General features: G+C 36.3%; 3 protein-coding genes and 1 long non-coding RNA gene across 13 annotated transcripts in view; 2 read left to right on the top strand and 2 right to left on the bottom strand.

Annotated features, from left to right (window-relative positions):
- Nucleotides 1-3,188, bottom strand: part of LOC125232720 — a 9,669-nt gene extending 6,481 nt beyond the window's left edge. Inside the window, exon 1 of the mRNA XM_048138482.1 lies at nucleotides 3,059-3,188. Coding sequence (XP_047994439.1) covers nucleotides 3,059-3,142 — 84 coding nt within the window. The 5' untranslated portion in view covers nucleotides 3,143-3,188. The remainder of the gene's footprint in view (nucleotides 1-3,058) is intronic.
- Nucleotides 3,189-3,568: 380 nt separating this feature from the next.
- On the top strand, nucleotides 3,569-4,263 carry LOC125232516. The gene is made up of 2 exons (XR_007177760.1): nucleotides 3,569-3,715; nucleotides 3,892-4,263. It is a non-coding gene; the product is annotated as an uncharacterized LOC125232516 (long non-coding RNA).
- Nucleotides 4,264-23,504: 19,241 nt separating this feature from the next.
- On the bottom strand, nucleotides 23,505-70,797 carry LOC125230440. 2 transcript variants are annotated; one of them, XM_048135587.1, is made up of 8 exons: nucleotides 70,511-70,797; nucleotides 31,488-31,610; nucleotides 29,779-29,918; nucleotides 29,304-29,634; nucleotides 28,607-28,976; nucleotides 28,349-28,523; nucleotides 25,067-25,298; nucleotides 23,505-24,804 (listed from the first exon to the last, which is right to left on the bottom strand). In XM_048135587.1, exons 1-8 carry the CDS (start codon nucleotides 70,566-70,568, stop codon nucleotides 23,918-23,920), a joined length of 2,316 nt encoding a protein of 771 aa, XP_047991544.1. In that variant the 5' UTR covers nucleotides 70,569-70,797; the 3' UTR covers nucleotides 23,505-23,917. The 2 variants fall into 2 exon arrangements, with proteins under 2 accessions (XP_047991544.1, XP_047991537.1); XM_048135580.1 differs by having other exon boundaries at nucleotides 28,607-29,634.
- Nucleotides 70,798-75,543: 4,746 nt separating this feature from the next.
- Nucleotides 75,544-142,726, top strand: LOC125233500 (MAP7 domain-containing protein 2-like). 9 transcript variants are annotated; one of them, XM_048139549.1, is made up of 18 exons: nucleotides 75,544-75,721; nucleotides 89,443-89,627; nucleotides 100,605-100,807; nucleotides 101,317-101,355; nucleotides 115,240-115,331; nucleotides 118,113-118,145; nucleotides 119,957-120,139; nucleotides 121,901-122,038; nucleotides 124,188-124,340; nucleotides 127,363-127,544; nucleotides 128,095-128,205; nucleotides 128,285-128,645; nucleotides 130,147-130,261; nucleotides 134,476-134,614; nucleotides 135,262-135,471; nucleotides 137,783-137,878; nucleotides 138,071-138,181; nucleotides 138,471-142,726. In XM_048139549.1, exons 1-18 carry the CDS (start codon nucleotides 75,679-75,681, stop codon nucleotides 138,729-138,731), a joined length of 2,655 nt encoding a protein of 884 aa, XP_047995506.1. In that variant the 5' UTR covers nucleotides 75,544-75,678; the 3' UTR covers nucleotides 138,732-142,726. The 9 variants fall into 9 exon arrangements, with proteins under 9 accessions (XP_047995506.1, XP_047995530.1, XP_047995501.1 ...); XM_048139573.1 differs by having other exon boundaries at nucleotides 75,545-75,721; nucleotides 119,957-120,052; nucleotides 138,068-138,181; XM_048139544.1 differs by having other exon boundaries at nucleotides 75,545-75,721; nucleotides 138,068-138,181.
- Nucleotides 142,727-144,179: the final 1,453 nt, after the last annotated feature.

Below are 144,179 nucleotides of genomic sequence, written 5' to 3'. Positions count from 1 at the left end.
TAAAAAAATATTTAATTTGTTCTTATAAAACATAAAAATATGCAAAATTATTTGGGGAAAATATTATTTTTTCCACTTCCAGGCTGCGAACAGCGCCATCTAGTTTTAAGCCTAAAAGGTCCATACATTTCAGGGGTACGCTTTTTTGTATGGGCTTCGACAGTTCAGTGGGTCACTATCAAATTTACCTTATCGCTAAAAGACTATATAGCTGACATGTCTGGATTGTGTTATGTTATGTCTTTGTGGCTACGTAGACATGAATGCTAAATGCGTATTTAGCAAAACGTCTGGATCTTAAAACGTAACAATTTAAAATGATCTAACTGCAAAACATCTTCATCTTCGAATGTCTGTATTACAAAACAGACATGAACGCTAAACAGTCAAGGAGCAAAAAATCTGGATTGTTTAATGTTTTCATTGCTAAATAGAATAAACGCCAAACGACCCGTTAGCAAAACGTCTGGTTTTAAAATGCTTAAGTGTCTTGAGAATTCAAACCTCCTCGCACTGTTAATAAGAACTGTTACATATTTATAAACCATGACGTCCATTATATTTCCGGACGTTTTGCTACTGTATCGTTCTGTGTTAACGTCAATTAACTAACTACACTTTTGACTTTTTAGATATGCTAATCATACGGACTATGTATATTTCCAGACGTTTGGCTACTCATTCTTTCTAAGTATTAGCCATCCAGTTAAATTGACTTTTTGCTGATTGAGTATTCTACTTTTATGTCATCCCAGCTGAATTGACTTTATGCTGACTGTATTATTATTAACATTTTCTGTCATGTAGCCGAAATAGTCGTTTAGCGATAAGGTAAACTTGATAGTGACCCAGCCCAGTCCACCCAAGCAAGAACGATTTAATTCTTGCTTTTACAAAATAATTTACTCATGCCAATATGCCCAATATCTAATTTATCGAGCTCTACTGAACTTTTTTGCCGATGATCTGATTTGCTAACGAATTTTACGTGGTTATGTGGAGGAATATGCGAACCTAACGCACAGTAATGAGATGTCTGTATTATAAAATAAAACAGACCAATATTAGGTAAGTAAATATACGACTTGCGGGGAAATATTGGATTTTCAACTCAGGTCCCGAAAGTGACCTCGACAACATTGACCACATAAACCTATGATATTATTGGATAGGATTAAAGGAAGGTGTTTTCTATAGGGAATAATTTACTATCATTACATTTATAATAAGTTAAAGATTAGCTGGTTTTCCTGTAGTAACCATTCGGTCCATGTATGACATTTATGACTCTGGTCGCCATCGTAGCTGTGGTACTGGGAAACCATTATTGTAAGCTACCATTTTACCAACATTGTATGAAGATGTCATCAAATAGAATTCGAATTGTCACCATCACCACCTTGTCTGATGACATTACCTGGCGGTATTTGGTGCAGGAACGTTTGACATTAGCAAAGAGTAAATCATTCATCTATAAATCACAGATTGTACTCTACTTAGTTTCTAAGTAATGAACAATTTATAAAATAAATGAGTTACTATTTGACAAATCAAATAGGCAGGTACGTTATTATCAACTGCTTCAGTTGACTTTAGTCAGCGCCAAACATCATGAACAAGGCAAAAAATAAAAACATTTGCAAACATTTCTTGCAACCACTGATTACTTCAAGAAATTTAAATATGCACCTATTACAACTGTCGACAGGACGATCGTTTGGTGTGTTCAAATAGATAAGTATATAACACGTATACAGCAAGACGCCACAGTTTCCTGGTTCAAAATTTGGGAAAAATATTAAAAGTTAATTGTTTATTTAATTACTTAATTGACCGTAGGTGAATAGTTATCATTATATTTATATTTACAGTTGAAAATCAATTATCCTAGTATATACATGATTAAGGTTGCTTTCAAGAAAAACGTCAAAATAATGTAAAATTGATAGTTTTAGTCGGTGATATACTACACTTTCCGTTATCTAATAGATATATTTAATTAAATTTTCAATTAAAGCATCTTTTTATCTTGATTCTTATCAGACGGGATTTTGGAAAACTAACACACTAAATTAAGTATGATTTTTTTTCTGATGCACGTTTAGGAAAGCGCTGAATTAGTCGATCTTATTTGTAAAATTTGGACAATTTTGAATACTGAAACTGGTAAATTTATAATACGGATAACCTGTACTACAATCTTCTCAGACTACATTTTTATTCTAAGGTTTTGAAAAAGAGTAAACGAGGCGAAGACGAGTTGAATTTTTTACAGAAATAACCTAAAAGTAAGTGACAATTTCTTTGAAAATGTACATCACATTGAAATTATTTTCATACAAAATTAATCTGCAACGTTTACTAAAATTGTTCTTATTCCTTAGCGATTATAAATTTCTATTATATATTTTTGGCAATTTTTTGAAAACAAGCCTTCACCGTCACCAATTATTACCACTTTTGGACATTTTCTCATATTTTGTTAGACCAAGTAGTAAAAGTCCTATAATATTTGTAAACTACTTGCAAAGCCCTTTAATTTGATACCACACATGGTATGATTAAGCGCTCGGTTGCGATTTCACTATTTTTCACATGAAACCCCTGTTAAGTAAAGTTATATACAAGGATGAGTAATTGAGTATAATCCGCAGGGAGGTATAGTAATTCAATTACAAACACATTTTTTTATTCAGCAGACAGGCCAGAGGGGCATTTTTACACGTCAACAACAACATACAATAATTATATTGAAAATATAATTGAAATTACAATTGATAATATTAATTTTAATTGATAATAATAAGTATAAAGTTATTATTGGACATAATACTCGTATGATGTTTATTCTGACTAAACTTTCTGTTTATCTCTACTATTTCTCAAATCATTCCTGCACCAAAAACCCCGAGATACTGTACTTTCTTTATTCAGTAAGAAACGTTTCACGGAGCTAATGGTATCAAAGAAACAAAATACGTTAATACTTATGTGTCCCTTTCAGCACGGACTCTATCACTACACAATGAACTGTAACAACTCCACAACACAATAGTACCTGACTCGGTAAACGCTGTTGTACTTTATCCTGCGGCAACGTCCACACTGAAGTCGCTAAAAGTACTAAAAAACACAACCTCATTCTAAGCACATAAATTAAATGGCACTAAATGCAAATTAAACGTAAAAATTAAAGATTACTCTGAAGATATATTTTGACATCAGTGACGGAAACAAATCACAATCTACTGTCACCTGACATAGTTGTGCCAGCTGCACGAAAACTCTAATTTAGGTCTTTTATAAGGTCCACATAAACCATATCTATTCCACTTTCACTTAAATTTATGTTTATCGGCGACATAAACTGCAATTGCCGTGTATTTTAAATTTTTAAAATTTTCTTTAAAAACCATAATAACATTTGAATCGTATATAAATTATTGCTTCTTTAGAAATCACCAATGATCACCGACCTCTGTCTTTATGTAAAAATAAATAAGGTCTGTAAAACTTCACCATAGTCATGTCAAAATTGCTATTTGTCATGAGCGCAAACGTAGGAAATTAAATTTATTGTGTTTATATGGTGGTGTAATATTATGTATGATCATGAATTAATGGATTATACAATGTTAAATTGCTTCAAAGTACCTTGCGAATATAATCTTCAGCAAGCTACTTTGAAAAAACCGACTATACCCAAAAGTTGTTGGTACGAACATACTCAATACAAAATATCTGTTTAATCACGTTCGGATTCAATAATAAAGCGATATCTAAGGACCATAGCGACATCAATCAATGTGCTTACGAGATTCAGATACGCTAATTCAAACAAACCTCCAGCCTGTGCTGTGCCATGATTAAATCCCACGTTTTGTCTTGCAGATTCGGAAGATGGTTTGTATCTCCGTGTCGTTAACATTATTGGCGTTGGCATCGTTTATAGCTTGCATACCCAATTTACGATATTACCGAAGACAAGACATCAAGAAGTGTCTCAAGTGTCTGAGGAAAATAAGGAGAAGATAATGTCCTGCCTTACGGCTCTGGCAGTCCTTTTAACCGTCAGTGTGCTCTCATGTGGTCCCGTAGTTGTGCGCAATTACACAGTTAAAGAAAAGGAAAAAGAAAAAGATAAAGAAAAGAATGCTGATCCTGATAAAACTGGAAAATCCCCGTAACAAACAGTTGGAGCCAATGTTCTCCTCTCAAGGGAGGATGACTACCTCACAGTAAATAAATATAATTATGAAATAACCATACTCTTCTTTTTAGATTAAAGTACCATAGGTAAGTTAAAATAAATTAATTTTAACTGAAATAGATACCGTTCATTAAAGAAAAAGCGATCAACCCACTGGTAGAGAAGCCCGGAATCGAACCCGCTAGTTGCTAGCCGAAGCTATCGCGGCTGACGTGTTGAACCGCTCGCCTCGACCGCCGAGGTACCCGTCGAAATTTCTCTAGTGTATGTTATCTCTGAAAGGTAGGCGCCGTTGACCAACTCTAAGGCGAGAAATGTTTGCTTGTGCCTCCTATATGAAACCTTTGCAGGATTGCGAGAGAGTTGGTGCTGCCATCTATCGAAGTAGGGAAAAAAATATTTTTTTTATTATGTTTTTTGATTTATTTAAGTAGTAACACTACTATAGGTATTAACATATATAAATTATAAACTGAAATAGATATCATACACTAAAGAAAAAGATTTTCCCTACAAGATACGGGTCTAGGGTACCTATTGTTAATTTATTTGGGTGTCAAAATTTTTCATGACGTAACATCAGTGGAAATACTGGGCTAGGGTTGATTATTATTTTCGTATCAAATGTGGTCGGGTGTGCCAAATTATCACATTGACACTAATGGGAAGGTAAATACATATATAAAATTCAAAGAAATAACTTCTTCACATCACTATTTCGGAAAGGGTTATTTTCTTCCCTGTTAATAGGGATTATTAAATATACATTTCCTCAAAGGTGATGTGAAAAATAGTATGTATAACATGGTAGCAAAATTATTTCCACATTGGGCGTTAATATTTGAATCCCTCACTATGCTCAGGGTTCTATTTTTGGATCCCTCGCTACGCTTGGGATTGGGATTCAAGATTCAATTAAAGAGTCCTTTGCTTCGTTCAGGATTAAATAAACGCCCTCGCCGTAAATATCTCATTTTGCTCCCTTGTTACACAATCTACTATTTTACCTAACACGTCTTACATATATCGCTAAACCGATTTCGTTGAAATTTTATAAGTATATAGAGAGTTATAGTCCCAAGACAGGCTATAGGATATTTTTTACGTAAAAAATCAACCTTTAAGGGTGTGGAATGAGGAGTCGCAGTAATTCAGCTTCGGCGAAATTTGAAGTTAATACCGTTCTATTGGTATCAATTACAACTAAGTACGTATATCACAATCGTTGACCATTCCAAATTTCATTCAAATCGGTTCAGCGATTATTTATTATTTTTTTATTTTCCCCACAAACTTCCACCCAACTTTTTAAACTCTTAAAGGATGTGTTAAGAAATAAAAACTATCTTTATGTCCTACTCTGGGACTTAAACTACTTATTCCTGTGTCAAATTTCTAGTAAATTGGCTCAATGGTTTAAGCGTGAAGAGGAGTTCTGTTCTAAAAACTTTTGTTATTAATTTTGTTTTTATTTCAATATGATGTAAATGATACAGCAACCTTGATCTACAAGATTTCGAAAACATCATTGAATGAAACTTGTAGCAAATTAAATCAGTTCGTTTATAAGCATCATGTCGCTAGGTGCGAAAAACGCAATTATGACACCTTCAAATCCCCTCACTTCGCCGGCTTAAGGGGTAATCATAATAATAGACACTATAACAATAAAGCATATTCCAGCAATTCCCGTCAACTTTGTACAATGCCACGTCAGAAAATTTTAATTGATCCTATTTTGTTACCAACACTTAGTAATATAATTCGACTTTCGTAAGATATATACAGGATAATTGTTATAATTAAGAAAATATAGATACTAGAGAACCTTAATGACGAAATAAAACTTAATAAAATCTCAATTCATCAACAAAATCTTGGTAACAAAATAGGAATTAATAAAAACAAATTTAACTTTTCCCTTAATTTTTGTACAAAGTTGACGGGAATTGCTGATTCAGACTACTTTTATAAAATCGTTGTTCCTATCACTCATTGCTGTGCTACGGTATTTGGTAAGTCCATTTCCCTCAACTTACCTAGTTTTATTTTCCATCGCGTCATTTAGCACTGTGATAAATGGGTAGTTTACTTATTACCTACCAACATTTGTACAAAATATTGGTCACGCTGACGTTAAATCTACTGACCATTAATTAACAATTGGTCTGCAATACTTCACCATCGTAAACGACGATTAACAATTATTCCGTGTCAAAGATATTGGTGTACATTGCTAGGTTTTTTAACTTTTTCAATTTAAGGCACCCAACACTAGTCTTACTAGGAATAGCCCACTTTTAGACCTTTTTATAACTCACCTTATAAATAGAAATTTAGGTACTGAAGAACCATGAAGGAATGTGGAGGAGAGTAGGATAGGATGTTCCTATCATCGGAAACGAGCGCGAATTTATTTGCACCCTTTTTGAATGCCACTCTTTATTTATCTCAGCAATTCCTGTCAACTTTGTACAATGCCACGTCAGCAAATTTTAATTGATCCTATTTTGTTACCAACATTTAGTAATATAATTCGACTTTCGTAAGATATATACAGGATAATTGTTATAATTAAGAAAATATAGATACTAGAGAACCTTAATGACGAAATAAAACTTAATAAAATCTCAATTCATCAACAAAATCTTGGTAACAAAATAGGAATTAATAAAAACAAATTTAACTTTTCCCTTAATTTTTGTACAAAGTTGACGGGAATTGCTGATCTATAGTTAATATACTTAAATTAAAGTATTTGTAAATTTTATTTGTAGGTTTATCGTGGAACAGCTACAGTGCCCAAATCAGCTGACAAGAGCAAAAGCAGAATGTCGATATTCACGACTACAAACTGACAGAGGAAGAAGTTACAGCAGTGAACAGATTTAATAGCAATACATTTTAATAAAGACTAGATTAACTGTATGGGGACTTTTGATAAGCCAAAAATTATGTTCCAAGCATTTTCTTCACCTCTTAACAACCATTCATTTCCCATCTACTATACTCGTAGATATATGTACTCGTACAGTAGCGGAAAATAATCTATCATATTTTTGTTACTCAATCTATGTAGCTGAAGATTCCAATATTGAACCACGAGTGAGTGGTTTGAAAAGTAGAATTTTGAGTATTGCGAGGACATCATGGCACAACGATTAAGCAAGTTTTGCCACCGAGTGAATCACAACATTTCTCAACATACCAACACGACCAAACTACTTGCTGTAAAACATCAAACTAATTTCGTCAATTTATTAAACGTTCATTATAAAAAATACTTTCAAGGTTTATATTTGAATGCAGTTACATGCATCATGATCAAAAAATTAATAATTTTTAAGAAAAAAAAAACCGTCGCCTTTCGGGTTCTGGTGAAAGCTACTTGCGAATGTTGGATTATGTAGAAATGTGTAAGTATTTTTTAAAACTGCTTTTAATGCTTTAATTATTAGATGGAAACACAAATGAATATACGTATAACGTTAAGGTTTGAGGAGTTTCCTCAATTCCTCATGAATCCGATTATATTATAAGAAATCGAAGCTTGACAAACTTTGACTTCAAAACATATGCTTAACAAACATAACTAAATAAATGTCACTGTTCTGAACTTAAATGCATGCTTTTCTTACAAAAATACCAAAGTCACTATGAGTGTGCCGTTCAGGTTTGAGGAGTTTGGTTCTGGCCATCATCAGCAGTTCCACTGCACCAAATGTCACTGTTCTGGACGAAAGTGCATGCTGTTCTTATAAAAATACCAAAGTCACTATAAGTATGCCGTTCAGATTTGAGGAGTTCGGTTCTGACCATCATCAGAAATTCCACTGCACCAAATGTCACTGTTCTGGATGAAAGTGCATGCTGTTCTTATAAAAATGGCAAAGTCACTATAAGCGTGCCGTTCAGATTTGAGGAGTTTGGTTCTGGCCATCATCAGCAGTTCCACTGCACCAAATGTCACTGTTCTGGACGAAAGTGCATGCTGTTCTTATAAAAATACCAAAGTCACTATAAGCGTGCCGTTCAGATTTGAGGAGTTCGGTTCTGACCATCATCAGAAATTCCACTGCACCAAATGTCACTGTTCTGTACGAAAGTGCATGCTGTTCGTATAAAAATACCCAAGTCACTATAAGCGTGCCGTTCAGATTTGAAGAGTTCCGTTCTGGCCATCATCAGCAGTTCCACTGCACCAAATGTCACTGTTCCGTACCTAAATGCATGCTGTTCCTTTATTAACACAAAAATCACCATATGTATGCCTTTCAGATTTGAGGAGTTCCCTCGATTTCTCCAGGATCCCATCATCAGAACTGGGTTCTGAGAAAAATGGGACCAATCTGTATGTATATACATTCAATCAAAAAAAAAATTTTCAAAATCGGTCCAGGAACGACGGAGATATCGAAGAACAAACATAAAAAATAAAAAATAAAAACATACAGACGACTTGATAACCGTCCTTCTTGAGATATGAGGCGACGGTTAAAAATGGTAATCACGGTCTAATATCCCGGTCAATATAAATCTAATGAAAATAATAGTGAATCATTCAAAACTTGTTGTTGATGTCTATAACCTAGTAAAATTCACCTATTGATGATGATTTTGAATCACAAATATTTAATAAAATGATAGGTTTGATTCAGTTTGATAATTTACAGTTAGTATTTTATTCGTGTTAGTGTGGTGAAAAATGTTTCACTCGGCGGAAAAGTTTGTTAGATCTTTGTGCCTCGAAATCCTCGCAACGCTCAAGATTCCACATTCATAATGGAATTTTTCGTTTGCTCGGGTATCGGGTGTGGACAAACAACAACTACGGCCGGCGGAAATGGTCAGGAAATGATGGTCAATGGTGGATCAATTGCTAACAGTATTGACTAACACGCACCTACATTATAAAAATCAGCATTGAGAATTTAAGGAAAGTTAGTATTTAACAAAAAAACTCTTAGAGCAAAAAAATGGCCGACAGTCCTAACTAACTGATATGCAGACATAAAACGTCGATACTAACTCTATATACCTTATTCAGTACAATACTCCTCATTATAATATATAGGTATCCCAAAGTTTCATCCTTGAGAAAATTAGGAAGGTCTGGCGGCTCTGGGCTCTTGGTCCATAAAATAAATACACAATATTATTACATTATATTAAACAAGTGTGTTGTTAACGAACAAGATTTTCATTCAGTTATAACTTACCAAACACTATAAATATCATAACATTTTGGTTGAAACGCTTACCGGTGAAACGACAAACAATTGTTCTTTTCTTTGGAAAATTGATTTCAGTTTTTACAATCCAGTACCACCGTCTTTTAAAATTGATGTACGTTCATAAATCAAAATAATTAATTATATGAAAACGACGTGAATTATTTGTTGTAAGCATGTTGTGAGTGCTTACTTCAATATAAATTGACGTCATGGTAACACGGTGCCTATATACGGTGCCTATATACATATATATGAATATAAGATTCTTGATGCCAAAGACTTGCCAAACCCCATACACCGTTTTTTTTTGTTTTCCTTGAAATTCGACACGTTCGTTGTTAGATTCATGATCAGGAACCGCTATAAAAATATTTCCTGTGTATATCACTTTAGCTTTTAGTTAAATTCGATAAAAAATCATTTTCATTTAATGTCAAGATGTCAAGTATCTGACGGCGCATAAATAATACATATAAACACATACTAATAGGAAGCAAGAGGAAGTAATAAAGGTCGTACTACACGAGCACTATACTTGCCTAACTTTTGAAACAACTATAATAACAGGAAGAGTTCAGTTTCTTAGGGAAATTAATTACTATTGATCTAAATAACCTTCCCTGAAACTTAACGGAGATCAATAAAAACAGGTTGTAGAAATTAATAGAAAAATGGTTATTGATCTCTTTATTCATTTTGATTCTTCAACCAATATGATTATGTAAAATACAAAACCACATACAAAACAATGCAAAATATATAAACAAATTTAAAAAACCTAACCGCGGTGCCGCCAGCAGCGGGGCAGGGCCCAAGCTGCCGGTGGTTAGGGCTGAAAAACCGTCGGAAATCCGCGCCGTGTCAGATCACCGCCTTCTGCATCTGACCCTTGATCCACCCTACCTAGCGAGAGTCTCTCGAGATGTTGGTCGAACTCTTCGCTATGAGACCGTTCGCTGAAACGACTATCGGGATAATGATCGTCGAATCAACATCCCACATGGCGGTTATCTCGTAAGCCAAGAAGGTACTTACTGGACTTGTCCTTCTCGGCTTTCACGAGATTCTCATCATGGGGGATGGTGATGTCGACGAGTGGCTGTTTGCGATCGATCTATTGACAATGTCAGGCTTATTGGCTACAATAGTCCTGTCAGTGATAATAGATCGATCCCAATAGAGCGTGGCACGACCATTTTCGAGAACTGGCGCAGGTATGTACTTGTAGTACGGTACTTCGCGGTCCACAAGACCAAAAGCTTTGAATGATCCTGGCTGATTATGCCTGTGCAAGTTCACCGTTATAATGAGAACAAATGATATGTGTTCCGGGACATGCCCGACAAATGTCGACCGTACCGTCCTTCAGGATATATAGGTTATTGATTATTATTATGTGCATAAGTAATACATCCAGAAATACAGTTTGCTTATGGGGATTTGGCGAATATGCGTGATGGCATCTCTCGCTATTCAAGGGAAATGAAAGAGACGTCACTAACTCAGCTGCTTTCCATAATGTTAATGGCTAAAAACTCTTCCATTGTCTGCTATCTTTCATGTCTTGGTGACAAAAACAAAAACAAAAATTCAAAATTAGAAATATCACGTCAATGTTATTCACGGTCCGTCAACTTTTGTATTAAAAATTTGTTGTCTAATATAATAATGTCTTGAAATTATAGTGAAACGTGCTTTGATCGCAAACAATCCACAAGCGATCAACAGTGAGCGCGTCTTTTGGAAGTATCCTTGTAAGTATAGAATAATTCATGTTTTTACTTATACCAAACGGGTTCACATACATACGTTACACAGATATCCCTGTAGTTTAACAGGACCAAGTCTATCTGTGTACTTTTACCTATCCCAGTAAGTACTTCGTTTCGAAATTGAATGACAATCAAGGTTTCTATTAAATACGCCAGATGTCAACATCTTGTGTACAGGCAGCAGGTAAGTAATACAAGTGCTGAAAATATTAAACCCCATTGACGTTGCTATTCGTGATATATTACTTGTTTACTCAGTGTTCTTCTAAGGTTCTTAACAACTAATGAATCATAATCGAAAAATATAATGAAATAACGCTTTTTCGTTAAAAAAAAACGTTAGGTAACAAACGTACCTGCATTCGGTTATAGTCTGTGGTGTTCAGTGATAATAACAAAGGGATTGAAGAGTTGTTCCGGTTAATCCGGGCATTTGTCAGATAAGCTCCTTTTCTATATTCGTTTCGGTTATTAACCATAATTCAGGCAGTTAATTTCTCATGGGATTCATTAACGCTATTTCTTACGCATGAAAAGCTACTGAATTAGTTGATAAACATGAGCAGAATACTTATGTACATTTGTTTTGTTCCAGATGCGGTTGCTCGTGTTATATGAATACCCCGGAGCTGCATGATTTGCCTGTCACTACTTACGGTCATTGGGGCTACTGCATTCATCCTATGCGTGCCGCTGTACACTAGGAGCCTATTCGCGCCCAAGTGCTCGTGCTCAGAAGTTCCGATTTGCCCCGACTGCGGCATGCCTTACTAAAACGCAGGCGCGCTCACTAGAAACGTTCAAATGCTCTGTATTACGTACGCGACCGCAGTCGCGGCCGCAGTCATTGTAGCTTGTGGTCCGGTCGTTTGTGATAGGATTATGAAGTGTCTTTTCCCAAGTGGTAAAAATAAATAGGTTTTGTGCCCTAAGTAATTTAATAAAAAAAAACCGTGAATATATGTATTTTTAACCCTTACCAATCAACTTTGTTGTATCAACCACCAGTATAGATTTGCGGACAATGTAAACAAATTTTATATTCAAAATTTCTTATTTAAATTCTATCTCATCAAATATCTACTGCTAAGTGTTATTTAATCAATTGTGTTTAATTAAGTAATTATAAATAGTGCTTTAGTATGGATATTTCTTTAAATTAATGGTTTAAATTGTTCGCAATTTCGTTTGCTTTTTTATTCAAAAGCCCTGGGTACGTAGTCACTCACGCTTTTCGTTTCGCGTCACAGAAATGCCATGCGGCTACGGCACCAGAGCTGCCAGCCTGCCACACTGTAACTTTTACCACACGCTTGATAGTCTTTTTAACCCTTTACCAGGCCCCTGAGCCACAACCGTATTGAACGCCTTGTAAATGTATTTACGAAAGTCAGAAAAATTCCTTTAAGCAAGAAATAAAAATGTGGGTTACGGTTATCCCATCGCCTGTCCAAATAATCAACTGTCATACGTATTATATTTTGTCTTATTGTATTTTTGATCAGGCGAAGGGATATATTCCTCCCACATCTTATATCGGTTATCATAGTCAAGGGTTAAACTCCAGAAAGTCTTGAGTATGAGATTTTATAACTAGGTACACGAAATCGCTCTAGGTTGAACACAAAAACAGTTTATTACTTACCTGAGTTTTTATCAAATGACAAGACAATTTACCGAGCCATATGAAGAATAGTACCCGCACAGTTAAACTCTAATAAGGCTATGGGATAATGTCAACCCACATCCTAATTCTGCTCATACACAATAATGCATGAATATTTAGCAATTTTTACGATTACATTACCTTTCAACACTCAAAATCTAAGTACAAAATATCAAAAAACTGTTCGACCAATGTACTTCTGTTGTTTCATAGAAATTAAGGAAAGTGTTTGAAATTCCCCGTAAGTTACGGATATTAGAGTTTAGTGAATTTAAACGGCTGCCAAAGATATATTACGGGATTTAGAATCGTGTTGTGACTGAAGATCATAAAATACTATTTTTAGGGATTGACAAAATATTTTCTAACAGGTTTGAAGTTAAAACCTGACCACGGTAACCGATATAAGATGTGGGAGGAATATATCCCTTATTGCACAAAACAAATTACATAAAGTGCAGAAAATACAATACGTATGTATGTACATAGGCGAACTCACCTTATTTTCTCAAGTTACGGCCGGCGGAAATGGTCAGGCAATGTTGATTATCAGCGAAGTCGACAGTCTGGTCTTCAGCCATTTGAAGATGCCTAACGAACCTAACCGTCCTTTATAAATGAAGTAATATAAAAACTGGTCATTTTGACCCGTCCGCGATTGACCCCCAAATACTATATCTATATCTATACGCATAAAAATATCAGGTTATATATGGGTTCAACTTAAATATCTTCAACTATATATACTTAGGTACATTGCACGAATGTCAGGTGACGAGTCAAGGAAAATTACCACTTAGAGATGAATTTGTTGGCGAATTAGGGAAAATGACGAATTAACGAAAATGGCGAATTAGAGAAAACGACCAGTAGTGCACTAATTCGGTCTCCAGATCCAGAGTAACTGAGAAATCAGTGCCATGCGCGGATCTAGGGGGGACCGGGGTCATGGGGGTCATGACCCCCCCTGGATCCTGGGCACGAAGCTAGATCCGACCTAGTTTGGTTTTAAGAACTTGAAAAAAAATAATGAGGCTATCCAAGACAATACCTACACATCCTACCGTATTGTTTGGTGGTCATAAAGTTAGGCTACATCATACTAAAATTTCATGCGATTTGACTGAAACCACTTTTTCCCTATGTTTGCTGCGGGGTAAATTTGTCCCATTCTGTAATCGATACCTTCCCCATTACTACCTAGTCTTTATGGTCTTTCATAATTATATGAATTGTGCAAGCAAGGAATGCAAAACTAGCTTACATTCGGACTCCTAATCTAATATTACTTATAAAAGGTAAAAAACACAGTGTATTTCTAATATATTTGAAAATAATTATGACCTCGATTGATGATTACTTATATATTGTTGCAGATGTTCATGCACCGAATAGTGGAAACGAAGAATAACATGAGTTTGTAACCTGAAAGCCATGCTTACCACTGCAGATTTTCTTACAGTGGCACTGCTAACTTTTGCTGTAATGTTTTTATGTTGTATGACTCTCGTTTAATGTTTTTTTCTATCTATATCACCGTATATATTACAGGTACATTTCACTTAAGAGTCCGCAGCAAGCTAGACTTACCTTCCCATTTAACAAAAGATTTGTTCTCATTTTAATACCCTACGCACACTCAAAGGTTATGACAGATGGCGTCACCCTATTAGTCCATTGCACAGATAAAGAATTTCATACGTGAGAGCGAGAAGATGATATTTGTTTTCTCTCTCACACATGTGACATGCCTAGACACTTGCACAGGCGCCGCCTGGCGGGATAAAATGTCAGTGTGCCTCCTCATTTCTACACTATGCTCAATTGCTCATTCAAGGACATGAAAAACTAACATTATTCGCTAGGCAGAAGACTAGTGTGGCCCTTATTTTGTGGTCTTCTATAGATGTTACATCTTATTGAGTTAAATAAATTTCAATGGCCGCCGTTAGCATTAATAGGAATTTGTCATGGGCATAAGATGACGCGTAAACAAAATCAGTTACAATGGTCTCCTAGTCTAAATTGTCCCGCTGTGCCTTATCTGAAGTAGGTACTACATACACTAATAAACTACACAAACTTACCTGTTGTACATAAGTGCAAAGTTTCAGAACAATCTAGCTAATCTATCTAATCTTGTTTTAAAACGATAACATAACTTTTGTATGGTGAACCAAGCATGCTGCTGACTTGGCCTTCCTAAAACAAAAACCATTCAGAATCTCCCGGCACATTCCGGCGCCAACTTACCGCCTCTATAAGACGTTAACACGATGGTTTTGGCGTTTCCCTTGAGTTTCATGACTATAAGTGGCACTAAGAGTTTTGAAACTTTTGAATGATTCACGGTTATTATCATTAGACTTATATTGACCGGGATACAGACCGTGATTACCTTTTTAATTTTTGACATTTTTGGCGAGCTCTCGATATTTCGACGCAAGTTCCACTATTTAATGTAGTTAGTAGAAATAGCAACAAAATTTTAATGCCGACTTGTGCCTTATTTTGACTGTTTCTTTTCAGGCGGCATAAGAGAGGTCCTAGGTACTCGCTGCCTCCGAAACTCTCCAGCCTGGTGGTCGCTGTTCACGATCGGAGTGGTCATATGTATTGTCGCCTCTCCACGGTCGAAAAAGAGTTGCAATTGCCCACCCATACCGATCTGTGCCGATTGCGGGTTACCTTATTAATCATGAATATTACGAATATGCATTCAATTTCAATATAGATTCATAACTTCATGCACGCGAAAATATACCTCAGTATAAAATGATCAGTAATTTGTTTTATTACTAAATTGTTTAAGTCTTTGGCTTTTTTATAAATTGCTCTGAAATGTTTATACCTATATTCGTACATACATGTGGATGTATATTGTGGCATAATAATAAATGTAATGGAAGCCTTGATAAGTCTAATGAGTCATGTTCTCAAGATATTTTTAAAGATCATTATAGAATATACAACAAAATTGACCAGCACATCAGTGAAACAAAATTTGGATTCAGAAACTCTACTTTCCGTTCAGGTACTGGTACAAAATTGTTTAGAATTTAAAAAAGACGTATTTATATGCTTCATAGACTTCGAAAAAGCATTTGATAATGTAAGACATGATAAATTAACTGAGCTGAGATAGACAGCAAAGACCTCTATGTACTTAAAAACCTGTATTGGAAGCAAACTGCACATATAAAAGTTGGCCAATGTTGCACAGAAGAGCTCAATATACTAAAAGGAGTCAGGCAAGGATGCATTTTGTCTCCAGCTCTGTTCAATCTATACTCAGAATTTATTTTTCGAGAAGCTTTAGATAACATCAACATTGGCGTGAAATCAAATGGAACCATAATAAATAACAAAAGATATGCCGACGATACAGCTATCTTGGCGGAATCAAAGGAAGACCTTGAACACACACTAAATCTCTTAAACATCAAAGTAAAAGAATACGGCTTGAAGATGAATATTTCAAAAACAAAATTTATGTTGGTTAGCAAGAAAAAGAAACAGTGTGAACCAGTCAGAATTGACGGTGAGGACATAGAAAGAGTAGAAAAATATAAATACCTAGGCTGCTGGGTTAACCAAGAATGGGACCCAAGCAAAGAAATTAAAATTAGAATAGAAATTGCCCGAAGCACATTTATGAAAATGAAGTCTTTTTTCTTAAACAAAGATATAAATTTAAAATTAAGATGGCGAATGGTTAAATGCTATATATTGTCAGTACTTCTGTATGGATCGGAGTGTTGGACTCTGTCCAAACAAATGTTAAAAAAACTTGATGCCTTCGAAATGTGGATATATAGACGCATGCTTAAGATAACCTGGCAAGATAAAGTTACTAATCAAGAAGTACTAAAAAGAATGAAAAAGAAAAAAGAATTAGTACTTACAATAATGAAAAGGAAAACAGCTTATTTTGGACATGTATATAGACATGACAAATACAAAATTGTTAAAGGCATAATAGAAGGAAAAATCGAAGGCAAAAGGGGCAGAGGAAAAAGAAAAATAACCTGGATGGATAACCTTAGGAGCTGGACGGGAATAGACGCTGCCATGCTAGGCAGAAAAACTGCAAATAGAGAGGAGTTCCGGACTGTGGTAGCCGACATCCGAAGAGGATATGGCACCTGAAGAAGAAGAATGGAAGCCTTAAACGCTTTACTAGAGCCATTTATACGGACTAGTAAAGATCTAGATGATACACACTCGATCATGTACTGCGGAGCCATCGCGGCGTGCCGTGTTGCTCGAGTCAAGTTTCCGGACTCTGACCGTGCAATTAGGACCGTCGGAGGTGTCCCTGCATGGCAAGTACGGATCGAGCGTCGTATCAACTCGTTTAGGACTCTCATTGCAAAGCTAATCTGCTTCAGAGGGGGTAATAATCGCCCCCGAGGCGTTCGCGGGGACGGACATCAGGCCCCGCGACTATTTGGCCAATGTCACAGAGCGCATCGACTTCCTGAAGCAGAAAGTCTATGCATGGGCAAGCCGTATTCTTCGTAGAACTGGAAAAGTCCTGGACCGGACGGATTGCACAACTTCTGGCTAAAATGGTTTCGATGCTCGCACTCGCGTTTGGCAACGCAATTTCAACAAACCCTCGATCTTGGTTCTCTTCCACCTTCCCTAACAACTGGTGTTACTTTCCTGCTCTATAAGTCCGGTAGTATCACGGAAGTAAAAAACTACAGACCCATTACGTGCTTGCCTATACTCTACAAGCTCCTTACATCCATTTTAAGAGCAAAAATTAACGCGCATATTGTCGCTAACAACATTCTGGCTCCCGCTCAAAATGGATGTAAGGTTGGGTCCCGTGGTACTAAATAAGAGCTCCTCCTCATAGACATGACCATCTGCCAACAAGTTCTGCGGAACAGGGGGGGCCATCTCGGCCGCTTGGATTGACTATAAGAAGGCCTATGATTCGGTGCCTCATTCATGGCTGAGAAGGGTATTGGAGCTGTATAAACTTGATGCAGCTTTAATATCCTTCCTGGCTGCATGTATGAGGCAGTGGACCACAGTCCTTCGTCAACCAGGAGGCAGAGATGACCCCCCTGGCCCGCAGGACTTCATAAGGATTGAGCGAGGAATATTCCAGGGTGACAGTTTGAGTCCATTATGGTTCTGCCTAGCTCTGAATCCCCTCAGGACGCTGCTGAAGGATTCTGGGCTAGGTTGCCGGCTTCGGAGAGAGGGTGAAGTCATCTCTCACCTTCTTTTCATGGACGATCTCAAACTATTTGCACCGAAAACCCAAGACCTGATGGTGCTATTGAAAACCACAGAAGTTTTCAGTACCGCCATCAGAATGGAGTTTGGTGTCGATAAGTGTGCGGTTATGCATGTACAGCGGGGGGAGGTTGTAAATTCAGAAAATTTACAACTTTCTGAGACGATGTTCAGATCTATCTCTGAATCAGAAACCTATAAGTACCTTGGTATGTCACAGTCGTTGGGTATTGAGGATGTTGGCATTAGACGGTCGGTGAAGGAGCGCTTTTTCAGTCGGCTCACAAAAGTCCTTAACAGTCTTTTGTCAGGAGGCAATAAAGTGCGCGCCTTTAACGCCTGGGTAATGCCTCTACTCACATGCTCCTTTGGCATACTACGGTGGACCCAGACTGAGCTGGACGCCCTGGATCGGAGGGTCCGTTCACTGCTTACCACACACCGTATGTTACACCCGCGCTCGTCTGTTATGAGATTGTACATCCCACGGAAGTGCGAAGGTCGAGGCTTCCTAAACGCCAAAGATCTCCACAACCGTGAGGTGTACAATCTCAGAAATTACTTCCTTAACAACGAGTGCGGGATGCATCGTGATGTGGTGGCAGTGGACGGAAACCTTACGCCGCTCTCCTTGGCGAAACAGAACTGGCGCAAACCTGTGGTACTAAGTACTGCGGACCGCAAGGCGGTATGGGAGAGCAAGCAGCTACACGGGCGGTTCTACAAGGCCCTCACGGGACCCGATGTAGATCTGCTCGCATCGGTGAACTGGTTACGATTCGGGGACCTCTTCGGAGAAACCGAGGGTTTTGCCTGTGCAATTGCGGGCGAAGTTATGATGACGAACAACTACCGGAAATATATCCTGAAGGACGGTACGGTCGACATTTGTCGGGCATGCCGCCGTCCCGGAGAGTCACTCAGGCATATCATTTCCGGCGAGTACTTGCACAGACATAATCTCGTAGCCAGGATTATTCACCAGCAGCTTGCTCTTCAATACAGCCTTGTGGACCGCGAATAGGGTATGCAAAAACCGGTTAACTTAAAAAACCGGTTAATAACCGAGACTTTTCCTTCAAAACCGGTTAACCGGTTATTAACCGGTTTTGAGGATTTTTAGTAAATGGCCGTACTACGCAATAATTACCATTACCTTTAAGAATTCTGATGTTGATGATATCGTAGTAGGTATTACTTTTATCGCGGATCATTTTTATCCAGTTTTTGGAAATTTTGTAAAATGCGGAAATTGCTAAAAAAAGGCTTGTGTGGTTTGAATGTGATTCGTCAGTTTTGCGTTTTCTAGGCATGTCGCGAAGGTCTACAGCTCCCAGAGCCCCTAGTAATACAAGCAATTAATGTAAGAAAACCAAGATCTCCATTTTACCTTTCTTTTAAAAAATATACTTAGTTTGAAATATACGGTAGACTAGACTCCGGTTACAACGACGCTCAAGGGACCGCTGATATTACGTCGTACTAACCGGATGTCTTACCTAACGAATTTCATTTCTTTTAATTAAAAGTAATATCTACATCTCTATTACTAAAACATTTCAATCAATAGGTTTATTTACAGGGTATTATTATCATAGTATTAATACCTTATTTCATTGTGACTTGTTTAGTTAGAAAAAGTCATTTTTAGTATGCGTGTTTGCTCATCATTTGTAAGTAAAGCTAGTTTTAGTTTATACGCAATCGAAACATACAAATTGGGTTCTATTTAACTTATAAGATTAGACCCGAGGCGAACAAATTGTTAACTTAAAAGCAATAAATACTCCAAAAAGTTACATGGCCACAATGTAATATTGCTACTTGTAGGCAAGACAGGGGGCCGTGCTCGGGTGGAAGTAGCTTTGTTTCCTCAATTTACTAGTAAAACTAAAAACGTTGTCGCTCGTCGTTGCAACCGGACTTGACGAACGGATTCTGTGTAAAATGTGTCGTAAAAAGCGGCTGGTCGTTAAAATCGGAGTCGTAATAAACGGATGTACTTTCATACTATCACATACGAAAACCAAATAAATACCTGTGCTTATGTCGTTGTAAGACGTTGGACGTTCGGTCTATGCGGAGTCGTAAATTACGACTCGTAATATATTAACCGGACTGTATTGTATAAAATGTATAATTGAGTAGACTCGGGACTAATTTTTAAAATAAAATCATTACAGATAATAATGTTGTCAATGAAAAGTAATGTATAAATCTTTATTATTACAAAACATTAAATAATTACGTAGTTTTTAACCTTTTTATGCCTAATTTTCCAAATTTTGAGAAATAAATACATTTTCGGTTATTAACCGGTTAGAGACTATAAAAACCGGTTTTTAACAGAGGCCAAAAAGTCTCGGTTAACCGGTTAACCGGTTTGCACACCCTAACCGCGAAGTACCGTACTACAAGTACTTACCTGCGCCAGTTCTCGAAAATGGTCGAGCCACGCTCTATTGGGATCGATCTATTATCACTGACAGGACTATTGTAGCCAATAAGCCTGACATTGTGATAATAGATCGACCGCAACGCCAGGCAGTGCTCGTTGACATCACCATCCCCCATGATGAGAATCTCGTGAAAGCCGAGAAGGACAAGTCCAGTAAGTACCTAGACTTGGCTCACGAGATAACCGCCATGTGGGATGTTGAATCAACGATCATTATCCGATAGTCGTTTCAGCGAACGGTCTCATAGCGAAGAGTCTCGACCAACATCTTAAGAGACTTTCGCTAGGTGGCTGGATCAAGGGCCAGATGCAGAAGGCGGTGATCTTGGACACAGCGCGGATAGTTCCTCTCTCTGCGGCCCTAACCACCGGCAGCTTGGGCCCTGCCCCGCTGCTGGCGGCACCCTAGGTTAGGTTTTTAGGGTTCCGTAGTCAACTAGGAAGTAGGAACCCTTATAGTTTCGCCATGTCTGTCTGTCCGTCTGTCCGTCCGTCCGTCCGTCCGTCCGTCCGCGGATAATCTCAGTAACCGTTAGCACTAGAAAGCTGAAATTTGGTACCAATATGTACATCAATCACGCCAACAAAGTGCAAAAATAAAAAATGGAAAAAAATGTTTTATTAGGGTACCCCCCCTACATGTAAAGTGGGGGCTGATATTTTTTTAAATTCCAACCCCAACGTGTGATATATTGTTGGATAGGTATTGAAAAATGAATAAGGGTTTACTAAGATACGTGAGTTACAAGGTCGTGCATAGAACTTTAAAACCCTACATAAAAGATGTCAGGACAAGTCTATCTAGTCTATACCCTGAAAACATTTAGTAGCAGTAGCACGATATAGCTGTTACAGTTCAGTAAATACATTGCTACCAACTTAACAAACCAATTCGCAGAGTCGAGACTCTTTCGTTTTCTGCTGCGTTCATTGGCGACGCGTCGAATCGCATTCAAATGTACATGAGAACTCGATTCAACTCGGCTCGATTCGTCTTAGTGGCCAGGCTTCAAAGAACCATACCATAGACAGTTTTATTTTCATGTTTGCACTCAAACTGCATATTCAAAATGGTAGGCGGTCCACTAGATAACTAAGATGACTGAAAGTAGGTAGGGTAGTTTAGCCGGTTTACCGGCCACCTCTGGTTGTCGGCCACTACGTATTAAAATTGAAATAACTTGTCAAATTTACTGTATTTATTGAAAAAAGTTAGGTAATCAGATAAATTGAGTTATCTTTGACATATCCTAAAGTTGTTTGCTTGATGACGTTTTTATTGGCTCGTCAAAGGCTAAAAGCAATTTGGACAGTGTGGATATTGCTCAAATTGTAAAAATTTTGATTGAACATTTTTTTCGAGGTGGGTAAAATATTATTTCCGTGAGTATTAGGATATTATTAAGGGATAATGTGCTTCGTGGATAAGTTGAATTAATAATATTTTAATTTTAATGTACACATTATTTGATATAAGTCAATAAAATTAGGTGGTCGGGTAACTAAATGCAATTTCACATTGATATTTAGTTGTCGGCCACCCGGCCGAGAACGGGCTGGAGACACGTCATTTTTAATCGATTAATTTGGTCGTTAAATGAAAGCTAAAAGAAAAAAGAATCCAAAATACGACTTAAGTCTATCATCATCTTTCTTATATTTAGCAGTCGGCCGCATGTTTATTAACAAAAACTTGGTTAAAATGTGCTTTAATTTTTCTTGCATTTGGCGGCCGAGAACGGGATTATAAAAAGTTAGTTTTCGGCCTAGGCAACTTCGTATGTAAAATTTATTAAGTTCCCGAATCTTGAAATAAAATAAATTCTGTCTGGCTCCAAATCAAAGTATTGATTGTATGGCCTGTATGTTATTAATTACATTGATTTTACTATAGGTCCATCCTGTTTAATATGAAATTGGCATTTTTTTGTGTACCTCCCCCGTCTCCTAACTTATACGATGTTACAAAAATTTTTTTTAGTATATCGTAACATACAGAGTTTCCTTTAACGTTCCTTATTATATTACTTGTAATGCATTATAACATTGAATTTGTATTGTTTTATTCAAAATAAATCTTATTACTTGTGATTTAAGACTCATTTTAAAACGTTAATAACAGTGGCCGACAACTAGATTAACAAGCGGCCGAGAACTGAACAAAGTGGCCGACAACGGGCTAAATAGGTACTTTTTCATATTTTTAATTATATAAACAAAACGTTGTTACTTATTAACTCATTTTAATACAAAAATGGCAAGTGTAGTATATTTTAAATCTAAAAATCTGCAAATGACAAAGATTTGTTGAATAAATTGTTTAGAAAATCTATTTGAATTCGAAGTTTTGCTAAACTGGCCGTCAACCGGCTAAACCACCCTATTTGTTGATTTATAATTTTCTTTCAAAATAAGTGCTTGGTCGTACAAAAAGTATTGTATGCAACGGTGTTGACTGTCAACTGAGTCAAAAAATGCTCGTGGCGTCTTTATTAACAATTTTCGGCTTCGCCTCAAATTGTTACCCACGCCACTCACCTTTTTTAACCTCTTTTAACCACCAGTTGCATAAAATACTATTTTATATTGTTTTGTAAATGTTTTTATATTTTATTTTTATATACATATTGTAAAACATCTAACCTAAGAAAGAAAATAAATACTGAGTATAATGTATAAATATATTATAACCCTTAACACCGGGAATATATTTCCCACCATCATTTGTACTCTATCGTACAAATTAATGGGGTAAATATCCATAATTTTGAACACCTTTCTAACTGTCTATCCGATTAAGGGATAATGTATTACTATATTCTTCATCTTATTTTATTACGTACTATTGATAGTATTGATGTAGGAAATGTGCTAGAAAGTTTTAGTCGTAACATAAAAATGACACACGTAAATCAGGAAACATGTTTAATTCTACACTAAAACATACACCATAATATCACTTGACTGAATCCTTGTCTAATCTAACGTATAAATTGAGCAATACGCTATGTCACCCAAAGAAAGAATGCACAAAGTTGCATTTAATTGCAGCTAATATAAATATTTAATAACACTAGAAGCTACATTAACGACAGTTAAATCAATAAAGAATACGAGTAAAGTTTTCTCACATCAGTCGAAATAAAAAGAAAAGTTGGTACCTAGTAGAGGTACTAAATTGTGCATCTTTCTGACGGTGACCGCACAACATGAGTTGCGACATTGGCTTCACCACTAACACTAATGCATTCGAAGTGAAATAAATAAATAGCAACATTTATATGACACTTAAATTAGTTATTGACTAAAATTCCATAATAACTACGTCCGTTCTTTACTTCTGACATGTCTCTCCGGGGTCACAACTGTGATCGTTTCTTTCTTCATTCTTCTGCTTGATTTTCCTAAAATTGCCTCATCTAATTTCTGGATAGTGTCTGACTGAGTAGGATACTCGCCTACTAGTCTTGCAACGGACGTTGGTCTGACAATTTGAACCTTTTCGTTATTAACCATTGCCATTTCTGGACTTATTTTTTCTGCGCTAGTTCTTTCTATGCTAGATCTGTAAAACCTTTTGACTGGAGGTGAATTTTCAGCCTCTTTTAAAATAGTAGAATCTATTTTGTCTAACGCTTCAATTTCATCAGTAAGTTTTTCTTGTTTGACATCAGTATTATTTGAGTAATTTACAGTTTTATTTTCTTGTTTGATTATTTCTATGGATGATGTTAATTTGACAGGGTTATTTGTGGATATTGTAGTAGGCGAAGTAAAAGGTTTAGCTGTGGTTGAGCTACTTCTTCTTAGAGACATTTTCCTCTTATACTTTCTTTCAGTAGATTCGGAAGAAGTGGTTTTATCATTTTCTATTGATGTGTCATTTTTATTAACATTTATATCAGCATTGACTGTAACTAATCGGAATTCTGAGCTGGTTTGTTCATTTGATTGTCTTGTGATTGGTTGTCGAGGTTTATTTGTCTTATTTGACGGTTTATAGTTTCTTGTTCCTCTATAAACTGGCGCTGTTTCATTGTTCGTTCTATGGTTACTTCTTTCATCAACAAAAGGCTGTGGTGTTATAATTTGTATGGCGTTAGGAGTATTTCCAACCTCTATTTGCACATTTTGATTTTGATTCTGGTTCTCTAAAATAGTGATAGCTTCTTTAACGCCTTCTACGTCTTCTGGATTAGCTGAGTGACCTGTAATATAAACAGAAAAAAGTGGAGAACAATATAATAGTTAATAATTTTGAAAAATACTAGCAACTATTAATTTATATTCCTTGCGAAAATAATAATATCAAAAAGAGTATGATAGGATAACGTAAGTCAAAATATAACGTAAGTCAAAATATCAAAAGTATGTCATAACCTCAGCATTTAGTGGTATGCTGTACTACTACTACTTATTGTGTTACAGTAGACTACAATGTTTAAATGTGGCTATGTATTTTATACTTACTGTTTTCATCTTGCATCTCTTTCTTATAACTAGAGAAGAAAGTAAGTGCTTTCATGAGCTGATAGCTTTTCGAAACAGGGATGTTAGTATCGTAGAGGCGACGAGTACTCGGGCAGTCCACGTAGAACCACCAGTTGCACTTCAAGATTGTCTGGTCAAAGAGGGTCGACTCAGGGCAGAGGAAGGACTTCATTACAAGACCGTCATCTGTGAGGGCGCATACGTGAAATACCTGAAATTGAGATGAAATGTGATCAAGTAAAATTTAATAATGCTCATGTTGTCTGTGGTATTTCCGAACTGACCTTCAAGAAAAGAACGCACTCCTTTTCCCTTTACTACATTTGGCGAGGTACGGTCAACCAATTTGAATTCTGGGCCACGTCTCTAGAACCCTGTCTTATTGACACCGTGCTTATATTTATCATAGAAGTCAACTTGGACATTTACTGTGAATAGGTTCTACAGTGACCTAGGATTCAAAATTGGTTGACTGTACGCAGGAGCGTTGATGCAAGTGAGGATCAACTTTGCCGTGAGTGCGCAACTAGCCAGATATGATAACGCCTTACCATAATACAACCAATTTGGAGTTTCGGATGTTCATGGAACGGCGGTGATAGCTTTATTATCAGGAGATTGTTTTGCTTCTCATAAAAAGTGAAAATTTCCTTTATCTTTTAATAATTGACAGTGTTCATGCCCTCTACACATAGTACCATAAGTACCATAACCATATACAGTTAGTTGTACACTATCAGTGGCCTTCAATAAAAACCTCTTAGTTATTTACTGTTTCTTTTTGTGTTGTTTCATCTATATAAATCCATACTAATATTATAAATGGGAAAGTGTGTGTGTCTGTTTGTTTGTCCGTCTTTCACGGCAAAACGGAGCGACGGATTGACGTATTTTATTCAGTGGAGATAGTTTAAGGGATGGAGAGTGACATAGGCTACTTTTTGTATGTTTCTAATTTGAGCGAAGCCGCGGAAAAAAACTAGTGATGTAATAATTGACTGAAATGTGATAATTGACTGAAAACTTCTTAACATCCTATTATTTTGATTTAAACAGACTCATTTTAAATACTAAGGCTATAATTCAACCTCCTCAAATCCACATACGAGGAAGCTATTTAAAAAACATCCCTAATATAAATAAGGTTATTACTTATTACCAAAGCAACTAAAATAAACAAGGCACTAGCAAATTTTATTTTTCTACTTGTCGACTATAATCTGTCAATTAGGACACCACAGACTAAACTATAAGGCTAACTTTTCAGTGTTGGATACTCTATGGCAGTTCCGACTCAATTATAATAAGCTCATTATAGTTGACTTTAGTTAACTGTAAAATTTCAAAAATAGAACTTCATACAATTTCTATACTAATTTGCGATACCAGGCAAATTTTCCTGCATCTGAAACACATTTTTTTGATATCTGTCGCGTTATCGGCCAATCAGAGACGGTTATTACAAACAATTGGTTGCTAGGTAATTCGATGTTGATACAACGGTGAACGACTCTATTAACATTAATTTTAACTTGCATGAATGATGATATTTCCGTCCATTGATGATGAAGATGATGACTCGTAGAAAAAGTTTTGTATACAATAGTGATATAATTCGGGTTAAAGAATCATTTATTTCTCAAAAAGAAATTTACATTTCACTTATATGAGAAACATTTTGCTACTAATACAATTTGATTAATAAATTCACATCGTAGATAAGTTTTTAAATTTTACAAATGTTTGCTTCTACAAACTATGCATTATTATAATTATTAGAATAGAAGACATTAGAGATTAAGAGGTTTATACTTAAATACTAGCATGCACTAAAATTACATGTTTTGTAATTGAAGGATGTTTCATAAAATTTTATAAGTTTCAAATATTATTAAAAACATTCATAACATTAATTATATTTTTTAAAATGAGGTAGACATTCAATCGCAACGGGAGCGTTACACAAACAAGATGTACATAGTGAAACAATAATACAACAGGTCAGTTATGAACTCAGTAGACTTTCATCATTTAAGGTGTAAAGTTTTAATTTATTTTTAAATATTTTAAACGTACGTGCGTTTTTTATAGTATCCGGTAATTTATTATATAACTGTGCTCCTGCAAAAGTAATCGTATGTTTACCCTGGGCACTTTTTATTTGAGGCAAAACAATGTGATCTTTTCTTCGGCTGTTGCGGTTGGATATTTCGTGTTTCTTGATAAAGGTTATTTCACTATGGATCGTATTACTTAGTATTTTTTTTATTAGTATACAGGTACTGTAGGTATATAATTGTTTAATATTCATAATTTTAGTTTCTTTGTAAATTTGTTTACTAGGTGTTAGATAATCGTAATGAAAAAGCATTTTTATGATTTTATTTTGCGCAATTTGAAGTGGTTTTAGGTTCGTTTTACACGCACTGCCCCAGATTTCAATTAAATACATTAGATGGGGTTTGACAAGAGAATTGTATATAGTCTGGCGTACTCGAAGTGGAAGGCAGTGTACAATATTACGAAGAGACCCTAAAAGAGATGTAAGCTTTGACTTTACTTTTTCTATGTGTGTCGTCCAGTTTAGGTATGTGTCTAACGTGAGGCCTAGGTATTTTTAATTAAGCTTTTCACTCTCGTACCGTACTATTACTCGACTGAAAAGCTTTGTATTATATCACGATTGTATAAAATACTATTTTAACTGGAGCATTAGGATAAGAAGTCGTCAATGTGATGCATTTCTCCGATTTAAGTTATCTGACGATCTGTATGTATGATCATTAAACATTCCGGTTTTGCCATTCGTATTACTTTCTTTTGCTGGATCATAGTTGTCTTTACTCAATAAATTATTTAAAAAACACAGATGATACACATCTGTAAAATTCTGTGGCGTTCATAGCTAAATGGAGATTTAAGTGCAATAAGGACAATTTCATCCGAATTCCTACTGAAATTTCGGATGGAAAGCACTTTATTGCGTGTTAGCACACCTCGGATACTGGCCATCAAATTTATATGAAATAAGCGCGTTCCTAGCACACAGTCTAAGCTCGTGTTGGTGAACGCGTACTATGCTTGTAGGAATGAAATATGACAGGTCGACTGTTGACGTTTTTGACAGGCGGTAACTGTGAGGTAACCGTGAGCGGGAGTGGCCATACTGTACGATAGTGCTCTTTATTATACTGTAGTGTTAGGCTGAAGGACCTTTAAAGGCATGAAACGCCACTAAGTAAAAATATAAAATAATCTTACCATGCACCCAAGGCTTTCATCACCGTACAAACCAGGGAAATATTTTTGGTCACCGCAGTGGAAAGTGGTGTCAGGCAGATCCACCTTAGACTGGAAGTGGTCGTCAAAGTTCTTCTCGTAACCGATAGGGTAATATTCTTTAGGAGCATTCATCACTTTACCCGATGTGGGGAATCTGTTTAAATGGAAGTTAAAGTTTAGTAAAACAAATTATACATATTTAAATACATAGAGAATTAAGTTAGCTATTGCAAATACCTGGCAGGTTTTTGTTTGACTTGTGGTACAACAATTTCTGGCTCCGGCTCGGGTTCCGATTGGAATACTATTGGTGGTTCAGTTGTCGTTGTCGTAGTCGTTGTGGTTGTCGTCGTCGTCGTCGTCGGCAACGGAATATTTGCGTATTTGTTTAACAACTGCTGCTGCCGTAACGCTATTGCCGCCTCCACTGCCTCCATTGATATGTTACCGGCTTTGGCTATCTCCACTATCTTAGCATTTATATCTTCCTTATTAAACTTTAGGGTTACATCATCACCATAACCGGTTATAGTGTTATAATCGTCGACTTTCTTAGTATTGTACACAGGATAACTCGCCAGATCTTGGATTTGTTGAGGAGCAGGGTCTACAAAGTTAGAAATAGGATTGGTTTGGTGGAAAGATTGAGTATTTTGTTTGAATGAGAAAGTAGGTGCTTTTGAAAATGGAACAACTTTAATAGAGTTTTTTAAAACTGGTGCAGGTATGATCGTCATAGCGGCCTGGGTAGGCGGGGCTGCTATAGGCATGGGAATGAATGGGTTCAGTGTAGTTGGTATGGAGTATAGTTTTGGAGTGTTGACTATAATGGGAGTCGGTGTGATTCTGTAGAGTGGCTGAGCCATATGTGTTGCGGTCATCTGTGATACCATTTTAGATACTTGTTCGTGTGATACATGTGGGTAGTTCTCACTTGGATAAACCACTCCGGCTTTGGCTTGCGGGACTTGCAGTGGAGTGTAGACTTTGGTTACTGCGATCGGAAGAACGCTCATATTTTCATCTTTCGGTGGTAGAGGCTTGAATGGTGGTACGCCCATGGGAAGCGGTTTAGCCATAGTAACGGTGGGGTTGACTCTGGTCAGTTTAGTTGGTGCCTCGATGGTGGGCCCAGGCACGATGATAGGTCGCATGGTGCTCGATGCCCGACGGTGCAGACTAGTTAGTTTGTCCATTGCTGACTGACTTGGACGGCCGGGTGGTGCAGGTGGCCGCATCATGATTCTGTTCTGTTTTCCACGTTTCTGAAATATTTTACCAACGAAATCAAATATACAAAGATATGTGCTATAAGCTATAAAGTGATCAAGTCAGTTGACTTATAAAATTTAGATGATGCACAAAAAAGAAGTACTCAAATGACATTTCCTGGAGTTTTCTTGTATTACCTCTTGCTTCCCAGCTTGTCTGCCTGTATCAGTGACGAGGTTAGGCGGCGCTCCATTTTTCACGCTCACTGACCGCCGCCGACTCGGGTCCAAGTTAGTGAGGGACTGCTCAAAACCAAGCTCGTCTCCCAGGCTGAATCCTGGAATTTGACAAGGACATTTCTGACATAAAACTGTATTCAATAACATACCTACACGATTACAATTACTAAGATTCTAGTTGCAGTCCCTAACACAAACAAAGTCTAATCGTACAAATTTATAGAAATGCGTAAAGTGTACGTAAAATAGAAATGCGTAGGTAAAGTAAAGATAGGTCAAAACTTAGCTCAATATTAAAGTGTTTCTGAACATGTCTCTTAACACATATACTTTTGAAGCAAAATTTTGAAGTATCTTAAAGTTCGAATCAGGCGGTTGATCTACTGGGTCGGTATACTTCAAGTACCTATCACGTTCCTAGTTTTGCCTTTTTTGTACGAAGTTGTAAATAAAGTAATCAACTCATGCAATGCTTTAGAAAGCTATCGAATTATTACAGTCTGAGATAAAAGTAAAGGGTTTCTTTTAACCAGATAGGTACCTACTTCAAAAGCACGAACAATATCTTTAAATCAATTTTCTTCTTGAACGACCTTGCGTGTTGGAAACTACGTTAAATAAGGGGAAGGTATATACTTAATACAAGATGCTGCAAGATACCTTGTAACGATGTAACCTTGATACATATAATTCAAATTACTATCTTCTTACATAATATCATAATAGTACCCTTTTTGCATCTGTGCCAATCATAAAAAATACATGCAAGATAACAAGTAGGTAAGTAATAAAATTTTGATTGAGTTGCAAGGTTAAAAATTCCATAGTATTAAGAAATGTTACATAAATAATGAGCTTCTTCTAACACTCTGCAACACAGAATGCCTATTGCATTTACATAGGCTGAAAGCTAAATGAAGTTGTCCAAAAAATCTATATATGAAATTGCATCTCTTTGTCATCAGGTCACTGCTTACTAGAATACAGATGTTTATACTTACAGAAACACCAGAAATGAGTTTCAATTGCAAGAAAGCCAAAGTCGTCTATAAATCTACACGTGTAAAGTTCTGTTTCGTACCTGAGTGTTAAAGAAAGGTGCAAAGACATCACATATGCATTGGTAACGGGGTCTACTTAGAGGTGATGATGTACTATATCGACTGCATGTTGTGTGTGTTTTCTAAAGGCAAGTTTAAGGACCTGTGAAATTTACCTTTGCTCTTCTATGTGCGGGATTATAAACGATAAAATATTCAGTAACAAGGCGATCTCATATTTTTATTCCTTCATAAAACATGTACTGTAAGATAATGATCTATATAGGATTGACAATCTTCATACTAAGAATCGTACTTCAATTTTTAGCGCCTCCTATTAAATACTAAGTAGGTATCATTACTACACTGATGATGCCTACAAATTTCTTTTTTCTAAATATGTATTGACGTGATATCATGAAATTAAAATAAAGAAATATGTCATTAGTTATTATAAAAAAATAAAAACTCGCAAAAATATTTGGGGAAAATATGATTTTTGCTACTTCCACGCTGCGAAACAGCGCCGTCTAGTTTTATCCCTAAAAGGCCCACACATTTCAGGGGTGCATTTTTTTGTGTAGGCTTTGTCAGTCTCGGTATATATCGTCCTTGGTTAATATTTACCTATGCTAGCATGCGCCTTTACACCGCCAAGATTCCTCACTCTGAAGAGACCCGATTTCTTGAACGCACAGTTGATTTTGAAACCGAAGTCTGATTCTAGAACGCATGTCGGCTGCACAATTTCTGAAAAAAAAAACATATACTAATTAATAATGGGGTTTATTTTCTACACTTCAGAAAAAAAATTTTGATGACGATGATTAGATAGTCACCAGATAGGTACGCAAATGTAGACTGTGTAATAGGATAGGAATATTGGAATGCGATAGGTATAACAAAAATAAGTCTTCTGAGTTGACTGGTGTCGTACAGTTAACCTATTTGCGGGCTTAACAAAAGGTTAAATAATCAGAGCCCATTTGTAAATACACAAGTAGGTATACATCTTATCTTATACCTACATTCTACAAAGACACAAACACAATCCTTTCTGTTATATAACTGCATTCGGTAAATAACATAGTTGGGAATGCTACTAATAAGGCATAGAACAAAATCCATTTACGGTTCACTTTGCAGTTTTGACTTAGGTAATAAATAGCCGGTAAATAAACTCTATTGCCTAGGTGATAACGGTGAAACCAGCTGACACCTACATCGTACCACAAGTGATTGGGATGATTATTAAAGTTGCTTTAAATGGTCTTAGCCACAGAAATAGATTTAGATAGAAGAAACAAGTTCATGGAGTAATGAGTGGATGTAGATGTGGTGACAAAGATTGAGATGGGTATGTTAAGGTGGTTTGGGCATGTAGAGAGGATGGATGAGAGGAGATTAACGAAGAAAGTATATGAAAAAGGAGTGGAAGGGTCAGTTGGTAGTGGAAGACCTAGGCGAACTTTTCTTGATCAAATCGGGGAAATATTGCAAAGAGGCCAGGTCAGAAGTACTCGAAACCGACGAGCGTGTATGAGAAATGTTATGAAATGTTTGAAGCGAAAGTGGTTTGTCAGGATCGTAGTAAATGGAAATCCGTGATCTCTATTGCCTAGGTGATCTGGTGAAACAGCTGACACCTACATCGTGATTGTATGTATTAAAGTTGCTTTATGTATGTATGTAAACAAGTTCATCTATTTGTATAGGGGCCGAGCGTGTCAGATTTTGTACTGAATTTGTTAACTATGTCTGTGTTTCAAATACTCGTATGTCTCAGGCCCTTGAGTGTTCAATGTTCATATTTTTAACGAGTTTTTTTTAATGTTTTTGATGACTTCAACTTACAAAAATTGACGCCTGAAAGCTGCAAGCTGCGATTAAAGACAGATAATTCAGAGGATTTTACTGAGTTCATTTGACTCGCTAAGTAGATGTTACGTTTGCTCGATCTATGGTATATTTATGGTATGGTTGATGGTTTATTTTGCTAGGACCACAGATGTCATATATATCTGTGGTCCTAGCAAAATAAACCATCAAAAATATTTTCATCACGCTTTACAATATCAGGCTACTTCGTCTACATATTTAAGAAATTAAAATTTACTATGAATACAACATAATTAGATGTTTTGAGGGTATCACTGAGGCTAGCAGGTATGTACCTAATATTTTACCTATAGATAAACAACAGTGACTATTCCAGGACATAAAATGTAAGGCTCAGTAGATTGACCTAGATTTCACCAGCCCACGAGACAAGGCCTTAAAGAACTAATGTTTTGTTTGCCTTTTGAGACAAAGACATAATAACATGATATCATATTCTAAAGATCAAGTACCTATTCAACTGAAATAAGGTTACTGCATCTATTAATAAAAATATGAGTAGTAGGTAATAGGAGGATAGATTTTAAAAATAAGAGGCATTTCCGGCGTCACAGACCTATTTCCTGTACATCATTGAGATAAGTGGAAGCGCGTCTAACTTTTACCTGACATACATGTACTGTATGTTTGTGGAGATATATTATAAAGTCTATATGTATTTTTCGTTATAATATTAATTAAGTCTAAAAAGAAATAGTTCCTGGTTACAAATGTAAAATGAGGTTTTAAGTAATTTTCTGTAACAGTCTATACACAACAGTTAACAGAGAGTTCTCTTTAAACTACTTACGCTCAAAAACATAAATCTAATAAGGACTTTAAAGATTCTTATTATCTAATTTAGTTGACAATTCATATGTAACACATGCCATTGTAAGCTAAACACAACGACACCATTTGATTTTATCTAATTTAGTTGACAATTCATACCATTTTAAGCACATGCCATTATAAGCTAAACACAACGACACCATTTGATTTATAATAGGTCGAATGATCGAATGATCCGATCATGAGTAATTTTATTGGGTATGCATGTAAGGGGCACATTTAGCATATCCTCTCTCCGCCCTTTATTCGTCCCATTAATTCAACTGCATGCCGGACTCGCCTTCGAGACGGACGTCTTACATCACTTTCTTACCCAACGTTAAAATCCGGATTGAGTTACTAACACCGTTTATTATTTTATAAATTACAGTCGGAACACAAAAAGTATTATGAAATTATATTTTATGGATAGTTTGCAAACGCTGTGTCTCTATTTATATGTATTATGTTGGTTATAGATGATATTTGTACGGGGCTTTACTTTTACTGTCAACTGTAATTTGGAAATTATTTACAAATAATTTTTACACTCGATGTAATAAATTGGCAAGGTACAATCAATTGAAATAGATATCATACACGAAAGAAAAAACGGCAAGGCCCACTGGTGGCCGAGCCGGGAACCGAACCCGGGTCTTCAGCTTACGCGGCTAACGTCTTTACCACTAGACCACACGCCCACCCAACAACAAGTCAAGTCAAGTTACAATCAAGTGTAAATTATTGATGTGCAAAAATTGCTCAAACATAAATGTCTCATATCTCTTAATTTGTCAACATAAGAGATATGGAACATATTTTTACACTTGACTGTATCTGGATGGTGGTCGAATTCAGCGTTCATTTTCATAGTGGCTTCGCTGTCTTTTTATCTTACAGCACATCTGCACGTTCGCAGCGAAAACCATACTTAGTAGCAAATTACCATGATTGTAAAGATGTTATAACTCTACGTGATATTTCTGCACATAAGTAATCTTAATATTACGTCGGTTACTCAACGTGGTTTCTAGTACACAGTTTTCGTTTGAAATTATTAGTTAATTACAACAAATGGCTTTGGATTTATAATGAGTTACGATAGTATTCTACTGCATGGTAACTTCATATAAAAAGTATTAATAATTATTATTATTTACGGCTAACAAAATCTACGTATTAATTTAGACAATCTCTACCAAACCAAATCAAAACCTCACATTCTAAGTTTCCTAAGTGTATTAACCTGAATGGGCTTCAGTCATAATTTTATTCATAATTTTCAAGGAATTTATTGAAACGGTGCGTAAAGTTAAGCATGCATTATTCGTTGACCTCAAGAGACATGTGAGTTATACATTTTACACAACTGCGATTTAGCGAACAATGCTAGAAGCCATGCAATCGGCATTTCATTTAATAATTTACGAATACTTCGTGCAAACAATAAGACATTTCAGCACTAAGTAATATTTTAAAATATTGTTTGAGTCTTGGTAATCAATGAGCGCTTTCTGCAAGGTTTTTTCGCCCCGTGGCAATACTGAGGCGCCAAGCCCCGTAGCCGAATGGCATTTCTGCGATTCGAAATAGTCATAGGGCTTACGGCGAAATTCTGGTCAAAAGCTGCACTTTATGCAGAAAGCAAGCCACTTTGCACAGTGATACTAGGGACCAATATAAACGTTTTCATCCGAGGAAACACGATTTTCATCCACTAGAATTCAAGATGGCGGACATTTTCCAAAATGGCGGCCGCATATTTTTAAAAATTTATAGAATCGTAACGGCTGCACCGATTTTGATGGTTGGGGTGTCTATCGCATTGTATTGAAGTGTTCATTCATATAAAAAAATAAAGTTGTAAAAAAATTAAGATGGCGGCCGAATAATAAGAAAAATATGAAAATTTCAAACTATTTTTTTTCATTCTCGTGCAATTTACCAATAAATTTTCTATGATATGGTCACATTTTTATGTATTTAAATTGAACCTGATAATATTATCTACATAATAAAATAAAAATCATGAAAATCCGTTGAGTAGTTTTTGAACTATACTCATTTGAAATGGAGCGCGCGGATTTGAAAGACGTTTTCGCACGTGATGTAAACAATTTTGGAATCATAACGGCTGCACCGATTTTAATGGTTGGGGTAGCTATCAGTTTGTATTAAAACATTTATTTATATAAAAATTAAAATCATTTAAAAAATAAAGATGGCGGCCGAATAATAAAAAAAATATGAAATTTTCAATTTTTTTATTCTCACGAAATTTACAAATAGTTTTTCTACCATATGGTCACATTTTTATTTATTTAAAGGACAATTGCTATTAACGTCTACAAAATAAAACAAAAAAACATTAAAATCCGTTCAGTAGTTTTTGAACTATACGCATTGAAAATGAAGCGCGCGGGTTTGAAAGACATCTTTGCACTTGATATGTGATGCATCGTATCGTTTGGTACCGCTATACACGCAAGAATGATTATTTATTTTGGTCACAACTTACTATATTACTATTCAGAATCAATGTTTTTAGTATTTATATACATTATTTGTTTTTTATTCCGAGTTTAGGTATATTTAGACAACCCCCGTAAACTTGACCATCACATAATTTTTATTTTAATACGTAAAAGAACTTAAATGCACATAACATAACATTTGTATTAATAGCAATTGTCCTTTCCGATGACTCCAGAGATAATTTTCGACAACTCCTGTAGGGGCTACGGAAACATATATTAATACGAAACATATTTTTTGCTTCTCGTCTAGGTTATACTGAAAGATAAAAGAGATACAAAATAATATCAAACAAGGAAATAATGATAACATTATTAATACATTGCATTATTTGCATTGCGCCGCGCAGGGTAGACCCACAACACGTACAGCGTATTGTTTCGCAGCCTTTTTCACAACCGCAATTGTCCAAGTATACATATTCATACCATATCTCCCTGTTTTCAGACCACTGCAGTACCCAACTATCATTGTACGTCTTCCAACCCCAGGATGATGGCATAGGCACAGAAGTAATATCCAGAATATAGGGCGTTGTTATACGAAACGGAGTGCTGCCGATGTTGGTTAGGTACTAATTTATTTTCGGTAGTAAACAGTTTCTTGCTCACCAAGTTGAACTGGAGTGAACTTTTCAAGCATAGCGATTATTCCTCCAGGAAGACTTTGTAGTTACTGCGATGTTTCTATCAAAGCTGGTATAACTTAACTTAACGTATCAGACGTAAAAGCGTAAAAACCACGAATAGCAGTAGTACCTTATACTCCGGTAGGTTATTCTCATTTGAAGTCTTAAGAAAATATACTAGATAAGAATTGGAAATTTCCCAATATAATTAGCTCCATAGATCACATGCTTATAAATGCCAAATTGGGACCGTTCTTAACACATATTTTAGTGAGCAAGCATGGACTCAGGCCTGTTTACCGGTATGGTTTGGCGGCTGAGGCACTCGTAAAGTGTCGTTTTGCCGTCATTCCTGCCTCCATTTACATCACGTCCGATCTCGCACGTAACGCCTTGAAAGCCACCACGGCTACAAACTGCGAGATAAACTCAACGAAGGGCATGGGACACTCTAGCATCCGTTACCACCCTGAACTCACTCGAGGTCTCACATGAGGCCTTGCGAGGCTCTAAGCTAGGTCCAAACCCGAATCTGGCCACTGACTTTACGTCTATCCTTCACCCGAAGACTCCAGTGGTTTTTATTTAAATACCAAGACATCTGTATCGGATGATGTGATGATACGCGTGAGTCCCTGTTCCGCCACATCTTTTGGGCGAGGTACAATGAGGCTATCAGCTTCTTCCGGTTACGTTCCTATGGTTTACCCTGAAATAGCAGAGCAAATGTTCTCTGAGGAAGTAAATTGTTTAGAAAAAAAAATCACCACACTTATAACATCAACAGGCTATAGTTTCTGGAAAAAGTATTGTTGGTTGTCATGCTGAACAGTGTATTCCTGGAGGAATAATGGCCATGCTTGAAAACTTGATCCGCAGACTCAACATTTATCGGTTAACTTGGTGCGTTTGGAACTGTTTCCAACCAAAATTAATAACCAGCATCCCACCAACATCGCCAGCACTACAAAAACATACGCTCCTTGTCGCAGAAAACAAGTTATTTTATACATAGATATTTCTGAAGCCCCTAAGTTGTCGAAAATTATCTCTGGAGTCCTCGGAAAGGACAATTGCTATTAATACAAATGTTATGTTATGTGCATTTAAGTTCTTTTACGTATTAAAATACAAATTATGTGATGGTCAAGTTTACGGGGGTTATCTAAATATACCTAAACTCGGAATAAAAAACTAATAATGTATATAAATACTAAAAACATTGATTCTGAATAGTAATATAGTAAGTTGTGACCAAAATAAATAATCAGTCTTGCGTGTGTAGCGGTACCAAACGATACGATGCATCACATATCAAGTGCAAAGACGTCTTTCAAACCCGCGCGCTTCATTTTCAATGCGTATAGTTCAAAAACTACTGAACGGATTTTAATGTTTTTTGTTTTATTTTGCAGATGTTAATATTAGATTTTATTTAAAAAAATAAAAATGTGACCATATATGGTAGAAAAACTGTTTGTAAATTTCGTGAGAATAAAAAAAAAATGAAAATTTCATATTTTTTTTATTATTCGGCCGCCATCTTTATTTTTTAAATGATTTTAATTTTTATATAAATAAATGTTTTAATACAAACTGATAGCTACCCCAACCATTAAAATCGGTGCAGCCGTTATGATTCCAAAATTGTTTACATCACGTGCGAAAACGTCTTTCAAATCCGCGCGCTCCATTTCAAATGAGTATAGTTCAAAAACTACTCAACGGATTTTCATGATTTTTATTTTATTATGTAGATAATATTATCAGGTTTAATTTAAATACATAAAAATGTGACCATATCATAGAAAATTTATTGGTAAATTGCACGAGAATGAAAAAAATAGTTTGAAATTTTCATATTTTTCTTATTATTCGGCCGCCATCTTAATTTTTTATGACTTTAATTTTTTATATTAATTAACGCTTCAATACGATGCGATAGACACCTCAACCATCAAAATCGGTGCAGCCGTTACGATTCTATAAATTTTTAAAAATATGCGGCCGCCATTTTGGAAAATGTCCGCCATCTTGAATTCTAGTGGATGAAAATCGTGTTTCCTCGGATGAAATCATTTATATTGGTCCCTAGTATCACTGTGCAAAGTGGCTTGCTTTCTGCATAAAATGCAGTTTTTTTCCGTAAGCCCTATGACTAAAACGCCGCAGAAATGTAGTCTTGTTCTGACGCGCCAATACGCAAGAGCGATAGAGATAGATAGCTACGAAAGAGATATTTTCGTGAACGTTTCGTGAGCGTTTGTGCATATAGGCTACGCACACAGGTCTTTCATACTATGTACATACATACATATATGCACCTACGAGCATGTAATCCTGGAATTTTCTGCCGGTTTAATAAAATAAATATTTAGAGAGCTGAACACAAATTAAATATAAATCGGCCAAGCGTCATGAATCATGAACTGCTTGTGTTACAACATGCGGATACGTTTAATACAATTTGCCGCCTGTTCCGGTTTTTTAGCCTGTGCCATGCTACATTAACGGATTATCTATAACATTGCAACCGTATGAATCGATTGATGCGTCAATTTATTTCGTCTATTTTCCTCGACTTCAAACTTAGGTAAGTTAGCAGGTCCATTTATATATTTAATCGGTTTAAGAGTAGGAAGGATCCGGACATTGGGGAAGACGACCCCGAAAAGGTTTTTCAGTTTTTCATTCCTAGTGGTTACGTAGGGGTACATGATTAAAATAAGTCAAATTGTGTAAAAATATTTCCATTATTTTTATTTTAGTATCAACGGAGGATAATATGGAATATATTTATATGAAAAATTAATCTCTACCTCATCTTAAATGCCTATGCTCTCCCGTTCGTTGAACCGGTGTAGAATAAGGTAAACAATCGTATGTCACGAATGTGGTCAGCCGGATGTTTGGGAGAAAGCCCGGGCTACTTGCGGGCAGTAGCGTCGCCAGCGTGAGGCAATCGCTCAGCAAAACTGCTGCTAACCATTTTTGGCGCGAGTGAATGACCATGATTATACATGAAGATATAGCTATTGGTCAAAATCTAGAGGCGATATACCTGTTTGCCTGTTCCTAGTGCAATTATTTGAAGATTTTGAAAAGATAACCTAGCGATAATGGAATAAAATATAAGTAATTACAAACTTTATCGATATTAAAGATATTTCACATGTTAATAATATGAACGGGTTCATTGTCGCAAAGTTGACCACAGCACTTTTTTAAATTGCATAGTTTTTCTGACGTTACGTTTAGTTGTTCCTTAGCAGTGACAACGGAATTCTTGCGGGTATGTGATGTTGAATTGCCGGTACACTTACCACGAGTCACTGGTAGTATCAAATCAACACTACACATCTCACTTGCAATAATACGTTAGTACAATTCAGATAAAGTGAAAACTTGTATGAGTTATTACGCCTTTCAATTTTTACTTCTATTTTTTATTACACTGATTTTGTATTTATGAATGCTATTGTGCTGTTCTAGAATAATAAGGTTTAGAATTTCACCACCCGATATCCTCCAGTGGGTGTCGCAAAAATCGACTGTGAGATTTGAGTTGTTCAATTTTGGTGTGGGTGATTAGCACCCTGACACTGTAATCAAAAATTGGTTTTGTGTAATATCGTATTATCAAAATAATTGATACTTACATTTCAAAACAAAAACGATAAAACTATATAGAACGAAGTGACAACCTAACACTTAAATCACTTTATCTGCCAATTTGGCATGAAATCGTGTGTTCAAGAGTTATTTGTAGAAAGAAAAGTGAAAATACTGCGACCTAACGAAGCGTAGAGCAAGCGTGTGCAAATTGTATAGCTAGCACGTAGCTTGGACAATAATAACTGATATATTTTTAGAAAGAGAAACATAGTAGTTGGAAGTAAATTGCGGCTATTGCGGCAACTAAGGGTTTTGTCGATGAAAGCAGTTATACTTACCTACGGCGTACTTTCGATAATCAGATGAGTGATGAGATGACTCAAATGAGTCGAAAAATGTCATTAGTAGAACAAAGGTTCCGTATACCATTTTGTCAGTGTTTATGTCTTAAGTACGTCTCACCCTTGACTATACATTGAAATGAATTACATTACTAAGTTACCTACTTAAACCAATTTAGTTGTATTATAGATTATAGTCACGGAGCAATTTTCCTGACAAACTTATGCAAAATGATCATGGATATTTAATTTCAGGAAAAAATAACCATGGCATTTACTAAGCAATTGTTTTTCACTTAACTCGTTCGAGTAACAGCAGAAGCGAACCATTTCACTTGACAAGCCTCTCACGACGCGATTCTAACTTTGAAATATTTTGAACATACGTCAAATTAATGTTACTTTCAGACGGTTCTAGAGCATCAATTATGATGAGTTTTAACGTTTTTAAATACACTGTTAGATAGCATAAACGTTAAATGAATGATACATTTACTGTATCGAAAATGGAGAAAACGAATAGAGTAAACGGTTACCCCTTAGAACTATTTTTTTATTGACTGTGATGTTTATGTAAAAAAGTCATGGTAGAAGCTGAGATACAATGTTTCTTCAAACAAAGGCGTCACTTTTGACACTTGATTCATGTCGCGTCTATAACTAACATTAAATTTGACGTATCTAATCAGTATCTGAAATTTACAATCGCGCCATAAATCGCCGTGAAATCGTCGAGCACCCGCGCCCGCGCATCTCGCCCGGCACTCGTAAGCACATTACTTGAATTACACATTGTTACGATGTGACGAGTTATCGACATCGCTTTCGTTTTTGTTCATTTCATCGGATTACAAACCGGTAGCTGTGAAACTGTATAAGAGTGAGTTTTCTGGGTAATGTCAACAACTGCAACTATTGTATTCCAATGGCCACTTTAGGTTAGTCTTAGTTTTGAAACGTCATATTTTTACATTTATATAAGCACCGGTTTATGCGATACATAATTTTGGGAACAAAAACCTTTTGGGAAAAAAAATTACGAACAAAAATTGTAGACAAAAATTTACTATTTAATATCAGAATTCTGTTACGAGTAGGGTGTGCAAACCGGTTAACCGGTTAACCGAAAAACCGGTTAACCGAGACTTTTTGGCCTCTGTTAAAAACCGGTTTTTATAGTCTCTAACCGGTTAATAACCGAAACTGTATTTATTTCTCAAATTTTGGAAAATTAGCCATAAAAAGGTTCAAAAATACGTAATTATTTAATGTTTTGTATTAATAAAGATTTATTAATTACTTTTCATTGACAACATTATTATCTGTAATGATTTTATTTTAAAAATTAGTCCCGAGTCTACTCAATTATACATTTTATACAATACAGTAGATTCCGGTTAGTTTATTACGACGACTCCGCATAGACCTAACGTCCAACCTCTTACAATGACATAAGCACAGGTATTTATTTGGTTTTCGTATGTGATAGTATGAAAGTACATCCGTTTATTACGACTCCGATTTTAACGACCAGCCGCTTTTTACGACACATTTTACACAGAATCCGTCCGTCAAGTCCGGTTGCAACGACGAGCGACAACGTTTTTAGTTTTACTAGTAAATTGAGGAAACAAAGCTACTTCCACCCGAGCATGGCCCCCTCTCTTGCCTACAACAAGTAGCAAGATTACATTGTGGCCATGTAACTTTTTGGAGTTTTGCTTTTAAAATTTTAACAATTTGTTCGCCTCGGGTCTAATCTTATAAGTTAAATAGAACCCAGTTTGTATTTTTCAATTGCGTATAAACTAGCTTTACTTACAAATGATGAGCAAGCACACATACTAAAAATTACTTTTTCTAACTAAACTAGTCACAATAAAATAAGGTATTAATACTATGATAATAATACCCTGTAAATAAACCTATTGATTGAAATGTTTTAGTAATAGAGATGTAGATATTATTTTTAATTAAAAGAAATGAAATTCGTTTTGTACGACATCCGGTTAGTACAACGTAATATCAGCTGTCCCTTGAGCGTCGTTGTAATCGGAGTCTACCGTATATTTCGGTTTTTGCAAACCCTAGTTACGAGCATAAAAAGACGATTTATAAATGTTTTGTCCATGAATAATTATAGAAAGTTAGAATTTGCACATCTTACATCAAAAGAAAAGAAAGAAGACGAACCGGTATTCCCACAGATATCTACTGCTTACTAAAAGAGGTGTACGCTTCTGAGAATAACAATAGGTTTTTATTTTATCTCCACCTTAACTCTATTATACATTATACCGTCAGGTGCAGTCTACAAGTACATACACAATTAGCATAGGTACTATGTGGCGTTCCATACCTTGAGGCCTCTAAAGTTAAAAGGCTTTAAGGCATGGTAAATGCCCTCTCTGACGAAAAGCCATATTATAACAACTATCCTTGTACGTATTCGGGAACCGTTGATCCAATCCACTATCAAGGGGGGCACCCTGATATCGGATTGTGCGGTAGGTACGTAATTTTCTACGACAATACTTTTAAATTAAAACCGAAATAAATTACACATATGAAAGAAAAAGTGACCAAGTCCTCTGGTGCCTGAGGCTGGAATCGAACCAGCGTACTTTCCAATCGCGGGAAATGCCTCTTTATCCGCTCGGCCACCCAGGTCACAGCTGTCGAGGTCGAAATTATCTCTCATATAAGTAATCTATACAAGGACTCGTAGCGCCCTCTGTCCACCCCTAGGGTAGGACAATACTTTTCTCTTACAAATATTGATTTCTACTTCTCTTAGCCAGGCCGTAGCAGGTTCCTTTGTCTCTACATGGAATCATGGGTAGATTTCTTATTACATGAGCTACAGCTACTTTACTATAAAACCAACAATGAAAAAACAATTCGCTGTTCCATATATTTTAGCAGTCTGTCGTCGCGGTTTTCTATGAGATTAAAGTTATACTTTTCTTCGATAATGATCTCATAGTAAACCTTCTTCAGTATGACCTATACTCACCCCACATTATTGCAAGTTACTACATAAACAGCTTGTATTCATAGCAGGTGCATTAGTTGTTACATCAGCCGAAACTCGCCTGACTAAGCATTTCACATGCCGCTGAGGTTCCGCGGGTTTCCCTGCACTTATCATTTAGAACACGTTTGCAGCTAGCCGTTACTCGCGTTATGGTTAGACAACTTCGCCTGGGAACTTCAGTGTACTGATTAATTTCATTTTCTGGTTTCGTAAATGTGGGTCATATGTATATATAATATTGCTAGTAGAAGGCGGATTTGATAGTTTCGCTTCACGTATATAGTTATAAGTTACTATATTATTGATCGATTTATACCTCTAGTAAGTTCATACTTACACCAATGTTAATCACCAACTGCTATTATAAGGTGTTAATTTCGCGATTCATTAAGGGTCACTTGCACCACCGAAAATAGAAGGTTAACCCACTACGCTCGTGGTTCAATTTTGGATTATTTTGTTCTGGTATTTGGTCCCCTCTATACACCCTGTTTTTATTGAATTCCGTTAACTTTAAGGGAAGGTTCTTTAGATCAAATACAATAATTTCTCTAAGAAACAAGCGTCTTAACTTTTACGGTTATCGAGTTAAAAAAATAGGATAATTACTGCACACGTGTGTGACAGCCTTTACCAATTCCTAATGTTATTTGTTTTGAGATGTGCCGTCAATCACTTGACACTAACTTGAATGTAATTCTTAAAGGTCTCTCACACTAATAATTCATTTATTATGTATGAAAACGATGAAATTTTTTTTTTGCGAATTTAACTAAAAGTGATATACAGGATGGTTCCTGATAAGATAATGAACCTAACGACTTGTCGAATTTAACGGAAAACAAAAAAAACATGGTGTATTGTAAAGAAAACAAGAAATTTCGAAAAACTATAGGTATTATCTCTTTTATCTTCTTGATTGTGTGAAGAGTCGATAACTTTATTGTACCTTTTCTCATACAAACTTATAGGACATAATAACTCGTAAAAAAATAACTGAATACTGTTAACACAATAATGGCGGTTACTATAGCCTATAAAACACAAACCCTTGTCTCGCAGGCTTGTCCGTAACGTACCAAAGGTCACTTTCGTTTTCATAGGGAAAGTCACCGGTTGGCCGGGGTTGGCTTAAGCGACATTTAACTTGACCGTGAAACATTACTCAACGTTGTATAACCTGAAGTGAGAATAATTGGTTTTATAAGAGTCACAGTAAGATCTGTAAAGTTAAATTAATCTTTCAGATTTAAGAAAATAATAGCTCATATATAGTTTTACGCAAGTTTTAGGATGAAGATATGTGACAATACTTTACCTACATACATAGTTCATAAACTGAATTTTGGCAGTAGCAATGTACATCAAACTAAAGTATGGTATCCCTATGAAACGAACAAAAACCAGCAATGTACGTCGAACAGCCACAGATATTTTTTTTCAAGGTGCTCGCTCCTTCCTTACGAATTAGATAGTGTATTAAAAAGGGACGGATATGTGCTAGTTATTTCTCTTTTTGGTAGGGTGGAGATTTCCACAGATAAGATACAAATGACACGCGAATTTCCACCAATTTTCAAAACTAGTGTTGCTAGCCCGAGATTTTTCAAATTTGCCGCCTTTTTCTAGTGACAAGATTTAGTTGACGGTCTATAGTTAATTATTTAACTCACTTTAATTATATCGTATTTGGCGACATGTTTCGAATCTAATTGGTTGATTCATAGTCAGGCCATGACATGAGTGCTCGCTGCGGTTACACTCGGTGCCGTTAGTTTTATTTTGAACACAGTTGTCATGTCACTGTGGTCCTGAATCAGGTCGTCAAAAAAGGTAACTATTCAGAATAGGAGACAAAGTAGGACCTACTCGTAATGGACTCGCTTGATTATTCATTTACCACTGTAAGATTAAACCCATGTATGCCTCTTTTCCAGCCAATTCCTCATACTACTCTTGTCTGTGATGAGTAGTAGTAAAAACCAAATTCTAACAATGCTTTAAGAATGTCACATAGATATGATACCCATCTCATAATCAAATGTGACGTTATTGGTTAAAGAAATATGTCATTGTTGGTATCGTATCGCAGCGATTTCCTTAAAGCATTGTTAGAATAGGATTAAGTCAACGGCCTGATCTTGACCTATCTCAACCGGCGTCGTACAGAGCTCTAGCTAGCTGGTGTATTGCGTAATAAAGTCATTATAAACGCATTATTGCACACATTGACTCGACCTAGTGATCTAATGCATGGGTGTTTTGATACGACTTAATCGTATGCGAATACCATCAGCCTTATTGAAATTTAAAATGTACATAACAGTACATTACTACAGAGGCCGGGACAAATGGGGTTGCCGGCCGAAGACATATAGACGACCGAGCGAAGCGAGCGAAAACGCACCCAAAATCAAATATTGTCTAGGGCCCGTACCAGTTGCAGTCGGCACGTCTATAAAGCCCCTTATACTTTTTTTTTTAATTGGCTAAATACCTGGATGTTATGTCACAATTATCTGTGTTTGGAAATTAAAAAAGAAGACTTTGCCGGCCTTGGCCTGCAAGGTTTGTATGAAATTCCATTATCTATCAATCGTCCTAGCCGCACCTGCAACGTCATACTTCGCTGCCAATTATAAGGCACATAACATCAATATTTCATACCATGTTTGAGAAAAAGTATTTAAAGTACAACGGCACAGACCTCGTCACCCCTGGAGCACCTCGAGAGTGGCAGGCTTTCATGGGATGCTGAGACTAACTACCACCAGGCGGGCCATATGCTTTTTTGCTACTGACGTAGTTTTGAAAAATCCCAATAGGGTTTCCAAACATTTTATGAGTAATCTTGAGGCCTTTTTCGAATCCTGAAGTTTAGGCACTCAAGCACTATTAAGTGCTCACGCTTAGTGAAAATGAGAGAACCCATACAACCATTTCAGTCGCAAAATCTTCAAATCAGTAACTAACTGTCAAATGTGACATAACGCGTGGTAACGGCGTGCAAACAATGCGACCGTATTGATACAATAACAAAATGTAGTCGTCGTGTGCACTCGTTACGGTAACAAAATGTGTACGAATTTGTGGCTGTCAATGTCACTGTCAGAATGACTTTTAACGACACTTTATTAGTCGACGTTTGCACACATAACGGTAACAACATGTGGACGAATTTGTGGTTGTCATTGTCACTGTCAGAACGGTTTCTGACAGTGACATTGACAGAATTTGTACACACATGTGTAGGTCTGATTACCGAACTGCTCCTAAACCACTGTATCCGCAAATGACAATCTGAAATACGAAGGTTTCTCAAACTGTCTTGTGAAGTTGTGGACTGGTTGCTTTGAATCATTTAAATATGAGCGAATTAAATAATAATAAACGACGACGACCATTTAAGCACTCTTCGACATTTTATAGAAATGTGGGAAAGTTAAGAAAAGTGCAGAATGATAATACAAATAGATAAGCACTTTATAGTTACTTAATGTATTAAATATATAATTTTTAATTCTTATTGATAAAAATGAAGTGTAGTGTTGCTTTACACAATAAAAGTAGGAATCAAATGAAATAGAGTATTTACTGTGATATTAATAGAATTTCTGTTGCGCAATGATAGTTTTTTTCAGTACAGATGCTGCTTTTTTTAACGCAGTAGTGCGAGCAAATCAAGCAATGATTCATTTCTTGTCTGGTCGAAACTCTTAGCTTAGATTTAGGTACTGAAAATCGTCGTACGATACACGTGCGAGAATTCACAACTCGTGTCGATTTAAAACACTCCCTTCGTTCGTGTATTAATTTATTGCTACTCGTATCGATTTTCCTCTTTTCCGCACTCGTATCTACAAGTATTTTGTTTGGGTTACAAAAAAAAACACATTATTTACTCTACTACGTTTTATTTATGTCTCTTTAACATTACAAATTTGTAGACACTTATCTATACAAAAATCTTGACAAAAGAAGTACAGATCGCTGAAATGAATGTTGATAGTAATATTAATGAAGACTACTTCAACAAGTGTCAATTGTGAAATGCCGCACAATACTAGTTGCTCTATAGAAGACCATAATAATATGATCCCCGATCCTTTACAACCCAGCAGCTCGGTACGCACGTTACAATTTTTTTAAATCTTCTTTAGTGAGGGCAACTGAGTACGACGGCATATTTAATTGTTTATAAAGTTTGAGGATACCTGAAAAAAATGAATACAAGAAGCCATTCTGCTTTCGGTCACGCGTGTACGCTGCGACCATTTTGCGACCGTTTGTTGACCGTTTGGTAACCGTTTGGCGACTGTTTTTTACATGGAATATTACCGTCTTAATCCATATTTTAACAACTTTATTGGTTTTCTAGGCATTATTTTTATTATTTCAGTATAGTATATGCACCAGAGCACTAAAACTTCACCAATCAATATACATAACATGCAAACACCGAGTAGTCAATAATATTATTACTGGTTAAACTGAGGTAAATTGATGGCGCGTTGATAAATTTAGACTTATTTTATGAAATCACTCGAGCAATTTAATTGGCCATGGTAATTAGCCCACATTATATTACAAATGCAAACAATATTTATCTTTAACAAATTCTTACGCCATTACATTTTAATGTCAAATGATTTTATTTCTTTTTTACTTTGACGTCTCTGACAGTCGCCATTTGAAAAGAATGAAATGAACGAATGATTTTGGGAAAGTAGTCGCCAAACGGTAACAATGTGTGCACGCGTAGTGCACACTTCTGTCACTTCTGTGACCATTTGTGCCTGTTACCAATCGTCCCCATTTGGGTCGCCGCGACTAAACGTCGACCGTACTGCGACTAAGCATTGAGACCCGAAGACCTGTGTGTACACAAAATAGGAGGATTTGCGTAGGAACGGCGACCGATTATGGTTATATGGGAACACGAACCTACTGGGCCTTAACTTATTTAGTTGTCTACGACAATCAGCTGTGAGCAAATTGCTCGTTCTTTATGTTAAGAAACATAATATGTAAATAGGTAATGTAATATTGTGGGACACGTTCGTCCCTCAACCTAGAATAGAAGGGATTAGTGTATACCTAATATATTAATAAATTCATACATACAGTAACATGAATTCATTGAAACTAAAAGATGTCAAAAGAATATTTGAATTACAAATATCAGGTGGTTAGCATGTCAACCCAATGTTGCCAGACCGTATTACAAAAGGAACCATTCTCTCATAAAATGACACCAAAGTGTTGGTCAACAGTACAGTCGCAGCATCTAATGCAATCAATATTACCCATAATAAGCTGTTAACGAGTTTACGACACCACACAAGGGTCATGCCATTGTTTAGCTTCAAAATGAATGTTTAAGGGAAACTTGTATTTAGGCAAGAGTTGAAGGTTTTGATCTAACATACACTGACAAAGTCGGCGAGTAATTCTTAAGTAATGTGTTACGTTCTTAGCTTACTTTGTTGTTTTTGTAGTTCGACTTGTTTGTTAGATGGCTGCACAGGTTAATGGTTGTGATGTGACTTTAACTGGTCTTAATATATAACCGTAATATTACAGGTACTTAATAATTTAATGTTCACAATCTAACCTTTACATATAACTATGTATGAATTAAAAGCGTCTATTACGAGAATTATATTTCTGATAATACTTTATTCGTGTCTAATAGATTGCAACTTCATTAGAATAGGACTTAAAAATGTACACACTACTAATAAATCGCAAACATCAGCTTAGGAAAATCAAAATTATAACTATAACAAGTACATTTATAAGTACCCAAGTACATTAATATTCGATGTTAGGTATGTCCATTCAAACTCAACACTTTGACTGTAGTTCATCAATTCATTACAAAAGAATAATAGAAAACGTACGAATCACAATAAAACGTATTGTTTACGACTATCTGTCATGAGTTCCAAAACTTTCTCTAGCGGCCATACCCGTACAAAAGAAATATTAATTGCATCTTTACTCACTAAATTAATAGGTACTGTGACTGCATATGACAATACGTACATTAAACTGGGTGTGAAGTATGAATGGATACATATTTTATGCATCTAGTTTCCAATTCAATACAATTTGGTACCGGAAAATATGTACCTTTTTAAATATTATTTTCCGGTACTTTCTTCTTCTATGAACTTCACTAGTCCATCGTTCTAAATTGAATCAATATTGAGGACATCTTACTTAAGTTAAGAACCAAGTAGGTGTTTGAAAACCTCAAGTACGAATTCGTAATTAATATTTACCCGTTGCAAGAACCAGATATATGGTAAGTAAATTAATATATTATGTAGTACCAGTATCACTGAATGCGGTCGAGTGAGCTAAACCAAGGTCCCATTTTTACACACTGTTGAACCATATACAGATATCTCATGAGATATATATTATACGTATATTTGAGCTTAGTGAACTATTTTTTATTTTGCTCACCCCAAAAAGAGCGAACGGTGTATTTTTTATTCTCGTCTGTCTATGTCTGTGTTGTCTAGTGTCACTTCAACTCCAAAATGGATCAAGCGATTAGTGTGTTTTGTTTTATTTTTAATTCTGTTAGTCGAAATGGTTCTTATAGTAACCGAAACCACTTCTCACTCTTCTCAGTAAACTAGACAACGGCATGCCTATGTTTATTGCAGTATTTTAGTCAAATCCAAATTACAGTCTGTCCAAGCATATTTTCAGTTGGAATATTACTATTCATTCATGTTAAAAGGGCTGACTGTGTGTGTGTGTGTGTGTTCTAGCAAAGCGAGGTAAACGCCAAATCGAGAACGCGAGTGCAAGCAAGGTCATGGGTGTGGACTTTCGAAACCGATTACCGACTAATACGGAATACACCTGTTTCGCAGCCAGTGTGTAGTTTATTTTTAACCGACTTCAAAAAAGGAGGAGGTTCTCAATTCGACTGTTTTTTTTTTTTTTTTTTTTTTTTTTTATATGTATGTTACTCGATATCTCCGAGAATCGTGGACCGATTTTCAAAATTTTTTTTTTGATCGAACGGGTATAACCCCGAGATGGTCCCATTGGCACCAAGTCAGGGTCTGATGATGGGATCTTGGAGAAATCGAGGGAACTCTTCAAATGTTATAGGCACATGTAATGTTTTTGGTGTATTTTTCAAAGGTACACCAGTATTTACGCCTGACGGTAGTAATTTTATGTGGCTGAGCTGATGATGGAAGGTCAACTCCTCAATGGTTAGGAGTTAAAGGATAATTCTTTCACTACTGTACATATATTCGGACTGATACATATAATATCACTAGGAACCACTAAAAATCAACAAATAAATTAACTTTTTAACAAAAAATAAAACCGCCTTCAAAAATAAGCGCGTTACAAAACACGGAGAAACTAAAAAGCAAAAAATAATAAACCTTTGAATTCAGATTTCTTATCGTATTGCAATAATCTAAACATCCAAATTATAAACAAATCAATTATTTTTGGAGTCGGTACCAGCCTGTGTATGGTTGGGTGGGGCAAACAGGCAATAGCAAGGCGACGAACGTGTCCTCCTGAATGAACCTCCTGAACCTGAATTCAAAGGTTTATTATTTTTTGCTTTTTAGTTTCTCCGTGTTTTGTAACGCGCTTATTTTTGAAGGCGGTTTTATTTTTTGTTATGTTTGTGAAAGCTCAGTGGATATAGACTTGGATCATTTATCTATTCTGAAAATTAAGAATACTTATACTTATTAGGTACTTAAGAATACAATACGTAGGTACAATATTACTACTGTATATAGGTATAAGATCAACTCTACTTATATTACTTAGTTATAGTAAGGTATTATGTTCTTAATACGAGTAAAAGTACAAGCAAGTTTAAGTACCTATATTAAAAATGAGAAAAATAAAGATACGGGCCATCTTTGGCACCGGTACCTTACGAAATTAATCTGCGGAAAATTTCTTAACTACAAGAGCGTTCAATCATCAAGATACATACAATCGTCAACTAAATAAATATGTAGTCACAAAAAGCTCGATGCTTGACGGGTTTGACCTCATTGACCTTCCACAGCTTTCAAACTAAAGGTTTATCGGCATAAGGTCTATGTACAATACCTATGTGACTAATTGAGCAGCGTTCAGCCGAAAAACATTAAATTATGAAAGAGATTTCGAAAACGACACGATTTATTTAACCCTAAAATCTGTTGGTGGTAACATGACATTAAGATAAATATAATCAAAGCTCATTTATTAAAAATGAACAAATTTACATACTCATACAAACTAATCATTGGAAACTAAGACTAATTGTACAAGGTACTTATGGTTAGTTAACATCAAATTTCCTCAATTTACTCAAAAACGTTTTCATCAATTTATACCAATTAATATTTATATCAATTCGTCAATTTCTTAAAGAGGAATTAGAATAGGTACCCCGTGATATTATTTAAACAGGTGCTTCCAGATTTCCAATACAAAACTGACACTATTGATATAAGAGAAAGTTTCCTCGTGCGAATGCGATCGGTATTGACCTTGTTCGAAAAGAGTTCAATGCAAGTAATGGCTGGATGCAATGATAATATCCAGCCAGGTGAGGCGTGTTCGTGGAATCGGCTGTTGAGTACAACTCGTGATGGTTTTTTTTTTCACGATTCGTTTATGCTAGTGACAAATGTAAGCATTGTAAGCGTTAGATTTATACTGAGTTTTCTTTTCTTCTCTTATCATTCATGACTTGCAGCCTGGATCGTTCGCTCGCTTTCGTTCAATGGGGCTTGGCCACAGTATAATAAAGAGTACTGTCGTATACTGTATGGCTTGGCATTCAAGTGTGGTATGCTTATTTATTTATTTATTTAAACTTTATTGCTCAGTAACAATATACAGTTACAATAGGCGGACTTAATGCTACATGAATGGCATTCTCTACCAGTCAACCTTGCTTCTTTTTTTCTGCACATGTAGTTAACAAATTTTAAATTCTAAATATTTTGGTAGGTCTTAAGGAGTCAATAAGTCATTGTTCCTTGATTTTTATTAAATTTCAAGCAACACTTACACTAAATAACTTCTTCTCTACGATGTATAGGTTAGTGGTTTCTGCTTGATGTACTCGTAATTAATTGGGTACCTACATCATTTTTATTTGAGGTGAAGAGCCATTGTTGGAGCCGTATTAAATTGATTTTCCCACGACAGTCGTGTCGTGTGACATTGACCGCTGCAGTCAAGGTTGTTCTGACATATTCAGTACAAACGCAGCAATGTATCTATCTGGCTTGCCCTATCAATCACCAGCAGGTAACTTTTACCTTACTATTGGAATCTTTTAATACTTCGACAAAATAGTATCTACTGCGTTAACGATCACAATAGAATACCTTTGTATATTTCAGACAAAATGAAATTAAAATATTAAATATTGCGTAAATAATTATAACTATAAAGCATTGTTCCTATTGAGTGGCCAATACTCATCCTGCATAATGCTCAAGCATGTTACACAATCATTCTGATGAAGGTTGAAGTTACAGAGAATATGTGAATGTATTGAGGACTGAAGGTTTAACTATTAACAAAGACCGATAATTTGGTATTTAAAATCTATTCAAAATTGGAGAATAAAAGGTGGACAGCAGTCAGTTTCATCATGGTCAGACTTTATCATAAGTGTCATAAATCCATGATGTTTTATTCTGAAACCGACGATACTTTTTTCGAATTGAGTATACCCGATTAGTAAATTTGTCCATATTCGTTCAATAATCAAGTCATAGGGGTTTCCTCGACTTTTTTTTCGTTTCTGGCAGAACTACCGCTCTTTGCACTGACTGAAATCAAACCTTTCCAAATTTCAAAATTTCCAACTTTGTTCCCACATTGGTCGAAATCCTGGAACACCATTCTCCAGGTTTTGGTAAATAAATATTACTTACGATATTTAAGCAGGAACATAATATTTATACAGTAGAAGATAAGTCTTACGAAATGTCGCAAGGACATTCAACCCCTCGAGTAGTTTTCGTAATATGCTATTGTTCTGTTCATTATTTCCGTATGTCATACGACAGGGTCAGTTTACTAGAAAATATCTTCAATTGCTTTCACTGTTCATTGTTCCCAGGCACTCTCTAGCTGTAAATATTGACTATTGTTGCAGGGAAACGGTGGAAATCTTTCGTAGTCTAGTCTAGTGAAACCTTTCACGGTAAGACGAGTAGTGTTTAATTTTTAATGTTATGAATTAATAGCATCGATAACAATATGAAAGATGAAAGGAATAAACAAGCACAGCGCTCTCTTTGGTTTTCCTTTCATGTAAGAACTTATTATTCCACCACATCATATATTTAGTATAGGTAACAGAGGTATCCGTCCAATTGCCCGGACATTTTGTGAGGTGTGCTTATGCGGAAGCAAAGCCAATTACGAGTATTTTCTTTGAAATTTAAGGATTACACCGAACGGACGTGACCTTTACTCTTGTCATTGGGTGCAGGCCAAAGCAGCACCCGCCAGGATTATTGAGTGTTAATAAATTTTTAAATTATATAGAGTTACTTGGATTAACGCGATGAAGCAAACACAGGCCGGGCTAAGGAATGTTAAACAGGATGAATCTCAATTAAAATGCTATACAATTTTATTTTACGACAGAAAAAATAGTTTTAGTGGCTCTCAAGGAGACACTATTTAGGTGAAGTAAACATTCAGTTAAGTACGTACATAATAGTCATTGTAGTTATATTAAGTATTACATAATAATAATTTATATGACTCCTAAGCCCGTTGTCATATAATTAGTTGCCATTAGATCAGGGGCCTTCAAGTAGATTTATTAGATAATAGGTAGGCACTCTGTTATTTGTAATTGTGATGTACACTTCATATCTTGTGTATTTCCAATTATTTATATAACTAAACATAAATATATAAATATAAGTAAACGGAGATAAACAAAAAAAACCGGCCAAGAGCGTGTCGGGCCACGCTCAGTGTAGGGTTCCGTAGTTTTCCGTATTTTTCTCAAAAACCACTGAACCTATCAAGTTCAAAATAATTTTCCTAGAAAGTATTTATAAAGTTCTACTTTTGTGATTTTTTTCATATTTTTTAAACATATGGTTCAAAAGTTAGAGGGGGGGGACGCACTTTTTTTTCCTTTAGGAGCGATTATTTCCAAAAATATTAATATTATCAAAAAACGATCTTAGTAAACCCTTATTCATTTTTAAATACCTATCCAACAATATATCACACGTTGGGGTTGGAATGAAAAAAATATCAGCCCCCACTTTACATGTAGGGGGGGTACCCTAATAAAACATTTTTTGCCATTTTTTATTTTTGCACTTTGTTGGCGTGATTGATATACATATTTGTACCAAATTTCAGCTTTCTACTGCTTACGGTTACTGAGATTATCCGCGGACGGACGGACGGACGGACAGACAGACATGGCGAAACTATAAGGGTTCCTAGTTGACTACGGAACCCTAAAAACGATAAAAGTGTGCTTTATGCGTTTCCAATTGTTTATAGGTACAATACATATATTTTAACATGAAGCCAGTTTAAAACTATGAAAAATGTAGGTAGGTGTACGACAAATTTACAAAAGCCTACCTGGTTTCGCTGTATCCATAACATATGATGGATTTAACGAAGCATATATGTACTACCACAGAACTTAATTTAGATAGAAGAAACAAATTCATATATTTGTATAGGGGCCGAGCGTGTCAAATTTTGTACTGAAGTTGATTCTTGCCTGTAATTTTAAATATGTCTCAGGCTCTTGATTGTTCATAATTTTTGTGTTGTTGCAATTGAATATCACGTAACGAGGCATTTTTTATGTTTTGGTTGACTTCAACTTACAAAAATTGACGCCTGAAAGCTGCAAGCTGCGATTAAAGACGGACAACTCAGTGGATTTCACTGAGTTCATTTGACACGCTAAGTAGATACGTTTGCTTGATCTATGGTATATATGACATCTGTGTGTACTACCTAATATATGTATATGACGAGCTAAATATTTCCAGTTCCCTTAAAATTGCAAATTAAAGCAAATATGAAGTTGCAAAATTAAAAGCCTAAAGCGTGTAACGTAATAAAACAATATCGATACCTTTGGGTTCAATTGGCGTAAAGGACAAAATGCAGGTTTTCAGGAGAAGCAAAAAACAACTTTTTTTTTAGAAAAATGTTTATATCTTTTTTGTTTTTTGACCTATATTTGTGACGTATATAGAAAAATATGTAGATTTTTAGTATCCTTAACCTAGTGTAGCACCTGTAGTGAAAAACTAAACGGTTTAGAAGTTAGATGGTTGTAAAGGACATGTCAAAATGCTATGAACGTCCTTTACACCCACGATTTTTTTGAACAATTAGAGTTGATAGGGTCGTAAATGACGGTCTTAGATGATTTTTATATAAATTCGGGGCGTAAATGTAACCGGAATGGTACAAATGGCAACTGTTTTTAGCTTAGTTTACAATTGAAAAACTTGAAAAATGTATCAAAACGTAGTTAATATGCCATAGAATAGCCACAATAGTGTTACAGTGTATATTTATCTAAATATTTAGCATGAAGACAAAGAACAAGACTATTTTATACCCAAATTTTTAACTTCTGATTAGCAGAAACGTCTGCAATCGATGCCACTAGGCTTAGAATAAATTTAAAAGTGGAAAATGTGACTTGGAACTCCGGTTGCCGTTTAAGAAGTTTAACACTCTTACGGTAGATGTCGCTACGGGTCCCATTGACCTTAGTAGTGGAAAATTTCGCTGGCTTGGTTGAAGTCTTGGTGGCTCAGTTGGCAGAGCGCTGGAGTATCGATCCAGAGGCCGTGAGTTCAAGTCTCACCCAAGGCAGACATTTTCCACTTTTAAATTTATTTTATACCCAGTTTTGCAATAAAGAAACAACATTTGCTTAAAAACTATCTAGTATTTTGGAAAGTATTATTTTAGTACTCGCCGCTGTCTCAACTCTCAATAAGTTACGCATTCAGTATTTAATTCTAGCAGGGAAACGCTTTCGTATTTTAAGTAAATATAAAAACACTAATGGTAATCACGTAAACTTTAATCAGCAACTATGAACAGTAGACTATATTAATACGACAGTAATTTTAAGTCTAAAGTAGAAAGAAGTTCTAAGAATAACTAAGAGTTAAGTACCAATTTATAAACGCAAGTTAGGACGCGTATACAAACTGTGACCAACTAATAAATTATAGTAACTGTAGTCAAGACTACCTACTATGTTGATTCATATTTTTGATAATTTTAAAACAGAAGATTGTTATTTAGTCTTTAACCTGTTAAATAAGAATAATCTTAATTATGAGTTCAATCCTAGAAATACTATAGTCAATGCTTTAAGTACCTGTGGGTACATAGCCAAGTCACCAAACGCTAACGCTCATTCACTAGAGAAACGCACCTGTTATTGTCGCACTAAATGTTAGTATAATCTACTGTTAAAGTTTACTGGCGGCGTAGCTGAATGGCAATCGTCGTCGCCAGACGCCGACAAAAATGCAGTCTGGTGCAATACGCAAGAGCGATAAAGATATATAGCTACGAAATAGATATTATCGTGAGCGTTTGTGCATACGTTGTGGGTACGTACCCTGATTACCATAGTTTTTTTTTAATTACCTACATCTCGTCGCAGTATAATAATACTACGAAAGCGTTTCCCTGCTAGAATTAAAGGCTGAATGCGTAACCTACTGACTATTCAACAGCGGCGAATACTAAAAAAATAACTTTGAGCTTGTTGCCAAAGTATTAGTAGATCGTTTTTAAGCAAATATTGTTTCTTTATTACAAAACTGGATATAAAATAGTCTTGTTCTTTTTTGTTTCTAAGATATCTTAGATAAATAATACACTGCATTAAACTAATGTCTATTCTATGCCATATTAAGTACGGTTTGACACATTTTTCCAGTTTTTAATTGTAAACTTAGCACAACATTTGTACCATTTCAGTTACAATTACGCCCCGGTTTTGTATAAAAATCATCTAAGACCGTCATTTACGACCCTATCAAATCATGGGTGTAAAGGACGTTAATAGCTTTTGACGTGTCCTTTACAACCATCTATCTTCTAAATCGTTTAGTTTATCACTACGGTTGTTACACTAGGTTAAAGATACTCGTAATCTGCATATTTTTCTTATACACAACATATAGGTCAAAAAAACAAAAAAGTGGGTTTATCTTTCTCTTGGAAACCTGCATTATATGTCCATTACGACAATTGAACCCAATGATATCGATTACAGTTGCGGATAAAATATTTTTATTGCTGGTCGTAAAGGACGAAGAACAAAAAAACTTGTCCTTTACGCCCAACTTTACCACACTACTATAGAAAGTGATCCTTAAAAAGTAAGGGCTTAAAGGGCAACAATATAATATCAAGGTGACTTACGACTATATTTTTATTCGTAGATTTCCTTTACGACACAAATAATAATTTATAATTAATGACTTGATATTTACGCCCCTTCAGAAAAACTATTTTTGCAAATCCATAGTAGAAAATCTTGGTCGTAAAGGCAACTTTTTAAGAGATATCGAAATTTTAACTACACAGATCGATAGCGCTTGAAATTCTGAACAAAACTGTATATATAACTCATTTTCGCCAAAATGTCCTTTACGCCAATTGAACCCAGAGGTATCGATATGCTAGGCATTATATGTGGATCGATAACCATCTAACACCGATTCGTGTAATGACTGTACCGCGGCTAATGATGAATAATGACGACAATTGACGTTAATTTGACGACATCTGTCGCGGTTGGCGACATTATGCGCTTTGGTTAACTTATTTTATTATCTAGACGTTCTGAAATCTAAGGCGAATTCGTAATTCGTAGAAAACAATATCAGGGATAAGTATAGCTGGCGTTGCATTCACAAAACTTAATTTAGATAGAAGAAACAAATTCATATATTTGTATAGGGGCCGAGCGTGTCAAATTTTGTACTGAAGTTGATTCTTGCCTGTAATTTTAAATATGTCTCAGGCTCTTGATTGTTCATAATTTTTGTGTTGTTGCAATTGAATATCACGTAACGAGGCATTTTTTATGTTTTGGTTGACTTCAACTTACAAAAATTGACGCCCGAAAGCTGCAAGCTGCGAGTAAAGACGGACAACTCAGTGGATTTCACTGAGTTCATTTGACACGCTAAGTAGATACGTTTGCTTGATCTATGGTATATATGACATCTGTGGTTGCATTGTTATATTTTGTCCTCCTTATTTCATAAACGTACTCTAAAGTTATCAAGGCGATAAAGTTCGTTTGTCCCTTTCCGACGTATTGGTGTGATAGAAAGGGACAAACGAACTTTATCGGCGTGATAACTTTAGAGTATGTTTATGAATAAGGGGGTGTGAGTTTTGTTACTCGCATTTAGTTTACACGAACTTCCTCTGTCTTGTTGGCATGATTATTCCCATCGGGTTCCTCAAGTAATCGGATACGTCTATTGTATAAGCTCAAAGGCCTTATATATTTTGCTGTAGTATCTAACTATCTACCCATCTAGTCTTTGCCCATCTTTTCTTCACTATGTGTTTATTGTGAATTTATTATTACTTGCTTACTAAAATACCTGTGTCCTATGGCATGTATACAATAGGTAATCAAAAACTCCCGGTATACATTGAGACCCATAAATTCATTTGAACTATGAAAGAATTCTAGATAGATAATTATCACCATATTTTAAAATAGATACCGTAGGTACCTATACATACAGTTAAACAATATGCTTTAAGCTCCTTATTATGTAAATAAAGAAAAACACTAATTAACTGTAAACGTGCGCTGTAAGTTAACGATCACCGATGGCGGCTCGATTCGAACTTTAAATAAGTCTGATTTTAGCGTTTGGGACGATATGGATCCAATACGCCCGTGCTGAAAGTGGCGCTTTTTTTTCCTGATTGATCGTAGTTTTTAACACTGACATATCCGATCCACATCGTATCTAGAACTAATATTTGACATATCTTAAAGTTCGAATCGGGTCTTTTCAGTTCAAACTCTCCTGAGTACCTATCCATTCATGTATCTTAAGTGGTTGGTTTTCCATAGCATAAACAAATACAAACTCCATACATATTTATGATTCAACACACTGGCTAAAGAGTAATGAAAGCTTTTTGCAGTTCGATGTAAAATATCCCGCTTTCGTAACATGAGTATTGTCCGGTTAAACCAGTCTTGTATATCCTGACAATATAATCACAGTCACTGTGACTCAACCAGCTCTGTTAAACGAGAATGTTACAGAATTATGGCCAGTTTGCGGCAAATTATGGTTATTGTTTTATGACATAAACATTTTTTATCATAGTGTAAGACTTTCTTCGAGTTTCATTCAGTGTAACATAATATATGATTTTGAATTCATATCAAATAAGTCACATAACTTTAGATGTAGTTTTGTTTGAGATTTGAATAATGAATTTTAGTTCTAAACATTATGTCATTTACTAAATGTTAACTAATAAATAAATATTTTGGTTGTTTTTCTTTATAAATATAAAGAAGCACGTTTTTACAATTATTTATTTTATTATAACTTAAAACCTTGTCTAATAAGACGGCAGTTAAAAAACCACAGTTAGTTTGGAGTCGCGTGCCCGCAATCTTAATAACCCATCGGCGCGGGCGCAGCCGGGGATATCTGCCATCTGCCTAACATCGCGCACGAGCCATACTAAAAAAAGCTTAGAGCTATAGTTAATATTAAATGATATTTTAGGTATTTTAATAGGTGAATAAGTAGTAAAAAAGCCTATTATGATTAATACTTGCTCATTAAAAAGTCGCGGTGCTTCGTACTTATACCTGTAGACTAAATTTAAATGGAACCAATATTTTTAACGTCATTTGTAGTTTTAGTTTTAATCTTCAACTCCACTTAGTTTCACGTACAGAGTAATTTTCAGTTAGGTACTAATGTTTCATTTATTAATTAAAAAAACTTAATTATTACTTTAAAGGCTTTATTTATTTTTTCTAACAGCTCGACTATTAAGCACTTAACAAGCGCGAAGCATAGCCGTCCGTTTCAAACTTCTCAAATTATTTTTTATATGCTCAATTAGTTTTAATTGAATACTAGTTTTAGACTTGAATGCAGACAACCTACCTATACTAACCTTTCACTGCTAACGTGAAAAGAAAGCATACTTACCTACACTAAAGCATTACCAAGTGGCAACATTCAAAAAGGAAGAAGTCAACGCTGGCCTTAATTTTTAAGCGCCAGATGAGGAGTGGCTTGCTCTGAATAAAGAGTGACTGTCTATTTGTAAAAAGCTTGTAACTGTGGTCAAAAAACTAATTATAAGTATTATAACTAGTTGAAATGTAAGTGTTATTTTTAGGTATATTTATATTAGTTTTAGTTTTGTACTTCGTTATAGTTTTAGGTTAATTTTTATTACTAAGTTTCCATCGTATTATGTACTTAAAGTTAAACAATAAAAAGCGTTATTAATCATTAAAACGCCTACTGATTACAGTCAATGATACACTTACATATTACGGTTCGACCAGTTAACTTCGTTGGTACTTAACGTTATTTCAAAAGTAATAAAAGACTATGAATTCTGGTACATTGATCCGAAAATACATTCGTAAATGGCAGGAACTTTTTGAGGTCAATAACTGGACCAACGTCACTATACTTATTGGACACGGAAGCGTTGAGGCCGTGAAGGGCCGGCGCGCCACTGCAAGTGGTTCGCAGCCAACTTGCCCCGACTAGGTCACTCATGGCATCTAGAATTCTAGACTTAACTACTTGGACTGACACAATCTTATGCATTTTATGGACACTTTCTTAGTCTAGACATCCGGAGATAACTAATAATCGTTTTTAGAAAATTACTTTCCATTCTACATAAAATGGAATGACCATAACCGTAATAGGACTAATCTAGTCTAGCGAACATATAGCTTACATTCGAGCATTCGACACTCGACGGTGAAAGCGTTTTGAGAGTACACAAACAAATATTTAAAGTTGGCATAATAGATACCTCTATTTTGGAAGGCAGCTTGGTAATCGCATATCATCATTAGGACACAGGACGACTAGGTCACACTTAATAGCGAGACCTACAAAATGAATACATTTTATTTAATATCAGCAAAAAAATATTAGACACCTTATTTAAAATATCAATTCCCTATTTCATACGTACTTCATTCAAGTGATTTTTACGTTTTTTACTATTCAACAACTTAGGTTCTAATTCGTCTTTCTGCCCACACAATATCAAAAGCTTCAATTCACTGGCAGAGGTTAAGTGTCAGCAACATTCAGCTAGACTAACTGCAGAGTCATATACCAATGTTGACATCAGTAACCGTGACACCATTATCTCATAGGACTCTTTAGTATTCACAGAAAGTGGTAAGTTCGCACGGGCGCTATGAAGGTTGTCATATTTGAGGAGAGTATAATATTTTGCATTTGAAGAAAATGCAGTAAATTTTGACAATTGCTGACCTGATTTCACGCAGAACAGTATTTTTTTTAGAAGGAGGAGGTTCTCAATTCGACTGAATTTTATTTTTTTAATTGAAAATTGAAAGACAATGACAGTTAAAAAACAAATGATTTATCAAGATTTTAATTCCGGGTCATTCAACTATCAAAAAGTAAATATTTATTAAAGTGAAATCTTGGGTCATCTGAATAATTCATAACGAATCGATTTGAATTATAATCAGCATCACGCAAAAATCTAAAATTGTTAGGTAATCAATGTATGTGTATATGTGTAAAATCTACATCTAGCATGATCTTCTCTGGTAGTAGGTACCTGAACGTACCTACGATAGGGTACATAGGCACCCTTTAACAGGTTCGCTCCGGCATCAGATCTATTTGATTGTTAACTAAGTACCTAATTGCCGTAGCGAAGGTAAAGGGCTGAGTTTTAAGTGTTCTAACCTCATGGCCAACTTATTTCCTGAACTTGAAGCGACGTTCTATCAGTTAATGCACTGGTCTTCATCGGAAACGTTTATAGAGAAACTAAACGTTATTGGAGCGGACGGTGCAGTCTGTGAAATGACAGGTTGAAAAGTGACCGTGGGTGACAGTCCGATTGTCTAGGTCAGTATGCTTAGCTGTTATTGGAAAAGAAATGTGTTACAGTTCCCATGTACATGTAAAGTCAGCACAAAAATTCCTCAATCTACATTTTCTTAATACCTCATCGAAATGCCTTATGGAAAATAAAATTAAGACTGTCGCAATACTATTCTGGCGCCAACTGTAGCGATACATATTATTAGCATGTGCCTTAATTTAGTTTGCGATACGATATTGTGGGCAATCGCGGATCCAGCTTCGTGCCCAGGGGGGGGGGGTCACGTGGTAAAGGACCGGGGCCCCAGGAGAGGGTCACGTGGTCTATTTGTATGGTCAATCAGGTTTGATTTCGCATGCCCCCATGACCCCCCGCGCGATCATCGCGCGATTGTGGGGCATGCAATTTCTTTAAACTTGGGTTGTGTTGCTGTGTTGTAAGAAGTTAGTTGTGCCAGTATTAAAAGTACCAAATATTACTAATACAATATAATATCGCTTCATTGATTGGTGGTTATGATCTTTATATTATTATTTTAGCACTCTTGTTGTCTTTCAGAACAAGTGAAAACCTGAAATATAATGAATGTTTTAATTTAACTACGAAGAAAAATACTGTTTAAATAACGCTGAAAGACTTACTTAAAGAATACATTAATTGATTGACACTAAAAGAATATTTGATAAATAAAAAGGCAAATATGTAGAGAGAGGTAAAACTTAACATACACCTAGGTTGCTAATGATGATAACCTCGCATGTTTGACACTTGTGTGAAATCATTCAGCATCAGTTTCTGGCGACTAATATCATTTACACCTTTCACAGTTGTACTGTAAGGACGTTGTAACTTATAAGTATAACACGCTTGAGAGGCAACAAGCATAGACTCAAGAATACAGATACGTTTAAAGTATACGTTTACATTATATACGTTTTACATATACGTTTAAGGTAAATTGAAAAAGAATCTCTGAAATTGTGATTATTGTGTAGGCAATGTCAATGTAATTTGCACAGGATACGTTAGCCAAATGCACAAACGCTCACGATAATATATGTATGTTTCGTAGCTATCTATTTCTATCGCTCTTGCGTATCGGCGCAACAGAGCCAGACTGCATTTCGTCGACTATTGCCATTCGGCTACGCTGGCAGATTCACTTTATATATATATATATATACGTCTTAAACTTACTAAGTTAGAAAAGCAGCTTATGTGTTCTAAGCTTAGGGGTACTTACTTGCTATACCTACACAGATAACATTTACAACTTTTCGCTATGCTTGCTGATATATAATTTATTCAATTTAAAGTATAAAATGGGTACAAATTAGCTTACAAATAAAATTAAATTAAATCTAAAACCCTAAATAACTCTAAAACTAAAAAAATTACATCATGTATTAAAAAAAAACATACTTTTAGGTAGGTACATTTACAACTTTACGCTTTAGATAGATGTACGAAGTTTATAGCCATGTAAATATTAAATGACACTTTCACAATACATTATGCGTCACGCATGTATGATAGAAATTCCACAATAGCTAAGCAAATAGTTTTGACATTGACTTTATTGGATAAATACACACGTTGACCAATTGGTCACGACTACAACTAAATTTTGTATGTAAAGAATGTACCTACTGTGATATCTAAGAGAATAAATATTGACTTTCATATACATATTTGTATGTAAAATTAAGCCTAAAGCGATAAATTGTATAAGCACAAAGGTTGATTATTGATTTAATAAACAATCTCTAGGTAATGTTTGCATTCAACGTGACAATAATACCTATCACCAGAGGAGGCACTAGTTGGATTTTTATCGCATCGATGCGTCCCTATCAGGTTCAAACCCCGGCTCGTACCAATGAGTTTTTCGGAACTTAAGTGCGAAATGTCATTCGATATTTGGCAGTCGCTTTTCGGTGAAGGAAAACGTCGCGTGAGGAAACCGGATTAATTCACATAAGGCCTAGTTACCCTTTGGGTTGGAAGGCCAGATGGCAATCGCTTTCGTAAAACTAGTGCCTACGCCAAATCTTGGGATTAGTTGTCAAAGCGGACCCCAGGCTCCCATGAGCCGTGACAAGTGCCGGAATAAGGCAAGGAGGATGATGCATCCCTATCGCACTTAAAATTAGTGCGGAAAGGACGGCCCGACGTTATATCGTTTTTCAAGCGACCTTGCTTTGCTGTACATACTTTTTTGTTTCAACTTGAACAGGAAACTAAATTTGGAGATACTTTCTCAGCACATTTTTTCAATTAGCATGTACTGTCTTTCTATTTTCTAGGACCTGCAATGATCGATTCATACATTACGAAGCGAAGCATTAGTCGATGTAGTTTACAATCTGAAAACATAATTAATAAATAAAATTTTATCCACCAAAAGACCTCCTCGACACAAAGGTTTTCACCAGGATCAGGGGCAGCTCACTCCGCGCTACAACTACAAGTACATGCCGGCAACCGCGAGTACGCGGCCCATTCAGTGGTGACGGCCGCGCGGCTCATTAGATTTCAATGTCGGGTGCTCGCATGCGGTCCGTTTGTTAATGTAGGTAAGAATTTAAAATGGCGGCATTTTGTGAACATCAAAGGAGTGAGCCTTCTGTACTTGTACTATAAGTAATATTTTCTGTGCCAGGATCGAGATTCATAACGATAGTAACGACCAGGGTGGATTGCTCTCCAGCAGTTTCCTAGCCAGATTGACGGTTAGCATTGTAGTGCAGGGCTTTTACACAACGACATTATATACCTTTCAAAATGAGATTTGATGAACGCTTTCAAACTTTTAGCAGCTTGCCAAACTTTTATTCGGATTAACAAGACTAGCGATGTGACGGGCAGAATCTTTGTAGCAACTACTGTTTACCAATATACTTATGTCGAAATTTCTGTCTTAATCTTTCCAGTCTATTGGCTAATTTGGCAGTGTGCAATGCACTTACGCAGCTCTTTAATTATTTATTAATATACTTTTGTTAAAATCAATATTTTTAACATCAATCATTTACTTGCATATTTTCTGTAAAATATTTACGACAAAATACAGTGATTGACTCGGGAGAGACATTGATTGATGATTTATAAAATGGGCAATCTATGTCGCAAGACTAAAAATTGCCCATAGGTTGCCAACCTATGTTAGCCACCAGTATGTATTCAACTATATAAGTAATCAAACTAAGGTTAATAACACATTAAAGTGTTGCAATGGTGAATAAAATGATATAATGGTGACCTATGTACTTGTACACGGTGATGTCTAAAAATCAACATGCTCTATCTTAATCTATCGATGTAATATCCCATTTACTATTTCCGTAGAACGTAATTATTGCATGACCCGTATTTTAAAGAATGTTTCTTCAATTAAGATAGCTAAACAGCCGTGAATAACCTATAACTTCTGCCGTATGCCGTGGAAGTGTGGGATTTATATAATTACAATACAATCGGACGTTTTCATCTGTTCACGCTTCACTGGTGCAGCGAGTAACTTGATGTGTTTGAGGTAACCTTACCCATATGAGCTATGCCTTATGCCTTACGATTTAAGAAACAAACTATAATTAACGTACGACAGAGGTGTGGGTTTCAAGTAAAGTAACAAATTCATAAATTAATGTAGGATTTAGTTTTAAATGCCAGTGCAACTGTCTCATTTCTTCACGTTAATGGAACGATCGATTCTCCTAGGGAGAATACTGACACTAATGTAAATTAAATATATAGGAACCATTGCCACGTTTGTCTTTTTCCGTTTTAATAATTACACAAATAAGGTACCTACCTACAGTGAAATTGCAAGGAGAAATTATGAATGAACTCATTGATAAAACTGCCATGCGCTTTTGCAGCTCACTGTACCTAGTGGCATAGCAGGGGTCAATAAACATACAGCTGTATCAAAATTCTATGTTTAATACTTAACTGCACAATTGTCTAAAAATATAATATCCGTGTTTGGAATAAAGACTAAGTTTGTATGAAAATGCGAATCCACATGTTGTCTCGACACTATTCTTATACTTATTGTTTTTTTTAGTCTCACACAAAGCCCACGCACAAACTGTCGGAATTGGTCTCAAATTCGCTACCTACTCTCGAAGGACGATTTCCTTACAACATTACCGCTCAAGGCAATAAATTCCGTTATTAGTTGTTTAACTGGTGTATGTGAAGTGAGGTCAACGGAGAATATTTTAGGCTAAATGTTAAGTAAGTACAATAATATTATTAAACAAGACTGACATAGTAGTTAGAAAACAGTTTGTTTATAATCAAGTTGTTATTATTGTACAAAACATTAAATATCAACTTTCTAAGGGCCACTTGCACCAACGAAAATGGAGGGTTAGCCCGGGGGTTAACCCACCATTTTATATGGAATTTGACAGATGACAGCTCACTAACCCCGAGTTAAATGTTTGGTGCAAGTGGGCCTTAAAAATATTTATAGTTTTAGCATTAATTTTAGTTTTGTTGTGTAACATATTTATTAATATTATATTAGATCGGTTTCCGTTTCCGCATGCATCTATGATTGTGCGCTTCTTATGTCCCAAATAATTATGCAAATCCGAACGCCACTAGAATTTTAAAAACTTTCTTCATGAGGGAAAGTGGTCAGATTGGCCACCTACCTACGTCGTACGTCTTGTTAAACTTTCAATCATTTATAAATGTTACGTTTTCTCATAATTTTGTAAAGAATTATGTGGTTCACACGGGGAAATTTACTCGTTATTCATAGGTAGGTAACAATTATAAATATCATGATTTTCTTTTATACTGGAAAGCAATCATCTAAAAATCTTATGAACCTTCCATAGCTCAACATTATTTTTAATATATTCGGAACCTACAGGCTGCTTGTGAGCTACTTACTAGACAACCCAAGCACGCCATAGCAAGGGGCCTTAGCCAAGACGACAAGTACTGATACAATTGTATATGTTCATCTTTAGCATACATAATTGGCTAGAAGCTCAGGTGTACCGTCTTCATCTTACCCGATTCACGTTATTATCATGTTGGGTATGGTTCAGACAAAATCCGTGTTAATGCACCAATCGTGACGTACAATCGTAAGCGTAACTATACCACTGGGCTATGCGTGCGCATCCGTCACATTTGCACCCAAATACCGTACTGAAATGTTTATTAATCTTAATTACTCGGTATTCTCGGTAATTAATTTTTTACCTCACCGACTGGTAAGAGGCTCTCGATAGGTACCTACTTCAAAAACGGATGAGGAAGTTGCATTTTATCCACAAGAGAGATCAGCGTTGGCCCTCCCAGGCTAACACCATGCTGAGCCAGGACCATTGCAAGGCAAATATGTAGTACTTTTCTGTACTTTTCTGTTGTTCTTTTTTTGTGCGTGTAGTTTCTTTGTTTCACTGGTGTGTGTCCTAATAATTATGCCATGAATAAATTATTTCTATTTCAAAGTATTTTCATACAAATTTTTATTTGATGCCCAAAGCTCGCAGAACTAACGTTGAAATTATAAAAAGTAATGAAACAGAGAACCACTCAATTCGCATTCCTAGTATTACTACCTCCAAGTCCAACCGAATGTGTTTTTCAGCATTTTTGCTAGTGAATACTCATAATATTCATATCTCTGAGGCACAGGTTACTAAAGCAATATTCCTTATCAGATCAGTGTGTGCTCAGCTTATAAAATATCGGTTAACACCTGACATAGATGCGAAACTGGCCAGCCAGGTCCGACTACTCCGACTAGCGCTGACTGCCCTTCTCAATGAAACACTTACAATACACTGCACCGTTAGTTGTAAAGCACGCTGCACACTAGCGAGTCCTATGAATATCTTTTAAGACGGTAGGTACATAGGGGGTCAATACTACATACAAACGCTCTCGACTATTTCCTCCCTGGTTTTTGAAGATAGAGTAATGATTTTTCAACACAGATTATTATTATTTTTATCTGTGTCGGACCGTTTCGATTTTTTGATATTATTATTTTTAAAGACGCTAGAGCCTATCAAAAATTTCCAAAAACGGCGTTATTGATTATGGCGTAAAAAAGGTGCGGTATTCAAAATTGGTACCAATTAGCCAAAAAAACTAAACGGTCCGACACAGATTATTTAATTGTTATTCAGATTCTCAAATTTCGTTACGATTGATTAAGTTTTGAAGGAGGAAATAGTCGAGAGCGGAACCTCGATTCTAAAGATTTTTTCGCAATATCTTTTAACTGTTGTTCTTAATGAACAATTTTTGTTCGATTACTTTATTTAATAATACTAGTATATGTATTATTTAAGCTAGAATTCCCATTTGAAAGGAGGGCTCATATCAATTTTAGCATTTTTGCTCCTGTAGCGTCTTAAACATAATTTTATGATATTAAGTACAATATCTGTACGTGTACATCAGCTCCATCGTCGTCTGTTCATGATTTTTTTTCTTAAAGGTATATTGACCCGAGGGACTATGTTGGAGCTTATCTCTGATTTCCAATATAACCTTTAGCCAATATCCCTCTGTCGCTAATAATGTGACGTCCCACAGACACCTTTTCACCCATATAATGTTGATATTAAAGTAGGTACATGTCATGTCATGAATGACACGTCAGTGGCAGAGGGATATAAACCTTCAAGATTTATCAGGACGAATAGACAAATACACGTATGAATTATATAAATAAATAAATAATAAGAAAAAAAAATATATCTTCGGATGTATGTTATATATTTAAGTATCTAACCGATAGAGACAACGGGTACAAATTATAAAATCAATAGGATTCTTGCATTTTCCTAAATTATTTCCAGATAGTAAAGATAATACTACCACCATAAAGATACCTATATGATAATATGTGAAAATCGAGAGTGATGTTATAATTTGTTTACGAACTCCAGCGCACAACCTGTTGCTGTAAACGCCGGATCTTTAGTGTTAATTGGTAACCACTTTCTCTCGCGAAAGTATGACATTCAATATAGCATACTATCGATAGGCGATCGTTAACGAGCTGATATAGCACTTATTAATGACTCGTAAAGTTTAAAATCCATTCGACGAATTGATGATAAGAAATAATTATTTGTAATGGGTAATACAAATTATTAAATTAGCCCAATTACCTTTGATGAAATGATTAGGTACTTTAAGGTAGGTAGGTATCGTAGGTAAGTACTTAATTAATTTAGTGTATAGTTCATTTATTTCAATCGGTGTGATAAATTGTTTTCGAATGAAATACCATGTATAATAATTACTGTGTTAATTATTTATTGTCTATATCAATTTTTAATACCCAAGTGGGCGAGATTGATAAACTTATAACAAGTCAAACTGTTCTATTAAAGTTTGTTCATAATTTAATCGAGTAACTAGCTCAGTCAGTGACTAAGGTTGCGAACGTCTGATACCTACCAGCACGATTAATAAAACTTTTTAAATTACTCATTAAAAGCGAGACGCAATAAATCGCGTATACAGTTTAATTTTGATAACGATGTGGTTAACCTTAACTTTTGATCTAGCCAGGTGCCTAGGTAATTAGTTTTACCAACTGTTTTAAAAACCTCACCTATTGTCACAGCCAGTAGAAGTAAGCATGCAACACATGCGTTGTGTAGAAGCTGCATTATTAATTCCAATTTACACGTTCTTTAATAAACACACACTTTTCACTGCATACTTCAAAAATATTATACAAACACTCAATAACACTAAATTAAATTTACAATGAAGCCGTCGATTTATAAAAAAAAGTTTGTTTTGTTTTATAATTCGCAAACGTCAAAATACGCCGAGTGATGGCGGCAAAAGTTTGACAGCTACGTTTTTCGCGCGCATCGGGCGCTCGTTCGAAAGTCAAACGGCAACTGCGTTCACCAGCCAGTGTTATTCAGGTGTGCAGACAACCTGATCGCAAACACCGCTAACCAGTAAAATTGGAAAGTAATTAACTTACTTAAATACCTTTGGACTGGACAACCTTCTTAATGTCTTTGGGTGAGACGTGTATTTTGTATTCTCGCGCTTTAATTTTCGCCAAAACCGGTTTCTTTGGAAATTGTACCGAAGTCAACATTGAACTTACAGATCTGGTATTTCTGAGTTAACGTCAAAATTAGTTAAAATTTTATTGAGTCACAGCTTTTTAATTATATCCGGCCAAATCCTATGTAGGTATTTAAATTACATTAAGTACTAAAAATATGCTACTGTAAACTTGCACTTCCCATTTTCCCCATTCTGATGGGAACTACTACTGCTTTCGTCCCATGAATGATACCGGCAAGGGCAGCATCCGCTGGGTGTACCAACGTACCTAAATACCTCGTACAAACGTTTCCCGTTCCGAGTCAATTTTATTGGTCTACGCTACGCCAATCAATATTTTAAAGTAGAATCAGAACCCAACTTTATTTTAGCTAATAATTACATTCAACATGGTATATGAACAAAAATACATAAATAATATGACACACATAGAGAGGAAATAATATCCGTTTTAGGCTTTCAACTAGCTCTACCTACTCGTACCTGGATGCACTATTAACTTCGATATTTGGTGTCAGTAAGTAAAGCTATTTACTATAGCTGAAGCAATTGTGACCTTGCCTGGATGAATCAGGGAATTCAGGGAGGGGTTCCTTTTGCAACAGTAGAAAAATCTATAGAGATATGATTTGGTTTTTTACCACCAGGATCTATTTATAGACATTCTCCTAATTTGTCACGGATGCACCATTAAAACACTCGTCTCAAATGTGGTTTTCCCTGCACTTACGCAAGGTCGCTTTCGAAATGTTGCATTAGTCAGTTACTAATCACCTTACAGCTCAACTCGTAATATAAATTATTGTTTTAAAAGCTTAGAATACATTTGTTTCAAACGTTACCAAAGTCTAATTATAGTTCACATAATGGTTTCTGATGCAGGGGGCCGATTTTTGAGTCTCACGGCGTTCGAATTCTGAAAATTGTCACTGAAAATAATAGGCAATTCACCGTTTTCAACCGGTACTTTAGTGAGAGTGAGACTCAAAAATCGGCCCCCGGTATTAGGTATCTTTCCTTTTTAACCCCCGACGCAAAAACGACGGAGTGTTATAAGTTTGACGTGTCTGTCTGTCTGTCTGTCTGTTTGTCTGTCTGTGTGTGTGTCTGTCTGTGGCATCGTAGCTCCCGAACGGATGAACCGATTTCGATTTAGTTTTTTTTATTTGAGAGCTGTGTTAGTCGGGAGTGTTTTTAGCCATGTTTCATGAAAATCGGTCCACTAGGTCGCGGTCGGGGGTTTTTCAAAATTTTAATTTTGTGGTTAGGTTAGTGCAGTTTTTTTACGGTTCACCTAATGGTAAGTAACAAACAGTATGAGTAGAGGTCTAAAATGAAATGAAAATGAAATGAAATTTATTTGTTAATAACAATTAACCAATACCACCCAATACTTATTATCACATTTATCACCAAAAACATAATTTCTTTTCGTTATTAATACAAGAAAAAAGTATTGAACATTAAATAAATATTAATACAACATCGAAATGACAAGCCACATAGTTTAAATAATGTGTATAGTTTGCGAAGTAAGGATTTATAGAGTTAGAAGCTTGACTCTACATAGCATCTCATAATTTTTTGACTGACATAACTTTAAATTGAAATATTTTTTTGGTTGAATTTATTCAATTTGAAAAGTTCTTATGAGTCATAAGTTGTGACAACCTTCGATGCCCGAATTTGGAGGGTGTATTCCTAAAATCCTGAAATAAGTACGTTTTTTATTGTGTATGACCAGGATCCCTGAATAAATTTTCAGATTTCTTGCATCCAATTTAAAGGAAGAATCGTAAAAACCTCCATCCACCTTTAAAGGTCAGTTGGTGAAATTTCAAGCTGTTAAAATTTTCTTGGTGTACGAGTAATGTACTAACAGTAGGTAGCTTAACTATACCAAATATCTGCTTTCTAGTACTTCGAAGCACCAACAGCAGAGTTTTGATGAATGGTGATCATCAGTGAGTCAGCCAATCAATAACGAATAACCTAACCACAAAATTAAAATTTTGAAAAACCTCCGACCGCGAGATAGTGGACCGATTTTCATAAAACATGGCTAAGAACACTCCCGACTAACTCAGCTTTCAAACAAATAAAACTAGATCGAAATCGGTTCATCCGTTCGGGAGCTACGATGCCACAAACAGACAGACAAACAGACAGACAGACAGACACACACACAGACAGACACGTCAAACTTCTAACACCCTAAATTTGACGAGTCTGTCTGTTTGTTTTTGTCTGTCTGTTTGTGCGTATGTCTGTCTGTGGCATCGTAGCTCCCGAACGGATGAACCGATTTAGATTTAGATTTTTATTTTGTTTGAAAGCTGAATTAGTCGGGAGTGTTCTTAGCCATGTTTCATGAAAATCAGTCGGGGTTTTTTTTTCAAAATTTTAATGTTTTGGTAAGGTTATTTTTTTAGATAACTCCTACCGAAAAAAATCTAAAACTGAAATTTATTATTTCATTTCTGGTCTTCCTTAATTCAGACCCATATTGTGAGCTTGTGAGAAAGCGTCTTGGCAGATTTGTCTGTGTTTGTGTTATTCTGTAAGGCGAGGATGGAGATGCTGTACCAGTTGAGCCTTCATTTCTAGATCTAGAATGACGTCCTCTGTTGCTACCACACAATGCTAGATGACATTTCTTCTTATGATATGATAAAATTCAACTATTAGGTATCTATTGACTTTCTGAATGAGGTCAAAACTTAAATGAGAAAGATAGGTATTTTACAACTAAACTGACTGAACATTAAGTAAAAACTTACCAGAATGAGTCAGTGGTTTCGCAAACTACGAATGAGTTGAGACAATCATGTCGTTTGTGCGTTGCACAAAAAGTGGAAGCGAATTTATCTAAACGTTTTGTTTTATGTTGGTACCTGCCGTCAGCTTACTTTAGTCCCGCTTTCCTTGCAAAGTGAGAGGGTTGGTCACAATTTCGGCCTAACTCGACAGATGCACTTTCGTCGATTTTTTAACTTTTAAATAAAAGTTTTTTTTGCAAGTAAAACTAGCTTTATGTTATGTTTGATTGCATAAACTAGTCAAAAAAAATCTTTATTATTTATGGTTCATTTAGTGGTTTCTTGAATGTTGGCAGTGGTTGGCAATTTTTACACCAGACCAGGCCCCGTAGCCGAATGGCATTTCTACGACGCGAAACGAAAACGAAACGCCGCGAAAGGTAGTCTGGCTCTGTCGCGCAAACAATACGCAAGAGCGATAGAGATAGATATCTACGAGCGTTTCGTTTCGTGAGCGTTTGTGCCATTAGGCTACGCACCCAGGAACGCTATTAAAGAGTTCGGAACATCGTCAGGATATATTTTAAATTCAATACGTTTAAGCGATTTTTTAAAAGTGCCTATAAGGTACAGCGGGGCAAATCTCGACTGGGGGGCAAATGTAACTGGTCCATTTTTTCTATGTTGTACAATAGAGTGTCCACCGGCACCGGTTATAGGTATCTGGTATATGGTAGGTGTGTCCAGTGGATACATGTAGAACTCAATATCATAGTGTAATAATGTAAAAAATAGATCAGTTACAATTGCTCCCCAGTCAAGATTTGCCCCACTGTACTTTACTCAAGAGGAGAGTTCAGATAAGTACGTTACGAGGTAGGTAGAGCTGTCTATCTACCTTACCTTAGGTACCTATTTAAAAACATTTATGCCTTCATTCATCAAAAATGAGAGAAATCTAGCAAGTTTGGTTTGTTTTGCCTTGATGAAACGATTTTACTGAGGATGGTAGTTTCCGCTGGCGATTGTAGGTAAGAACGTGTCGGAATTTAAACTATTAATTATTCTTAATAATAACTGGAGCGTAAAGATAATGTTGGTTATCCTACTTAAATATAAGTACATACCTACTACCTACCGTTTTAAAAAATAAACGTAAGAATTTTGTCTTAACTTTCGATGGCAAATCGCAAGAATAATGGCCTATTTAGACGGTACTCTTAACTCGCGTACGAGTTTTATTACATTACGGTATTTGATGGCTGCAAAATTGTATGCAACCTCAACTAAAATGGCATGAGAGTTCGCACGCCGTTTATATTAGGCCTAAAATAGAAAAAAAACTTAGTCACATGTGCAATGTTTTGGTGTATAGCGCCATCTAGCACATGCATTTTAAAACGCTTTAGTTTGTCATTTAACCAACAGATAGCGGTAAAGTAATTGTTTACAGCGCCATCTATACATCTAATACAGATTTAATACGAAGTGTTCTTTGACATGCACATAAACGTTCTGATAGAGCAGTAAACAAAACAGAGATGGCGCTAAATAGAGTGAGCAACTGTAGTGTCTATGTAATTCACTAGATGTCGCCATAATTAAATAATTTTGAAATTAACTCTTAGAAAACCATTTTTATACAAAGCGCTGTATTTTCTATAAATATTAATATTATTCATTAGGCATTCCATCGATTTATAATTTAAACAATGTACAAGTAATTATAACGCAAACGCAGCAATTCTTTGAAGTTGTCAGCATACGTAATGCGTTTCGTTCATATTTCGTTGGCGTCGAACGGAACGCAGTGTCCGTCGTATAGATCGCTGGCTGGCTGTCTGGCTGAAAATAGTGAACGAAGTATGAGTTTTCGAATATGTTCGATTAAAAAGTGAAGTGAATTAGTGAGTGACTGTCATCCAGCAAGATGGTTGATGACGTGAATATTGCGGAAACCGCTGAAAGTAAAGGTATCAGTTCAATAAAAGTTAAAACGTGTTGTTATGTGTAATAAGTGTTTAAATACCGTCTAACCCTAAACCGTGTCGTGGCCCCACGTCGTGGGTCTGTGCACCGCTTTCGAGAATGTCCGCAGTGGTTCGCCCGTCGCAAGTGTTATGTTTTGTTTTTATCTTTATTAGGCGTCTTTTTTAGCGTCGTGGTATGTTCTATTATTAGCCAAATGCGTGCCAGACGGTTACAAGTGCGCAGGAATGTGCTAAAAATGAGTACTAATGTCATTCCATGCAATATTCATGGTCTGAACCTAAACTTTGATTCATTCCATGGCTAAATTACCGTTATTTGATATTTTTTTGGTGTCCAGTGAGTTATTTCGTGACTAAGTTGCCTTATGTAATGTATATTTAATCATTTGTTGACCTTATGATGCTATACTTGAGTCATATGCACCATATGATTGTTCTGACATTTCTGTGCTTCAAGCAACAGTAGTAGACGTCAAGTTGATGGGTTCTGTTTTTCACTTCTTTGTATTTTGTGCATACCTTCTCTGCAATTCCTGTTAAAGTATATCTAATTTTAGACAAAACAAGTTTTGTTATACCTACCTAAGTGGATAGGTACCTGGATTAGAAATTAGATTTATCGCTGAAGTAATAACAAAGATAAGCATTAGCCCCGTATTACGCCAATATATTACTTTCTTGATAACCAGATAAACAAGGGGTAATTATGTAGTAAAACTAAATTAATTTTAGGTAGAGCTGTCAAAGAAAGAACTAGATTATTTGTTGCAAATAACACTTGTTTTAAGCACAAACTGAGTCTGTCTGATATCTTATTTTGTCTGTTAATATCATAATAGTAATATCTTATCCTTATGTTTATAAATACTCAACACCGTGTTTTTTTTGTTTTCCATTAAATTCGACACGTAGCTAGGTTAATTATCAGGAACCACCCTGTATATCAGTTTTAGTTAAATTCGCAAAAAAATTTTTTCATCATTTTCATACATAATAAATGAATTTATTAGTATGAGAGACCCTTACGAATAACATTCAAGTTAGTGTCAAGTGATTGACGGCACATGTCAAAACAAATAACATTAGAAATTGGTAAATTGGTAAAGGCTGTCTGTCACACACATGTTCAGTAATTATCTTTATTTTTTTAATAACTGAATAACCGTAAAGTTAAGACGCTAGTTTCTTAGAGAAATTAATAGTATTTGATCTAAAGAACCTTCCCTTAAAGTTAACTGAATTTAATAAAAACGGTGTATATTGTGACAGTAAGATTTTTGTCACATCACAGTTGAGAATGCTCAAGATTATGGATTCATTCTTCCAGTCCAATGATGCTATATTGAGCATTTTCTGTCAAATATACAATGAGCTAAAATATTGCATATCAAAAAAAAAGTATACCCAGGTACACTTTTTTCATATAAAATTTCTTGTTCATAACATGGTGATTCCACCTTCCTTATCTTGAAGTGTTTGTATTGGATTAATAACTTGCTATCAGGCTGATAATGGCCACTTCTGCCTCAAACAATATCTGAAACTATGCATATTGCATATGATAATTTGCAGTCCAGTAAATTTGGCTTCAAATAAATTGTACATTTCCTATGCAGGGCCCTTTCTTTTACTGTTTTTAATAACGAATTTATTATAAACATTAGTCAAATGATGAAGTGTTTGTCCCCATCCATCATTTGGACATTTTTGTTTATGTTAGAATGAGACTTGTAGTTATGCATTGTGTAAGAGATCTCACTTATGATATTGGAGAAATAGTAATTTATCTTAGCTCTCACTAGCTTGTACACAGTCTATGAATCAGGTGGCATTTTATTTTATTAGATTACTAGCTTTTGCCCATGGCTTCGCTCGCGTTAGAAAGAGACAATAACCTAACCACAAAATTAAAATTTTGAAAAAACCCCCGACAGCGACATAGTGTACCGATTTTCATGAAACATGGCTCTTAGCCACACTCCCGACTGACTCAGCTTTCAAACAAAAAAAACTGAATCGAAATCGGTTCATCCGTTCGGGAGCTACGATGCCACAGACAGACACACACACAGTCGGACAGACAGACAGACAGACTTCCACTTCCACTATCTCCACTTAAAAAATGACGACAATTCGTCGCTCCGTTTTGCCGTGAAAGACGGACAAACAAACAGACACCCACTTTCCCATTTATAATATTAGCATGGATAATCTGGTGTAACAGACTATTCATAATTTATTTAGAAGTTATTTTGCTGATAATTATTAAGTACAGCTTCACACCGGAAGTATAGCTAAAAATGGGTATAGTAAATTATCCTTAAAAGGCAGACATATACCATTGCTAATTTCTTTTCTTGAAAAAAATGAGAGAGAGAGAGAGAGCGAGGGGGAAAGACATTTTTACCAAACATTGTGTTATTATATAATTATCTTAAATTTGACTTTATTAGCAAATATTGTCATATTTCTAGTCATTTACTCACAAAAAGCCCTTTAGATTTTGTAGGTGAATACCAATACTAAATGGAAATCTTTTAATTTAAGTAGTTTTTGAGTTGATTGTAAAGAAACATACATGCACGGTGGAGCACTTGGTTTTTTAAACTAATAGATGGAAACAATAAGAAATAAGGTAGTGTAAACAATAAGGCTCATTCTACAGACCTTAGATCTATCTTGAAAATAGCAAATACTTGAAGATACCAATATCTTAGGTAATTTATTTCTATTTAACGGGTGCTCTTTGTAGAGAAACTAAATAAATATGAAACTATTTCTTTGAGTTGCAAGTTCAAATGGCAAACACTTAAGTAAAAAATACTAAACCATCAATAGAATTTGCCAACAATGTATACAAACCTTGTATTCAAAATGCCCTTAGTTTTCGTTCGACATTTATGTGATATTTATTCAATTCTTAGCACCACCACAGAATATAATATAATAGGCACAACATGATTCTAAATCATAAAAATAATGAGTTCATGCTAAAATATACATATGTCATTGAATGGTTTTGTGTGTAATTTCTATTGACGACAGTAACATTCACCATTTAACATTTTTTGGAAAGTTTCCGCAACTTGCACATCACTAGTCAAAGTAGTGAAATCATTACTGCAGTTAAAACTGCTCATTGATGTTAAATTGACTTTATAATTATTGATAACAGTACAATAAACAAAATGTGTTTAAAATATTACATTATCAAAATCATATTAATCATATATTTTCATATCACATATTTTTAATGGGTGATAAATTTGACGTGTCTCTGTGTCTGTCTGTTTGTCTCTGTCTGTCTGTCTTTTTGTGTGTGTCTGTCTGTTTCGGGAGCTATGTCCCAAACGGATTAACCGATATATAGTTTTTGTTTGAAAGCCGAATTAGTCAGGAGTGTTCTTAGCCATGTTTTATGAAAGTGCGTCCACTATGTCGCGATCGGGGTTTTATCAAAAATTTTATTTTGTGGTTAGGTTAATTGCTATAGCAAATCCAATATATTGTTATTGCATTATTAATTTAATCTTGCATATATTTCAAATTAACAATGTAGGTATTATGACTTCAACCAATTGGAAATCTTAGCCCATCACCTATTCTTGGGTGTTGACTATTGACATTCTATGCATAATTCATCAGTGATGTCATGACTCACAGACTGAATGGACATGTCATCTAAATATACACTGTTAGTATAAACAGAATAGCATTTCACTGTGCTAGAAAGTACCTACTTTAGCTAATTAGTAATATCATGCTTTCATGACAAAATGCAGTATTTCACCCAGCCTTGTCATGTGTTTGGAAAACATCTGATCTGATTGCATTAATTGGGTACATGGAGAGATTATGATTTTTGTCAATAACTGAAATTATGATGGTTGGTGTTGGTTGACTGGTAGAGAATGCCTTATGGCATTAAGTTCGTCTATTGTACATTGTGTTTCTTTTTCTCCAGAAAGCATCAATTTATTTTATTTTAAATACAAAAATACTATATTCTACCATATGTGCACTTGGATGTAATATGTGATAAATAGCTAGAAGTGAGGCGAGCTAGCATTGAGAAAAAACAGTCCATCCACTCTCATTAACCTGTAACATATTTTAAAGGAAATTTAACATCATCAAAAGATGATCATCATTATGGAAGTCTGACTCAACTCGTAATCGAATTCTAAATCAATAAACCCATTTTGCGGCCAAACAGCATACTAAAATTAATTCATAAACAGGGGAGCTTTGGTAATATAATCAAATCAACATATTATCAATGGCGAGATGACGACCTTGACTTGACTAAAGTTGATTTTGAACTTTATTTACCACGAAAAAAAGTGGACATTTCCATATCATTTTACTGTCGTCATTTCTGAACTAAAATGCATTCTAAGCTCAGACGTCAAAGTTGTGAAATCTTGTAGGTGTTTTGGTATTTCGGATGTAACCTTATGTGAAACCTACATGATCAGATTTGGGTATTTGCTTAGTAAGATTAACTCGACACGACATTTGGTAGGTAGGTAAGTTGCATATCCACCTACTCATAGCATAATTGATGACGTCTGTGGCGTATGGTGTATGGCTAATTTGGTATTAGGTAGGTAGGTATATTGCTTTCGAACCGGTAGCGGTTGACAAAGCAGGTGAATAACCTGATTAGTCAGTGCTTCCTTGACAGTATCGCTCAAGATGTAAAAGCTAGTTAGGAAACTACATAGTTTCTCGTTTTGTTTTATACCAATATAATATTAACAATAACAATTATTTGCAAATTATTGATAGTGCGCGGATTGTAGCGTAAAAGTGATGAAAACTCGCCTTAAATCTAAAAATAAAAATAATGTACCTAACATTGAAAACTGATTTTGAACTTTATTCTCATATCATTATTATCATTACTATCATTAGGTATTAAATTGAATTTAATTTCCAATGAATTTAATTTACTGACGATAATCCAAATCCTTAATAGGATGCTTCGGATTGTTTTTAACCTCCTTCCAAATCTCAGGGAGGAGTTTATTCATAAGTATCTGTATTTGAATAGGAATGCAAGTCTCTTGTTACTTCGGCTATCCTAATCATCTGCAGAAACGTACTCTATCAAACATAAAACGTAGATCTCTTTACGGCACCTACCTAAGTATCTTGGTATCGCTATCTACTGATAAGCGAGATGTCGGAATGTGGAGAGCTATCGATCAGGTCAATAATGTTTACATTGGTACCTCAATGCGATAGTGATAGATAAATAGCCAGTCTATGTTAGTTCACAGTGTTAGAAAATGATAGATTAGGATAGGGAGAAATAAATGTTAGTAGTAGGATAATAACGCTAATAAAGAATCTCGGCGACACAATCAAATACTATGTAAATATAAAATAAAATATATATGCGTACGAGTCCAGGCCACCTATGGTTTAACGCGAGTTTCGAGAGTACTATTCCAAAACTGATAGTTCTTAAAAAAAAAAAACTTGAAGCCATAATAAACTTATTTCATATTGTATTTTTTCGAGCGATATAGCAAATAGCGTCCGGCGAACAAAAATATAGTCCATTTATAGTTATCACTATAACATATTACCTACGGTAAATATAATAATGATACAAAACCTCAAAGGCCAAAGTGTCTCTGTTAAGAAACGGACATTTTCTTTGTCGTATCAGTAACTGCATTATTATCATATTTTAATAGTCATATTTAATATAACAAACTCAATTGTCCCTATAGACATCTGTTAACTTTGCTATGTTCAGATAATGATCTCAGAAGGCCGAGTTGACTCACTGACCGATGAAACACCTACGCACAAACACCTTAACAGACTGCATTACCAAGATTATTTTATTATATTCCTATCTATCATAATATATGCCACGATCAATCTCGCTACGTGCTATTGGAATTATACATAGTTTTAGGCATAGGTACGTGAGATGTTCTGAATCTGTAGATGAAGAAATAGTCAAATGTAAAAATAAAGGTCTACAAAATATGTGCTATTCGCCGCTTTAAGTGTTATCTTATCGTACATATTTTTGAGCAACTCGCGTGTACCGATATGTTTACGGTTTTCTGTATGTTACCTAGCAGCGGGCCGATTTTTGAGTCTCACGCGTTCGAATTCAGATTTTTTTTTTATATAAATGGCCTCAGTCCCATTTGGTGGGACTATTTTGTCAGTGTCAAGGTGATATAAGCTAATTGTTTTAGATTTTGGTACGGTAAGCGCGACGTTGTTCGGTAGTTGGCACTTGTAAATTGATAGCTAGATTTTATAAGGGCACGTGGACTATCGGCCGTCGATGACAAAAAAGGGGCTAAACGCGTTTCGAGATTAATTCTTCATCAGCTTCTCACTATAACATTAGTTTACTGCATAATAAGCTATCGATATTACACTTTAAACAACATTAATGAGCAAAAGAAGGAGAAATTATTCACGACACGATGCCGCTAAGATGGCACCCGAACCGGAAGTCCATTCAGAAAATTGTCACTGAAAATAATAGGCAACTCACCGTTTTCAACCGGTATTTTAGGGACAAAATCCCGTATGCGGGATTCAAAAAATCGCCCTCCTGTTCTGACTTTCTTAAGGGTCCACCAAACCGTCTGTCACTGTTACCTAAATTCCTCAAAATTATACAAAAATTTCCATAGACCTTTGCTCCGTGCGTGTCGTTTATGTCTGTTAACTCTAGTTGATCCAAATGGCCAGTGGCCCTTAGTCTAATTTTCAGAACCCTCCTCGTGTTTGTCGAATTCGATTCCAATGGTAAAAGCAAATAGTAAACAAATGAACTGAAACCAAATTATTGAATCATTATTAATTACTCTACATTTTATCAAATAACAATACAAATGAAATATTAAAGTATGTAAATTGAAGATTAGATCATGATTGTTTTCAAACAGCGTGTGGTTACGAAGTATTGAAAGTAAATTGGTTGGTTTACATTATTTGAACTTGTACTGGACTTGACTATACTCACTCATGTCATGCTGCTCATACATCAGTCAGTTGTAAAAAGAAAAGCATTGTGTTTGCATCCAAGGTGTTCACTTGCTAAGATTTTAGTATTGCTGACTGTACATATGGCAGGGTTCGAAAATATCCGATATTTATAATAAATATCAAAATATCGGATATTTCTGATATATATCGGATGTATATCAACTTTAATATATATCAATTTTGTATGGAAGATATATTTTTATTTTGAAGCATTATTTATGAATACAACTTTAGGATAAGGAAAAATCTACTAAAACATAACATTTAGTAGAAAAACAGTAACAAACACAAAAAAAAAACTATATTTTTAACAATTTTTTTTTAATTATTTTCAATTTGCCATATTCATAAAAAAATGATATATATCGGATATTTATATGCATTGATATATATCGGCGAACCCAGCTGGATATATATCTTGATATATATCCATTGATATATATCCTCGAACCCTGACATATTATGGTATTGACATGCAACTTCACGTGGATATTTGATTAAAGCATATATACCTATAAGTCCTATAACGTATTTGATATAAGCTGACATGATAATGTGCTCAAAAATGACGCCTGAAGTTTCTTGATAAGACAAGGAAATATTATTTTCCCCTCACTAGCTCGGAAACACGTGTTTTGTCCTTTAATACCAGCGGGTAAAAACGCATTTTATCCACTAGTGGGTAAAGTAATTTGACCTTGAATAAAGTCAAATTAACTGCTCTAAAATTGATAAAACTAAGTGAATCTAGTAATAAAGATGATTTACCACCTGTGGAACTACTGGAAGCAGTGATAAACGCATTTTTTGCGTTGTAGTTTCCTCGCTATAGTGAGGGGAAAAGTTTTGTGTTACACTCGGGTGCAAATGTATTTTACTTCTCGTGTGTTAAAAAACTCGCAAGTTCAGGATTCTATTCTCGAACCACTCGCTTCGCTCGTGGTTCAACTATAGAATCCTTTCACTTGCTCGTTTTTCAATTCCACACTCGGCGTTAAAATACAACTTTGCCCCCTTGTATAACAAATAACTATTATCGTCATTCTATGCACCTTGGAAACTCCAAAATTAATTAGATTGTAGTGAGTAGATTTTGGTACCCAGTTTTAGAATATGTTCTTTAGGAAACTGATACAAGCAAAACTGATGAAAGACTAATCCAATGAACCAACTTCCTATCACAAAAATACAATTTTAAATGTTGCCGTCCCTATGTATTATTTGGCTACTAAACTAACCAATCTAACCATAATTGTATTTTATGTTATGTATGTCTAAGCTGTAACAGGCTATTTTTTTAATATTTTATTTATGAAATCGATTGAAATATTTTCTTCTAATTATATTTTTAACCCCCGATGCAAAAACGACGGGGTGTTAAGTTTGACGTTTCCGTCTGTATGTGTGTGTGTGTCTGTCTGTGGCATCGTAGCTCCCAAACGGCTGAACCGATTTAGATTTAGTTTTTTTTGTTTGAAAGCTGAGTTAGTCGGGAGTGTTCTTAGGCATGTTTCATGAAAATCGGTCCATAGTGTCGGGGTTTTTTTTTTCAAAATTTTAACTCTCAATTTATACATTAGTTACTATGTGATTTCGAAAACATAACTAGAAATCATTACTAAAGAAAGTTACGCCATATTATTATTTCCTTTATTTATCTTTTCTCTTAGATTAGGCTATTTTATAATATGATTATAAAAGTAAAATACAAAACCACATACAAAACAATACAAAATATATAAACACATTATAAAAAACCTAACCTAGGGTGCCGCCAGCAGCGGGGCAGGGCCCAAGCTGGCCAAGCTGCCGGTGGTTAGGGCTGCAGAGAGAGGAAACGGCGTACGATCCGCGATTTGTCCTAGATCACCGCCTTCTGCATGTCATTTCATTATTTTAATATTATTAGTTATCACGCAATAGCAGGGGCGGCTCACTCCGCGATTCTATCGCCGCGCTACAAGTACATGCTGGCGGCCGCGAGTTCGCGGCCTAATTAGGGGTGACGCGCATTCTCACGGAACGCATGTTCGCACTTTCTATTGTTACTTTACGTCGCGAGTTTTTTTTAAGGTTCATATGCGAAGTCCACGTGTGGAATGGATAATAATGCTTAGTTAAATAGACATCATGAATAAAATAGGACAATCTTACACAGATCTTATTGATTAAGTCCCACGAAAAAGTTCAATAAGGCTTGTGATGCTGAAGGCTTAAACAAAAATATATAAATACTGTATATATACCTAGAAAGTAGTCAAGACTTGAATATATAGTATAACATTTTATCTGAGAATTAATTTGTTTTAATCCATAGGCAACCCTATCATCCGACGCTGCGCACGTGCGGCTCGTTTCTTTGTTAGAATTTTGTAGGCATTTAAAAAGGCGGCATTTCGTGAACATCAAAGCAGTGGGCCTTCTGTACTTGTACTATTATATATTCTGTGGCAATAGTAAACTTTGTAAATGCTTAAATGTCTTGGATATTTATTCAGAGACTAATGCTTAATGATACATTTTAATTAAGTGCTGTATAGGATGGATTATAGAGATGTGATCAATTGATCATAAAAATGATCAAAACTTTACATACCTACATTTAAAAAAATATGAAAAATATATGTGACGTTATCTGGGTAAAGGGACTTTATTGTCGATGGCGCTTACGGCGTTATGAGCGATGTTCGTATACAAATACGACACCGCGGGACGTAAGCGCCATCGACAATAAGGTCCCGTTTCCCAGATAACGTCACATTATGTGAAGGAAAATCCTACACATGGGAAAACTGTAAATTATAAGGTACGTTTGTCTTTGACTAAATTTATGTTCAGGTGTTGACCGTGTTGATTGATATTAGATAAAGTTTTCTTCATATTTTTATAACGTTATTATATTTAACACGTTCGCGGACGCTCAGTCACCCCTCTGGGACACTAATATTTTGTATGGGAATTTTTCGACTGCTATAGCATACCTGTCCTTAGACAGCTTATATTAGGGTAATTATGTGACGAGGAACGCTATAGCATTCGGATGCTATAGCATACCTGACAAAATACAGAGGTAAAATGTGATCTTATGTGACACCGTATGCTATAGCATACGATGCTATAGCATACCGTGACACAATACTGAGTCAAAATGTGATCTTATATGACACCGTATGCTATAGCATACGATCCATAGATGGTGATACAGCAGATTCATTCTGTAGAATCATATCAAATAAAACATTTAGTGTTTCTGGCTGCGGGGATGATGCCCACAAATAAAAGTATAAAGCTTGTTCACGAATACAGAGTTTTTTGGTACAAGAAGAATTGTCTAAATGTGTATCTCCTACAGACTCTTTTGGAGTACCTAACTTTCGTCAGAACTGTAGTCACCCGTTTCGTCATTGAAACTAGAATAATGTTTGTTCAAACCTGCTGTTGTATAGGTGCTAAAGGCCTTCGTTTGGTGCGATAATTTCTGGGTAGAACTCATCCACTACCTCTCACTACGCGATGATTCGCCCAGCTTTATATACTGTTTTAAAAGCATCTAAACCAAGTTCAAGTAGTTAAACACCAACAAAATTCACTCAAAAAGACATAATTTAACGTAAACAGTCAGTATCAACCAGAAATAGGGTTTATTCACAATTATATGAGCAAAGCAATGACTAAGTACGAAGGAAATTACTCAAATAATAGGTATAAACATGCCTCGGTTTTCTTAATTTATCGCAACCAAAATCACGGTGTATTATTATAAAACGACAGTGGACATGTTTGTTAACAAAACCGCAACACAAAAATATATAGAAACTGTAAAAATAATTACTTATGATTTTTTAAACAATCCGTAAAATTGCGTTTGCGCTCGAAATTTGGCCACATTTCACGGGCCAACTCCCGGTGACACTCGAGGGGCTACTGAGCAAATTTCCATACAAAGAGGTATTCTATAGCATACGCGTCACAAAACGGTGAACTCGATTTGTGACGCCACAGCATATTTTTTAACTGCGATAAAACTATGTAATGTTGCAGTATGCATAGTATGATTCTAGTGAATGGTAGAGGAAATGTTGGTGAATAATATTATACTGTGAACAAGCACATTACTAAGCAAACAGACGCAGAAATTCAAACCAAATAACGTATTCTATAGCATACGCGTCACCAGAAGGAGTATAAAAACGTATGCTATAGTATACGCGTCCGCGAACGTGTTAATCCATACTAATATTATAAATGGGAAAGTGTGTGTCTGTTTGTTTGTCCGTCTTTCACGACAAAACGGAGCGACGAATTAACGTGATTTTTTTAAGTGGAGATAGTAGAAGGGATGGAAAGTGACATAGGCTACATTTTGTCTTTCCAACGCGAGCGAAGCCGCGGGCAAAAGCTAGTAATTTTGACTATGAGTGGATAAGTATGTAGGTAACAGTAGTTGTGAGTCGAATTGGTAATTATATATGATATGTTATTAGTCGTTACGTAAAAGATTCTGCACATTTTACGTACTGAGCCGAAAATACATTGATGCTAGGTATATGAGGATCAGGACAGTAAATACTCAACACTTTTCAACAAACTACGTATGATAATATTACAATACTCATATTGTTTTATTTTACACACAATAATATTAATTGGGCACAGTGTATTTTTAACCCAAAAACGCTGGGTTGTTATGTTTGACGTGTCTGTCTGTCTGCGTGTGAGTCTGTGGCATCGTAGCTCTCGAACGAATGAACCGATTTAGATTTAGTTTTTTTTTTGTTTGAAAGCTGAGTTAGTCGGGAGTGTTCTTAGCCATGTTTCATGTCATGAAAATCGGTCCACTATGTCGGAGATTTTTCTAAAATTTAATTTTGTGGTTAGGTTATTGTACAGTGAGCTACGAAATCGCATGCAGAAATTATAAATATAATTATTGATAATTTCTGCATTTGAAGCTCACTGTTTTCACAGGTTCGTTTATCGGAACATTTTTTTAAATCGAGCTTACGGTCTAATACCCTGTCTTTTCCACGAACATGTAACTAGAGAGCCAGGGGTAATCACTGAGACAGCAGTAACGGTTCCGTAGTGACACTCCACTTATTTACTTAATAACGTAATAGCCTATCATTATATAAAGTAGAATTGCACCTTATCATTAAGAATTTGTCAGAAATATTCAATTATAATACCTCTGATACTTAAAAATGTGATTCACCAGAAAATACTCGAAATCAGGGAACAACTATTGTAAAGCTGGATGTGACTGAGCGCTCATTATTTTGATTAGAAGATGACCAAACAAAATTCCCAGCCCCCTACAACTGTGTAACAATGACAATTTACAAATAAAATCAATAAACCTATTGATCTCATGTTGAATGAGTTGGGACATTCCATTCGCTCATTGATAGCAGTATGTGTGCCAACAGGCGTGTGTGCGTGCTTTGCATTAATTGGGTCAAAGCTTGGGGGGTTTAAGGCGTGAATTCCATCGTCGAAATGTGGTACCTAACATAAAGCCAGTATGGAAAAGCTGTCCAGATCTATATTTAGTAAGGTCCATTTTTTATAAGCTATAGCAGTTAATTTAAGCTTACTTTCTTCATGCGGGCTGTAGCAGAATAGTAGATATTGTAAGTCATCAATAAATTACAGTCCTAATATGATCGCGTAGGTCTGTAATGATCTTTGGTTCTTTTCTGTTATTTTCACGTTCAGATTTAGTTGAAAGTTATTGTTTGGCAAGAAAATAAGGCCGCTTGTTAACGTTTGTTGTCAACGGACAATGAATCGTTTTATGCGACTACGTCCAGTTTTGTATCTATCTTTGGAAAGAATACAAGACATCATGGGGTACATCACGGTCCGTTGTCCGATGAAAACAGCAAAACTTAACCTGCGGCCAATAATGCCTTCTTCATTCGCAGAACCCCGCGATAAAGATAGGAAGACTAATAGATTTGCATGCACATGCAATGTAATCTATTCACATGTGAATACCTTCGTGTGCAATGAACTCAGCCACATAAATTTAGAGGAGCACAATTCGAACCATAACCCATTAACACTTTCGCCTGCCGCTTGCGCATGCCCGGCGCCTATAAAGCGAGCTTAATGGCCGATAATCATTGGAACTGGACCGCGCCGAATCTTTACTCTTCTGCGGAGAAAGGGTCGTTATAACTCACGTTAGTAGTCATGTAAATGATGTACAGAAGTGCTAGTAAAGTAGACTTTATTGTAACCGCTTCTTTCGGGGTTTTAAAGTTAACAACTTTTAATTTGGCTATTGCCGTGACTTTAGTGATTTCAGTACTTTATTTTAGGTACCTACTTACTCGTGTTTTTGTCGTTAGACGGTAACACTGCAAAGCATCTAATTTACAAAATACAGTTCAAGCTCTACTTAGTTATTAAATCTTAGAGTAGAGTTACTAAAATAGTAAAACATTGCTCCTGTTTGTGGACTGGAGTTACATTATAATTCCATAGACCCAAGCATACTTTTCTTTAGATAGGTAACAATACATGTTACTGTCATCTGAGTCATCTCCTAGTTCACTGGACAGAGCAACATCAAAGAGTTGATTGGCTTATAACATAATCATATTTTTGTCATAACGAAAGAAGTGAACCTTTATAAAAGTCTAACCCCACTTTTTTCATTTCAGCGTCTGCAGAAGCTCTAGACAGAGCCAGATTAGCAAGAGAAAGACGCGAAGCGGAACAAAGGAAGCGGCTAGATGAGCTGCGAGCACACGCAGCGGCCGCGCAAGCGCAGCGGGAGAAGAGAGACGAGGAGCGACGGAAGAGGCACGCGGAGCAGAGAGCGAGGGATGACGACAGAAGGGTACAGGTGAGAGGCTGTAGATAAGATATACTCTAACATATCGACAACAGTATAAAATTTAGTATGAAAAAGACGCGAAGCGGAACAGTGGAAGTGGCTAGATGAGACGAGGAGCGACGGAAGAGGCAGTCGGAGGAGTGAGCGAGGGATGACGACAGGAGGGTACAGGTAAGACAAGACATACTCTGGCACAGTATACTTCTCAGTAGAAAATGTAGGCGAAGAATTGAATTAATTTGTTCGTACACCACACCAGAAAGGTGGGACGATGAGGTTGCTTAGTCTTGATGTTGTTGATAAGGAGCAGCTATGCTTCTACATTGCGCGGTCCTCGCAATTCACTGATTCCTTCTATGTATAGTAGAGTAGTGATAACTCTGATAACCTTAATTTCGCCTCTTGTCTGTGTAAGATAAAGGAAAAGGATCCTTACCAAATTGTTATATTTTGCATGATTTTCGAGAACTTTTACTTTTGTTTTAGTACAACAGCTCAACCGATTTAGAACTTAGAACCCACAGTGTTAAACAACCACATACATGAAAGGTTAAACAATTTACAAAAGTGTATAACGATTAGACTAGGACTTATGCATCGGAGCTCGTAAAGATAGATGGATAAGGTGCTACGGAAATTCCATCGAAGTAGCTGCAGCAACTACTTGTAAAGTCAATTAACATGTCTCGATTACGTATATCGTTTAGTGTGCTCTTGATTGTGCAATTCCTATTTTTGATGGAAATGCATTTGTACGTACTTACATATTTTATTTTTAAGAACTATAATGGATTTATTTGGTTTTTCATTTTTTACAAACGAATCAGTTGGATGGAACATTCATGTTATTTATGTAAATTTACTTACACAATGCAGTTCATCTAAAGATGTATAAAACATCTTGGGCCACTTTTAAAGTCGCTTTATATGCAAAACAATCAAAGAAAAATTGGCGCATATATTTTCTCTCGAAACATTCCGACGTGTAAAATGCCAGCACAAGGTAATTGCACACTGTTTTGCCTCGTGACGTCACGGCCTTGCTCTGGTGATGTCATCTCAGTTCTCACTTGTTTAGTCATTTAGATTTATCTTAGGCTTATGGCAGCGCATGGTATGCATTCCTGTAGTAGATTGTATTGCATTCTTGCAAGAATTGTACCGTGCCAATCGGACCTAATTATGCGGTATTATTATAAGCTGTGTTGAAATATAACACTTTAAGTTCTCGCGCTTTGTACACATATTTAAAATTAATAATTATTTTTTTATAATGTTAATTAATCGCGTTCGACCTGTATGTAACTTTAAATATGTGTGTTGAAATACATTATGATTTTCGCATGAACTAATTTAATTTCCTTGGATCGCACTAGAACAGCTAGAGAAATCATAAAACGTTACAAACTTCCACCCCACCCCCCAGTTTAGGGAAGTGGAGAGGTTAGAAAGAGAAAAAAGTAGCCTATGTCACTCTCTATCCCTTGCAACTATCTCCACTTAAAAAATCACGTCAATTCGCCATTCCGTTTTGCCGTGAAAGACGGACAAACAAACACACACACACTTTCCCATTTATAATATTAGTATGGATGGATTAAACAGGCGAAATAACATTAGTAACAGGTATTTATCACTTGTCAAGTGACCGGGTCAACGTTGTCAAGTGACCGGGTCAACGTTACGTAACTAGTTTATTGTCAATTATGGCGAATAGTGTCGAGGCTAGCATTCCGGGCCGAGTACGTATCTGAACTCGGTCGGCGCAGTCACACATTCGTTCTCGATCCCAACCGCTCGCGCTCGCCGATCCTATACTGAACTAAATGAGCAAAGACCGATTCTCAGACCACGGTAAGATTCAGTTCATTTCGGTCATTGATGGGATTTTATTTATTTATTTATTTATTTATTTATTTATTTATGTTATGGAGAACCAACAGCTATAAAACTAGCAGTATACAACAAGATATGATTCAGAAAGCCAATTACAGGATCTCACAGATAGATACAAAGTAATATTAATTAATCTAATGCTAGCACTTATACCAACGCACACACATGCTCACAAAAGTGGAATATAAAGAAAGAGAAAACAAAACAGAAAGTTAAGTAAGATGAATGCAATAACAGTCAACATAAGTATTCAATTAAAAAGGAAAAGAAATAAGGAAAAGAATTATTCCTAACAGTTCATAGTTCGTGAACGACACAAGCCTACTAATATGTTGTTGTGCGTTCACTCGTACAAGGTATTTAATATCGACGCAAACAACGTGCCAAAAATATGTCTACACCCTTTTATTGCTTACATGTTTAGGTTGTGGATACTTATTTTTAGCACTTTGTCCGCATTTATATTTGATACATTGACAGTATATACTGACTGTATTGTCCCAGATTTGTAAGAACCTCTTTTTGACACATGACAGCGTCCACAATACGTATTATATACTCGCGCAACCTAATGAAATTTTAAATAAAATCCTGTAATAATATTTAAAAAAATCAAGTACCTAAAAACAATATTTCGCTTACTTTAAACATAATCTAGCACATGTTAGGTACATTTTTGCGGATCTTCGTTAGTGAGTATTTTGCGATATTAATTTATCACGCAGGATTTACTTATTATGTCATTTATCATTCATTTTTATTTTTAAACTAGTGAAGTGGCAGTCTGTCATTTCGATCGTATATTTGTTTAAGCGCCTCCTTGTACATAGGGCCTAATCGATTCAACCAATTCGAAATTAATCGTTAGATTTGGCAAACGATACGGCTTAGCCACATCGCAACATACTTCAAAACAAATGTGTCAAAAATGTGAACTTACAAATCCGGGACAATAGTATAGTATGTGCACGACTATCGTGGATATACCTAACCTATCACGCTCGTCCCTTGATAATAGTTTTCGTTGATTCGTAAACAATATTGGCACCATTGGCACAAATACGAATAGATCGGTTGTTGGACTAAATTAAACGTACATTAACCCCTATATTTAGTGATTAACGATATGAATATGTAAAACATTCTGTACTTAGTACCCAAACACGTAAACATAAAACAGGTACGTAGGCAAAAATACTTAAGTTACATTGTGATTTGTGATTTACATGTTTGTTCTCATTGACACTAATGACAGCGTACGAATGCGGTCAAGATCGCCAATAACCAAACGTAGAAAAGCTGCATATTTACATTATTTACTCAAGTTTTACAATATAGGAGTGTCTTTTCAAAAGGACTTATTTCTATAAGTCAACAGAGGTTATTTTTTTCTATGTCTTCCTAGAGAAATAAACCTTGTTGACTTATAAAATAAGTCCTTTTGAAAAGACAGTCCTCAATATCTATAAAGCATTTTTTTTTATCTAACAGCCATCCAATTTCACAGCATCACATATCAAATCTTCTAAGCAATTTCTCCAAACTTCCTGTAAACGAAATTAAATACCCAACACACTCATACGTTAATGGCCCATACAGAAATAATCCCAAGCCGTTCTGTTGTAGTGCATCAAAAACTTAATTTTAACCCGCACTGCGTCAAGGAGTCGTGACAAAAATACACTTCCTTCAGGATCCACGTACCAATCAAACTTTGCCGTTGACAAACTCACAAACACCACTGACTCCCCGAGAAACCCCTGTTTGGCGATTCCTGGATTAAGTTGGCGTCATTAGTTAACCCACGTTAGCTTTTCCATTGATGAAATTAAGTTCTCGTTTGATTTGTTAGAGACTCGTGAAGAGTTGACTGAATTGTATATGTTGGTGTAAGAGGATGCATTCTAGAATATGGGCGTTTTTTTCAATCAGCGTTCGCAATCGAGCGAGTGATAGTTACTGAATCATTTTGAAAGTGTTCGGTTCTGTTTCTGTATCTGTGACGATTCTGATGGGTTTGGAATGTGATTGCGTGTGTGTAATAAATATTATATTCGGTATACAGTGAAATTGGAGAAATGTCGAGGTTTTCCTTTGACTACGATGAGGCGTTAAGAGGGTATGTGATAGATAACCGTTAATATTTGAAATTATGGAGTACACATACGTATATTTCTCTTAAGTAATTAACTATCTTATACTATCAAAGTAACTATAAATTTATTTTTTAAGGATTTGTCTAGTTTTGTCAATTTGTCACAAAATTTCTCCATAATTCTGGATTCATTTTCAAACGTGAATGTAGCATTAGACAGAAAATTAATGTGCTAATTTAGTCTGAGCCCATTAATTTCGTTTCTGCGTTTTATTTCCGATTTCCACAGCCAATACCTACTTATTTGCAAATAAATTCTCAATAGGTTACATTAGTATAAAATAAAAATAGACTAAATGGAATATCTAGACCAGCGTAAAAACGTCCGTTAGTGAAAGCGCGCTCTTGACATTGACACCATTACAGATTTGGGTTGGACCGGTCTAGAAAATCAATGAGTCTAGAAAACCAATGTGAACAGAAAAATATTATTCATTTAACCCATATTTTTATTAAGGTCTAAGTGTTAGTTCATTTTGAGCATCTAGATTTAGACAATAACTCTGACAACTCATTAAAAATCTTACAGAATTTATCCCTGCAGCAATACAACACGATATTAGGTAGGTATTATGTTTACGGAGTACATAATAAATTCTTGCTTCACAATTATTTGTGTTCCCAATATAAATTGCAATAAGTATTAAGAAAATTTTACATTTCGAATAAAATAAAGTACACTACACAACAAGTAAAATACACAACAATTAGAGCACGTTGAGCTGACCAATTTTTCCTTTTGGCGCTAAGACAAAAACTGCTTTGTTCTTTCTTCCATTGTTTGAAACTGTTTTGAAAGAGACATTTTCGCTCGCAACTGATGACCTCGACTGACCTTAAAGAGCTTCATAAATAGCATTATTGTTTAAAACTACAAATAGATTGATTGTTAAGATGTAAAGCTAATGGAAGTATTTTCATCAAGATTAACACAAATTAACCTACTAGTAGGAGGGAGTCCAAAAGATTACAGTCATAAATAAGGTATTCTAAGTACTTAACATAAACTTGATTTTAATGTATCGTTTAAATTAACCATTAGGCATAAAGACCACCATTGTACTTTTTTTATAATTGTGCAAGGAAGTTTAAATAAATAAATAACCGTTCTAATTCAATGAGCTAACGAATGTCAGAAGTCCATGAAGAATATTTCTCAGATCGTCATCACTGTCATCGTGTCATCAGATGTTTTGTTCAAACATATCATGTGATGCATTGATTTCAATAAGTTTTGTCAATGATTTCAGGTATAATCACTATTTTTAACACACGAAAGCCGTAATCATTGTAGTTTATGGCTATTTTAGTGATTAATGTACTTAAAATAAAAAAAATACAACATTTTTAAAAAATATTAAAAATGTGATATTTTTTTTTAACATTATCCTATTTTGTTCTTTCTACACAATATATATCTAAAAGCAATAAATATCAATAAAAAGCCACATTTATACAGTTTATAAAAATATATAGTTTGTTATATAAATATATTACGAAACGCGAGATAAAAAATAATGAAAATGAAAATTTTAATGTACATCTTACGTTGCATTATTCGATGAGGTGAGGTAAAGGTACTACCCGCTATGCAGTGGAGTTCGTCTAGTAATACAGAAATATACTTATTCTAATAACGTTTACACATGTAGGTATATCACGACCCAGTACAGAAAATTGTAAAAGTCCTATAATATAGTTTATTTTGATTGTAAAATAAAATTGCATGTGACTTATATTGCAAAAAAATGTCTTAATCACGTTCTCCTCTCCTAAAGCAGTTCTGCATGCATAGGCTTGAAGATTTTTTAGTTTACTAGCAGAATTTAGTTACTTCCTTTGGGCCCCCTTAAATCGGTTTTACCCATCCATAAAAGATAAAATAAAAATCGTCATATTCTTCCTTTCAGTATCAATGATAGTTAGTTATTGCGCAATAGTGCCATAAAAAATAAACTAGATTCGTATTAGCATTAAACATTAATGATTTTTGAATTAAGACATTGCTTTTGTACAAAGGAGAACCTCAAAAAATGGTCTGACTAGACGAAAACATGTGTATCGGGGCTAGTACTCAAGGCTCTCAAAAAGTGTAGCTATTTTGAGTTATTCAAATAAAACAACATGAATAGTCTGAATTTAATTATGTATATATCACAACATCCACTGCATAAGCACATCAGCTCCGAACATTTAATTTAAAAAGTATTTTTTTACGGTTGCACCTTACGCGGCACTGTTTTTTATTACACCTGCATCCGACAATTTCGAGGCATGTTTCTGCAGCAACAGGCAACGTTGCGGGCAAGTAGGCTCCCAAATCCCAATTGTTACAGACTTTCGTCCAGCCACAAGTAGAAAATAATGGCAAATTTTGAATTGGGTTTAGTTGACCCCATACATGGACACCTTGATATACACCTATAACCCTTACAAAAATGGTGCAAGGCAGCTTTTGTCGGTGAAATGCTGTTAATTTGGCGGTCTTTTTTGGTTAATAACTATTTTCGGCACTCGTTAACCAAAGTACAGGACGCAGATCTGGAATAATAAATATGTCAAGTAAGAATTATCCATAAATTATGCAAATCATATAGATAACTACTATTTCACAAGATGTATGTAATATTAGGATCATATGTATATATCTGACCTATCATATCAATCGATCATTTCATGTAATATAAATAGTTAAATTCAGACTATATAGGAGTATGTTGTTTAATTTGAAGTACTCTAAATAACTACACTTTGTGAGAGCTTTGAGTACCTTTACCTCACCTCATCGAATCATACAAGCTGACCCGTACCGTACATCAAGATCGCCCTGCCACGTCACTTTCATTATTTTTTATCTCGCGTTTCGTAATATATTTATATACATACATACATACATACATACAATCACGCCTGTATCCCGTAAAGGGGTAGGCAGAGCACATGAAACCACTAAAGCTTCAGGGCCACTATATTTATATAACAAACTATATATTTTTATAAACTGTATAAATGTGGCTTTTTATTGATATTTATTGCTTTTAGATATATATTGTGTAGAAAGAACAAAATAGGATAATGTTAAAAAAAATTATCACATTTTTAATATTTTTTAAAATTTTTGTATTTTTTTTTATTTTAAGTACATTAATCACTAAAATAGCCATAAACTACAATGATTACGGCTTTCGTGTGTTGAAAATAGTGATTATACCTGAAATCATTGACAAAACTTATTGAAATGAGCATTCAAATCACCCTATCGGGCGATGTAAATTATTTTTTATCACTCATCCTATAATATATTTCTATAACAAATTATACATTTTCTAAAACTAGATAAATGTAGCTATTAAATAATATTTTTTATTTAGAAAAAACCATTACAGTTTTCATAAAATGTGCAATAATATGTATAAAAAAAATCTCGTTTTCAGATTTTCCCATTTTATTTTGTATTTTTGTTCTAAAATACATTTTTTTTGTTCCAAAAATGAATTCTTCGTCCTTCATTTATCCGAAAATGATATATTGCATGCCCTATTTTGTATAGTTTTAGAGAAATATGGTTTCAAAGGAAGCGCGGAGGCGCCAGCCTTCCCCCCCTCCTCCCTCCTAAATTAAGGGGGGCTCTCGATGCCTCCCGATCTTTATCTACTCAGGGCCACCCAATGAACAACTGTGCCAAGTCTCAGTGCTTAATCATAAAATGCAGGGTTCCCATACAAGACATAGCAATAGCGTCCCCAGTACATTGAGCAGCTATGCTCAAATTCTCTAATGTTATGAAATAAAACTATGGAAACGGATTATATCGCGTATAATGAATTTACAATTCTCTAATGTTCTTCTGTTCTGTTTCATATCATGACTCATGATCATTCACCAGTACACATCGTGTCATCCCTGACATCATGCAGAATTGTCAAACCTAACCTTTGATAACATAACAAGTCAAGGCACACATCTTCGTGAATGACGCGAGCTGTAACATTTCCGCTTTAAACAAAAATGTCACTTTTCTTGAAACCTAGAGTCGCTTAACTTCAAACCTGGGTAAATCCATTCTGCTTTAAGGTTGAATATTATAAAAAATATAATATGATTTAAAAGATTATCAACCTTATAGCAAAATGGATTTACCCAGTTTTGAAGTTAAGCGACACTAATGTGCGTACTACCTCGAGAGCTGTCAATTCAGCTCCTGATAATCCCACTAGTTTATTCCCCTCTTCATCTCAATTGTTTATCGAATGTGGTCGTAACGATTGGTACACGCTGCGGGCGCTGCCAACGATCGATTTGGTACCGCTGACGTAACAACCATCTTATATCTTCACTCTTGCACTCGCATACATTTTCTGATTTTATAGTATTGTGGCAGTTACTAGGTTACCAAAAGTTAGTACTAATTGGTGCCATATGAAACTGCCTGTTTTGCTGATGTTCCCACATAAGTTATTTATCTGTATCAAATTGACATAAAATAACAAATGTATTGTTATTATGACTTAGAATTTACTCCAATAAGTAATAAATCAAATGATTATGTACTTATTGGATTCAATTGTACGTAGGTTTGGAAGTGATTTATTTCGGTCAGCTATCATTTCAATGTATTATCTCGTAGGATATATCTAAACGTAGCAATTACATACTTGTAGCAAACATTATGTAAAATATAACAAATACAAGGGGGATACTGAGCATACGATAGACCACTTTACGGTACATGGGTACTTAGTGCTTACCGTGACGGATTATCGTTCCGGACGCTCTCTACAAGCTTTGGCATATGGGTTAAACTCTTAAGTGGATTTGAATACGGAAGTACAGTTTTCACGGATGTACAGTCAGCCAAAAAAGTGGTTTACCACTTTTCGACCTTATGTGTTTAAAATAGAGTGGTAAATCACTTTCTCGACTGACCGTACAAAAGTGCAAGGCCGATAAAATTTCGTTTTATCATCTTTAAATATTTGCGATAACTTTAAATACAAATAATATAGAATCGATGGTTTTATAAACAGGGTATGAATTCATGGTAAAACAGAATAAAAATAGTTTTGAGATTTTTTGATAGGTATATTATGTGTAACTTTTCAGACGCGTAATAAATATTCGTTGTTTATTATTACGTATAAGTTGCGTTACGTTACGTGACCTAATAATTTCCTTGCATAATGTAATCAACCAACCAAGTGTTTTCATTTTCAATCATCACCGGATTTCCTCGCCACCTCAACCCATTCCTCATGGCAATGAGTCTTAGCATCAATTTCAGTGAATTATCAACTTATTATCATTTCCTTAACAGATAGTGAATTATAATCGCAGTAATCATTTATTTTTGAAAGATGTCGCGAAATACTCGCTTTGTTAGTTAATGCCAGTTTAAATGGAACGATGCCAAAACAAGTGCACTTTTGTCCCTCGGTAATTATTGTTTTATCTTAATTGCGTAGTCATCACAGTGTAATGGTACTAGTGGTAGTTGAGATAATTATTGTGTTCTTAAATTTTTCGTACATTCTGTGATAGTGACCAAATTGTTCTACTTTATTTGTGTTGTTTCAAGTGCCAAATTAGGTAAATGTAAAGAGATAAGGAAAGTCATCCTATATCGTGAAAAAATTAGGTAGGTAAGTATTATGTGTTTTCGATGCAGAGTAAGTCGGACAATGGCAATGCCATAATGCTATGTCACGAACCAGATTTTTCATTCATTTATTAGCTATCTATTTTTCTACTTACATATCAAGTGTTTGCATATGAAACAAACAAAAAATAATAGACATATAATGTAGTTGTTGGTATGTAATTTTTTTATTAATTTAATAACAGCGATGCTCTACCTATACAGTATACATATACATACATAGCCATATATGTATGTACGAAAGTATTTCACACTGTTACTGTATTCCCCAACAATCGATCTAGGTCTCTACAACTTTCTCTGTTAGTTTTTATACGAATCACACTACTTTAAAACAGATTATAGTCCGTACATTGAACGTCTAGCCATCGCCTTATGTCATGTATCCGTATTGATTTGTATTGTTGTGACTAATTTCCCATTTTTAATGGATAGTCACCACAATAACATTACAAATCAATAAGTAATTATAATCGTGAATCATCTACACACTAATAGACTATATAGTTAGACATTAGTTTCTTTTTAAAAGTGCAACTGCCTGCAGACGTGGCATCTATTGATTCCACTGCGCTCCACTTGTGCTGCCGCAGTTGAACCCTCAGCATTCTCGGAATTTACATTCGATACCTTCCGAGCGGATTGGCAGCGTGCTGACTTGCGGTCTCCCCGGCAAAGGAGTTATTCAGTCAATGTGCCAAATTGCCAATGTATTTATATGTAGGTATAGTTCGGGAAATATAATTTGAACGTTTACTTTACTATACAGTAAATAGGTATAGTTCCCGAACTATAATTTAAGTACTAACAGCCCAATATTCTTGAAAACAACGTTTAAAGCTTGGCCACACATGCGCGTTTTGCGAGCGTAGGCGGAGCGTTAAAGCTCGGCCACACATGCGCGTTTTGAGAGCGTAGGCGGAGCGTTAGCGGAGCGTTAGCGGAGCGTCAGCGCAGCGCAATGATAGCGGAGCGCTGGACGAACGCCGGCGTTGCGCCCAGCGGACGCCGGTAGGAACTAACGAGCGCGGATTGCAAGCGGAACGCCAACGTTCGTCCGGCTGTCCGGCGCACCGCTAACGCTACGCTATAAAAACGCTTTATGTGTGGCGGAGGCTTTATTACTTCATATTTAAAAAAGGGAACTTGATATTGCATAAGAAATAATAACACGTAACTTACAGCGTAAGCGTAATAACAAATTAAATAATAAACTAAACACATCTGTTATTCTATCTCGCGCACACAGTTAATGTGACCAACATTATGTTCTCAACAGGTAGAAGAACGCAAACGAGCGATATGGGAAGCTTCAGTATCGCGACGAGAAGCGTTGCTGCAACGGGAGCGCGAGCGCACGGAGCGCTTGGAGCGCGCGCGCGCCGCTCGCTCCTCACCCCGCTCCGCGTTCGCCTTCGGATCGTCCACCCCCCGCCTCCTCGAGCCGCTCGACTCGGCGGGATTCTTCTGGGCCGCGCGCAGGTATGTTCGTCGAACGGTTGCTGTAACATTCTAGGTAGTGGAATAGCTAATAGGACATTATTCTACGAAACTGATCCGAATGTCAGTAGTATTCACTAATTGGGATTATGATTTATGATTATGACAGCTAATTATAAAGCAAATGTTACCTACACGGTTATTGTGCATTGGACCCGCTTTTATGTAACAAAGTTAATTAAACAAATATATAGCTCTGCTCTCATAGGTAGTTAAATAATCAATCGGTCTTTTGTAAAATTGATCAATATACTTACCTACCTATGCATAATATTCATACATCTTTTAAGGGTCTTACCTACAATTTATTTTTATTTCAGCTTTGCTTATTTCTTGGGTTATATTTCTTCATCATTTCTTTTTGGTGACGGATTTTTCAGACTGTCATTCTGTGCACCCTCGTGATAACAGGACAAACCCTTAAACCCCAATTTTATGTTACACCGTTTATTTTCTCACTAATGTTTTTTTTTGTGTTTTCCCCACTCCAGTACCAACCCCATTGATCAGATGAACTTTTTTGAGTCACTGTAAGCAGTTTTTTTTTTGTTTTTCGACACGTTTTAGCGAATAATTACTACTAATTTAATTTGATTTTGGCTCCTTAACTATACTAATTATTTGTTTTGTGTACGTTTGAGATTGTGTGTAAATTATCCGAGTTATGTATCCTTCATTATAAAAGTAAACTGTAGACGTAGGAGTGCACGGTTCAATCTTGCATGTCATTGCATATAGAAAATATAGAGAAATTTGAACCTCTAGCAACGCATATTTCAGAAATCGAGACTAACCAAAAAGCGTGTGTTCTATTTACCGTTAATCAATATAACAAAGCGCAGGTTAATGATACGCATGCAAGTCCCGTTTTCTTAAATATAATGTGCCAGTAGACGATACTTTCACTGTTATAACCGCATACGACTAACCATCATTGCATTAATTTGCATCACAAGTATTTTACTCGTATAACTATGTAGGTACTTGTTGAATTTATTTACTAACTAGTAATATGTTAATGCAGTTTTTCCAAATAGTAAAACAGTCTAACTTAGTCTTACTGAATTATTATTTTTGGACGTAGCACTAACGAGAATAACCATTTATTATCGAGTCATAAGTCGACTTCATGCAAAAGTAATTGACTGATATTATTTCTAATTCAGTTATAGTCTACACGTTATTAACTTCGGTTATAAACGTAATGTAACTACATACCTTATTTTATATTAGTGCGTTGCAGGCACACACACATTGAAGGCAAACCACTCTAATCCATGGATGAGAATGAGAAAATGAGAATCTTATTTTACATTTCTAAATACGCACCGCACCTTATTCGATCAACTTCTTATGAAAATTATTGTAACATTAATATCGGATCTCTTCTATATTTAATAGATCCTGTAATAAATTCTGTAAAAAAAATAGCGAGTGGTGAGACTGGTGAGCAATCTAATATCTATTGAACAAGTGTCGAAGGAAATCGACATACATTTTTAACATTAGAGTTGATTAACTACTTATGCGCGTATGACGAATATTACATTACGCTTCGCTTAGGGTTCTCTTAGGGACCGGCCACATCTAAGAGACGCATGTCCTGAGGTGCGGAACGGACGTCCGCGCCACGCCGCCTGAATGTAATTCGAAAAACGTCTCAGTACATTTTGTATCTCAGGAAGGACGTAAGACGGGCCTCAGGTGGCGTGGCGCGCCACGCCGCCGCCACGCCACCTGGGGCCCGTCTTACGTCCTTCCTATACAAAATGTACTGAGGAGACGTTTTTTGAATTACATTCAGGCGGCGTGGCAGAGACGTCCGTTGCGCGCCGCAAGACACGCGACGCCTAAGTGGGGTCGGTCCCTTAGGTTACCACGCGGTGTGTTGAGGGCCTTATATAGTTTGGTTACCAATCGGATAAGTTACTTTGACCGACGGCATTTCGTGACGTATATTGTATTGTATAGAGATTCTTTGAACATTAGTTATGAAGGTTTCGTCCGTGCCTATTATTTGTAACCGAAATTATATTATAACGATGGATTCAATCAAATGAATGCCTTACGGATGTAGGTAAGTATGGCTAGGCTAATGTATTCGCATCCTGCAAGGACCCGGCAGATGACATAATTGCCATGGTCCGGCGACCCCGTGACGTCACTTCCCATTGTCTAATCCCCATTGTTTCAAAACGGCGACCTCACATTTGACAATGGTGAAATTTTTATGTAACTTGACTGGTACATTGCTGTTTTTGCAACTCGTTTTATAATTAATAAAAAATAATATTTATTGAGACTTGCATATTTAGTAGCGTGACATAAACATAATAATATAACTAGATTATTTATTTATTTATTTATTTATTTATTTATTTTGAACACCAACAGCTATAAATAACATTATGTTAATTTAAATAATAACACAAAGCCAATTACAGGTATTCACAGATAGATTATTAAGTACATCAAATTCAAGAAAAGTGTAAGTTGTTTGTAAGAACTGCTTGACTATATAATATGTCAAGTGACCTGTCGAGAATCCTACGTAACAGCCTCGGTAGGAGAACCGTTACCTAAGGTCCATTCATTTTTGATAGTAGATGTACCTTAGAAACCGAGTAGCTACCTAATAGGGTTAGATCATTTTTAAATTAATTTCAAAAGTGCTTTTAAATGGTGGTCGGTGAAATTGGTGAAATGGTCTGTTTTTTTACGGAAAGGTATCTGGTTGTCAGATTAACAGTGTGTTGATATTTCTTTGTTTTGCAATACTAATGATCTAATGACCCGCTTAATGTGTACTAGTGTTTTTCTCATTAGGTACATTCATAACCTCGTAAGGCAAATACGAGAATGTGCTGACTTTTTAATTAAACCTTTATATGAAAGCAATGAAACGATTAACTTTATGACTGTAGTTTATGAAATATTATAATTACCTAGATTGGGCCTAGGGATGTTTATAAATTAGGTTAGAAATGACTAACGACGTATGGAATTTTTTATACCTAACAGGTCCTAACCTTAGATACAATGAGCATAAATACCCTTTTGCTATGGAAAAGTACATAATTAATTATGGTAACTGTTAAGGTACTTGAGGTTAAGAAGATTATTAGCGTTTGATGTCGTTGATCAAAAGTCATTAACGTCAAGATATTCAATTAAGCGCCGTGTTAAGGAAACGTTATAGGTATACGGGTATAGGTAATACTAACCACTGTTGAAATAGTTTATAAAGTAAGATGTTCAATACAAATGTCTAGACAAATACAACCATTATAATAGCACGGCGGATACGATATTAGTATTGTTTACTAACATGTGTAGCTTAGAACTAACTACTTTTTTGAGTGTGTGTGTGGATTGAGTGAGCACCTTCCGAAAATAAAAAAAAATATGCTGGTCATTTAGTAAAAGTTCTACAACAATTGTAAAACGATTCTCTGAATTTGTAAAAAGATAAATCAAAAGATACAGCCATTAACATGTGCTCACTCAGTTCTCACAAAATACCAACGAAAACAGTGAATATATTCATTTAACATATAATATTTATATACTAACATTTAGTAAAAAATAGGCCAACCTACCTCTATAAATATTAGATCACCTAGTGACGTATTAAATTTTTTACAAATAGTTTCTTATGCTCACTCAATCCACACACTTTTGAAAAGCCGAATTTTGATGAAAAACATAAGATTTAGACCGCTATTATATGTGTATAGTTTAGTAAAAGTGAAATGGGAATTTGTAAAATACAAAACGAACCACTAACGTGTCAGGTTTTTTTATAATAAATTTTTGTAAGTGCTCACTCAGTCCACACGTTTTGAGAAAGTTAAAAATGTAAATATCTTACGATTTGTAGCACCTAAGACACTCGAAAGTACTTCAACATTTAGTAAAAATTTTTACTAAATATCCACCATCTAATATTTTATATTCGTTGTCTGGTTTTAAAGATATTCAGACATAACTTTTCTCATACAAATGTATCAAGTAGGGTGACCACACTATGTCGGCTCCTGATTTTCCCCACCTTCCCATTGTCATATTGAGATTGGGGAGTTTCGTTCAATTTTGATAATAGTTTACCGGATTTGTAAGTGGGAGCGAGAAAAGAATAACTATTTTTCGCTCCCACTTACAAATCCGGTACGCTCATCTGTTAGCGCGATTAGATTAGGTTCTGGTTTCTTACTAGTGAAGTATTATATTCTTTGTTTCTTACCAATTATCATTCATGTCCTTTTTAATGCATGCATGTCGATATGGTTATTATCCTGACGTCGATAAAAATTACACAATACACATCATCACTAGGCCAAGATAATAACCTAAAAACAGTTTGCAGATGGATAATTAATATGGTATTAGTTTAATATTATCAAAATTGAACGAACGAAACTCCCCAATCTCAATATGACAATTAGATCAAGAGCCCAGGCCCGCCAGACCTTCCTCAAATTCTCAAGGATGAAACTTTGGGACAATGTAGAGTTCACATCGGCGTTTAATGTGTGCATATTTTCTAGTTCGGCCCATCGGCCAATTTTTTGCTATCAAGTGATGAAGGTGAAAAAAAAAAGTGCTTACTTTCCTTAAATTCTCAAGGCTGATTTTTATATATGTGTTAGAGCACGTTGTTAGAAATTGGTTATCATCAATGCCAGACCGTTTCCGCCGGCCATAACGTTTACCAGACGCGACAAAGTTGGCAAAAAACGACTCTAACTTACCTCATTTTCTCAAGCCTGATTTTGATATATGATACGCAGGGACCTATAATTAGACCGTTTGTAAGCAGCCAGACCAATCGGATGGACCCAACCATCCGCCAGACCGACTTAAAGTTTCGATATGAGCATTAGTAGAATTGAAATATTCCGGGTCTATAAAAGCTAAAAACTTGAATTTTCTACATTAAGCTACGTGTGTATTGTATACTTGACGTAATAAGCGACTTTCAAAAATTTTACTTCTAAGGAAATAAAAAAATGAAAGTTTATATGTGGTGCAAGATTAATTTTAAGCTATGAATTTTATTTACACTGCGTAAGTACATGTGTATTTTATTATAAATATAACTTTTACCAGACGCGACAAAGTTGGCAAAAAACGACTCTAACTTACCTCATTTTCTCAAGCCTGATTTTGGTATATGATACGCAGGGACCTGTAACCAGACCGTTTGTAAGCAGCCAGACCAATCGGATGGACCCAACCATCCGCCAGACCGACTTAAAGTTTCGATATGAGCATTAGTAGAATTGAAATATTCTGGGTCTATAAAAGCTAAAAACTTGAATTTTTACATTAAGCTACGTGTATATTGTATACTTGACGTAATAAGCGACTTTCAAAAATTTTACTTCTAAGGAAATAAAAAAATGAAAGTTTATATGTGGTGCAAGATTAATTTTAAGCTATGAATTTTATTTACACTGCGTAAGTACATGTGTATTTTATTATAAATATAACTTTTACCAGACGCGACAAAGTTGGCAAAAAACGACTCTAACTTACCTCATTTTCTCAAGCCTGATTTTGATATATGATACGCAGGGACCTGTAACTAGACCGTTTGTAAGCAGCCAGACCAATCGGATGGACCCAACCATCCGCCAGACCGACTTAAAGTTTCGATATGAGCATTAGTAGAATTGAAATATTCCGGGTCTATAAAAGCTAAAAACTTGAATTTTCTGAAAGTTTCTGAAAGAAGTAAAATTTTGAAAGTCGCTTATTACGTCAAGTATACAATATACAAGTTTTTAGCTTTTATAGACCCGGAATATTTCAATTCTACTAATGCTCATATCGAAACTTTAAGTCGGTCTGGCAGATGGTTGGGTCCATCCGATTGGTCTGGCTGCTTACAAACTGTCTAGTTACAGGTCCCTGCGTATCATATATCAAAATCAGGCTTGAGAAAATGAGGTAAGTTAGAGTCGTTTTTTGCCAACTTTGTCGCGTCTGGTAAAAGTTATATTTATAATAAAATACACATGTACTTACGCAGTGTAAATAAAATTCATAGCTTAAAATTAATCTTGCACCACATATAAACTTTCATTTTTTTATTTCCTTAAAAGTAAAATTTTTGAAAGTCGCTTATTACGTCAAGTATACAATATACACGTAGCTTAATGTAGAAAATTCAAGTTTTTAGCTTTTATAGACCCGGAATATTTCAATTCTACTAAAGCTCATATCGAAACTTTAAGTCGGTCTGGCGGATGGTTGGGTCCATCCGATTGGTCTGGCTGCTTACAAACGGTCTAGTTACAGGTCCCTGCGTATCATATATCAAAATCAGGCTTGAGAAAATGAGGTAAGTTAGAGTCGTTTTTTGCCAACTTTGTCGCGTCTGGTAAAAGTTATGGCCGGCGGAAACGGTCTGGCATTGATGATAACCAATTTCTAACAACGTGCTCTAACACATATATAAAAATCAGCCTTGAGAATTTAAGGAAAGTAAGCACTTTTTTTTTTCACCTTCATCACTTGATAGCAAAAAATTGGCCGATGGGCCGAACTAGAAAATATGCACACATTAACCGCCGATATGAACTCTACATTGTCCCAAAGTTTCATCCTTGAGAATTTGAGGAAGGTCTGGCGGGCCTGGGCTCTGGGTCTAAATGGGAAGGTGGGGAAAATCAGGAGCCGACATAGTGTAGTCACCCTATGTTAAAGTGTTAAACCCTAATATTAATTTAATAATAAGATTGCTCGCTAGATGTCGCTGTCACTTCGGCAAACTGACTAACACCTTGTTGCCGTAGAATGTATAAGCGTTCTTATCAGTTTTTTTGATGTCAGAATAATTCGCTAGATGTCGCTGTTCTACGTGTAAACTAGCGAACGATATTCCATCGCAAATTATATGTAATTAAATTGTAAATGTTTTATTATTGTCTACCTTTTTGGCAAATAAATGTGTTGAAAAAAAATCACATATGAAGTTTTGAATGTGAACAACACCCGGAGATTGAACATGGTCCTACGAATCGGACAGTTTAGCGCTAGTTGCGATTAAAGTTGAATTCGGTGCGTGGAGCCATTCTTCGTTTCGTTCCCATAGTAGCAGTGGATCGCTGTTCAGAGGGATACGACGAAGTCGTGAACAAATATCAGTGAAGCAGCGCGCAGTGGCGCCATCTGGTGGTGCCAGGCTGAGTCACAGGCGGTGCGGCAGAGGCGCATACGTCAGGAGAGGGCAACGAGGAAGGAGCTCCTACGTCACAAGTGTTGTTTATGTTCAGTTGAGTGATGCAAAGTGAAAACCGTGAGTACTTTTAGATTGTTATGCAAAATCGAACTTTAACTGATTGAAGAATAAAACTTAGAAAAGAAGAAGATTTCAACTCTAGTGGAATTTGGGACTTTAACTATTTCTTGGTAACATAGTTTGAACTTAGAAAATTTACTAACTTTAGTATAAGGACTTAGAATAGTTACAGTAAAAACGGAGGTACGGGGAATCCATGCCCGATTTTCTACAGAGTTCTAAACACTTGTAAAAATTTTAAGAAATTTTATTGGACTTAGAATATTTTGTGGTTTTGTTAACACTTGTATTTTTTTGTCTAAAGTGTACCTAATTGAATTTAAAATTATTGAGTAATTAGGAAAACAAAATACTTGTAAATTTATGTAATGAAATTGTTCTTATAAAATTTATTATTATTATTGGACTCTGTTGTTAGGTATACTATATCAAAGGTGTTTCATTAAGCGAATTGCTATTTGAAAGTGAAAGTGTTTTCGTATACTATGGAATCATTAATTTCCTATCAGGAGGAAATCTCAGACCGTATTACTAAGGCAAAGGTTAACTTTAAAAAGTCACCAAAAGAACGGGTTACTCAAATCTATGTCGAGGGAAGATTAGAATTGTTAGAGCAGTTGTGGTCAGAATTTAGAGTTGGGCATAAAGAGCTATCGCAAACAGTAGACAAAACTTTGTTAAAATCTCAAGGCTACATTCAAAATGATGTCTATTACACAACAGAGGAAATGTACATGGAATATAAATGTGAGTTAAAAGCAATTTTGGCTAAATTACAGCCAGCAAACATAAATAAGTCTAATGAACTTGGTGTTGTGAATAGTGAACAAAGCCATGTTCGGCTACCAAAGATAAGTATACCAAGCTTCTCAGGCAAGTACACTGAGTGGATAACGTTTAGAGATCTGTTTGTATCATTAATTCACAACAATAAAGCACTAGATAATGTCCAAAAGTTGCATTATCTCAAAGGGTACTTGACTGGGGAGGCTGAACAAATAATTAGGTATACACCTGTTACGGAGGCAAATTACACTGCGTGCTGGAAGCTGTTGGAAGAGCGGTATAGTAACAAAAAGTACTTGTCCTATAGCATTTTGAAACGTTTATTAAATCAACGGTCCGTTAATTCGGAGTCAGCTAGCCATTTAAAAGAACTTTTGGATACGTCTTCCGATTGCTTGAGCGCGTTGACTAATTTGGGAATTGATGTATCTACCTGGGATATTATTGTTATATTTTTACTATCGTCAAAATTAGACCCAGAATCTCGTAAACAGTGGGAATTAAGTGTCACGTCGAATGTAAATCCAAATGATTTACCCACGTTCAAACAGTTCAAAGATTTTTTGGCTAGTAGGTACCGAGCCTTAGAGTTTCTGGAGCCTGGCAACAAAGGGAAACCCATGTATACTAGGCCTTCAACTTCGAACGCTACTAGTTCAAAAACGTTTTATGCCAATGATTCGGCTAATGTAGTTTGTGAATATTGTAGTGAGAATCATAAATTATGTTTCTGTAAAAAATTTGCTGCGGAAGATTACGAAAAGAGACATGACTTTGTAGCTAGCAATCGTATTTGCTATAATTGTTTGGGGGCCAATCATTCTGTACGGTTCTGCCAAAAAACCATGAATTGTCGCATTTGTAATAAACGGCATCATTCACTTCTTCATCCGAGGGGGGTTTCAACTTCAACTGCTCATGTAAGGAATTTAGATCAAGCAGTTGCTGCATCCTCCGAGGAAATAGCTGGGTTAGAGGGTGAGTCTGATGGGTCACCAAACGATAGTCCATCGCAATCATCACAAGTATCCCTGTTCACTAAAGGAAAGGTTAAGTGCCAAGTCCTTTTAACTACTGCTTTGGTGAAAGCAGAGTCAAAAACAGGCCAATTTCAAATTTTGAGAGCTTTTATAGATCAAGGGTCTGAATCCTCATTTATCACCGAGGCTACAGTACAAGGATTAGGCCTAAAAAAGATTCCTGTCAAGTCCACAATAACGATGTTAGAGGAAGCGTCGGTAACAGCAAATTATATGGTAACATTAAAATTAAAATCATTGATAAATCCGGATGTCGATGTGCAGTTGATGGCATACGTGTTACCAAGAATCACCACGAATCTCCCCACACGCAAGGTTGACGTGTCGGAATGGCCACATTTAGAACACTTGGTTTTGGCTGACCCTGGTTACGGCACACCAAGTAAAGTAGATATATTATTAGGGGCAGTGGTATATGCCCAGATACTGCAGGAGGGGGTAAAGAAGGGGCCTGTTGGTACTCCGATAGCGCAATGTACTAGTTTCGGATGGATTTTATCTGGAGGTTCAGCGGATAACAACGAAAGAAAAGTTGTATTCCATGCACATGTGGATACAGATAACGAAATAATAAAACGATTTTGGGAGATGGAATCAGAACCTTTATTGAACTCAAAGAAGATGTTGACAGCCGAAGAACAGCGATGCGAAGACATTTTTTTGGCTACAACCACCCGAGATAACTTTGGTAGGTATGTGGTAAAATTGCCTTTTCGCGAAGAAACTCCGGCCTGTAAAGAAGGAAATTCAAGAGAAATTGCGATTAAACGGTTAATGTCGCTGGAGAAGAAGTTTACTAAAGATAAGATCTTAAAAGAAAAGTATACAGCAGTTGTGAAAGAATACTTACAGTTAGAGCACATGGTGCCAGTTCCTGCAGATAGCAAAAGTGTAAACCAATCCGTGTACTTGCCACACCACGCTGTTATCAGGGAAGACAAGTCAACTAGCAAAGTGCGGGTGGTGTTCGACGCGTCCTGTAAGAATGAGAAAGGTGTATCTTTAAATGATAGTTTATTAGTTGGACCTACGTTACAGCCGGAGTTGCGTCATCTTATTATGCAATGGAGGTTACATCCCGTATGTCTGATTGCAGACATCGTGAAGATGTATCGCATGGTAAGAGTGACTGATGAGGACGCTGATTATCAACGCATTGTATGGAGAGATAACCAAAACGAAGAAATACAAGATTATAAATTACTGACAGTTACGTTCGGAACAGCATCGGCACCATACCTCGCAGTTAAAGCTCTTAATCAGGTCGCCATTGATCATGAAAACGATCATCCCATGGCAGCAAACCGAGTTGCTAGTAATTTCTATATGGATGATCTAATGACTGGCTGTGAAACAATAGAAGAGGCTATAAAACTTTATAGCGAAATGAAAGCTCTACTCAAGAAAGGAGGATTTACTTTACAAAAGTGGGCAAGTAATAAAGAAAAAGTACAGAGAACTATAGACTTACATGAGAAGGGGGAAAGAGTGTTGGAAAGAGAGGAAAAGAGTCTAGAAATAAAACAAGATAATATAGTCAAGATTTTAGGACTTACCTGGAATAAACAGAAAGATGAGTTTCAATATTCAGTCACGCTGCCAGCTATTACTGCTCCTGTAACAAAAAGGAAAATTGTATCAGACGTCGCAAGACTTTTCGATCCTTTGGGTTGGATCGCCCCATGCGTTATAACAGCAAAAATATTCATACAGCGGTTGTGGTTAGCTGGTACAGGGTGGGACGAAGAACCAACACGAGAAATATTACATGATTGGTTTACTTACCGAAAGGAATTGAGTCAGCTGTCCGGGTTTATAATTCCTCGATGGCTAAACACGCAAGCAAATGATACCAGAGTGGAATTGCATGGGTTTTCGGATGCTTCTAAGGTGGCGTTTGCTGCTGCCGTGTATGTTCGAGTTGTCAGTCATTCGGGAGATATCAAAGTTCAGCTCGTTGCAGCCAAAACTCGAGTAGCTCCAGTAAAGCAAGTCAGCATACCGCGCTTGGAATTATGCGGCGCCTTGCTGTTAACAAAGTTGTTGGTAGAGGTTGCAAAGGTGTTAAATGTTCCGACGAGCAACCTGAGAGCCTGGACGGATTCAACCGTCGTCCTTGCATGGTTAAATAAGCACCCTAGCCATTGGAAGACATTCGTGGCCAACAGAGTTTCTGAGATCCTGTGTCTGTTAGAACCAGGTCAGTGGTCGCACGTTTCAACGAAGGAGAATCCGGCGGACTGTGCGTCTCGTGGAGTTCGTCCATCAGATCTAATCAACAACACGTTATGGAAATATGGTCCTCAGTTATTACATCAAAAAGTCATTATTTACACCAAACCAACGGACAACGAAACACATCTCGAGGAAACTATAAAGTCTCATCATGCTCAGCAAACTGTGGATGAATGCATACTTAGTAAGTATTCGTCACTTCAAAAACTAATACGGGTAATAGCTTACTGCAGGAGGTTTCTGAGCGCAAGACGGATGAGGATGAGAGATGTTAGTAAGCATTTAAGCGCGACCGAAATAAACGAAGCTCTAAGCACTTGCATTAAAATAGCTCAAAATAATGAATTTAAATTAGAAATTGATCAAATAAAGAAACACGGTTGTATCAAAACTAAAACTTCGAAAATTTTGTCATTAACGCCGTTCTTAGATATTAATGAAGTACTTAGAGTGGGGGGCAGATTAGCGAAATCGGACGAAGAAGAGGATATCAAACATCCTATTCTGCTGCCACATACTTCACCCTTGTCAAGATTATTAGTTGCTGATGCACATAAGAAAACCCTGCACGGGGGTGAACTTGTAATGCTAAATTACCTGCGAGCTGCTTATTACATCATGGGTGCAAAAAACCTAGCGAAAAACTATGTGCATAAATGCGTCACATGTATAAGAAATAAGGCACAAACCCAAACCCAATTGATGGGTTCCTTACCACGAGTTAGAATTACTCCAGCTAGACCCTTTTATCGCAGCGGTGTAGACTATGCTGGGCCTATTTACTTAAGAACATCTAAAGGTAGAGGCCACAAAGCTTATAAAGCTTATATCTGTCTTTTTGTCTGCATGGTAACAAAGGCCGTACATATTGATGTGGTCAGCGACTTATCTTCTAGAGGATTCATCGAGACCTTCAAACGTTTCGTTGCGCGCCGCGGCCATTGTGCAGAACTTTATAGCGATAATGGCACAAACTTTGTGGGTGCCTCCAAAGAGTTAAGAGACTTACTACTATCAGAACAATCAGCAACGGTTCAAGAAATATCTGCAGCTTTGGCCACGCAAGGAACCAAGTGGCATTTTATACCACCTCGAGCGCCAAATTTTGGTGGATTATGGGAGGCGGGTATAAAATCTACCAAATTTCATATAAAACGGGTCATTGGTGAATCAACCTTAACATATGAAGAGATGGCCACTCTTCTGTGCCAAGTTGAGGCTTGTTTGAATTCTAGGCCGATATCCATGCTGCCTAGTAATCCCAACGATCCAAGCCCATTGACTCCTGGCCATTTTCTTGTTGGAGAGGCTCTTGTAACAATACCAGAAGTAAATTATGAAGAATCGAATATCAGTTCTTTGAAACGATGGCAGTTGACTCAGAGAATGTTGCAATGCTTTTGGCGCAGATGGTCGAGTGAATATCTAGTTCATCTTTTACACCGATATAAATGGGCATTTAAAACACCTGAGCCTGAAGTTGGAGATATTGTTCTGGTGAAGGAAGATGACTTGCCTCCAACCAAATGGTTATTTGGTAGAATCGTTCAGAAGTTTCCTGGGACAGATAACCTGACAAGAGTTGTGTCTTTAAAATGTGGGAACTCTATTATTAAACGACCGACCTCCAAATTGTGTATATTGCCTATCTCTAGTTAACTGCTCTTATTCCGCATGCATGTCAATGTAAATGATTATAAACCTCTATCTAATATATTGCATCCCTAATAGTGACCGTCACGGTGGGCGGTCTACAAAGAAGGACGTTCTGTCCTTGGTGGGCGGAATGTTAAAGTGTTAAACCCTAATATTAATTTAATAATAAGATTGCTCGCTAGATGTCGCTGTCACTTCGGCAAACTGACTAACACCTTGTTGCCGTAGAATGTATAAGCGTTCTTATCAGTTTTTTTGATGTCAGAATAATTCGCTAGATGTCGCTGTTCTACGTGTAAACTAGCGAACGATATTCCATCGCAAATTATATGTAATTAAATTGTAAATGTTTTATTATTGTCTACCTTTTTGGCAAATAAATGTGTTGAAAAAATCACATATGAAGTTTTGAATGTGAACAACACCCGGAGATTGAACACCCTACTTGATACATTTGTATGAGAAAAGTTATGTCTGAATATCTTTAAAACCAGACAACGAATATAAAATATTAGATGGTGGATATTTAGTAAAAATGTTTACTAAATGTTGAAGTACTTTCGAGTGTCTTAGGTGCTACAAATCGTAAGATATTTACATTTTTAACTTTCTCAAAACGTGTGGACTGAGTGAGCACTTACAAAAATTTATTATAAAAAAACCTGACACGTTAGTGGCTCGTTTTGTATTTTACAAATTCCTATTTCACTTTTACTAAACTATACACATATAATAGCGGTCTAAATCTTATGTTTTTCATCAAAATTCGGCTTTTCAAAAGTGTGTGGATTGAGTGAGCATAAGAAACTATTTGTAAAAAATTTAATACGTCACTAGGTGATCTAATATTTATAGAGGTAGGTTGGCCTATTTTTTACTAAATGTTAGTATATAAATATTATATGTTAAATGAATATATTCACTGTTTTCGTTGGTAGTTTGTGAGAACTGAGTGAGCACATGTTAATGGCTGTATCTTTTGATTTATCTTTTTACAAATTCAGAGATTCGTTTTACAATTGTTTTAGAACTTTTACTAAATGATCAGCATATTTTTTTTTATTTTCGGAAGGTGCTCACTCAATCCACACACACACCTTTTTTGAACGTCAACTACTCCTATAAAGTTACGATTTGAACTCCGTTGCCAGTAATAAAAATCGTACTAAGTATATTTCACATTTCAGCATCTATAACTTGGTTTTATTTGCCTAATTGCGCAAATACGACCAAGTAGGTTGCTGGCTTTTACGGATTATGTAATATACCTACATATTTGACGCTCAAAATTATCAAAGTTCTACCGCATAAATTAGCTTAGCATGGTTATTGGAAAAAGACGCAATCGTCCAAATGATTTTTTCTAAAGTGTAAATTTGTATGCATTCCAGGGCGGCATCAACAACAAATGTGATGTTCGCGTCTGCGCCGCTCACGAGGCGCGCGTCCGCGCTGCACCTCGACTCAGAGAATGATAACAAAGGTAACTAACTACAAAGGGAGTATTAATGTAAGGACCCACTTACAAGGTGCTAGATTCATTAGTTTCATTACACTGCGGTTTTGATTAGTGTGCTGAATTTTATGTACCTAAACTCAACAGTCCGCAATGTAACTGAAATCGCATGCGAGTGCGCGTCTAAATGAGATTTAATGTTCTGCTGCCTGAGTTCAGCCCTATAACACATCTTTTGAGAAGTATAACACTTCTCATAAAACTGTTAAAGGCAATACAGAGTAGCACAGCAAGCGTTGGAAGCGTTGAGACGTGGCTCGCGGTAGGCCCTCAGTCAGATACAAGTCAAATTATTAGGTAAGTCAAAGTAGTAGGTGTAAGTCGTCCAGAACATACGTTCCTAGTTTGTATGATCGAAAAGAAGTGTGATTACGGAATGTACTCGGAGAAATGTGGGAGATATAGTATGTACCGATTATTGCATGAATCCCCTGTACCTTATACAGTACTGGACAAAATTCTTCATACACCGACATAAAAAAATAAACTTTCTATCATAATTTCTCTACCCTTAAACTTAACATCACAGTTGTGTTGAAAACTTTTGGCTAATTTCATGGCGTACAACATACAGACAACAATATATCAATGATTGTACAATTATTGTTTTACATGGGTATAAATATAAATATTAGTACTTTTGGCTCTGGACAAATTTGATCATACAGTAATTAAAGTACGAATGAAATGCAATGTATTAGTGTGTATGGCTTTCATCTGCTTTAGATATGGCTGCTTGTCTCGGAGGAACATTTTCAGGTACAAACTGAAGGTATTTATCTAACCCAAGCTTTTTCCTGTGTGCCTACTAAAGTAGGCAAAGTGGGTATAATTCAGAATAACATTTGATATTTTCTTTGTTTTTCCAAAATCCTTAAATTTTGGCTAGGATTGATAACATGAGACTATGTCAGCCATTGAAGCTACTTAATCCTATGAATCACAACGAACGCATGAAATAGACATACTAGTATTTTCTTTCAGTCATCTTTTCATATATATTCAGACGGGCGATGGCTGAAAGATAATACCAGTATGTATATCTCATGCGTTTGTTATGATTAATAGGAATAAATAGCTTGAAGCTAACATCGTCTCATGTAATCAATCCAAGCCAAAATTTAAGGAAGTTTTTGGAAAAATAAAGAAAATATCAAATGTCATTCTGAATTTTACCCACTTTGCCTACTTCAGTAGACACACAGGAAAAAGCTTGGGCTAGATAAATACTTTCAGTTTCTAACATAAAATGTTCCTCCGAGACAATCAGCGATATCTAAAGCAGATGACAGCCATACACACTACTACATTGCATTTCATTCGTATTTTAATTACTGTATGATCAAATTCGTCCAGAGCCAAAAGTACTGATATTTATATTTATACTCATGTAAAAAAATAATTGTACGATCATTGATATGTTATTGTCTGTATGTTGTACGCCATGAAATTAGTTAAAAGTTTTCCAATACAACTGTGATGTTAAGTTTAAGGGTAAAGAAATTATGATAGAAAGTTTATTTTATATGTCGGTGTATGAAGAATTTTGTCCAGTACTGTAGCTTAGCATTGTGGCCATAAAGTACACGCTCTATAACTTCGGCAAATAAATTTCATTTTTTCTTTCTGTAAAAGCCTTAAGTATATAAGTATAAGTACCCTCATTTTGCATAAATGTAATGCAATGAAACCAACGAATGTCAAAGGTAATATCGAGCGGGTACACAGAACTTTTATCAAAATTATCTTGTCATTCTTTGTATAGAACGTTAGCGAGGTCGTGAAACATACCTTTGATTCGGATTGAATACCTTCATAAGGGACCGTCCACACTCAAGATACGCATGTCCGCCGACGCGGAACGGACGTCAGCGCCACGCCGCCTGAATGTAATTTAAAAAACGTCTCCTCAGTACATTTTGTATAGGAAGGACGTAAGACGCGCCCCCAAGCGACGCGTCGCCTGGGGCGCGCCAAGCGACGTCCCTTGCGCGTCCCTTGCGCGTCCCTTGCGCATCCTTCCTATACAAAATGTACTGAGGAGACGTTATTTAAATTACATTCAGGCGGCGTGCCCTGACGTCCGTTCCGCGTTGGCGGACATGCGTCTCTTGAGTGTGGACGGTCCCTAATATGTCAACGTGAAGTACTCCACACACAATGCAACCTACACTAGCACCTGTACGCACCTTCAGTGTGTCTGTATGTAGCTTAAGTAGTATAGGAAGCGCTCAATACATATTCTAGTAGTTCTTTATTGGCTGCCCATATTTTTTCCCGGTAATAAGTCCTGTCGTTATTTATTTACCTAATTCAGGATGACAGTTCCAAAATGATTCAATCTTTTATGAGTCTTACTCATTGAGCACAGAACACAGTTTTGAAGTGACGTGTGTTGGAGATATATCTTCCTTCGCCTGATAAAATGTTAAACTATCGACTCGCATTCGTTCTTAACTATTAGAAACTGACCCTTTTGTAATCTACTTGCTTCAATCGACTGCGGAACTTACTGTCTCTTCTCGTATATCCAAATCCATATTGTTCATACATTTCTGTAGAGTGAGAGTGAGTTACCTACTATCCTATGATCAGTAAAAGCATGAGTATGTTCCTAAGTGCCTATTGTTTTCCAAACACTCTTATAATGTATGAACTATATAAAGCATTAAAAAATAGCATCCAAGCTCTGCATGTCTGAATTGTCTAACTAACCATTTATCGTGTAAACCCTTTATTTCAATGCAGCTTCTATAGGATTGAGGATGTTTACAAGTTTCTGTAAGTTGACCTTGTATTCAGATAAAATTTTACTTTTGTGTAATATAACTTTTATAAGAGATATCATCAATTTAATAGTCACGGTGATGTAATAAATGTACAGGAGCACTCGGTCCCGAAGAGCGGCTTTAATCGAGCGCGGCCTTGCCATGGATTAGATGAGATTATACTAATTCGTTGTAAGACTCGAGACGTCTTCCATATGTGACGTGCAGTGCGCAATAAAATGCAGTAACACTAAGATATAACTATGTACTTTATAGATTGCTATTTCTTTGTTGTTTCGCTTATCATTTTCTTATAAGCAAACAAACAAACCTCTTGTCATGGTCGTAAAATACCAACAGTTTTATTTAAATATTATTACTTAAACATAATTCAGAATGCTATTGTCTTCTACTAATTTTATATTAACTAAGGTCAATACGGGTAAGTTTGTCATAAGGAGAAATGTGTCTGGCCTTTCCATTTGGCCTTCTTCTTCTTCTTCTTCTTTATTGAGAGTTCAATACGTCTACCACTAATCGTGAGTAGCAAGTAGCAAAAGTATGAACTCGCAAACCCACCTGTGACGATGAGTAAAAAGGCAAAATAAAATGTGAAGGCCAGACACACTCCGTATTGACCTTACCTAATAATATTTTATTACGCAAGACATATTCGCTTCTCTTCTCCAGGGGCATATCACCCGAATATTTTTTAACATATCTGCTATATCAGGAAGGCAAATAGGTATTACGCTGGGCAGCATGGTCTTAGGTACAACTCAGCTAAAAGTGAAGTACTTATTTTCAAGGCTCCTAAGTATAATTCAGAAGTGAGTGTGCCTAGGATTGTGCTGGATGGAGTGCCCCTCAAAGTGGTGGAGAGCTTCAGATATCTGGGGCATGTGCTTACCAGAGATCTGAAGGATGATGCGGATATGGAACGGGAGAGGAGGGCTTTGGCAGTGAGGGGCAATATGGTTGCCCGCAGATTTGCACGTTGTAACACACAAGTAAAGTTAACACTCTTCAGGGCATATTGTCAAACCTTCTACACGTGCAGTCTGTGGGCAACATTTACGCAGAGGGCCTACAATACTCTGAGAGTTCAGTACAACAACATCCTGAGGATGCTGATGAAACTGCCAAAGTATTGTAGTGCCTCGGGCATGTTTGCAGAGTTACGCATAGATGACTTTTATGCCATTAGGCGTAAAAGAATAGCGTCCCTGCTAAAGCGCGTGCGTGGCAGTAGCAACAGCCTCCTGAGGGTGTTGTCTGAACGCCTAGATTGCCGCCTCACAAAATACTGGGTAGAGGGTGGTGATAGGCGCAGACAAATAGCCTGGCTCGGTGTTGTCTCCTCTCACTAATTTTAAGTATGTAAATATAGTTATTTTGTATTATTTGTTATATGTATATAGATATAAGTACATACTAACATAGTCCGTAAGTCTAGTATATTTTACTAACAAAATTATGGATCATTTGGTCTGAAATAAACGAATTTTAATTTTTTTTTTTTAATTTAATTTAAAAATTTAATTACGCTCACTAAAAAAATAATTTCCGTTGACGAAACCGTTGAACACTGTAACATTACGCACATATCGTCACTACTTTTAAAAAACTTGTATCTTCGTCTGTCAATGAAAAGAAAATTAAAGTAAGTATGTATGAAATGCATATAGACTTACTGCGTTTTAACTTTGAAGATACGAGATTTTTTAAAAGTAGTGACGATATGGTAAACGAGAGCCTTCAGCAACTAGACCTTAATATTTATTTCCATTGAACTGCAACTAAAGTCGACACTCGATATTCCAGACGAACCCGACCGACAGCCACCCGTAGCCATGTGGTCGAGCGTGGCGCGGCGCCGCACCGACCTGGTGCCCACGCTGCCCGCGCCGCGCGCCCCAGGTAGAGCCTACTCCATGACGCGCCTCGACAAGCTGCCGTCGCGTCCGCTCTCCGGCTCGCCCTCCATGCACCACCTCAACAGGACCCGTAAGACTTTCAGGAGGCTGGCTTTGGAGGCGCTTTGGTGACTGACGCTAGGGACGCCGCTGTGGGTTGCGAATCTTGCTTTGCTTTGGTGACTGACGCTAGAACAAGACGCTTTGGTGTGAAGGCGTTCTGATTGCCGCTTTGGTGACTTATGGTGGATAATCTGAACAACCTGTTCGGCCCATTTATGTACTTATTATCTACTCCAAATCATCAGTTCTCTTAATCATAGTAAGATGGACCTCAAAGTTTCCTAGGTTTTGAACAAAATCCATTGCCATCAATGCCATCATAACTAGGTATCAGTATGTATAAAGGAAATATTAGAAAATATGATGAAAAAATCTGGCAATATCTATTTTAGATATAGCATTCCTTTGAAGAGCGACCATTCTATTACAAGTCAACGCGTTACAAGAATTTTGAATTCAATGTGACAGAGCTTCACGAAAATGCTTTTGTAATATGTTTTGTTTTGGTAACTAACGCAATATGATATGAAAAAAAGCATTATGCTTCGCTTGGGTGACTGACGTTTGTTTAAAATAATAAGAAACTTCAAAGATATCTTTAAAGGGACCAACAGATTACCAGTTTGTCGGACGACATGGACCTGTCAGTTATTCGACTCGGTTACAATTTTGCGATTAGCTAACATGTGGATAACGTACGGCCAACTAGGAATTTATGAGACCCTTTAAACTTATTGACTGACGAGTTGAAGGAATCATACTTACGGCCAACTGATTAGTAGGTATAAAACACTGATTGCAACCGCCGCTCACATAAAATTGGACTTAAAATTGTTAGTGTGTAACAAAAATCTTGATTAAAAATCTCATCTCATCTTGATCATTTATATCAATAACAGCATTAAGATATTTCAGGTCCAAGGAAGGACAGGGTCAGGTTTCATATTTCACCATTTTCTTCAATTGTTTCTTTGTTCTAAATTGTGGCTTTCTATTTAGCTACAGTAATTTCTCTATTGGTTACTTATGGTTCGTATTCGGCACTTTCACATTTGGGTATAAGGTGAGCCTATATATTTTACTCTCTATCACAATCATCACTCTTGAACGTAACTCGACAAAGGTAAGTTGGGATCTAACTTATTTTAACAATGCACTGGGTTCGTGTACAGCACTGTACTTATATTGATTTTGTAAATAATTTTATGTCTACATTACGAAATATCCTCTTCATCCTCAGTCCTTATTTCTTTCCTTTCCCATGATTTCGATTCTACTGTAAACAGTGCCGGTTTTAGCACTACCAGCCTCGGGCGAGATCTCTACGGCGCCCCCTCACGGTCCTAACTACAATTCGAACCTATACAAAATAAAACATACACCAAATGCTCATTTTGGCCATGACAAATCTGCCAACACTATGTGGGAACGCGGATACTTCTTCCGCTTTTTTTTTTTTTCATAACAATAGGTAGGTATCTATTAAAGTTAAACCTCAAGATAACGTGTTTATTTCACTCCAACTTTGTGCCCACAGAGCAAAAAACCAATCGATTTCCTCGCAACGCAACGCTGGTCTCTTTGAGTGAACACGCCCAATACGAACACGAAGTGTGACAACACCCATGAAACTCTTCTCCTTCATCCTCATCCCATCTGTTCCTATACTACTGAACCATATGGTGATATTTCAAGCCAAATTACTTTGAAAAAGTATTCTTAAAATACTGCCAATAGGCTTACGAAGCTTGACGTATAACAAGTAGGCTCACGTGTAAATACGCCACAGAACCGCGCTCGGGCGACACGACGCCGGGCTCGCGGCCCGCGAGCGCGCTGTCCACCGCCGCGCCCGTGCTGCGCCCGCGCCCCGTGCGCAAGCCGCGCCCCGCCTCCATCGCCGGCACGGGGGTCAACACGCCGAGAGGTGAGCCCGCCAGATCGTGTTTCGATCTGGATGTTCGGTGCACAATACGGGACTGCGTTTATAACATTCACAAAGTTGACCGCGGATCGGTTATTAGAAGTAATTATAAGCCGACACGGCTACGTGGTGCGCGGTTATCGTGCCATCGCAACGTGTCGTGATTTTTTAGTAGCGAGATTTCATTATACACTTTATACAGGGTTGTCCCGAGAGTATAGAATATGAAGGAAACTACAGATATGTGTAATGATTTTCCTTCGTAGGTATTTTTACGAAAACGTACGAACTTGTCACATGTGTAGCATGACAAGTTCGTACGATTTCGCAAAAATACGAAGGAAAAATTCGCACTATATCTGTACCCTTTAATACCGTAATACTTTCCCTTCATGTCCCATAATCTTTGAACACCCTGTATAATAGTTAAAATAATTATATGTATACTTTACTTATTCTGCGATAGTCCTGTATTGTGTCACATTCTGTATTCGTTAAAATTGTGTAATGATCGTGTAAATTAATTACATATTTTGACTTCATGTTTCAAGACAGGCTAATCCTGCGTTGGATTTAGTTAAGTTTTAGTTTAGATTAATAGATTTAATTAAAGTGTGTTTCATGTTAGCCGTGCTTTAGCTTAGCAGTGTAAATAACACGAATGTTGAATGTTGCCCTGTTTAAATGTCACTGTCTGAATGTTTTACCTAAATACTCAACAATACCATGATACCCAAACCTCTATCTATATTTACATACCCCCGTAGGTTTCTTCTATTTTTTTTTTTTTTTTTTTATACTACGTCGGTGGCAAACAAGCATACGGCCCGCCTGATGTAAAGCGGTCACCGTAACCTATGGACGCCTGCAACTCAAACAGTGTTACATGCGCGTTGCCACCCCATTAGAAACATGTACACTCCCTTTTGCTGTGATAAGTACACAGCAAAAAGGAGTGTATAAGCTCTAAGGAGGGTTCGGGTTGCCGACGACTCAAAGGACAATAGACGGAACATGTTAGTTCCGTAAGTCCTCCCGTCATCAGCACACCGCACCCTCGTTGAGCTCTGGCAGCCTTGCTCACCGGCAGGAACACAACACTATGAGTAGGGTCTAGTGCTATTTGGCTGCGGTTTTCTGTAAGGCGGAGGTACTACCCCAGTTGGGCTCTGCTCTAGACTCGAGCGAGACGATATCTGCTGTGCTGTGCCCTACCACACAAAGCGGAATATCATTCGCTATGCCCTACCTCCTTCAAATCTATTTAAAGTAAGTTGGTAATGTAATGGATGCATTCCCTTTATTTTTTCTATTTCAATATACTGACGATAATCTGTTTCCTTAGGTGCATTTACTTTATAATAAACCCACATTTCACCGAGTAAATATACATTCTTTAATACTTCTTCTTCCTTGCAAATTGCAATATATCGTAAAACTATCTAACATGCCTAGAAGAGACAAAACAGCTGACGTAGTGCGAAAAGATTTGCCTTCGTATTGTTACCGAAACGCACTAACGTGTCATGCTATTTCAGTCAGTCTCAGTACAAGATGTGCTGACATTGACTGAACTAGCATGACAAATACGAACGTTTCCTTGGAAATACGAAGGAAACCCTTTTCGCACTATATCTATAATTAAAATTGTTATCTTATTTATAGTTTTATTTTGAACTATAATTCCATCGGCCATCGGTGATTTTGTGAGAGCTCGTAGCCTACCTGAACCGACAAATTCTGAGCCTCAAAGTTTTGTTGTGGCAAAGTTTACTACAAATTGCACTATAAGGGCCACTCGCACCAACGAAAATGGAGGGTTAACCCACCATTTTATGTGGAATTTGACAGTTGACAGCCCACTAACCCTGAGTTAAGCGGTCGGTGCAAGTGGGCTTTAGAGATTCATTATCAAACCTCACTACAAATAGTCGAAAAACGGTTCAATGCTCAACTACTATAAATGCTGATACGCAATAATGTGTTATCCCACATGCATTTTTCAATAAGATGTCAACTCAAAAATTTGACGATTAAAGTTGACATTTTATTGCAAATTTCATGTGGAATACCACATTATTGCGTATCAGCATCCTATTATAGGCCTTTTGCTATCGTGAGAGTGAAAGTAACGTGTTCGTCGGCATCGCAGGTGGGGTGGAAACGAACAGCCAGAGCGCGGCGACGACGCCGTCGGTGTCGCGCGACAGCACGGTGATGGGCGCGGCGGCCGGCGTGGCGCGCCGCGCGCACACCACGCCGCGCCGCCCACGCCCCGCCTCGCTGCACGTCTCGTCTCGCACAGGTACTACATACTTAGTCGGTCCTAAAGATTCTGAAGTACTTACAGATGAGAATGATTTTCAGAACGGAACTCTAACCAGGAGCGGCTCACTCTTCATCAGCAGTTCCACTGCACCAAATGTCACTGTTCTGGACGTAAGTGCATGCTGTTCTTATAAAAATACCAAAGTCACTATAAGTGTGCCGTTCAGATTTGAGGAGTTCCGTTCTGACCATCATGAGCAGTTCCACTGCACCAAATATCACTGTTCTGGACGTAAGTGCATGCTGTTCTTATAAAAATACCAAAGTCACTATAAGTGTGCCGTTCAGATTTGAGGAGTTCCATTCTGACCATCATCAGGAGTTCCACTGCACCAAATGTCACTGTTCCGTACGTAAATGCATGCTGTTCCTTTAAAAACACAAAAATCACCATATGTATGCCTTTCAGATTTGAGCAGTTCCCTCGATTTCTCCAGGATCCCATCATCAGAACTGGGTTCTGAGAAAAATGGGACCAATCTGTATGCATATACATTCAATCAAAAAAAAAATTTTCAAAATCGGTCCAGTAACGACGGAGATATCGAGGAACAAACATTTAAAAAAATAAAAAAAATAAAAAATACAGACGAATTGAGAACCCCTTCCTTTGAGATTTGGAAGGCGGTTAAAAAGAAAACAGCCATCAACTTATTATGAAATTGTAAAAAGAGGCACACTTTTTTCTTTTTTGTGTCATTTATAGAAAAAGTACAAGAGTTGTTCAAAATTGGCTAAAGAGGTTAAATGCCTTATTCATTGAGCTACAATACGATACTATTATAATTGTGGTAGAGTAAGTGCGTTTTCACATTATCCGATCCGATATCGGATGTCGGACCGATATCCCATACATTACAGGCGCCATCTTGGATTTTTTCTATTGAAATCCTTCCAACATCCGATATCGGATCGGATAATGTGAAAACGGCCTAATAACTTCCAGAGTTACAGCTCACCCCGTCTGACTCCATGAAACAAGCATCTAAGTTTTCTGCCTTTTCACAATACGCTGCAACTTTATTTGCTTCCAATACGAGGTCCAAATAGAAATAAAGTATATTTCATGTATTGATCCAGTTTCTAATCTATCTGTATACATTTTTTTATCTAAATCCACCCAGCCACTTTCTCGTGATTGAGTAACAAACCAAACTACAAATTTGTATGTGACCAACCGGCTTAGCGTGCCTTCCAAAGCAATGAGGCTGGCAGAGAAGAAGCATTTATATACTGATTTATTATACAGGGTTTACCAGAAACATGAAATAATAATTTTGTAAGTGATTCAGTGTAACAACTTTTCCAAAGAAACTAGCTGAATCCCTCGGATAATTCCAATGTCATGATTCTGTCACACATCACCCATCACATCCGCACTTTTCAAAGTTTGGATATTCTGGGTTTGCTATCAAACTCTGACCCCAGATCAATCCTGCTTGCAAATATGCTCGTTTTGTATGCTGTTCAAGAACGTGGAATTCAATGCCAAAAGTGACCAAAGTGTTCGAAATAATTGTCTCAACCTGAAAACGAGATTGAAACCCATCAATTGAATGTTTTGGCAAGATATGTCATACTGACTTACGACAAAACTAGCGACATAGAAGACATCAACAAAGCTAGAAAAGCGTTATTCGTCAAAGGACGGGCCATGGAAAGGTTGCCACCAACACTCGGTGCTCTTGAACAATATACAAAACGAGCATTTGCAAGCAGGATTGATCTGGGGTCAGAGTTTGATAGCAAACCCAAAATATCCAAACTTTGAAAAGTAGGGATGGAAAAAAGAAGGCGGTGGCTGGACTCCATTACGGAGTACCATCAAAGAAACTTCCGCATCCTTAAAGGAATTGACGAAGTGTTCGTGTCACATGCAGATGCATCAGATTACGGTTCGTTACAACCACATTTTATAATAAGTACCATGTCGCAACGTTAAAACGGATTAGTAGTAAAATGTCTAAAAATACAAAAATACCAATTTTCAGTACATCAAAATGCCAAAATGACGTTGATCGATTATATCTAATAACCGAAATGTATTAGTTTCATAATAGCCAAAATTCAAAATGACACTTTCTCAGAATACCTAAATTTTATTTACAGCCCATACTTACAAAACCAATAATTAAATTTATAACCACATTATCACCATCGCATTTGAAGACGGTTTTAATTAGCTATTAAAATTTACTACCACCTAGTCTCAAAAGTTGCTGAAAAATAATGTTTAGCGGCCCGCTACTTGGTCGCCCAGGTACATTTCCACAGTAATACTAGTGCAATAAACAAACTACCCGACAAAAACGGCTTTTTAATTTCAATAAACACACGCTTCAATAAACGCAATTTCAAAACGCTTAGTGTTGAAATTTATTTTAGTTTAAACAGAGTCATTATTTGTGTAATGGAATATGTAAAGATTTTTAATAAACCTGTAAAATATCGGCAATTTTGATACCTCGAATGGTGCAATTTTTTATAGCACTGGCCACAATTTTGTTTACAATAATTCCGGCTAGTTAAAAATAGGAATATAGTGTCCACCATCACAGCCGAGGTATTAGCCTTCATATCACGCCGTTTATCATAATCGTCCATCCGTCTGTTGAAACCTGAGCAGCCGGAGTGTGCGTAGAGACGACATCGACGTGTATTTTTGCATGTGCCATGCAACGGCAAGCAAACGTTCTGTCGTCTCTTGTATCGATCTATATTTTATACGCTCTCAGTGTGTCCACGTACATTAGATGTGCCACGGGTCTTGAAAGGTTTAGAATTTGTTAGTTTTCTTCACGATTGTTTCAAATAGTGTAAGTCTTACAATATCTTTATCAAACATTCACTAATACATCTATTGTACAAATCGACACATTTTGGCGTCTTTAAATCTTGGCCTAAAGCAGTAATGTTAGTTTTTCAGCATCCGCTACCACCTACGATTCTTACATCTACATATTATTTTCGTGTAAATAAATGCGTAATGTAAATTCCAGCGACAGCCACCGGCCCCGGTAGCCAGCCAGCGCCGGGCGAAGGCAAGCCGCCGCTGCACAGGAAGCCAAAGCCCTCCAAAGAGCACCCCAACCGCAAGTCGCTCTCCGTCTCGCCCGGCCGCGCGCTCTCGCCGTCGCCCAACCCTTCGAAGGAGCCTAGCCAGGACAAAGAAATTGTCAAGGTGACCATTATGATACACAATTTCATTTTATGCTATTATACGTATGCTTACAACGAGCTCAACCACTCAAAGGACCCTAGATGCTCAAGGTGAGCATTTTTGTAAAGAATTCGAAAACATACTGAAGTTGTACTTGTTCAAATTAATCTCTTGAAGTGCTCAGCTTCCGACAGTCCCGATTACGTCAATCAAATTTGGTCATAGGGATGACGACTACAAAAATATAAGGCATTCTGTTTAATCGTCCAAAAATATTAAACACATATTTTTCGCTTTCTCTAATTAATGAAAAAAATACAAATATACAGAACATCAAAGGTGAGTGGGGTCTTGTGACGTCACTTTTAAGTAAAAATAGTACCTAGGCGTGCGACGTCATGCGAAACTTCAACGCACTGTACCGTTGTAATTTTTCATTTACGAGAAAAAAGAAAAAATATGTGTCCGCAATTTTTTGATAATCTAACTGACTGACTATACTTTTTTTTAGTCGTCTCGCCTATTATACACGTTCTATAGTTGTACTAATATTGAGTTCTTACTTTTGCAGCAAAAGCCGAGTGATAAAAATCACGTCAACGCGCACGAAGTGAGTCAAAAGCTGGAAGCGTTACAGATTCAAAATGGAAATGATAATGCAAGACAGCCACTACACGATAAGGTACTACTTTACTGTTTATCAATAGTATTTATTAAAGTACATAACCTTCAGCTTTATTTTAATAACTTCTTATTTTTAGGTTAATGAAAACAAAGAAAACCAGAATATAAACATAGTCAATCCACCGGTTGCGGTAAATAAAGTAGAAGAGGCCAAGCCTGAAATAGTAGAAATTAAGAAGCCAGTCGAAGTGCAGAAAGTAGAAGAAAACAAACAAATTGTAGAAGAAAAGAAAGAAATTGTAGAACAAAAGGTAGATAAAGCCGAGGAGAAAGTAGAACAAATAATTGAAAAGCCTGAGGAAAAGAAAGAAATTTTAGAAAAAAAAGTAGAAGAAAAGAAAGAAAAGACAGAAGAGAAGAAAGAAAAGTCAGAGGAGAAGAAAGTAGAAGAAAAGAAAGAACCGTCCCAAGAAAAGGCTGAAGAAAACGAGATGACAGGTAAGTTGTACAGTAAGATTAAAAGTATTCACACTGAAAAGCTTTGATTACTTTAAAAAAAAAAGTCAATGCCATGGCTACAAAACGTATGATTTCATAGCACAGGTTTTATCGGTCGCGTTTAAACTAGCGTCGTAGCAAAACGTCAGTCAACGACAGACTTGTCTAATCCCTTTATTCGGTTAAGGACAGATTCTGGTTTGGGCAGATTCTGGTTACGGCAGATTCTTTTTAGGACAGATTCGTGTTTGGGCAGAAATTGGGCAGTCGAGACCAAAAACTTTAAGTCGATCAGAACAATCACATTATGAAATTTTTTTTTTTCATTTTCGTACAAATTGTATGGGGAAAGTTTTCTTCAATTTGTGGATTTTCTAACCGGAAAATTTTTTTTGGTTCCATACTAGCTTTTGATCCTGGATGGAAATAGGATCGAATGGCATAAAAAAAGTTTGTCACAAATTATGTTTTTCTCGCACCCTGTATGTTTTTTCCAAAATCTGTTAGGCACTGGTCCCACCGCGAGCTAGTAAACTATGAGCTATCGGCTATTTCAAGGGACAAAAGATAATCGCTTCCGTGAATATAAAAGTGACAGAGATGTCATAGCTGGGCGATGAACTATAGTAGCCCGGCTATGATATCTCTGTCACTTTTATATTCACGGGAGTGATTATCTTTTGTCTTTTGAAATAGCCGATAGCTCATAGTTTACTAGCTCGCGTTGGGACCAGTGCACCTGGTGGGAGCAAGACGAGCATACTTTCGATTGCCAGAGTCGTAATCGAATACAACTCATGGTAAGCTCACTATACACATGAAATAAAATAACAATACACTCCTTTTTTTTGGGCAGTCCTGTAAAAAGTTCTATTAGGGTTCGAGACACTTTTTTCGATGATTGTATTTCTGCCCAAACAAGAATCTGCCATAAAAAGAATCTGCCGTAACCAGAATCTGCCCAAACCAGAATCTGTCCTTAACCGAATAAAGGGTCTAATCGACGAAACCGTCTATGATAAAGTTGCTGAGTGGCCTAATAGTACGGTACGAGAGTGAAATTCTTAATTATATCACTATTGTATACAATACTTTTTCTATGAGTCATCATCTTCATCATCAATGAACGAAAAATTAATGTTAATGGCGTCTCGTTCACCGTTGTATCTACATTGAATTACTTACTTGGCAATCAATTGTTTGTAATAACCGTCTGTGATTGGTCGATAACGCGATAGATAAAAAAAAATGTGTTTCAGATGCAGAAAAATTTGCCAGGCATCGCAAATTAGTAAAGAACTCGTAGGAAGTTCTATTTTTGAATTTTTTTCAGTTAACTAAAGTGAAGTGTAATGAAATATTATAGTTGACTAAGTGTCAAAGACTATCCAACACTGAAAAGTCAGCACGTACCTATAATTTAGTCTGTGGTGTTCTAATTGACAGATTAAAGTCGACGAGTAGAAAAAGTGAATTATTATCATTTACCATTTGTTTCCAGCGTCGATGATCTCGCGCCGCATCACCACGGAGGAGGAGGCCAAGGCCGCGCTGGCCGAGCGCCGCCGGCGCGCGCGCGAGGAGCTGGAGCGCCAGGCCGAGCTCGAGCGCCAGAGGTGACCTCTACTGTCACAACACAACACCCATTACTCCAACTTCGAACACTATAATAAAATACTCGTTCGTGATTCAAAATCTCAAACGAACGCCGAAGACCGGTCCGCTAGAGCAAACTCATTTTTCATCACACCCGCACTTTAAATGTGCTATTGCGCGCAGGCGGAGCGTGAGTTATAGAAAAATCGTTCTCCCAAGGGAATAATGAAATTTCTTGTACCGCACTTAACTTTTTTACATCTATTTACATATTTTTTACATTGCGAGTGTGATGAAAAACATTGTGTGTAACTCGGGGAGTATGAATATTACAAACTCGAGTCTTTAAAACTTACTCTCGTTAGTAATATTCAACTTCCTCCCCTTGTTGCACAATGTACTATTGTATCTGTCGCGTCCGCGTCCTTACTTATATCCACCCGAGATCCGAGGTTTTAGTAGTTGGACTACACAATTTAAATCTTGAGTACTACTATTGTCGGCGAAAGGCGGCTGTTTAGTTTCGGGTCCTTAACTATTCCTTGTATGTCCTAGTTGCGCAGTTCTTTTAGGAGCATTTTCAGAATTTGGGACCCCCCAATTAGCGTAAGTTGTTAACAAAAATTAACTCACTGTCAGTTTTGTGACGATAATTAAGCATGAAGTTTCTATAAAAATATTGTTTTTGTGTTAATTACATAAACTTTAAGCAATAATCTACATTTAGAATGTGAAAAAAGTACATTTTTAGACAGATTTTATGCTTAATTGTGTCGCATAACTTCAAAACTGGGTAAATCCATTTTGCTGTAAGGTTGATTTATCTTTCAGATCATTTTTAGGGTTCCGTACCTCAAAGAGGAAAAACGGAACCCTTATAGGATCACTCGCGTGTCTGTCTGTCCCTCTGTCACAGCCGATTTCTCCGAAACTACTGGACCGATTTACTTGAAATTTGGCACACGTATGTAAACCTGTGGCCCAAAGACGGACATGTAGTATAATTAAATGAAATTAAACGAAATTTAATCATAAGGGGCACTTTTGGGGGGTAAAATTGAAAATTAAAAATAAAAGTTATTAGAACTATATTGTGATACATATCAAATGAAAGAGCATTTTATAAGCATTTCAAATATATTTTTTTATAGTTTTTATTTTGGTAATTTAGAAGTTATTTAAGAAAAATGACCATTCCCCCCTTATCTCCGAAACTACTTAGCGTAAAATTTTCAAAAAAATACACGAGGTAGCCCTCTACCTGTAGATTACAGGAAAACCTATTAGAAATCTACAGTCAAGCGTAAGTCGGACTTAAGAGAAAAAACTCAAATTGAGATTTTCACTCACTGCCGCTGCAAGTACTTACTAAATGTTTTGAAATTTTGTGAGCGCCATGGACAGGTAGAAAGAAATTCATTTCTGTTTAGAAATTGTTAAAAATTTTAATCATTTGCCAAAATGACTTAAGTTCCTACTAAAAAAGAGGCGCTTAAGACTGTTTAGAACTGCACTGACCATAATATTGCTCTAATAGGTCCAAAAAATGGTGTATATATACGAAAACAAAAAAATTGTGCCACCGACAACCAAAATCTGAAGTCTATTTGCTCTATCTCTTATAGTTTCCAAAATATACGCAAAATCTTTAAAGTACAAATCTAGTGTACGTTGCTATCACATGTCGTCAGGGGCTCATGACCTTTTTGTATGGAAATGTCGAAATCCGACTCGCACTTTACCGATTTTCATAGAAAGTTGTGTTTTATTATAGTTTTGAAGGAGGTTTCTTGTTTTTAACCACCAACGCAAAAACGAAGGAGTGTTATAATAATAATAGGTTTGACGCTTGACATGTCTGTCTGGCATCATAGCTCCCGAACGAATCAATCGATTTTGATTTAGTTTTTAATGTTTAAGGTGAATTCGTCGAGATTTTTTTTTGTACCACGTAGGTGGCAAACATGCATACGGTCCGCCTGATGGAAAGCGGTCACTGTTACATATGGACGCCTGCCACTCAAGGAGTGGCACATGTGCGTTGCCGAGTCGACTCATTAGAAACTTGTACAAACCTGTACTTAGAAGGGGCCTGGGTGCCGACGACTCAAAGGACCGAAGGAAGGAGGAGGAAGGAAGGAAGGAGGAAGGATCCATTGTCCTAATTACTTCCGTAGGTCCTCCAGTTGCGATACAGGCTGCCAATATTTTAATTACACTTTGTGCATTTTAATCTTTCGGGCCGCATGACCACGCCGTTGATAGTTCATAATTAATGGGAAAATACTTGAACAGGCATCCACGACTACTTTCCTAGGTTTAAAGATTGATCAGGGCTTAAAATGGGACCAGCAAGTAGATAAACCGTGTGGTAGTCGGGGCAGTGCGTGCTTTGCCTTAGGTCGAGTTGCAAAGTCTGTGGCTCCAGAACTAGCCCGGACATGCTATTTCGCCACTGTCCATTCATTAATAATACAGTACGTTGCGGAGGTCTGGTCTGGGGATGTTGTCCTGAATGGGAGAGGGTCTTTCGCTTTCAGAAACGAGCTGTCAGGATCGTTGCTCAGGTACCTGTAGACAGTAGACACTCCGGCCAAAGAACTCTTTAAAAAATAAGAATCCTTAAGCTAGGAACACACTACGCGGACGTCCGTCGTAAATCGACCGCGGACGGGGATCTGGACAATGAATATATACTTAACCGTGCAAACTATCGGTCGACGGACGTGGACGTGGCCTTGAGCGCATGGACGTCCGTTCGAAATCTGGCTCGCTGGATGTTTTGTTCCGTGCACACTGTTCGGTCGCGGTCGCGGTCGATTTACGACGGACGTCTGCGTAGTATGTTCCTAGCTTTACACTCATTACACTGCCTGCAAAAGTTATCATGCAGGTAGCCATTTATGTAAGAGAGAACTTGGCAGCATACAAAACCAGGGGCGGCTCACTCCGCGATTCTATCGCCGCGCTATAAGTACATGTCAGCGGCCGCGAGTTCGCGGCCCATTCATTGGCGACGACCTTCGCGCGGCGCAATAATAGTTATTTGTATAATAGTTATTTGAAGAATCATGAACTTGCGAGTTATTTATAGAATCCTGAACTTGCGAGTTTTTTAACACACGAGAAGTAAAATACATTTGCACCCGAGTGTAACACAAAACTTTTCCCCTCACTGTAGCGAGGAAACTACAACGCAAGAAATGCGTTTATCACTGCTTCCAGTAGTTCCACAGGTGGTAAATGATCTTTATTACTAGATTCACCTACTTTTATCAATTTTAAAGCAGTTCATTTGAATTTATTCAAGGTCAAATTACTTTACCCACTCACTAGTGGGTAAAATGCGTTTTTACCCGCTGGTATTAAAGGACAAAACACGTGTTTCCGAGCTAGTGAGGGGAAAAATTCAATGTTGGCTGCTCGCGTGCGGTCCGTTTGTTAATGTAAGTAAGAATTTAGAATGGCGTCATTTTGTGAACATCAAAGGAGCCTTCTGTACTTGTACTATTATACATAATATATTCTGTGACAAAACTAACAACATGTGTTCCAAGTACAACATTCGAAATGCCGGAAAGTTAGTAGGTATCGACCGTAAATTGGCGAAATCCAATTTACGGTCAAATTAACACATGTGATGGACCCTGCCGTCTATAATAAATTGCCGCAATATGTCGAACTTTAAGTACCTATCGCTTAAAAAATTGGCTGGTCGAGCACCCGTTCTACACTAATGACAATTTTTTTATTACCTAATTAGAAAAATATTTTTGTGCATTTTTTATGTGAATATTGCCTAACTTTTTGTAATTTCAATCTTCTGTCTATTTATTCTCTAAGTATTATTGCTGTATAAATATTACTTTTTTAAATCAAATCTTGACGTGTAAAATGGCGTTACAAATATGAATAAATGAATATGAGTATAAGTAGTATGATTATTTTAACCATTGAAAGTTTGTACGGAACCCTCGGTGGGCGAGTCCAACTCGCACTTGGCCGGTTTTTTTTTAATGTTCAACCTTAAAGCAGAATGGCTTTGCCCAGGTTTGAAGTTAAGCGACACAATTGTCGTCACAAAACTGACAGCGAGCTAATTTTTGTTAACAACTTACGCTAATTGGGGTGTCCCGAATTCTGAAAATTCCCTTAGATAATAATTTAGCCCTTAATCTTTGTAATTATTATTATATTGAATGCATGTCCTAACCTAGATAATGTAATATTCCAGACTGCAACGCGAAGCCGAGGAGGAGGCGGAGCGGCAACGCCTCGAGGAGGAGCGGCAACGGCGCGAGGAGGAGGAGGCCAAAGAGCTGGCGCGCCTGCAGCGCGCCGAGCAGGAGGAGAAACTTAGGAAAGCCATCGAGGTAGGACCACTGTACTTTGTGTCAGCACCACGGTGACAATTGTCGAGCGATAGTAATAGTCACACTTCGCTTATCATTTCCTGTCGAACAAGTAAATATTGACGTTGGGTGTTTGGATAGATAACACACAAGCACAAGTGTCAATTGCATCTGTCAACGCAGTGAAGTAGACTACGGTAGACGACTTTCGGCCGTCAAAATTAAGTATTGTGACGATAATTATACACAGACAAATTGAAAAATTGCCTGTTATTTATTGGATTCCGTGGCAAGTAGCAAACAAAAACTTTAAAATTATCAATCTTCATTATACTCAGAAAATATTCGTTTAATCTTAATTATTAAATTAAAAAAATAAGTTATAAGGCTTTACATCTGGTGTGTTACCTTTAGGCGCTGGTCCCACCGCGAGCTAGTGAACTATATGAGCTATCGGCTATAAAGACGAGCAAAAGATAGTCACTCCCGCGTAAATAAAAGAGACACGGCGATGTTAGCTATCAATATCGCTGTCTCGTTTATTTGCACGGGAGTGCTTATCTATTGTTCGTTTTTATAGCCGATAGCTCATAGCTTACTAGGTCGCTACGGGACCAGTGCTTTATGAGCATGTTTTAAATGTCACGTGTTTGTCTACTTAATTTCAGGCGCAGCAACAACTGGAGCGCGAGGAGGGAGAGCGCAAGGCTCGCGAAGAGGCCGAGCGAGCGGCGCGCCTCGCCGATGAGAACGAGAAGCGGCGCCAGGCCGAGGAGGCCGAGCGGCTGCGGCGCGAGGAGCTCGAGCGCACCGAGCGCGAGCGCGTCGCGCGCCGCCAGCGCGTCGAGGCCATCATGGCGCGCACGCGCCTCAGGAAGGTAGGCCGATGTCACGTCACTAACACACAACTCACTAGAGCCACTGATTCGGTCAAGTTGTGTTCGAATGTATGGGAAATAAAAAAAAAATCCAGCAAACTTTTAATGTAGTATGGTACCTTAGGGTAAGGTGCATTGCGCACACTAGCGTCCCCTACCGTCCCCCTGACGCAACATCCTCTTTTAGCACGAAATAGGTCCCGGTTTACGGTTTCTCTGCATTTTTGAGAAAAGTATCAAAGTTAGGAAAAAAGTGTCTATGAAAGAATTAATTCTTATTAAATCTTAAACAAAAAAGGTTATATGCATTTTTTTTGTAGCACTTACCATATTCGTGCATTAGCTTGTCGAAGTTCGATATAACTCCGTGCTTAATGAAATAGTAATATGTTTATCAGTGGTATAATTTCCGAATTTCGTCAAAATTTATCAAGCTACTAGTTTTTGCCCTTCTGAAGTACCTTTTTACCAAGTTTGAAGCTTGTAGCTTGAAATAAATCTTGTTCCCCATACAAACTTCAGCCAGCCTCATTTCAACTCTCTTAAAGGGTAAAAATCCAAAAACGCTAAAATTCGTTTCTTTCCATTTTAATAAAAGTTTTAATTAAAGTTTCAAGCTCATATTCTCAAAATAAAGGTAGATCCTCATACAAACTTTGGACACCCATTTCACCCCCTTAGGGGATGAATTTTGAAAAATCCTTCCTTAGTGCGTCCGTAGACCTTATAAGTAACCTACGTGTCAAATGTGGATTGTCTAGCACTAGCGGTTTGGGCTGTGCCTTGGTTTAAGTCAGTCACTCAGGACTTTGCCGTGTATATTTACATATAGATAACATGAAAATAGTGCAAGATATCAAAAAATGTTATATGACCTTTTTTATTGGGAATTTCATGAGCATTATTTCTTTCATTGACAACTTTTTCCTATAATAAAAAAAAACTGAATTTTGGGACAGATTTCAGGGTAAAAGGGGGGGTTGCGTCAGGTGGGGGGGGACGCTTGTGTTTGCAAAGCACCTTACCCTAAGTTATCAAACCGCATTTATTTTTAATTTGATTTAATTTTTTTTCAAAAAACACAGTTTGACCGAATCACACAGTATAAATCAGTAATCTAACAAACGTACGCGGCGCGGGGTGCACACAAGCGCGTCGTGTTCGTACGCAATACATATATAAATGTGGATAAGAATAAGATGCATAATGATATTTTTTGTGTTTACTGACTGATATAATGTGGTATTATTATACTAATACGAAAGAGGATCGAGTGTTATAGAGAGTTACTGTCAAAGTAAAATGTGTAATCACAGTGCATAGACTGCCATCTGTTGACACAGACTTAAAACTTTTGAACCTCAGTTTTGACAATTTGGCCCATATTGTTAGCTTGATATGTGTTAAAATGTCAAATATTAATATTAGCGCCATCTAGCCGAGCGTTCCCCAAAGGTGTAACGCCATCTAGGCCACGGTACCATTTTCTCTAGAGCTTTGAGGTACGTTTTTTTCTTAGACTTTATCCGTCTATACGGAGATACATATGTATTTGCTAATACTTATAGTTTACACTATGAAACAACAACATCTTACTTTGAACGATGTCGAGTCACATTGATAGTCATTTTGTTCAACCAAGTGCGCAGTTTCAAACGCAGTAGTTACCTTTCGCGTCGCCGCTGCCGGAGAGTAACTACTGAGTCGTCTTTATACTGTGCTAGAGCCAGCTGGCCGAGCTCTTCATAAATACGTTATACGACAACAAGTCGGTAAGCCGAGAAAATAGTGGCGCTGTGGCCCAAGGAACTACCGAGTGCGAGCATGTGCCACGTGTCGTCAGCGCGTCGATGCCATCACGGTCCCCACCATGTGCATCTTAGGCAGACCGTAGGCGCTTTTGTGTCAAGGTGTCCACACCGACACCGCAGACCATCTCGGCTCCGACTAAAATAATTTTTACTTTAAATAACAGTTTTTATAAAGCTATTTTAATAGGCTAGTTTCCTACTAGTCAAATCAGCTTCTTTTTAAGAACTGTCAAAACGATTTGTTAATATGGAATTACTATAAAATACTGAGGAGTGACGTCATGGTCAATTCATTTAATTTATATCTTTGACTTATTAAATGGAAATTATGTTTAAACATCACTAGTGTCCATGTTTTTCTTATAATTATGTGGTGCTTTATTTCGTGCACTGCATAAAATATTTTATTTTAACTATAGGAAACTAGCCTATTATCATTCGGTTAGTATAATTGGCCAATGACATTAACTTCGTCATTAAGAACCTTTTTTTGTCCTCAGGCTGAAGAAGACAAGAAACAACAGGAAGAGAAAGAGGAGCAGCAGGCTGGCGCCGATAACGGCAACGCCGACCACAGCGCTCCTGAGCAACAGCAAGTGAGTTTCTAAACTACACTCACATACACCCAAGCCCCATTTATAAGGCGCGCGAACTCGAGACTACCATATGAGACTTACAATAGTACAGTAGTTTCAAGGTCAGGTGACAAAACCCTAATGAATCTATGTAATCATAAACTAGCTGCAGTGTTTCACTTTGTTTATTACGACTTTCTGTCTTTCCAGCAGGCTTCCGAGTCCACGGCCGCTGCCGAGAGCGCGCCCGCGGCGGCGCCCGCGCCCGTCACCAACAACGGCAACGTCACTGCCGACCTGCTGGGGCTGTCCGACCCACACCCAGTCAGTACTCAATGTATTCCTTATTACTGTCATTTTCCAGCAAAATCACTCGTTTCTCGCTTACCGTAAAGACTCACATACACACAAGATACAAGCAAATATGGTCCTTATGGTAACCGACAAAGTTAGACGTTTCACTAAACTTCTACACAATTGCTAACCAAAAGAAGTTACCAATTTTTGTATTAAAAAAATGATACGGTAAAAATCTCATGATACTACTTCAAAAGCAACCGCATCACACGAAAGTCTCTATTTATTTTTGTAACGTTAGTGATATTTATTCAAGATCGAAGACAAACCGCAAGAGCAGCCGACGGCCAAGAGCGCCAACGACAACGCCAACGTGACCGCAGCGCCGACCAACGGCAACGCCAACAACATGGCGCACATCTCCGCCTCCTTCCTGCAGGGCGAGCGCGCCGCCGAGCTCGCCGCCAAGCCCGCGCCCGCGCCCGCGCCTGCACCGGCCGAAGCCTTCGAGGACGACTTCACCACGCACAACGGCCACGCGCTCGCGCACCCCCTCACGCTGCAGAATGCCATCTAGGGCCCAGATCCCCAACTACAAGGATCACTTACGGACTAACCCCTTGTATGCTTCGACACGAATCCATGCGCGGGAATTTGAAATCTTTGATGTAAATGTCCTGCACGCGTAGCACACTAGTACAGTAAATCCTATCGCGCCACTACGGGCCCTATCGCACTTGACAAAACAGTGCGAAAAAGTCGGAGTGACGTGATACGCTTTATCACGCGACAGTGCTTACCCGCCAGGTCGATCATTAAAATTGACCGCATACGATAGGTTAAGCTCTATTTTTAGACGGTCGAAATGCCTAACCTTGCGTGGTAATCGAGAGACGTCTCAATGTAAAAGGTGACGTTTTGGACGAACGGAATCAAATTAATCCGTGTTGCGGGAAACTTATTCTGTTCCGGTCGATACGTCACCCGGTATACATATTGGCTGCATGGTAGACTGAGGCGAAGCATCATTTGCCTTGTAAGTTTGTACGCAAACTTGGTATTGTCCGGCTCGAAATAAACTAATGCTATGATGAATTGCTGGACATTAATGTAAAATAATAATAGAAATGAGTGATATTGATAAGTAGTTCCAGCACGTATAAAAATATTGCTCGCGTACACTTTTGCAGCTTTTGCTGTAGTTGCTCGCTTTGAATAGTTATGTTATGTTGCTAGGGGGTGAAACGCATTTCTTTACACCACGCCAGCTTAACGAAAATATTAATAAAGATACGAAACAAAGTCAAATAAAGCTAAATATCAACAAAAATAATTAATTTAAGCTCTATTGACAGAACACTGTAATTGGATAAAATGAAAATATTAATTTGATCAAGATAGCTTTTAACTGTTGGTGTGGTGGTAAATAAATAAAGAGCTCTCAGTCGTCTTGTCTACATTCAAACACGCAAATAAATTACTAAACTTGAGATTGTATAGTCTGTTGCCAATTTTGTAGCTTAGCGTTTATGTTGAGTGTGAGAATATTACATGAATGGTGCCTTGAAATGTCGGTTTTAAATTTAGTTACTATTTCGGTGCTACTTTTTTTTAGTATCTATTGCAATCATTTAACATTGGTTAGTTATGAAATGAAAAATATAGATATAATGGCAATATAAACTATACGTAAATAAGAATTTGGGAGTAAGTAATAGCAGTTTTAGCAGCCAGTATGTATGCCTTGAGAACGGGTTGTGGGGTATCTGCTTCTCTTTTAGATTCAAACAAATTGATGTAACGTATAGAAAACTATGCGTTTAGGACCAAACTGAGTGAGCCCACAGAAAATAGTGACTGGATATAAGAATCGCGGTTGTGGAAAATACGGTAAAGTAGTTTGGTCAGTCATTCGCATCATTCAGAAAAGGCACAAATTAAAATGACTCTAAGATTATCTACATTTTCTTTTCAATTTTACACCTTTTCTAGTGACTCGATTGGCTGTCGTGTATTATTACATCTGTGGGCTTGGTGCGTCGTGAACCACGTTAAACGAATGGTGAAATTTAAATATCGAATATTTAAATTTGAGAAGCAGACTGTTAGTATGAATATATAAAATATTAATGCATTTATATTGCAAATCCTTGATTCTACTAAGATGTTTCCAAGCTTATCATATTGCTAATTATAAGCAAAGATAATAATAAAAAATAACAAATAAAATATAATCATTAATCACGGCTTAACATTTCGAGTTATGGGGAATAAAACATATTTTCGTACATTAATCATTGAACATTCATTTAGTGTAGTCGAGGCAGAAAACGAGTATGTATCACTAGGATCAGGGACTAATGGAATTAATGTCATTAATTTCTATAAAATTATCATTAATTGTTCACGTTTGATAGTATCTTTGATAGGTTGTGTATAAAATGCTGTTTTTGCAGTGCGTATTACATTTTGTGTAAATTATAATTAGTTTTTATTTATTGTGATGTTTTATTAATGACCCGGTTGTAGAAAATATATATAAGGAAATCAATTTATCACTTCTCTTTAGAGACAACTGTCGGTTGCGTTTCTTGCTTCGCGCTTGTGTGGGAGCGAGGTTAATTTAATTCTAATTCATAGTTTTGTTCGCGTCGTGGCAATATCGCCTGTGAATTGAGAACTAACTTGACCTCAGACATTTTCTGAAACATTTATGATTCCGATAAGACCTTGGTCTCATGCTCCCGACTTTGTATAATATGGTTAATGTGCATATCATTGCCACTTTGTGTATGCATTTAGAAATCATTGATTCATCCCAGTGTTAAATCAAGTAAATAATACCACAAATACCGGTGAAAAATATGTTAATAATGCAAAAGACATAACCAGTGGTAATATAAAGGCATGTCTTCTTGAAAACCGATAAATCAACGAACAATTTACTCAGTATGACTTATAATACAATATAAAGCGAATATTCTAAGAAACGCTTCTCCACTAACCAAGACGTATATTAATAAAACTCTGGAGGGGTGTTCAAAACATGATTTACTACACATGCTGATGCTATACCTACATAGTTTGTTCGTTACCAGACATCACACGGGCGCGATTGGCACATACTTGTGACATTGTGGGGTAACAAACCATTGACTTTGATAGTAGAACGTTGAAGTTAAAAAAAAGCATAATTTAAGACACCGAACTAAATTTAAAAAGTTACATTTATACATGTATTACATTGCATTGCTTCATTTTGATTCTTGTTATCGAGTACCAAATCGGCCACTAGACCATTACCCATAGCAACAATTTAACAACTAGCCGTATTATAATAATAATAATTAAGTTATTAAACGATGCATAAACATCTTTTGTAAAATAAGTAGTTAGCATTCAAATAAATACTACCTAATTTCTCCTGCTTACTTTATTTATATTCAATTCTGTTATTTCGTATAGTCACACAATATTGTGTATTGTTTATGTATAGTGATTTTTTACCGTTCTATGCTTGTATACAATAAATTTAACTTTAATAAATGTAACTGTATTTAACCTAATAATTATAATAGTAACAAATTATCTAATATCAGGAACACACGTTCCTAAACTTGTATATTCCATTCATTTCATTCATTGTAGTCTTAAATTGTTTTCATTCATTATCCTTTTTATTCATAATAGAAAGCATAATATGTATTTTGATACAAGGAAATTGCTTTTATAGACATTGCTCGGAACAGCTTTTGTTCTTACAAATACATAGCCTTTTGACCGCCTTTCACATACACAATTTCAAAAATGTCACTGACACGCAATATCATGTACTATCAGCTGCTCATAATTCATTCATAATTTCTCCATGCACGCATGCATGCATGCATGCATTTGCAGCTGATAGTACAGTCAGCATCGAATATTGTATAACAGCCAAGCAAGGCGGCCGCATATTTATTTACAACGTAGTAACTATTTTGCCACCTTGACTGCAGCAATATGTATGTATTGAATGGTGTTCAAAGGGTTAAGTAAGTATTGTTATACTTTGTGTTATTCGTTCAGACATACTGAAAAAAAAAACGATTTATTAAATATGAATCATTTTTGTAACTCCGTTATAAATAGGTGTCCTTTATGTTATGACCATTATATGGTCATTTTAGCCTTTATTATATCCGAACAATTGTGCCTGTTATCAATGTATAGTTTGTATTAGTTTTTCTGAGATCGTCTTACAATCAATGTGTTTGATAATTACATTCTTTTACTTGATTATTATATCTATGCAGATGACCTCTGTGTACTTTCAGAAAATGTTTTCATTACTCACAGAAAAAAATTGCCATCAAAGGTTTTGGGTATACATATTCCAGGTGTTAGCCAAGAGAAATGTATATGTTTTTTGATATGGTTTTCATTATCATTCATTATTATGTCTACCTATATAATGTATTTATATGTATATCACTCGAGACATGGCTTCTTATGTACGATCTATTCTATATTATGTTAGCAATCGATGGATTTATAAGGAGAAAGTTTTAATAAAAAATATTATGAAATTTATTTATGTTTTATTTCATTGATTCATTTTAACGCCCAATTAGAGATACCCTATCAATAGTTATTTGTTTTACAAGGGGGCAAAGTTGTTTAATAGTCATACTTGTTATGGAGAATTTTTGGCCAAAAGCTGCACTTTTGGATGGAAGCAAGCCGCTTTGCATGGTGATAGTAGACATCATAGTAAACGATTTTTTCCGAGGATATCGAAATTTCATCCCTTAGGAAACCGAGCGTAGCGAGGTGTTTTATGAAAATGAAAAAAATTCTATCTTTTTATTGTATCGTCCGATTTTGACAAAACGTATTATCTCAAATGAAAGGTATTGCTTTATGTAATTAAAAAAAAAATTAAACAAATTATTATAAAAAAAGTAAATTTTCGTCTCGCACTGAATAACTTCAAAGAATGACAGACAAAATATACAATGTCGATATATGAGTCTTTTAAATCAAAGACAGATAAATTCAAAGTTGAAAACTAAAGATCGCATCGAAATCGGATTAGCCTTTTTTAAGATACAAGTTGCCAAAGTTGGGAAAATTTGCTTTATATGGTCACTTTGAAATTCCTTTGCCAGAAAGTCAGAAATAATATATTTTTCTTACACAGAAAAGTACATAGTGACAGTATAACCCAAAATAAAATAAAAAAATCCTAGGATATCATAATTTCATCCCTTAGGACGACGAGCGTAGCGAGGTCTGTTACGAAAACCGAAAAAAAAAAACAATTTTTTTGTACGTCGTCCGATTTTGACAAAACATATTTCAATTGAAAGGTATTGCTTTATGTAACTTAAAAAAATATTGAAAAAAATTGGAAAAAAAATGTAAGATTTAAAAAGGAAAAACTTTAATTTTCGTATCACACTGAATAACTGCAAAAAACGGTAGACACGATGTATAATATCGATATATGAATTTTTAAAATTAAAGACAAATAGATTCATGATTATAAACTAAAAACCGAATCGAAATCGGATCAGTAGTTTTTAAGATACGAGTTGTCAAAGTTGGCTTAGTTTGTTTATGTGGTCGCTTATAAATTCCTTAGCTAGAAAGTCAGAAACATTATATTTTTCTTACAGTTAGAAGTATGCATTGGTAAGAGACATCATAATAAACTATTTTTTACGAAGATATAAAAATTTCGTCTCTTAGAAAGCCGAGCGTAGCGAGGTCTGTTACGAAAAACAAAAAAAAACAGTATTTTTTATTGGATCGTCTTTCTAAGGGTTTCTAAGGGATGAAATTTTTATATCTTTGGAAATAATCGTTTATTATGATGTCTAATTACCAATGTATACTTATAACTGTAAGAAAAATATAATGTTTCTGACTTTCTAGCTAAGGAATTTATAAGCGACCATATAAACAAACTAAGCCAACTTTGACAACTCGTATCTTTAAAACGATTTCGATTCGGTTTTTAGTATATAATCATGAATCTACT

Source organism: Leguminivora glycinivorella, chromosome 1, assembly GCF_023078275.1.
Source record: "Leguminivora glycinivorella isolate SPB_JAAS2020 chromosome 1, LegGlyc_1.1, whole genome shotgun sequence".
NCBI classification, from domain to species: Eukaryota; Metazoa; Arthropoda; class Insecta; order Lepidoptera; family Tortricidae; genus Leguminivora; species Leguminivora glycinivorella.
Note: the sequence above shows the minus strand (reverse complement) of the source record. Positions and strands in the feature narration are given on the sequence as shown.

Excerpts from the sequence above, each read along its gene's own strand:
- LOC125230440 (XM_048135580.1), bottom strand. The coding sequence starts at position 70,568 with ATGCAGCTTCTACACAACGCATGTGTTGCATGCTTACTTCTACTGGCT. Across the intron at positions 31,611-70,510 it reads TCTACTGGCTGTGACAATAG|AAATTGTGCAGCCGACATGC; the intron begins GTGAGGTTTTTA and ends TTTTTTTTTCAG. Across the intron at positions 24,805-25,066 it reads AGAGATGCAAGATGAAAACA|GTCACTCAGCTAATCCAGAA; the intron begins GTAAGTATAAAA and ends TTTATATTACAG.
- LOC125233500 (XM_048139544.1), top strand. The coding sequence starts at position 75,679 with ATGGTTGATGACGTGAATATTGCGGAAACCGCTGAAAGTAAAG. Across the intron at positions 127,545-128,094 it reads AGGACAAAGAAATTGTCAAG|CAAAAGCCGAGTGATAAAAA; the intron begins GTGACCATTATG and ends TTACTTTTGCAG. Across the intron at positions 138,182-138,470 it reads GGCTGTCCGACCCACACCCA|ATCGAAGACAAACCGCAAGA; the intron begins GTCAGTACTCAA and ends TATTTATTCAAG.